The 121,959-nt window shown below is 39.4% G+C and overlaps 3 protein-coding genes across 8 annotated transcripts; all 3 read right to left on the bottom strand.

Moving 5' to 3' along the window:
• Positions 1-6,054: 6,054 nt before the first annotated feature.
• CTSS (cathepsin S) lies at positions 6,055-30,962 on the bottom strand. Its single transcript, XM_047784732.1, has 8 exons — positions 30,813-30,962; positions 29,694-29,820; positions 26,357-26,479; positions 25,381-25,530; positions 23,260-23,487; positions 21,356-21,521; positions 19,948-20,050; positions 6,055-6,494 (listed from the first exon to the last, which is right to left on the bottom strand). Exons 2-8 carry the CDS (start codon positions 29,817-29,819, stop codon positions 6,374-6,376), a joined length of 1,017 nt encoding a protein of 338 aa, XP_047640688.1. The 5' UTR covers position 29,820; positions 30,813-30,962; the 3' UTR covers positions 6,055-6,373.
• Positions 30,963-44,456: 13,494 nt separating this feature from the next.
• CTSK (cathepsin K) lies at positions 44,457-58,221 on the bottom strand. Its single transcript, XM_047784731.1, has 8 exons — positions 57,928-58,221; positions 56,321-56,444; positions 55,580-55,702; positions 55,339-55,494; positions 53,455-53,673; positions 48,886-49,051; positions 48,523-48,628; positions 44,457-45,137 (listed from the first exon to the last, which is right to left on the bottom strand). Exons 2-8 carry the CDS (start codon positions 56,441-56,443, stop codon positions 45,038-45,040), a joined length of 993 nt encoding a protein of 330 aa, XP_047640687.1. The 5' UTR covers position 56,444; positions 57,928-58,221; the 3' UTR covers positions 44,457-45,037.
• Positions 58,222-59,458: 1,237 nt separating this feature from the next.
• On the bottom strand, positions 59,459-116,169 carry ARNT (aryl hydrocarbon receptor nuclear translocator). Of its 6 annotated transcripts, XM_047784727.1 has the most exons (23): positions 115,991-116,073; positions 106,593-106,641; positions 99,903-100,014; positions 96,660-96,704; positions 89,780-89,824; positions 87,278-87,322; positions 84,512-84,725; positions 80,474-80,687; positions 78,786-78,888; positions 78,114-78,179; positions 77,607-77,692; positions 75,622-75,698; positions 74,826-74,960; positions 70,833-70,907; positions 68,146-68,297; positions 66,218-66,328; positions 65,967-66,039; positions 65,690-65,813; positions 65,396-65,498; positions 64,869-65,016; positions 63,161-63,323; positions 62,258-62,424; positions 59,459-61,489 (listed from the first exon to the last, which is right to left on the bottom strand). In XM_047784727.1, exons 3-23 carry the CDS (start codon positions 100,010-100,012, stop codon positions 61,400-61,402), a joined length of 2,346 nt encoding a protein of 781 aa, XP_047640683.1. In that variant the 5' UTR covers positions 100,013-100,014; positions 106,593-106,641; positions 115,991-116,073; the 3' UTR covers positions 59,459-61,399. The 6 variants fall into 6 exon arrangements, with proteins under 6 accessions (XP_047640683.1, XP_047640680.1, XP_047640681.1 ...); XM_047784724.1 differs by lacking the exon at positions 106,593-106,641 and having other exon boundaries at positions 115,991-116,169; XM_047784725.1 differs by lacking the exon at positions 106,593-106,641 and having other exon boundaries at positions 63,161-63,320; positions 115,991-116,169.
• Between the last annotated feature and the right edge of the window lie 5,790 nt (positions 116,170-121,959).

Raw genomic sequence — 121,959 nt, 5'->3', positions numbered from 1 at the left:
GTTGCCGTGAGCTGTGGTGTAGGTCGGCAACGCGGCTCGGATCCCGCGTGGCTGTGGCTTTCGTGTAGGCCTGCGGTTATAGCTCTGATACGACCCCTAGCCTGGGAACCTACATATGCCACAGGAGCAGACCAAGAAATGGCAAAAAGACCAAAAAAAAAAAAAAATTAAACAGAGAGATAGAATCCAGGGGAATTCTCATGCTCTGGGGGATAGCAGAGCCCAACAGGAAGGACTCTTCTTTCTTGGCAAGGACTCAGCCAATGAAAAACCACAGTCTCTTTGTTTATTCTAGCCCTCCCAACTTCCTTTTCCTCTTTATAAAAGCATTTTCCTTCCTGTGCCCTGCAAGGACTTGCACATGGCTGGCCACAGTTGCAGACCTCAAATTGAAATTTTCTGCTAATCCCAAATAAATCCATTTTTGCTGGAAAAATAAAGAATTGTTTCAGGTCAACAGTTTACAATGAGCTTACCTACTCACTATCTCATTCTTCTAAGTTACTCCTACTCTGCTTCTTTCAAGAGCCTTGTGAGGAAAACAACTATTACCCTATTTTAGAGGTGAAAAAAAAAAGAAAAACAATTCAGGTAAAATTGGTTTCCTGAAATAAGATCACAAGTAATATCAGCACTGGCAGAGGGGGTGTCATTACACCCCCTTAATGATGATGCATTAAGTTTATGTTATGTTGCTCTGTGTTAAATTTATTTTTGTCATTAACAACCATAAAAAATGTGAAAAAGTAAATGCTTCATCTGTAAATGATAGAATCATAATGCTGTAGGGGAGGAATAATTTCTCTTCTACTTTGTTAGGACCTCTGGCTGGGCCTATGAATTGAACTGACAGAAGCCAGATTAACAGGAGAAAACATGCCAGTTTTAATTATATACTTTTTACTTGTACATGGGAGTCTTCACAAGAAAAGCAAAGACCCAAAGAAGCAGAGTTGAATGCTTATATATTGAATTAAGCAAGTAGTAAATTGTAAAATGTGACTAGGCAAAGGGGTTCAGGCTGGGGCATTTCAATGAGTGGAGAATTCACTAGCAAGTTGATGGTTCATTTAACAAAGTTTGTTCGTACAGATTTTATCTCAGCTTTGACTGCCCATCCTTGTTGATAAGAATGTCTCTTTCCTGATGTAGGAAGGACAACTCTCACATGGGATTTTAATCTGCTATTTAAGAAAAAGGAAGAAGATCACCATGTCCTTCTTGCAGGTTGTTTTTCAAGGGTCCTTTAACTCCAGTCCATTTGCCAGAGAAGCATATTTTGGGGTCGTGTGTTCTGAACTCCTTCAATGCAATAAATAACTACTGATTTCACCAACTATATCGCTCACAATCTTTGAGGATGAGAGTGGAGAAATAGGTGGTATCGGAGCAAGAGATCTGGAATATCAACTACCATAATATTTAGTATACTGATACCTTTTAAAGTTGGTAAGTCAAAAAATAGCAATACAAAGATATCATAAACATAAAGGTAATACTAGAAGAAACAGGTAAAAGAACTATCATTGGCTTAAAACTATTACTGATTTTTAAAATATTGGTTAATAGACTAGGGTGTTAGGTTTTTTAATTCACCATAAAAGTCTTCCACTATGCACTGTGTTAATCATACCATTTTGAATATGCCTCTAAATTGTTTAATAACAGCTGCTAGGTAATGTAAGAAACATAGCACTTTCAGACACTTGTAGACCCTTTTGCTGTCTAAAAATTGGCATTAGAAGCACTGCCAAGATGCACATATCTATATAATATGGATCGATTTTGTACAATTTGTTTGCTATTTGAAATTGTTGAGGAAAAGCTTTTCCTCTACCCTCTTAGGTCTAATACTGGGGGTCTGAAAATTAAAATAACAGTCAGATTGGCAAGAAAAAAAACAGATTGAATCAATATGTTTGCATGAGAATTCACAAAGAAATGTGACTCAAGGATGCGGTTAGAATTTGAAGTTTATATGCAATCTTAATGGGTAGGGAAGAGCAGATGGGCGCTCATGGAAGAACACATGACTTTCAGGAAAAAATAAAGGGCTCTTAGGAGAGTAGATGGGATATATGATAGTTTTATGACAACATCTGCTTAGGTGATTTCTTAACCAGGTGCTGGCTTCTACTGACTTCTTGAATAAGTTGATGATCTGCCTTCTTGTTTCAATTCATGTATTGTAAACAAATGTACTTTTCGGGGTCTAGCTAGTACCATGTTTTTCATTTTTGTAACTTTTTTGTTGTAAGTGGTGATTTTGCTCTTTAAAAAAAATAGTGCTGTAGTCCTGAATAATGTTCCTAAACCTAAGAAAGTTGTGTTGTACCTTACAGAGAAAATATCTGTATTAGATAAGCTTTGTTCAGGCAAGTTATAGCACTATTGGCTGTGAGTTCATTGTTAATGAAGCAACAAAATATATTGAATAAGAAACATACAGGGAGTTCCCTTTGTGACTCAGCGGGTTATGAACCCAACTAGTATCCATGAGGATGCAGATTTGATCCCTGGCCCTGCTCAGTGGGTTAAGGATACAGAGTTGCCATGAGCTATGGTGTAGGTCGCAGACACTGCTCAGATTCTGCATTGCTGTGGCATAGTCTGTGGCGTAGGTGGCATTTGCAGTTCCAATTTGACTCCTAGCCTGGGAACTTCATATGCTGCAAGTGCAGCCCCAAATAGGAAAAAAAAAAAAAAAAGGAAAGAAACATATATAAAAGAATGTTATGTAGGAGTTCCTGTTGTGGAGCAGCAGAAATGAATCTGACTTGGAACCATGAGGTTGTGGGTTCGATCCCTGGCCTCCCTCAGTGGGTTGATGATCCGGTGTTGCAGTGAGCTATGGTGTAGGTCACAGATGCGGCTTGGATCTGGTGTTGCTGTGGCTGTGGTGTAGGCCAGCAGCTATAACTTCGATTAGGCCCCTAGCCTGGGAACCTTCACATGCTGCGGGTGCGGCCCTAAAAAGAAAAGCCAAAAAAAAAAAAAAGTATGTTATGTATTATTCAGTTAATGAAAATGTTGTGACCAGGGTTTTATAGGACTCTAACCCTGTATTTCCCCTAGAAACAATAGTTCAGTATTTGATTATACATTTTTCATGGTATTATTTGCGCATAACTCCTGCAAATGAAGATAATTGACTGTTATATACTGATAATGTTCAGAACATGCTATGACACATTGGCATATTGACTGTTTTAAGCTGAAGGGATTTGAGAAATGGAAGGTGCTGGAAGAACTCTTTAATCCATCCCTCTCTTCCTGAAGCAGTTCACAGAAACAGCAGGTGCTGAAATGACTCCCTGGCCTCCCCCCTTCTCCTCTGAAGCAGGTCATAAGACCCTCAGGGTGAGTGGTGAGGTCCCATTACTCGGAGGAAAGAAGCATCCTTATCTGCAAAGACATAGGGATGCTTCCAAACATTTCTGAATTTAGCAGGACTTGCTAAATTTCCCCCAGTTTACCACCTTTAGCTCATACCCTTTTGTCACATCACATTTTTCCAGTCTTCATTTCCTTATGAAGGCTCCATGTCATGAAAATTGTATCTAATAAATTTGTATGCTTTTCTCTTGTTAATCTGCCTTTTATCAATCCTATTTACTGGGATCCAGCTGGAGAACCTAGGAAGGTAGTGGGAAAAAATATTTTTCCTCCCCTACAATATTTTCTCTTTTTTTGTTTTTTTGTTTGTTTGTTGCTGTTGTTTTGGCCACAACCACAGCATGCAAAAGTTCCTGGGTCAGGGATCAAAGTAGTGACAGTGCTGGACCCTTAACCCGCTGAGCCACCGGGAAGCTCACCCTATAATACTTTTGAGTTTTGAGCCATGTGAATATATTAGTTCTATTAAAAATTAAATTAGGGAGTTCCCGTCGTGGCGCAGTGGTTAACGAATCCGACTAGGAACCGTGAGGTTGCGGGTTTGGTCCCTGCCCTTGCTCAGTGGGTTAACGATCCAGCGTTGCCGTGAGCTGTGGTGTAGGTCGCAGACGCAGCTTGGATCCTGCGTTGCTGTGGCTCTGGCGTAGGCCGGTGGCTACAGCTCCGATTAGACCCCTAGCCTGGGAACCTCCATATGCCGCGGGAGCGGCCCAAGGAATAACTAAAAAGACAAAAAAAAAAAAAATTAAATTAAAAAAACCCTCAGGAACTGATATTTACCTGATTATAAAAGTTTAACTTACTGTTTTATTAAAGCACTTTTATTTATTATCCTTACCTTGGTGAAGCAGAAAGGAGAGAGGAACAAAAGCTAGATCAAAGTACAGGCCTGGGAGCCATGGGAAAGAGAGGGAAGAGGGGAAAGAAAGTTTTGAATGATGGGTTTCTTTACATTTTTTTTTTGTCTTTTCAGGGCTGTACCAGTGGCATATCAAGGTTCCCAAGCTAAGGGTTGAATGGGAGATGTAGCTGCTGGCCTACACCACAGCCACAGCAACGCAGGATCTGAGCTGTGTCTGTGACCCACACCACAGCTCATATCAACGTCAGATCCTTAACCCACTGAGCAAGGCCCGGATCGAACCCACAACCTCATGGTTCCTAGTTGGATTCATTTCCACCGCGCCATGACCAGAACTCCCAGAACTCCTCCTTTAAATTTTAACACAGGTTTTAAAATATTTTCTAAAGTGTTAGATTTCCATTATTGTGAAAGTACTGGGACATGCTTTACTTCTAACGTTTATAGTGTGCTTGTCATCCTCTTGTATTCATTCAGCACTTTCGTTCTTTCAACAAACAATAACTGACTAAATCAGGCACCATGCTATGTTCTAGGTACAAAGTATCATGATTTCTGCCCTCCTTGACCTTACAATTTTATGAAGGAGAGAGATGTTATATAAATAAATATATAAATACATATATAATTACAATTTGATATAAGAATTATGACACAAAAACACTGGATTCAAAGAAAGTCAAAGGTGGGAAAATCTAATTTAGTAGGAAGGTGGGCTGCAGAGGGCCTCTCTGAGGAAATGACGTTTGAATTATAGTCAGAAAAGAGGTTCGAGGGAAATATTCTGGGCAAGAGAACAGCACTTGCAAAGGCCCTAAAGTAAGAAGTGCTTCAGAAACTGAAGGAAGGCCAGTATGGCAAAGCATAGCGAATACAGAAAAACTGCATCCAGATGAGACAGGAAAAGCAGGATATGCAGATTTAGTAGTTAGTGTTAAGGAATTTGTGTTTATTTAAGATATAGTGGGAATTACTGAATGGTTACAACTGGGAAAGTTATTATCATATATATATATGCATATATATATGATATATGTTATTTATGTATTTTGCTTTATAGGGCCGCATCTGCAGCATATGGAAGTTCCCAGGTTAGGGGTCAAATTGGAGCTGCTGCTGCCGACCTACATACACCACAGCTGCAGTAATGCCGTATCCAAGCCGATCCTTCCTGCATCTTGACCTAGGACATAACTTGTGGCAATGCCAGATCTTTAACCCAATGAGCAAGGCCAGGGATCGAGCCTGCATCCTCATGGATTCTTAACCCAGGTCCTTAACCCAGGTTCTTAAACCTGCTGAGCCACAACAGGAACTCCCAAACATTTGTCTACTTTGACATCATTATTTTTAAAAATTTACTAATTCCTTTTATGTGCAAAGATACAATCTGAGTCCTCAAGACATTATAACCTAATAGTTTCTTTAATTAAAGTTGCCATTGGAATTCCCATCGTGGCTCAATGGTTAACAAACCTGATTAGGATCCATGAGGATGCGGGTTCCATCCCTGGCCTCGCTCAGTTGGTTAAGGATCTGGCCTTGCCATAAGCTGTGCTGTAGATCACAGATGAAGCTCGGATCCTGCATTGCTGTGGCTGTGGTGTAGGGCCAGGAGCTACAGCTCTGATTTGACCCCTGGCCTGGGAACCTCCATGTGCCATGGCTGTGGCCCTAAAAAGACAAAAAAAAAAAAAGTTGCCATAGCATGTCACAAGCATATTATAATTTACAATCACATGATAGATTATAAGAGCTACCTAAAAATAAGAAAGGAATGGTATGTGGTAACAAAATTGAAAAGACAAATATTTATTAACCATTTATATGCCATTAAGGTTCAACAGGAAATCAGGGGACTAAAATGAACAAATAAAATAAGACAATGACAAACATGACATATTGTCTCAGGTTGACCAATTTTCATACAGTTATATCTATAGTACATTATTAATTTGCTTAGCAAACTTTCCCTCAAGATCTGCAAAGTAAAAAAAGTAGATGCGTCAAACTATATTTCTGTTAGTATGGTAGATATACATTGATCATGACACACTTGTTTCTTCTAGTTACAGCAGGTAAATAATGAGAAAGTGTTTTTCTTTCTTGAAAATGTTATAAAATGAAGATATCCTCTAGATTTCTGGGGTAAGAGGGATAATTAGCAATCCCACAGTGATTTTCACTATTTCTTGCCATCCGTATGTATCCTCCGTCACCAAAGTTGAGTCCCCAGCTTTGGAAAAGGAAATAACACAAAATTACAAGTGAATATAATCAAATCATATTATCAACTTTTTGTCTCAGATCACTTTGGAAAGCTCTAATGCTTTATTGATGAACTGACTTCATATATAAGGAAACTATATAGGGGTCCATCCCAAACCTTTAATCTTCCTATTTCTACAGGGAAAGAGTTTTATTATCCTTTCAAGGCCCCATCTTCAAGTGTTTTTGTGTAATAGGATCATAGGTGATGATTTCCTATCAAACTTTAATTTCTTCAGAGAGTGTCAATTAAATATTTTTGGGAGTTCCTGTCGTGGCTCAGTGGTTAACGAATCCGACTAGGAACCATGAGGTTGCGGGTTCGGTCCCTGCCCTTGCTCATGGGTTAACGATCCAGCGTTGCCGTGAGCTGTGGTGTAGGCTGCAGATGCGGCTCGGATCCTGTGTTGCTGTGGCTCTGGTGTAGGCCGGCAGCTACAGCTCTGATTAGACCCCTAGCCTGGGAACCTCCTACCATAGCAGGAGCGGCCCAAAAAATGGCAAAAAGACAAAAAATGTATATATTTTTGAGGGACCACTATGGAAAAGCCATAGGGCAAAATATATTTTTGAGGGACCACTATGGAAACCATAGCCATATCCTTCCTTCCTTCCTTCCTTCTCTCTCTCCCCCCCTCCTCTTTCTTTCTTTCTTTCTTTCTTTCTTTCTTTCCTTCTTTCCTTCTTTCTTTCTTTTTCTTTCTTTCTTTCTTTCTTTCTTCTTTCTTTCTTTCTTTCTTTCTTTCTTTCTTCTTCTTCCTATCCTCCTTCCTTCCTTCCTTCCTTCCTTCCTTCCTTCCTTCTTTCTTCCTTTCTTTCTTCTTCCTTCCTTCCTTCCTTCCTTCCTTCTTTCCTTCTTTCTTTCCTGTCTTTTTAGGACCGCACCCGAGGCATGTGAAGGTTCCCAGGCTAGGGGTAGAATCAGAGCTGTAGCCACTGGTCTATACAACAGCCATAGCAATGCAGGATCTGAGCCGTGTCTGCAGCCTACACACCACAGCTCACAGCAACACAGAATCCTTAACCCACTGAGTGAGGCCAGGGATCGAACCTGCATCCTCATGGTTACAAGTCAGATTTGTTTCTGCTGAGCCACTATGGGAACTCCCAGGGCAGGGGATTATAAAATAATCAATAAAATGCAGTTCTCAAACACTTTTTTTTTTTTGTCTTTTTAGGGTTGTACTTGAGGAATATGGAAGTTCCCAGGCTAGGGGTCAAATTGGAGCTACAGCTGCTGGCCTATGCCACAGCCACAGCAACGCGGGATCCGAGCCGCATCTGCAACCTACACCACAGCTCACAGCAGTGCTGGATCCTTAACCCACTGAGTGAGGCCAGGGATCAAACCCATATCCTCATGTATACTAGTCAGGTTCATTACCCCTGACCCACAACGGAACTCCTCAAATGCCTTTTGACCTGGAAGTAGAGCTAAAGACTTGCTCATAGGAGTTCCTGTTATGGCTCAGTGGTAACAAACCCAAACATATCCATGAAGATGCAGATTCAATCCCTGGCCTCACTCAGTGGGTTAAGGATTGGGCGTTGCTGTGAGCTATGATGTAGGTTGCAGACATGGTTCCAATCCTGCGTTGCTGTGGCTGTGTTGTAGGCCAGCAGCTCTGGTTCAACCCCCAGCCTGGGAACTTCCATTTGTCTCAGATGCAGCCCTTAAAAAAAAAAAGACTTGCTCATAGTTAAAGCTGTAAAAAGTGGGATTTGCTACCTCGGAAGGAGATGAGCTCCCTAGTATTTAAAAGAGTCAATCAGGGGTTTACATAACTTGCCAGAGATGTTGCAGGGGAATTCGTGGGTCAAATAAGGATTAGAGGAGATCAATAGTTCTCTCACTTTTTTATTTCATGGACTTTGTGAATTTTAAAAAATTTTGCATAGATTGATATAAAGTTACCAACTTTTAAGTTAGCGAGTACAGATATTAAAAAAAAATCTTTATTATCACCATCATATTATAAATGAAAGGATATTTTAACACCAAAAGGAAAACTTAAAAGGGCATAATTCTAATTTAAGGGTAGTTCTTTGAGTCAAATAAATTTAGATTAATGAAATATTCACCAAAATATTCTTTTTTTTCTCCCTTTTTCACATACCAGTGAAAAAAATGTCAAAATCCGTGTAAGAGAAATGACTTTGAAGTTCTTTGTGACTCTGAGATTTTATAATTGTAGTTATACAAATAATTATAATTTGAGGCAGCATTCATATTCTGTATGAATTGTGCTGTAACTAAGATGTGAATAAAAGCATGAAATAGAGAAATGCCTATTGTGTTTGAATGTGGAGAGCAGCACGAAATTTAGTTGAAAGCAAAATTAAACATCTTTAAGAGATTAGTGGAAACAGAAGATAGAAAACAGTTTGGGGCCATATTGTGCAGAGCTTAGAAAAGCTGACTGAAGAACTTGTTTAATTCCACAGGCAAAGGGAAGCTGTTGCAAGGTTTTGCTCAGAATTCAAAGGAAAGTTGTGTTTTTGCATGCAGTGAAGAAACTAAGTGCTGGCTTATTGGAAGAAGACAAGTGACATAATTTAAAAATAGTTATGCTTCGGAGTTCCCTTGTGGCACAGGGGTTAAAGATCTGGCATTGTCACTGCAACGTCCTGGGTTGCTGCTATGGTGTGGGTTCGATACCTGGCCCAGACCTATGCCGCAGCCGCAGCCACAGCCACACGCACAGCAATGCCAGATCTGAGCCACGTCTGTGAACTACACCACAGCTCAATGCAACGCTGGATCTTTAACCCACCAAGTGAGGCCAGGGATCGAACCCGTGTCCTCATGGATACTAGTCAGATTTGTTTCCACTGAGCCATGACAGGAACTCCCCATTCAATATCTGGGCAAGATCAATTATCACAAACTTTGTAGAAGATCCCAGACCTCTTTTTGGCTGAGTACTGCTAACCCTTCATAAAACAAAACAAAGCAAAGCAAAACAACCAAACAAACAAAAAACTAAAAAAAAAAAAAACAAAAAACAAAACAAACCTGATTAAAAAATTTCAGGCTAAATAAATATCTGAAGACAAATTCTTGTCTTCAGAACCATACAAGGTCAGCTCCAAATGTTCCTACCAATCCTTACCAAGTTACTTATTTTTATTAACTCTACAGACTTTTAACTCAAACTGTTAAACTTTGGACAAGTTTTTTCTAGGGCCACTCCCGAGAGATATGGAGGTTCCCAGGCTAGGGGTCCAATCAGAGTTGTAGCAACTGGCCTACGCCAGAGCCACAGCAACGTGGGATCTGAGCCACGTCTGCAACCTACATACACCACAGCTCACAGCAACGCCAGATCCTTAACCTACTGAGCGAGGGCAGGGACCGAACCCGCAACCTCATGGTTCCTAGTCAGATTTGTTAACCACTGAGCCACAACGGGAACTCCCATCTTTGGACAAGTTTCTAACTCTCTCAGTATCAGGAGTTTCCTATTTGGTATTATGGGGATAAGATGCCTATTTCATAGATTACCTTAAAAATTAAATGAGAAAATGTATTTAAAGTACTTGCTCAGTGTCTGCAGTAAGTGCTCAACAAGTAGAGGTAGCTGCTTTTGTTATTATCCAAGTATGAGTCCATCTGATTGGATTCAAGTTGTGCCTATACCCTTTAAAAAATATGTGTTGTTTTTCTAGGGTGACTGTTTCCATTTGCCTGGGATTGTTCTGGTTTTAAAAATACAGTCCTGAGAGTTCCCCTCATGGGCTCAGCAGTGAAAGAATCCGACTAGAATCCATGAGGATGCGGGTTTATCCCTGGCTTTACTCAGTGGGTTAAGGATCTGGTGATCTGTGGTGTAGGATCTGGCGTTGCTGTGGCTGTGGCATAGGCCGGCAGCTGTAGTTCTGAGTCAACCCCTAATCTGGGAACTTCCATACACCTCGAGTGTGGCCCTAAAAAAGCAAAAAAAAAAGAGAAAAAGTATATATATATATATAAAATATATATTTAATATATAAAATATATACATTTGATATATTATATATATATAAATATATATATAGTCTTGTGGCCTGGAAAACCCCTTAGTCTTTGACAAAGCATAATGGTTGGTCCTCCTACCTTCTCCTTGCATATTATAGACAACTAACTTACTACATATCCTTTCTAAAATATATGCCAATTTCCTTTTAATAAAGTGCAGCCATGAACTTCTTAGGCTGTGCAAGATACTATTCTAGGCATTAGGATTATGGAAGTAGACAGGGTAGACAAAGTCTTTCTAAAGCCTATACATTCTGTAGGGGAAACATATAATAAACAAAGAAATACATAATATGATAAGTAATATAAAGAAAAATAAAGCAGGGTAGGAGATACAAAGTGTTGGGAATCAGGGCTACATTTTAGATGATGTAGTCAGGGGATGCTTCTCTGAGGAAATATTTGAGCAAGATCCCTAAGTGAAATAAGGACATAAGTGTTGCAAAAATCTGGGAAAAGAGCTGGGAATAATCTGGGTGTGCCTGAGAAACAGCAACAAGCCTCGTGTACCTATCACTACCTATAGTGAGAGAGAGGAAAGTAGTGGCCGAGGTGGTTGCAGAGGCAGGCTGAGACCAGAGAACGTCATGCTTTTATATGTTATAGGTTTTATTTTGAGTGTGGAGGAAAGTCATTAGAGGGTTTGGAGGGGAGAGTAACATAATCTACTTTCCGATTTAAAAAGATCATTCCTTACAAAAATACGATACCTTTTAAAATTGCACTTCACAAAATCAAATACCTCGGAATACACCTGACCAAGGAGGTAAAGGACCTATATGCCAGGAACTATAAAACTTTAATCAAAGAAATCAAAGAAGATGTAAAGAAATGGAAAGATATTCCATGTTCCTGGATTGGAAAAATCAATATTGTAAAAATGGCCATATTACCCAAAGCAATCTACAGATTCAATGCAATCCCTATCAAATTACCCATGACATTTTTCACAGAACTAGAACAAACAATCCAAACATTTATATGGAACCACAAAAGACCCAGAATCGCCAAAGCAATCCTGAGAAACAAAAACCAAGCAGGAGGCATAACTCTCCCAGACTTCAAGAAATACTACAAAGCCACAGTCATCCAAACAGTGTGGTACTGGTATCAAAACAGACAGACAGACCAATGGAACAGAATAGAGAATCCAGAAATAAACCCTGACACCTATGGTCAATTAATCTTTGACAAGGGAGGCAAGAACATAAAATGGGAAAAAGAAAGTCTATTCAGCAAGCATTGCTGGGAAACCTGGACAGCTGCATGCAAAGCAATGAGACTAGAACACACCCTCACACCATGCATGAAAATAAACTCAAAATGGCTGAAAGACTTAAATATACGACAGGACACCATCAAACTCCTAGAAGAAAACATAGGCAAAACACTCTCTGATATCAACATCACGAATATTTTCTCAGGTCAGTCTCCCAAAGCAATAGAAATAAGAGCAAAAATAAACCCATGGGACCTAATCAAACTGAAAAGCTTTTGCACAGCAAAGGAAACCAAAAAGAAAACTAAAAGACAACTTACAGAATGGGAGAAAACAGTTTCAAATGATGCAACTGACAAGGGCTTAATCTCTAGAATATATAAACAACTTATACAACCCAACAGCAAAAAAACCAATCAATCAATGGAAAAATGGGCAAAAGACCTGAATAGACATTTCTCCAAAGAAGATATACAGATGGCCAGCAAACACATGAAAAAATGCTCAACATCACTGATTATAAGAGAAATGCAAATCAAAACTACCATGAGATACCACCTCACACCAGTCAGAATGGCCATCACTAATAAATCCACAAATAACAAGTGCTGGAGGGGCTGTGGAGAAAAGGGAACCCTCCTGCACTGTTGGTGGGAATGTAAACTGGTACAGCCACTATGGAGAACAGTTTGGAGATACCTTAGAAATCTATACATAGAACTTCCATATGACCCCGCAATCCCACTCTTGGGCATCTATCTGGACAAAACTCTACTTAAAAGAGACACATGCACCCTCATGTTCATTGCAGCACTATTCACAATAGCCAGGACATGGAAACAATCCAAATGTCCATCGACAGATGATTGGATTCGGAAGATGTGGTATATATACACAATGGAATACTACTCAGCCATAAAAAAGAACAACATAATGCCATTTGCAGCAACATGGATGGAACTAGAGAATCTCATACTGAATGAAATGAGCCAGAAAGAGAAAGACAAATACCATATGATATCACTTATAACTGGAATACAATATCCAGCACAAATGAACATCTCCTCAGAAAAGAAAATCATGGACTTGGAGAAGAGACTTGTGGCTGCCTGATGGGAGGGGGAGGGAGTGGGAGGGATCGGGAGCTTGGGCTTATCAGACACAACTTAGAATAGGTTTACAAGGAGATCCTGCTGAATAGCATTGAGAACTTTGTCTAGATACTCATGTTGCAACAGAACAAAGGGTGGGGAAAAAAATGTAATTGTAACGTATACATGTAAGGATAACTTGATCCCCTTGCTGTACAGTGGGAAAATTAAAAAAAAAATAAAAATTTAAAAATTTAAAAAATTAAAAAAAAATAAAAAGATCATTCTTGCTACTGTAGAAAGGATTGACAGACTCACAGACAGAAAACAGATTTATGGTTGCCAAGGGGGAGGGAGTGGGATGGGAGTTTGGGGTTAGTAGATGCAAACTATTCTATTTAGAATGGATAAGCAATGAGGTCCTACTGTACAGCACAGGGAACTATATCCAGTGTCTTGAGACAGACCATAATGGAATATAAGAAAGGGAATGTATATATATGCATGACTGGGTCACTTTGCTGTACAGCAGAAATTGGCACAACACTGTAAATCAACTACACTCTAATAAAATTTAAAAAAAAAAAGAAAAAAGGGATTTCCTGTCGTGGCTCAGTGGTTAACGAATCCAACTAGGAACCATGAGGTTGCAGGTTCAATCCCTGGCCTTGCTCAGTGGCTTAAGGATCCGGAGTTGCCGTGAGCTGTGGTGTAGGTCACAGACATGGCTCGGATCCTGAGTTGCTGTGGCTCTGGTGTAGGCCGGTGGCTACAGCTCCAATTAGACCCCTAGCCTGGGAACCTCCATGTGCCGCAGGTGCGGCCCTAGAAAAGACAAAAAAGAAAAAAAAGTTTGATGATCTAAGAGGATTTTGTTGAGTCAACCTCTGTGGCATCTAGAGTTCATGTCCATGTCCAATCTGTTCTTGTTAGGATTTAGGGCCAAGCAAGCTGTGGTCTTTCATAATTTATTCCTTTCCTATCTCACATCTCTCTCTAAAAAGTTCCTCATACCACAGCCTTTGCAAAAGAACATGCAGTTCCCTTAACTCACTTTCTCCTCAATTTTTGGCTTTGATACATTTGCCTTCCTCTTCTCTGATTGCCCTTTTTTGTCTGGCTATTTCTTCTTGTCTTTCAAGATTCAGTCAAATAACCTGGCTAAAATGCCTTCCCAGACTCTCCAGGCCTCCGCCACACACCTCCATCTCAGCATTTATTACATTCTATTGTGATGCACCAACCTGTTTCCTTGAGTCTATGTATCAGACTATGAGTTTCTTGAAGGAAGATAGAAAGACTATAATTTTCATTGCTTGGCACATAGTACGGCACTCAATTTACATTTCTTGAATCAATATGTGAACAAAGATGCAAAAATGAAGGGATTGTTCTACCTTTACAGAGTTTACATTTCCGTGAATGGAGCATGATTTATAGAAATAGCTATAATACAAGGCAGGATGTGTTAAATATTATAATAGAACTTATAAAGCATTCCTAAAGCTAAGAGTTAGAGGAAAAAATCTGAGTAAATGAATGTGGTATAGAGGAGAGAGCATTTGAAGTAGGTGTTAAAGAATTAACTGGATTTTTAATGTTTTTTTTTTCATTTCAAAAGTAATAAGTGGTTTGTTAAAAATGATTTTGAAAATACATACAGGTAGACAAAGATGTTCATTATTAACATTTGGTATAATTCCTTCTAGTCCTTTAGTATAACATATATAAGAAATTGGGTACACTATTTTTAACTTAATATTTATTTATAAATTTTGTATTTATGTATGTTTTTCCATTTAAACATATATTCCAAGTATTTCATTAGGCTACTAATAATGGTCTGAATAAATATAATTTTTTTTTTTTTTTTTTTTTTTGCTATTTCTTGGGCCGCTCCCGCGGCATATGGAGATTCACAGGCTAGGGGTCCAATTGGAGCTGTAGCCACCGGCCTACACCAGAGCCACAGCATCTGCAACCTACACCACAGCTCACGGCAACGCCGGGATCGTTAACCCACTGAGCAAGGGCAGGGATCGAACCCACAACCTCATGCTTCCTAGTCGGATTAGTTAACCATTGTGCCACGAGGAGAACTCCTGAATAAATATAATTTCTAATATGTGGACTTAATTATGTCATAGTTTGTTTAATACCAATCTCTATTGTTAGGAATTTTTGGTTGCTCACTGTTTTTCACTATTAAAGAAGAAGGAGTTCCCTGGTGGCCAAGAGATTAAGGATTTGGCATTGTCACTGCTGTGCCCTGGCCTGGGAATGTCTGTATGCTGTGCATAAAGAAGAATGCTACAATTTACATATATTGGTATGAAGTTTCCCCAAAATTTTGGATTATTTTCTTCATATAGATTCCAATAAATGAAAATAATTGAATGAAGAATATGAACATTTAAAAAGTTCTTGGGCGTTCCTGTCGTGGCTATGTGGTTAATGAATCCGACTAGGAACCATGAGTTTGCGGGTTCGATCCCTGGCCTTGCTCAGTGGGTTAAGGATCTCAAGTTGCCGTGAGCTGTGGTGTGGGTCACAGATGCGGGCTTGGATCCCGCATTGCTATGGCTGTGGTGTAGGCTGGCGTCTACAGCTCTGATTAGAGCCTTAGTCTGGGAATCTCCATATGCCGTGGGAGCAGCCCTAGAAAAAAGGCAAAAAGACACACACACAAAAAAAAAATAAAATAAAATAAAAAAATAAAAAGTTCTTGACTCATATTATCAAAATGCTTTCAAGAAGGATTGTAAAAATTTACTCTTCCACCAGAATGTATGAGGGTGCCTATTTCATCACAGACAAGTGGCATTTCTGTAGATAGCAGTGGGCTTTAAGGGCATTTCAGAAAGATGAAACAGCATTTGTAAAGAAATAGAAATAGCTGAGTGTCTCAAAACTTAGGAAATGATGAGTAAGTAGTTCACTGTGGCCAGAGTGTGAACGTGGGTGCATGAGAATATAGAGGAAGAAAAGTCTAGAATGCTATCTTGGAAACTACCTAATGGGGACCCTCACATTCCTAGCCGGTAGTTTGAACTTTATTTTGATGAAAATGGTAGACTACTAGAATTTTGATCATGGGTTTACATGATCTATATTTTTATTTCTATTTATTTTTTATTTATTTTTATTTTTTTGTCTTTTTAGGGCCGCACCCACAGCATATGGAGCTTCCCAGGCTAGGGGTCTAATCGGAGCTGTAGCTGCTGGCCTACACCACAGCCACAGCAACACCAGATCCGAGCCATGTCTGCAACCTACACCACAGCTCATGGCAACGCTGGATCCTTAACCCGCTGAGCAAGGCCAGGGATCAAACCTGCATCCTCATGGATGCTAGTCAGATTCGTTTCCACTGAGCCATGACAGGAACTCTGTACATGATCTATAGTTTTAGAAGATACTTCCATAGCTGGGTGAGAATGGAATCTGAGTTAGATAAGGTCATTAGGAAAGGAAAAGAGAAAATACATATAAAATATGATTCAGCAGCCTAAAGGAAAGGGCTGAGAAGGAAGAGCTCAAGATGATACCTTGGCTTTGATAATCTGGAGATGGTTATGTATTACTAAGGGAATAATTTCCCCTTGAGCTTATTTTAAAATCATTCTCAGGGATGGAGGATGTAAAGGGAGGTGGGATGATGAGAGAGAGGGAATGACTTGTGAATAGGACTTGAATAGAAACAGGAGAGATAAAGAGAGAGACTGAATGTGTGAATGCAGGTGGGTGGGAAATTTAGATTTTTCAAGTAGAACTAAAGTTGGAAGTTGGACATGGAAGTCTGTTGTTTAGCAGAAAGGTAATATTCAGAAACAGTGAACTGGGTATCATTCACGCAATGGCAATCGATGCAACTCAAGGAACAGATGAGTTTGCCTGGATAGCTGGAACTAGAGTGTAAGGGACAGGAGGAAGAAAATAATCTAAGTAATGAAGCTAAAGTTGATACAACAAAACAAACCAGGAAAGTGATATGTCATAGATATTACAGAAATAAATGTAGTAGAGAGTTAATAAAGCAGAGAAATCTCTCACATTTCTGTATCATTGCATATCCTTTTTGGGTCATTAAACAACTTATTGGAGTTCCCGTTGTGGCACAGTAGTTAACGAATCCGACTAGGAACCATGAGGTTGCGGGTTCAATCCCTGACCTTGCTCAGTGAGTTAAGGATCTGGCATTGCTGTGAGCTGTGGTGTGGGTTGCAGACATGGCTCGGATCCTGAGTTGCTGTGGCTCTGGTGTAGGCTGGTGGCTACAGCTCCGATTAGGCTCCTAGCCTGGGAACCTCCATATGCCAAGAGAATGGCTCAAGAAAAGGCAAAAAGACTAATTAATTAATTAATTAATTAAACAAACAACTTATTTCCTTCCTCCAACACATGAGCAATTTCATTCATCTGAAATGGTGCAAGTAGTGCCCTCTTGGTGGGGCTTCAGGCAGTTAGGCATCTCCTCCTCTATGGCTCCAGAAATATTTAGACTTATTACACCATGATGTGTGGTATTTTATTGTGGGTTTTTTTTTTTTTGGTTTGGTCGTTTTAGGGCCACACCCATGGCATATGAAAGTTCCCAGACTAGGGGTCGAATTGGAGCCACACCTGCTTGACCTACACCACAGCTCACAGCAACACCAGATCCTTGATCCACTGAGCAAGGCCAGGGATTGAACCCGTGTCCTCATGGATACTAGTCGGATTCATTTCTGCTGAGCCACAATAGGAACTCCCATGTCGTATTTTATTGTTTAAAAATATATCTCATTCCTCATTGGACTGTGAGCCCCTTCAAGATAGGATGCTTTCTTGTTAATTTTTGTATCCCCGTGTCCGTCACATTGTGAATGCTTCATAAATGCTTGTTGGATGAATAAGTGCTGAGAAGAGGTTTTGAATTAAAACCCTAAATGTATAATCTTCAAGAAAAGCAGTTTCACCAGAGAAGGTAATTTAGAATATCTACTGTAGGGAGTAAGCAAGATATATGAGAAAGTGTTGCTACATTTTAAAACAGTTATCACTTGTTTCGACCCAAGCTGATCAGTGCTGTGAATGGGTTACAAGTGAACCAAGATATTAATCCCCTCAACTACTTTCCCAATGAGCCATACAAATTTTACCATCTTCTTTGTGAGCCACGATGTGAAAAAGGAAAGCAACTTTTTGTGTGTTTATTTATGATTTGTAGACTATGCACTTCCAGTAAATATTTGAGGGGTGTTATGGGTTGAATTGTGTCCCCTCCATTTTCAAATGTTGGAAACCTAAACTCTAGCCCCTCAAAATGTGACCTTATTTGGAAATAGAGGGGTTGCAGATATAATTAGCTAAGATGAGATCATTAGAGTGGGCCCTAATCCAATGTGACTGATGACTTATAAAAAGGAAAATTGCACAGAAACAGACATGCACATAGGGAGAATATCATGTGGAAATAAAGGCAGAGATCAGGTGATGCTTGTAAGCCAAAGAAAGACAAAAATTGCTAGGAAACCTTCAGCAGCTAGAGGAAAGGCATCGAAAATTGTCTTCCTCACAGCCCTCAGAACCACCTTGCTCTCTGACTTCTAGCCTCTAGAACTGTAGGACATAAATTTCTGTTGTTTAAGCCATTTGGTTTGTGGTATTTTGTTATAGGAGCCCTAGAAAACTAATACAAGGAGAATCTTCAAATATATTTTTCATATTTCTTCTCTTTTTTGCCTCTAGGAGCTACATTCCTTTTGTTTATGGGTTGTGAGGGTGTTAGCTAATTCATGTATTGAGGGGCTGCTAGGTGCCACATACTGTGCTAAGAATATGAAGATAAGACATAATCTCTGCCACAGAGGCACATACAGAATACCGGATTGATAGATAGGTAAACATACAATTTAAACATAATGGGTAAAATACTCCAGGATGCATAAGACATTTTCAGAGCACAGAAAAAAAGAAAACGACATTTTGCCCAGCCCAAGGATTTAGGGAAAACTTTCTGGTTTTGGTACCTGAATACCTGAGCTGGTTTTGAAGGAAAAGGAGGAATAAACCAAGTGAGGAGAAAAGATGCTCCAGGCAGAAGGAACAGCATAACCAAGATATAAAGATATTAAAGATCAAATGATATGTATGGGAACTATAACTGTGCATGGTTCAATATAAATAGATTGAAAAGTGTGAGACCACAAGTGCCAGGAATTGAGGCTGGCAAGGCAGGTAGGGTCCCAACATACACAATTTGTCATTTCTACCAGGGAGCATTCATCGTACTCTGAACGGTATGAAATAGAAGAGGTATAAGCTCAGACATATTTTACACAACACAGATTTGAGAGTAAAGGAGACCGATTAGAAGGCTACAGTAATAGTCCAGTCTGAAGATGTCTGAACTAGAGCAACGATAGAAGAAACGGAGAGAGGGCAGAATCAGGGACAGATAGGATGTAAATCAGTTTGACTTGTTGCTTGATTGGATCTGGAGGGTCTAAGACAAATCCATAATATCTAGTCGGGTGACTTGCGTGGTGTTGCCTTTTAGTGAGATAGGAAGTTCTGGGAAGGAATAATATGGTGGGAAGAGTAGTGAGTTCCTGGACATATTGAGTTTGAAGAAACAAAGATACATTGAAGTGATGTGTCCAGATAAGAAAGTTTGAAGTTCGGGGCAGAGGTCAGGGCGGGAGCTAGAGATTTAAAAGCCATCAGCATATAGGTATAACTGAAATCCTAAGAATGGAATGATTGTATCCAAGAAAGATGTAGAATAAGAAGAGTAAGGGGCAGAGGATGGCGTGTTGGAGGAAAGACCAACAATTGGGCGGCTAAGCAGAGCCATGGGTATTCATAAAGAAGACATTAAGGCATGATAGGAGAAGTATTGCAGAAGATAAATCATGAAAATGAAGTGCTGACCGCAGAATAGAAAGTAAAGAAATGGAGGCGCTGAGTGATTGAGAATGGTCATTTTGCGAGAGGCTGTAAGTGTTCATTATTGTCAGCATCATGATGATGATGATCATAATCACAAAAAAGCATTTGTCGAGCCTCCCTCAAATTCCTGATAATTAAGTATACAGTGTGAATACATTACCTGTTTTTCACAAGCCAGTAGTCTTTCCCATTAAGGTTACCATAGCCGACCACTAGTACACCATGATTCACATTCTGAGTACAGGAGGGGTCATAGTAGACACCTAAGAATACAATATGGGTGGAGAAAAAGCCTAAGTGGTATGTGGCAATGAAGGACATTTGATGATGCTATTTTATTAGACTGTTTTGGATATATGTAAGGAAATATACACGCTCAGGTTTAAACTATTTAGAGTGTACAATTCTGTGCCATCAATGCTGTATATGTCAGGGTGTTTTGTTTTATTTTGTTATGCCAAGTTGGGCATTAATCTAATCACAGCTCCCTCAGAAATCTTCTTTGATGATTTGGCTGTGCCTGTGGCATGCAGAAATTCCCAGGCCAGGGATCGAACCCTTGCCACAGCTGTAACCAGAGCCACAGCAGTGACAACACCAGATCCTTAACTCACTGAGCCATGAGGGAACTCCATGACACCTTTTTCTAATTATGTTAACTTATATTGCTGTATTTCTTTGTACACTTTCCTAAATTGTTTGTTCTATACATTTTCTTTCTTTCTTTTTTTTTTTTTCCCCTATCTTTTTAGGGCCACACCTGCAGCATATGGAGATTCCCAGGCTAGGGGTTGAATCGGAGCTGTATCCACTGGCCTACGCCACAGCCACAGCAACGCCAGATCCAAGCCACATCTGCGACCTACACCCCAGCTCATGGCAACACCAGATCCTTAACCCACTGAGCGAGGCCAGGGATTGAACCCCCGTCCTCATGGCTGCTAGTCAGGTTCGCTAACCACTGAGCCTTGACGGGAACTCCTGTTCTATACATTTTTAGATTAAATGATCTTTAAGGTGATGTTAAAAAAAATGATAAGCTTCTACTTTGTCTAATACAATGCTCTCCTCTTGGTGAGCACCCTCCTTGCATAGTTTCTTTAATTAAAGTTGCCATAGCAGAGTTCCCGTCATGGCTCAGTTCCCTAACCCTAACCTGCTCCGCTGCACCTACAGTCCACAGCGGCTACAGCACTTAGGAGCACAGGCCTTGGGTCGGACAGCATGGTTCTAACCCTCCTGATCACTTGCAGATGGTGTGACTTTAGGCGAGTGAACGTGTCCAAGACTTAGTTTTTTCATCTGTAAAAGAGGGTTATTGTAAGAATTAAATGACATAATGCATGGGAAGAATTTAGCATAGGACCTGACATGTAGGTTAGTAAATTTTGATAAGCATTACTTTAGTAATTAACGGGGTATAAAAGTACATATGAAATGATGTACGATAGACGATTCCGTTTAACCCAATTTAAGCATTCAGAGGTGGAGTGATGGGGAAGGAGAATATTCTTTCTTACAGGGCAAGGGCAGTATAAAGCATGAGGATAGTATGTCTGGGTTTTTACCACTCCTGTAGAAGAAGAAAGAAGAATGCTTCGCATCTATAGCAACAGACACAGGTCCCTTATTGGCCACAGCTTCTTTTAAGGCATATTCATCGGCGAAAGGAAGTTCAGTATACCTTGAACACGTGGCAGCTCGATTTTTTGAGTCATACTTGCATTTTCCATCCTGTGAAAAAAAAATGGTAAATCAGATAAAGAAGTGTGCTTCAGGAGTTCCCATCAGTGGCGCAGTGGTTAACGAATCCAACTAGGAACCATGAGGTTGCGGGTTCGATCCCTGGCCTTGCTCAGTGGGTTAAGGATCTGGCGTTGCTGTGAGCTGTGGTGTAGGTTGCAGGTGTGGCTCGGATCCTGCGTTGCTGTGGCTCTGGCGTAGGCTGACGGCTACAGCTCTGATTCGACTGCCTATATAAATCACCAGTATCCTAAGTCTGGATTTCAAATATGTTTTCTTTCCTCATTTAGTCTTTTCAAATATCTGTCTCCTTTCTTTCTTCTCTCTCTCTCTTTTTTTTTTTTTTTTTTTTTTTGCTTTTTAGGGCCACACCCACAGCATATGGAGGTTCCCAGGCTAGGGGTTGAATTGGAGCTACAGCTACCAGCCTAACCACAGCAACACCAGATTCGAGCTGCAGCTACGACCTACACCATAGCTCATGGCAATGCCAAATCCTTAATCCACTGAGTGAGGCCAGGGATCGAACCCAAGTCCTCATGGATGCTAGCAGGGCTTGTTTCTGCTGTACAATGGGAATTCCGCCTTCTTTCTTTTAAAAAAAGAAAAAAGAATCTTTCAAAACTTAGTATTCTGTTTCACTAACAACAGAGGAAATACTATTGTTTAAAAGTATGAACATCTTCATGTGCACAAAAGTTGCCAAGAAAATGTTTTGAAGACTTTGAAGTAGATTTTTAGGGGAGTAACTATTCAAAGTCATAAACTCTAGACTATAGCTTTAAAATACTTTTGGTGATATAATGACTTCAAGATGATCTGCAGTTTAAACAATGGTTTAAAAAGACCCTATTTCAAATGAGAAAGGGGAGGTTACATATTCACATTTGTTGTGTATACAACTGTGTTTTTAAAATGCTTAATAGGAAAAAGAACTTGAAAGAAATAAACGAAAATAACAGTGGTTAAGGTGGGAGGTTTTGAGAACATTTTCTAAATTTCCTGTAATACAGACTTATTATGTCATTTAACAAAACATGTGATGAACCTGTGAGGGGAGGAGAACATTATTTAGCTTTTTAGTAGGTAGAAGAATTGTGTGGTTGATGATCTGAGAATAAGGTTGAGCATAGGAGGCTGTGAGACAAAAAACTTTAGATACCAGGCAGATACATAGAAAGAATTTTAAGGAAGATTTGCTGAAACTCCATAAACTCTGTTTGCTTGTTTAAAATCATTGTGCCATTGATAAATGAAGAAGGTTGCTGCATAAGAAAGAGAACTCAAGAATTTAAGAATTCCTGATTGAGGAATTCCTGTGGTGGCTCAGCGGAAATGAATCTGACTAGCATCCATGAGGTCAAAGTTTTGATCCCTGGCCTTGCTCAGTGGGTTAAGGATCCAGGATCTGGTGTTGCCATGAGCTGTGGTATAGATGACAGACTTGGATCTGGCGTTGCTATGGCTGCGGTGTAGGCTGGTGTCTACAGGTCCAATTCAGCCCTTAGCCTGGGAACCTCCATATGCCATGGGTACAGCCCTAAAAAGACAAAAAAAAAAAAAAAAAGAATCTCTGATTGAGGTTTCTCTCTCTCCTCCCCATGCCCCCAACCCTACACACCCCACGTCCCCACACAGCACTGCTTTTCGAGCAATTGGCTTGGTAATAAGTTTAGTACAGGATAGCATAAGGTCAAGGGGCAGCACAAAAAGTTTGCTTGTGACCCACCACGGCTTTGTAGGGATAGGAGGCTTCTGAATCGATGCCGTCGTTATCAATGATATATTGGAAAGCCTCTGTCATGAAGCCGCCATTGCAGCCTTTATTCCTGTATTTTTCAGTTGAGCAATCCACCAGGTTCTGTGCACTCAGAGACACCAGCCTTCCTGTTTTCATCTTCACTTGTGCTTCCAGAGCTCCCACAGCGCTGAAAGCCCAACAAGAACCACAAGAACCCTAAAACAGAGACAAAGTCACAAGGGCAGTCATAGCATCACTGAGGATGACTTCCACAGCACCAGTTGGGCAACCCCCAACATATCAGCACTGTCAGCAGTTCCTAGAAGAGCTCCCCCCTCTACAGTTTCCTCTTTTCTTAGACCATGGGAATGAAGACTAAACACTTAATTGTTCTCTGGACAAGGTCCAACCTTAAAAAATATTTACGAATGGCTGAGCTCAGAGCATAATTGTCACATTCGCATAGATTAAGAAAGAGTACTTATTGAGCATGTATCAAATCCCAGCTATGTTCACCCCGTAGGAAGGGAGAGGGATGCCAACAGTAAAGGGATTTTGAGAGGAAATGGGATGATTCCCTTGACCTAAAATACCCTTCCTCCTATCAAACAATGCCTGAAACATAAGGTTAGTATTTTTCAGATATTTTTAGCTTTAGAATTTTTTCCATCATAAGCTATTTTACAGGGAAGCATAAACAAACCAAAAAACACGAAGCTACTTTAGTGTAAAAAGGGTGCAGAGCCACATCAGAATTGCTTTCTCTCTCCTCCCCTCATCCCACTTTGCCCCCTACTGGAAGGAAGCAAATTCAGTTTGCTGGAAGGAAGCCCATTACAATGCGAGCACCCAGAGAAAGGAGCTCATTAAATTCTTTATAGTTAACACCTACATATGTAGTTTATTGAGTCTTCTCAAACTTAGTTTAGAGAAGCTCCAATAAAAAACCCAAAACTAGTTGAAAGAAAAAGAACTAGGTGGAAAAGAATGAGATTAGCAATATTATTTACTTCCAAATTTTTACTTTCCTCTTTAATCACAAGACAGAGTAGCTGATCAGAACACTAATTCTTCTCTCATATCCTGACCTCCAAGATGATACATGTGTTTTATCCTTAGTTATCCCTAACTAATTTAGGATTTTTGTAGCTTTTTTTTTTCACAAACAAATTAAAGGAAATACAAAAAGATAGGAACAAATTTATAAAGCCCACATTTCTGAAGTTCCTGTTGGGGCTCAGTGGGTTAAGGACCGCCTTTGTCTCTGTGAGGATGTGGGTTTTATTCCCGGCCTGGCTCAGCTCAGTGGGTTAAGGTTACAGAGTTGCCACAAGCTTTGGTGTAGTTCCCAGATGCAGCTGGATCCCATGTTGCTGTGGTTGAGGCATAGCCTGCAGCTGTAGCTCCAATTGGATCCTTGGCTTGGGAACATCCATATGCCACAGGTGCAGCCCCCAAAAGAAAAATAAAGCCCACATTTCTTTCTAACAATGCACGCTTAGTCATGAATTAACTTGACTGGTATAACTTATAGACCACATTCAGCTCTAGTTGTTTCCTCTCTTTCTGCACTTCAGAAATTCATAAGTGAGAGGTAAAACTTCCTGATTGAAATTTTCTCATACACATGATACTATTTCTCAAGTAATTGGCTTGGTGCTGTTGATGGATAGCACGAATACTAAAAGTCTATCTTAAAGACCTGTTTGCTTAGTTCATAGTTTTAGAGTCTAATGTGGCTCTAACCACTGTTGTTCTAAGCACTGTGGGGAATACAAAAAAAGTGTGATGTATTGTCTTGGCCCTCAAGGAGCTCCCAAGGTAGTTGGGAAAACAAGAATAGCAAACATAATTAGAAAGTAACCAAGGAACTATGATATTCACTACCAAATTACATAGCTAGACTAAGTATTTAAGGAAGAGAGATCTTGGAGTTCCCTTGTGGCTCAGGGGTTAAGGATCCGGCATTGTCACTGCCGTGCCTCTGGTTACAGCTGTGGGACGGGTTCGATCCCTGGCCTGGGGACTTCTGTTGTGGGCGGAAGCCAAAAAATAATAATAATGGAGAGGAGAGATCTCTACCTGGGGCCACACACACAAATTACTCACCTGGTATTTCACTTCAGTAACACACCCCTTCTCTCTCCAGTCCAGAGAATCAGGCAATTTCTGATTAGGGTTTGACTTGTAAGTGACATTTCTCGGCCATTGGCTGGGAACTCTCACGCAACTCATCAATGATATCACTTCTTCACTGGTCTACAAAGATATACACATATCTCCTTTCAGTTTTTTCTTTCTTTAAATATCCCCCAAACTCTAACTGTGAATATATTTGTCAACTGAAAAAAACTTGTGGTAACTGTGACTAACACAGGTAATTATCTGGTAGGTGAATTATCCGAATCTCTTTAGTCTCACACTTTACATTAGCCTCCCAGTTAGGCACTGGGAAGGAGAAAAAGAGAATGGTAAAAATGAGAGGTTAGAGGGAGGCAGAGTTTTGTTCAAAGCAAGGCAGAATTTTATAAAAGGGCTGGCTAAAAAGTGAACTCATCTGATTTTCCTTGTGAGAAAGAATTATAAGGAGATGGATGAATTTAATCTATTCAGAGTGTTCCCTTCCAAGGATACTTAATTTTGGCCACAGTGATCACCTTTTGTAGGTGAGAACAGAATCTAATAACTAATGGGAGATTATTTGTGATATTAAATACCTACATCTCCCCATTAAGAAGGCAGAGATGGACCATATTAAGTTGTCAGTTTAGACTGACATAAGTATGGTAACTTACTATAAAAGACTGAGTCGTTTTTAGGCAATGCTTTCTAGAATTAATAAAAATCAAAGTAATAGTGGTCTGTGAGTTTAAAACATTCCTCTACAGAAGGAATTTGTTAAGGAAAGTTGCCACAGCAGAACTAAATAAGGAATCTATACAAATTCTCATGTCCTTAAATTCTGTTTTTAAATTTTGTGCACATATAGATAATACTCCTTTATTGTTTACCTTCAGATTGCCTTTGGGGAAACAGAAGTCCTGTTTACCCACAGATAAAGTAGAATTATTTATAACTTCCCTACCATGTCTCCCAGGTGGTTCATGCCTAGATCATATGAATGCATTCCCATCGAATGCTCCAGATTGTGAAGCATTACAGTTTTTAGGTTCTTTTCCCAGATGAGACGCCGTGCTACTTCCTCATTCTAAAATAAAAGGAAAAAGACCATTGTGAATCCTGCACAAATAATTGTTCAATAATGAAAATAAACATATTATGAGGCGTTCTACTAAATGTGGATCTGTCTGGGGGCATGCAAATAAATGAATATATCCCATTTAACTGGTAAAATCACATATTAATCTTAATTCTTTGCTTTTTTTTTTTTTTTGCTTTTTAGGGCCACACTTTCAGCAAATGAAAGTTCCCAGGCTAGTGGTTGAATTGGAGCTGCAGCTGCCAGCCACAGCCATAGCAACACGGGATCCGAGCCATGTCTGCCACCTACACCACAGCTCACAGCAACTACTGAACAAGGCCAGGGATTAAACCTGCATCCTCATGGGTGCTAGTCAGGTTCATTACTGCTGAGCCACAATGGGAATGCCTTAATTCTTGTCCTTAATTGCACTGATGATGATTAATATTATTTTAGATATACATAATGAACTTCAATATGCTAAATTTTTTTTTAGAAATTGCAGTTTGTTGAAGTATATCTTTTGTAAATGTAAACTCAATCATCATAGGCTTTTTTAAATGCTTTTTTTTTACCATCACTCTTGAAAAATTGTTGAGTTGATTATAGATTTTTAACTCTTTTTCTTCAGTTATTTGAAGATGTTTCTACATTGTCTTTTGGTATCTATTATTGCAGATGAGAAGTCTGTTGTCAGTCTAATTGTTGCACTGTTTTTAACTTTGATAACTTTTGTGATTTTCTTTTTCTTTGATGTTTTGTAGCTTCATTACATGTTCATGGGTGTGGGTTTCTTTATTTTCCTTTCCTGGGTATTTTTTTTTTAAATACCATTTTTTTTTTATGGCTGCACCTGCTGCATATGGAAGTTCCCAGCCTAGGGGTCAAATCAGAGCTGCAGCTGTCAGCCTACACCACAGCCACAGCAACACGGGATCTGAGCCACATCTGTGACATACACAACAGCTCATGGCAACACCAGATCTTTAACCCACTGAGCTAGGCCAGGAATTGAGCCCGCATCCTCACAGGTAATAGTCAGATTCATTACCACTGAGCCATGACAGGAACTCCCTCCTCCTAGGTACTTTTGATCGCAGTACTCAGGACTTTTTTTCTGGGAAAATATCATATCTGGAAAATTCTCAACCAATAGCTCATCAAATATTGCTTCTCCACCATTCCATCACATGTATTTTGAGGTCTGAAACTCTCTTTCATCTCTTTTACCTGTGTTTTCATAATTTTTCCTTTTTATTTTGGCGTGCTGCTTTCTGCTGAATGCCTCAGTACTATCTTCTAGATTGCTGGTGCTATCCAGCTCTTCCCAGTCTAGTATTTATCCCTTTTATTGAGTTCTTGTTTCAATGACTATATTTTTCTAGTTGAATTGCTAATATATTTCATAATTTCTTGCGCATTTGTGTATATGTTATTCTATTATACATAGATGGGTTTTGTTTTTTTTTTGTATCCTCACCAGGATTTGGAATTTTTAGATTTTTAACTTACTCCCCCACCCCCTCACTTTTTTTTGGCTGTGTCTACAACATGCAGAAGTTCTGGGGCCAGGGATTGAACCTGAGCCATGGAAATGACAATGCCAAATCCTTAACCACTAGGCCACCAAGGAATTCCCTATACATAGTTTTAAAAAATAATTTTCGGTCCTATTATCTTAATTTTATCCAGAGTGCATTCATATTCAAGTGATTGATTTTGTCGCCCCCACCCCAGAGCTTCATTACAAAGAATAAAATGTACAAAGTGTCTCCTAGAGTCACTGATCCTCACTCCCACCCCCAAGGCCATCATTTCCAACAAGTTGTAGACCAACGAGCACTCAGCAACAATTCTTTTCTGCCTCATTTCATTGAGTGTTAGAACCAAGACCTAGGCCCTGGTTCTGGGTAGTAAGTCTGGATGCAGTCCTTCTGTCTTGGAGAAAGATTTTACTATTACCCATAATAGACATGTATAGATATACTTCCAAACCAGTAAAGGGGGAAAGTGGAATAAAGAAAAAATAAATCCAATGATGTATAGGAAAGGAAAAAAGGAAGAGAACTTTGAGATACATTTTAATGGTAGGATACTAATCAAAAGTCATTTTCATTCCACCTGACAGACTGGAATAATTAAAAAACAAGATAGCAGAGTTCCCATCATAGCTCAGCGGAAACTAATCTGACAAGCATCCCTGAGGACACAAGTTCGATCCCTGGCCTTGCTCAGTGGGTTAAGGATCTGGCGTTGCCATGAGCTGTGGTGTAGGTTGCAGATGCAGCTCAGATCCCGCTTTGCTGTGGCTGTGGTGTAGGCCAGCAGCTGTAGCTCCGATTCGACCCCTAGCCTGGGAACCTCCATGTGCATCGGGTTCAGCCCTAAAAAGACAAAAAAAAAAAAAGCAAGATAGTATTCATTTAACCAGATAGTAGTGTTAACTGCACATCTAACTCTAGTTAACACTGAAATTAGAGGCCTGGTGCTAAAGGGGAGTGGGCAAGGGTGAAATTCATTGCTACTAAGAACTAAGAGCTTTTTCATATAAAAATAAGGCATCAAGTAAGTTAATACATAATCCTTGCTTACAAACTCAAAAATGCTATACAGTTTTAGGACTTAGTTGAAGCACCAGGTTAAGGTCTTAAAATCAATCAAGGGGTATGTTTTAAAATAAAAACATAAGTACAAAGTGAGAAGTGAAAGTCAAGTAATAACACCTGCCCATGTGTGTCTGTGCCAGGGACTGAAATGGGCCTTTTTGTTCCTCAAATGTGCACTCTTTCCCTCTTGGCCTGGGACCTTCACTCCCGTTATCTACTTTGCTCGTTCCCTGGCATCTATCAGTTCTCTGCCCAACTGTCACCTTATATGGGAGGCCTTTCCAGACCATTCTGTCACATACATAGAATAATCCCAACCCCTCGCAGCCCTCACCTGGGGCCCCGCCCAAGCCCCCACAACTTGCTTTATTTTTCTCCGCTGCCCTTATCACCATCTGACATAGTTTACATCCGGCTTATTTCTTTCTTTCCTGTCTCCCTTTTTAGGATATAAGCGCCATAAAAACAAGAACTTTGTTTCCTGATGTGTCTCTAACACCTCACGAATAGTATCTGGCAAGATGTGAGCATGTATCATTTACTGAAAGTACTGCTTGTAAGAATATATCAGGTACTTGAGGAAAAGCAGATTGTTCAAATGGCAACCCATCTACCTTTTCCTTGTATTGTTTTCCATAGGTTTTCTTCCAGAGATCCCAGTGACGATCCAGGGTGGGGTCTCTGTGCAGCTGTGCCATCGCTGAGGAGCACAGGAGGAGCACCCAAACCAGGCATTTCATTCTGTTAAAGGAAAGTTAACATAGGGAGAGAAGCTATTAGCCGCATATGTTGTGACCATATTTTTTCATCACAAAAGTAGCAATGCAGAGTCTGTCAAAGGGATAGGATATTACAAATCAGAGTATTACAAATCCAGGAAACCTCTGGATTATGTAAATCACAGGAAGTAACTGCAGACTTATATCTGAAATACCACTTCCAATACTTAGTGGCACTCTCAAAGTGATTTTCAAAAATGTCCCAATGTCTGACCAACCAAATTTATATCCAAGGTAGGGGGCATGTGGTGATGAGGGAAGCAGAGACTTTGGGATTTGACAACAAATCCTCTTTTTCAAGAGAAATCCTCTTCCCTCCTTTCAAAAAAAAAAAAAAAAAATCCTTAAGAAGGCAAACTTTGAAAAATCAGTTTATCATCATAATTTTTGAATACACAAGCTCTTAACTGGTCTGTTTAAATATTTGCAATTGGGAGGCAGTTAAAAGACAACTCCCGTTATGGAGGAGGATCATTGGATTGTTTTAACTTTTTACCTTTTTACATTCTTGGATCATTTTTACCTTTTTTTCCCCCAATAATCAAAATATTTATTTCAAAAGAAGAAATTAAGTACTTTTGAAAACATCACTTCTATTTGTAATATAAAGAGAACTTAACAGAAATTCAGTGACTAACTCCCTCAAACTGTATTTTACTTTCTTTTCCATTTCTTTTAAATACAAAACAGCTGGCTTTTGAACCATGTAAATCTTCAACTTATATTCCAAAGAAAGCTACCTTTCAGCCTCAGGTTTTAGATGTTTAAGCAGACATTAACTTTTCAAAAATAGATTCTTTTTAGTCAAAAAAAAAAAGAAGTAAATTGAACAATAATTTTTTTGTATTTTACTTCCTGAAACAAACGATATAAAAACTAGCAGGCAGAGCAAGCTAAAAACACAAATGAAGGATTTAAGGACCAAATAGGAGAAAAAGAACAGACAGTACATACATGACAGAACCAGCAGGTGCTCCTATACAAAGAATGCGTGACAGTGGGCTCTCTCCAAAGATTCCAAAGGCAGCAAAGAGACTTCAGTTAAAGAGACTTTAAAAAGAAATTAGAACTTGTCACATGAGGTATCCACAATGAGGAAGTGAACTTTCATTTCAGTTTCATTTAAAACGTAACTAGATGAGCAACCTCTGGCTCTCTCCCTACGGTTTTGGAGAAAAGTGGGTACAGTTAATCATCAAAAAGAGCCCCCAATAGAGGAGATCAATAGGAAAAAACTCATCAAAATAACATCAGTACAAGGGTACCCTTTAATCCCTCATTGTTTTGTTTATTCACTTTACCTAAAAACACCAAGTTTCAGGTAGAAAAATTTAGTTATGGAAAGGTTAGGATTAAGTTCCTGAAATCCCAGCTTCCTCTGATTTCCTAGGAAAAGTCAACCTACTCTTTTTAACAGAACTCATCCAAGACCTGCTATTGCCTAACTCTCACCCAGCTGAGAATTCCCACACATTCATGAGTCAGTATCTGAGGTCCTTCCTCTGTTCTCTTACCTATTGCCCCTTCAATTCCACACATTTTTAATGAAAACGGCTTTAAATATGCCTTGATGTCTAACAGGATAAGTGACCTCTGCCACTGCTATGTTTGTTCTTCTATTCAAAGTTGTCTCAACATTTTGTGCTGTGAACTTTTCTTTATAGGGTTTTAAATCAATTTATCGAGTTTCCTGAAAAATTCTGTCAGTTTTTATTTAAATTGATATATTTATATTGATATTGAATTACTATATATATTATAAATAAAGTTATTATATCCCCTCCCACAAAAATATACAAATTTGTGGAGAGTCTATATCATTACGATGTTTAATATTGTATTCATTTCACGTTTGTGGCCATGTCACTTTAAAAAAAAAAGACTTTTATTATGGAAAATTTTAAACATATATAAAAATAGAGATAAAATTAAAATGAGCCCTCATGAAACCATTATCCTGCTTCAACAATTACAATATACGGTCAATCTTTTTTTGTCTTTTTAGGTCCGCACCCGTGGCATATGGAGGTTCCCAGGCCAGGGGTCCAATCGGAGCTGTTGCTGCTGGCCTACGCCACAGCCACAGCAACGCCAGATCCGAACGGTGTCTGCGACTTACACCACAGCTCACGGCAATGCCAGACCCTTAACCCACTGAGCAAGTCCAGGAATCAAACCTGCAACCTCATGGTTCCAAGTCAGGTTCATTTCCGCTGCTCCACGACAGGAACTCCCTGGTCAATCTTGCTTTATTTACACTCCCACTACCCAGATTATTTTGAGGTGAACACTAGACATTGGATTATTTCATATAGAAATATTCTAGTGTGTATCTCCAAGAGAAAAAGACTCTGAAATAAACATAACCACAATACCATTATTACCTCTAAAATAAATTAACAATAATTTTTTAATGTCATCAAAGATGTGTTTACATTTCTCTAGCCTATTCATTTTTAAAAAGTGGTTTGTTCGAATTGAGATCTAAATAAGGTCCATACATTACAAAAGCACTGAGTTATTTGCGTATCATTATGAATTCATGGATTTAAACCTATTTTATGTGCTTCAATTCAATGCAGTTTTATCCTTAGTGATGCTCATATTGTCCCATCTGTGGTTGGTAGAAACATTCAAACTGGCTTTTGAGTCCTGAATCCCTATGTTTGCTATGACATTAGTGCTTTTCAATAGCTTTTCTTTCTGATACCACAAGCCACTGCTGGCTTATGTTCAACAGTTCCTGCCCCAGAACTGGACTCTTGTAAAAGAGGCCCCAGAGAGCTCCCGTGGCCCTTTCGCCATATGAAGACACAGCAAAAAGGCAACTAATTTATGAACCAGGAAGAGGGCCTCACCAGACACTGAATTTCCCAGAGTCTTGATCTTGGACTTCCTAGCTTTCAAAACTATGAGAAGTAAATTTCTGTTATTTAAAAGCTACCCAGTTTATGGTATTTTGTTATAGCAGTCCAAAAAAACTAAGTCAACTATCCTCACACATGAATCTTACACTCGAAGCAGCTAGTTTTCTTCATGTTTCCAGGACATTTATGCTTATTAGTCTCTGCATTTTTAACTCTATTATTATGAGTCCTAGCTAAGATTTGTAAGGTGCACCAATTACATGCCAGTGAATGTGCTATACCCTTCACATATTATTATTTAACCTTTACAACACTGTAAAGTAAATGCAATAATTATCCAACTTTTACAGAGGGGAAATTAAAGTTCTGAGAGGTTATATAACTTGTTCAAGAGGACAGAACTGGTTGCTAACCTGGGATTGAACACAGTTTTAAAGTAGTGCTTTCCCCCTAGTTTACTCTAGGGAGTGTACCTAAGCCCAGATGGACATTAATCTCTAACCCCCTATGACTCAGTTTACAGGAAGATAAGGACAAAGAAACCATGAGACTTATAGGACATTTCCACCCCTAAGACCCCTATTGGACAAGGACTGATACAGGTCATGAGGCAAGGCCAATGGGAGAAAACACATCTTTCTGGACCCCACATTGGTACCTGCCGTCTTTAAGGGATAAAAACCCCTATAAAGCAATAGAGAGGGGCTCTTCCCCCTGCTCCCAGCTGTCCTGGGAGCTATTTGCTTTCCTGTAATAAAGACTTTGCTTGCTTGCAAAAAAAAAAAAAAAAAAAAAAAAGGTAGTACTTACCCAGCAGAATCATTTTGCCGCCCACTGTCTGCAACTTCCTTCCCTTATCTCTGCCTCTTGAAATCTTATGCCTCCTTCATGGTCCATCTCAAAAGATACCTCTTTCAAAAAAACTTTTTTTTTTATCCCCAACTTAATCTCTTTTCGAGCCCCTGTAGTACTTGAGGCTCTTTTGTGGTGAACTCATAGATTCTGAGAACAGAAAAATCACCCTCTTATTACATGACTTAATACTACAATTATCTATGTCATCATACAAATCTACCTGTTAGCCCCTTAAGTACAGGAGTTATATTATCTCTTACTCATCTTTGTATCCTTCACACTATAGAATGCAACGATAGAGTAGACATTCAATAAATATTTACTGGCATGATTTAAATTTTTCCAACATTTTTCAATTCGGTCTGCCTTGTAATCTCACCCAGTATATCACTCCCAAATTGTTCTCTTAAAACACACTTTTATCGTGCCATTTCCTACAAATGCTTCTTATTGGCTCTTGCATTTCCCCATAATCTGGTCCATCCTAAAAAGCATTTTACTCAGTTGAGAATGGATTCTTTTTTTTAAACTGTCACCCTCTGCTGAAGTCAAGCTGGTCTCATGGGCCCCCACACTGACCAGTCATTCTCTCCATTCTTTGGCCTCTCTACCTTGCAAGATCCACTTCAAGTACAAAAAAAGAAAAAAAAGAAAGAAAGAAGAAAAAGAAAGAAAGAAAGAAAGAAAGAAAGAAAGAAAGAAAGAAAGAAAGAAAGAAAGAAAGAAAGAAAGAAAGAAATTATTGCAGCATTGTAAGTCAGCCATACTTCAATAAAACTTTTAAAAAACGAAAAAAAGAAAAAGCATTAGGGGAACATGCTATTACATGGTCTATCCCCATGTATACTTTTTCTCCTTTTCTTTTTTTTTTGGTCTTTTTAGGAGCTCTCTCTCCTTTTTTTTTTTTTTTTTTGGTCTTTTTGCCTTTTTTGACTACCTTGCCACCTTCTATGCCTATATACTTTTAAGAAATTAATTGTACCAGCTCTGATTCCACTCCTGGCCTGGGAACCTCCATATGGTATGGGTGTGCAAATCAGCCATTCTTCAATAAAACATATAAAAAATGGGGGGAAAAAAGCATTAGGGGAACATGCCATTACATAGTCTATCCCCGTGTATACTTCCTTTTCTTTTTTGGTCTTTTTAGGGGCACACCCAAGGCATGAGGTTCCCAGGCTAGGAGTTGAATCGGAGCTGTAGCTACCAGCCTACACCACAGCCACAGCGACATGGAATCTGAGCTGCATCTTTGACTTACACCACAGCTCACAGAAATGCCTGATCCTTAACCTACTTAGGGAGGCCAGGGATTGAACCTGTTTCCTCATGGATGCTAGTCAGATTTGTTTCCGCTGAGTCAGGATGGGAATTCCCTTCCCGTGTATACTTAATAAAATAAAATTTTTATAAAATGAAAACCCACCCTACAACATTCTAAAGGCATAAATTGGATTTTTGCACAGAGGTCTTCTTTGAAATGAGGCACATTTGCTGTTGCAAATTTGCTTAACTATAGAGGTTTTTGGGGTTTTTTAAGAGGAAATCTGTAATAGTACATTACTAAAACATCTAGATTGCTGCCTATCACAGATTGGGAAACATCTCCTGAATGATGTCGAAAGGGGAAATGAAAGCAGAATAAGGAAGCCTAGTGGCCCTCCAGGTTTTAAAGTCACCATCTCCTTAGCCACATGCACCCTGAAAGTTAGCTACTTCAAGTTTCTCTGAGGAACTTTCTTGTTTTTTTTTTCGTTTTTTTTTTTTTTTTTTTTGCCTTCTTAGGACTCTGTGCCAGATGGAAGTTTACAGGCTACGAGTCGAATCAAAGCAGTAAGCGGTCAGCCTATACCGCAGCCACAACAACGTGGGATCCGAGCTGAGTCACCAAAGCTCATGGCAACACCAGATCCTTAACCTACTGAAAGAGACCAGGGATCAAACCTACCTCCTTATGGATACTAGTTGGGTTCGTTCCAGCTGAGCTATGGGAACTCCCTGATGCACAAAAGTTTTAGATTTTGATGAAGTCCAATTTATTTTCTTGTTTTTGCTTGTCCTTGTGGTGTCAGGTCTAAGACAAGGTCAGGAAGATCTCTACGTTTTATTCTAAGAATTTTATAGTTTTAGCTCCTATATTTAGGTTTTTAAACTATTGTGTATTAATTTTTGTACATGGTATGAGGTAGCATTCCAACTTCATTCTTGTACCCGTGGTTATCCAGCACCATTTGCTGAAAATATTCTTTCCCTGTTGAAGTATCTTGGCATCCTTGTTGAAACTCAACTGAACATAAGTGAGTTTATTTCTATATTTTTAGTTCTATTCCTTTGATCTATATGCCTGTCCCTATGTCAGCAATACACTCTCTAGATTATTACTGTCAGTTTGTAGTAAGTTTTGAAAAAAAAATTTTTTTTTATTCTTTTCCAAGATTGTTTTGGCTAATGTGGACCCCTTAAATGTCCATATGAAACTTAGAGTCAACTTGTCAATTTCTTTCTTTTTTTTTTTTTTTCAACTTGTCAATTTCTACAAAGAAGTCAGCTAAAATTTTGATAGGGATTGTTTTGAATCTAAAGATCAATTTGGGGGAGTTCCCGTAGTGGCGCAGTGGTTAACGAATCCGACTAGGAACCATGAGGTGGCAGGTTCGGTCCCTGCCCTTGCTCAGTGGGTTAACGATCCGGCGTTGCCGTGAGCTGTGGTGTAGGTTGCAGACGCAGCTCGGATTCCACATTGCTGTGGCTCTGGCGTAGGCTGGTGGCTACAGCTCTGATTCAACCCCTAGCCTGGGAACCTCCATATGCCGCGGGAGCGGCCCAAGAAATAGCAACAACAACAACAAAAGACAAAAGACAAAAATAAATAAATAAATAAATAAAGATCAATTTGGGGAGTATTTCCATCTTAACAATATTTTCTTTCAATCCACAAACATGTGATATCTTTCCATTTATTTAGATCCTCTAAATTTCTTCCAACAGCATTTTGTAGTTTTTAGATTATATGTTTTGAACTTTACTTTTTTATTGAGGTATAACTTATATAACATTATATTAGCTTCAGGTATAAAATAAAATGGCTCAGTGCTTGTATATATTGCAAAATGATCACCACAACAAGTCTAGTTAATATCTATCACCATACATAGTTACAGAGTTTTTTCTAGTGACGTGAACTTTTAAGATCTGCTTTCTTTTCTCTTTTTCTTTTTTTTTTTTTTTAGGGCTGCAGGTGCAGTATATGGAAGTTCCCAGGCTAGGGGTCTAATTTGGAGCTACAGCTGCCGGCCTATACCATAGCAATGCCAGATCTTTAACCCACTGAGCAGGGCCAGGGATTGAATCCCCATCCTCAGGGACACTAGACAGGTTCGTTTCTGCTAAGCCACAACAAGAACTCCTAAGATCTACTTTCTTAACAACTTTCAAATATTCAATACAGTAGTATTGACATGCTGTACATTATATTGCATAATTTATTTTATAACTGAAATTTGTTGCACTTTAAAAATTTTTTCTTAAGTATTTAAAAAAATTTTATTATAGTTGATTTATAATGTTCTGTCAATTTCTGTTGTACTTTTTTTTTTTAATGGCCACACCCACGGCATATGGAAGTTTACGGGCCAAGGATTGATCTGAGCCACAGCTGCAACCTGGGCTGAAGCTGTGGCAACATTAGATCCTTTAATCCCCTGCTCCAGGCCAGGCATCTAACCCATAGTTCCAAAGTGATTTGAGCTGCTGCAGTTGGATTCTTTTTTTTTTCCCTAAGGCCGCACCCATGGCACTTGGAGGTTCCCAGGCTAGGGGTCTAATCAGAGCTGTAGCCGCCAGCCTACACCAGAGCCACAGCAGCATGGGATCCAAGCCATCTCACAGCAATGCCAGATCCTTAACCCACTGAGCAAGGCCAGGGATCGAACCCGCAACCTCATGGTTCCTAGTCAGATTCATTAACCCCTGTGCCACAATGGGAACTCCTGCAGTTGGATTCTTAACCCACTGTGCCACAGCAGGAACTCCACTAAGTATTTTATTCTTTTTGATGTTATAGTACATGGAATTGTCTTAATTTTATTTTCAGTTTCTTCATTGCTACTGTATAGAAATCAAATGATTTTTTTTTTGTCTTTTGTCTTTTGTTGTTGTTGCTATTTCTTGGGCCGCTCCCGCGGCATATGGAGGTTCCCAGGCTAGGGGTTGAATTGGAGCTGTAGCCACCAGCCTACGCCAGAGCCACAGCAATGCGGAATCCGAGCTGCGTCTGCAACCTACACCACAGCTCACGGCAACGCCGGATCGTTAACCCACTGAGCAAGGGCAGGGACCGAACCTGCCACCTCATGGTTCCTAGTCGGATTCATTAACCACTGCGCCACGACGGGAACTCCCTCAAATGATTTTTGTATATTGATAATGTACCCTGAAAATTTGCTGAGCTCATTTATCAGCTCTAATAGTTTTTCAGTTAATTCCTTAGAACTTTCTAACAAGATCTTGTCATCTGCAAAAGCATAGCATCTTTACCTTGTCAAATCTATATACCGAGTCTCAGGTATAAACAAAAAGAACAAAGAGTGTCACTCATCATCCCGTTACACAAAGGATTAAATTGAAACACAGTGCAGTCACCCACCTACAAACAATGCTTTCTGAGGGGAAATTAGGATGGAAAAACAGAATGAAACATTCTATGCTTGGAGTTCCCCTAGTGGCTCGGCAGTAGCAAACCCAACTAGTATGCATGAGGACATGGGTTTGATCCCTGGCCTCACTCAGTGGGTTAAGGATCCAGCGATGCTGTGAGCTGTGGTGTAGGTGGCAGACACGGCTCAGCTCCTGCATTGCTGTCGATGTGGTATAGGCCAGCAGCTACAGAACCAATTTGACCCCTAGCTTGGGAGCTTCCATATGCCATGCATGTGGCCCTAAAAAGAAAGAAAGGAAGAAAGAAAGAAAGAAAAAGAAAGAAAGAAAGATTCTATGGTTAACAAACAGTTAAAATACATATCTAAGGGAGAATTAGAAAAGCACTAAAATCATTAACTTTAGATATCTGTTCTTTGTGAGTAGCAGTAATTTTTTTTTTTTAACCGAGATGTGTATTTGACTACATGTATTTCCCAGACTGAAAAAAAAAAAAAAAAAAAAGATCATATATTTTTTTCCTCCTTTACCTGTTTGGAGCAGCCACCTTAGAGCTACTAAGAGGTGGTCTCCCAAGCTATTATGCTCAGTAATGTCCTTGAATAAAACTTAACTTACAACTTTTTTTTTTTTTTAACTTACAACTTTTACCTTGTGTGTGTATGGTTTTGTTTTTTTCTTTATGTCCACACAGGAAAGCAGACCTTTACACTATAAAGAGGTGAAGAAATAGATTTCTGAAGTCTGGGGACAAACGTAGCTTATGAAGGCTGCCAATGATTCATAAAGGCTTTTCAAAGGCAGAAGAGCCTGCAAGTTCAGGAAAAAGAGTATGTACTGTAAAAGAATAAAACTATACAGGAGTACCATATTACCTGTGCCACTAAAGGTTAATGGGCTATCAATTGTAGGTTTCCATTTCTTCCTCACAACATCTACAAGAATAATATGAAGTAGAGTATATTGCAGTAGCTAAGAGCACTAAGACCTTGGATTCAGAAAGAGCAAGTTGTCAGCCAAATCTAGAGTACAAGATATTCTACTGGACAAATGACCTGGCTTCTCTATGAAATTAATTATAAGGAAAAAAAAAAGTATGTGTGTTTAGGGGGAGTGCAGAGTGGGGAGGTAACTGACAAAGAAAACAAAAGACTAAATAACAATTAAATGCCATGTGTAAAACTGGATACTAGTTTGAGTATACTGACAGTAAAAAGATACCTTTAAATAACTGGAGAAATTTTTAATGGACTAAATGATATTAAGAAATAATTATTCATTTTTGTCAGGGTAGGTTAAAAATTATTTTTTTTAAAAAAATTTAAAAATTACAATTTTTCCCACTCATTATATAGAGATGTATAATGAGGTATTTATGAGTAAAATGATATATGAGGTTTGCTTTAAAATACTGAAAAAGGAGTTCCCGTCGTGGCGCAGTGGTTAACGAATCCGACTAGGAACCATGAGGTTGCGGGTTCGGTCCCTGCCCTTGCTCAGTGGGTTAATGATCCGGCGTTGCCGTGAGCTGTGGTGTGGGTTGCAGACGCGGCTTGGATCCTGCGTTGCTGTGGGTCTGGCGTAGGCCGTAGGCCGGTGGCTACAGCTCCGATTCAACCCCTAGCCTGGGAACCTCCATATGCCGCGGGAGCGGCCCAAGAAATAGCAAAAAGACAAAAATAAATAAATAAATAAATAAAATAAAATACTGAAAAAAATGGAGGAAGGACAAATGAAGTAAGATTGTAAAATGTTGATAACTGCTGATGCTGGATGATGGGTATGTGGGGCTTTGCTCTACTACTCTCTCTTTTTGTATATATGTTTAAAATACTCCAATATAAATTTAAAAATAAAAATAAATAGGAAGTTCCCATTGTGGCTCAGTGGTTAACGAGTCCGACTAGGAACCATGAGGTTGTGGGTTCGATCCCTGGCCTCACTTGGTGGGTTAAGGATCTGGCATTGCCATGAGCTGTGGTGTAGGTCGCAGACACAGCTCAGATCCCCTGTTGCTGTGGCTCTGGCGAAGGCTGGTGGCTACAGCTACAGCTACAGTTTCAGCTCCGATTAGACCCCTAGCCTGGGAACTTCCATATGCAGTGGGTGTGGCCCCAGAAAAGACAAAAAGACAACAATAAATAAATAAATAATAAAATTTGGCAGAGCCTCCTTGCCTGCCCACTTGCATCTCTCACAAGTGTCCTATCATAATAAATCTATTTCTTGCCTATCACTTTGTCTCTCGCTGAACTCCTGCACAGAGGCATGAAGAATCTGAACCTCAGTGATCACTCAGACACAGGAAAGGACCAGTCCTGGGACCACTTAACATCAGGTTTGAAAAGCAATGAAAGCTTGCATCTACCCTGATCCTTATCTGTGGACCTATTTTCTACTCCCAAACTATAAAACCACCTCCTATTCTCTCCCAAAGAGGGGAACAGTCTTTAGGGCATTAGCCTGCTGTAACCCTCCTTTGCCTGGCAAAGCAACAATACTATTTTTTCTCCTTTGCCCCCCCAATGCCAAAAAAATTAAAAATAAAAAATAAATATAACAAAATTTATAAAAGGAGATAAAAAACCAAAAAAGACCTGGTCTGCATCCTGGTTCAGCCACTTACTAGCTAGGTTACTTAGAGCAAGTTCTTTGATATCTATAAAATGGCAATAATAAGGCTCTGTATGTAAAGTTTTTAATACAGTATGGGATGCATAGTAAAGCTCAATAAATGTTAGCCAATATTGTTATTATGAAAGAAAAAATGTATATAGAATGACAGTTTGATTGTACAGTACAGGGATCAAACGTAAGCCACAGCTGCAACCTGAGCCATGGCAATGAAAACACTGGATCCTTAACCTGCTGTGCCACCAGAGAACTCCTATGTATATTTTTATAAGGGAATTTCATGCATCTGTAAAAATAATCACATTCCTAAGTCAAGATCAGTTATATTGCATGGTATCATTTTGGAGAGATTACCTAATACAAACAGACAAGAAAGGAATTAGAGGTAAAAATCAGAAAGGAAAAGGTAAAATTTACCTCTCGATGGTAAATTTTATATTTACCATCATGGTGATATGGTGGATATGGTGAATGATATGCTTATATACTAAAAAAAAAAAAACCCAAAATCCAAGAGAATCAATTGAAAAATGTATAGATAAAAAGAGAATTCAAGGTAAGGTAGCTGAGTATAAAAACAAATATATTAGAAATCAATACCTTTCAAAGATATATCCAATTAGAAATTATATTGGAAAAGACTCCATTTAACCTGCAAAAGTAGTAATAAAAGGGAGTTCCCGTTGTGGCGCAGCGGAAACAAATCTGACTAGGAGCCTTGAGGTTGTGGGTTCTATCCCTGGCCTTGCTCAATGGGTTAAGGATCTGGCGTTGCCTTGAGCTGTGGTGCAGGTCATGACTTGGATCCTGCGTTGCTGTGGCTGTGGTGTAGACCGGCAGCTGTAGCTCTGATTTGACCCCTAACCTGGGAACCTCCATATGCCGCAAGTTCAGCCTTAAAAAGCAAAATAATAATAATCATAATAATAATCAAAGATAAACTTCCTAGAAAAGATATTAGAAAGAAATGGCCAATATCTGTAAGAAGGGCACAAAATACTTGACAAAATATAAAGGCACTTCTTATTCTTAGATAGGAAGATTCAATAGTATAAAGACGCTAATTTTCCCTAAAGATATAAATATAATATGAACCAAATAAAAATAATAGCAGAATGTTAGATGATTTGACAAGCTAATTCTAAAGGTCACATTGAAAAAAAATAAAAAGCAAGAATCTTCATGGGGAAAAAAAAAACTAGAAAAGGAGAATAATAAGGGAAAGACTAACCCTATCAGATATTAAAACATCATAAATGTGTGATACTAGTCAAGTCTAGGTGTACATATTAATGTACCAAAAGAGAAAAATCTAGAAATAAACCCAAACACATACAGAAAGTAAATAAATTTTTGCTCACATACCCATACAAAAGGAAATTCTAAGGGATGCTCTTTAGGCAGAAGGAAAAATAAAACCCAGATCAAAATAACAGAAGTGTGGAGGTCCCCCTGTGGCACAAGGGATCGGTGGTGTCTTGGGAGCACTGGGATGCAGGTTTAATTCCCAGCTCAGCAGAGTTGGCTTAGGTTGAAACTGTGGCTTGGATCTGATCCCTGGCCTGGAAATTCCATATGCCTTGGGGCAGCCAAAATAAATAGATAAGTAAATAATAGGAAGTGTGTAGATTTGCATAGTGGGGAATCAGACATCTCTCAAACTTGTCTTTGGTCTTTCCAAAGCTCAACCGAAACTACTTGCTGAACACTGCGCTCTCTCATGTCTACACATTTAAATATGCCATTCTTCGGATCTGGAGTGCTGTTTCACATCTCCTGGTCTGCCAGACTCAGACCCAAGCTTCAAAAAACTTCAGGAGTCATCCTTCCATTAAGCATTCTTTTTTTTTTTTTTTGTCTTTTTGCCTTTTCTAAGGCCGCTCCTGCAGCATATGGAGGTTCCCAGGCTAGGGGTCCAATCGGAGCTGCAGTTGCTGGCCTACACCAGAGCCACAGCCACGCGGGATCCGAGCCGAGTCTGCAACCCACACCATAGCTCATGACAACGCCGGATCCTTAACCCACTGAGCAAGGCCAGGGATCAAACCTGCAACCTCATGGTTCCTCGTTGGATTCGTTAACCACTGAGCCACGACGGGAACTCCCCATTAAGCATTCTTTCTCTGAGAAGAAATAGAGTGTGTGCCATGTCTCCTAAATGTTGCCTTTCCAATTTCTTGCATTTCCATTTTGTTCTTCATTATTTATTTTTTCTTACACCACCCCTAGAAGAATATTGCTAAAATATAGGTATGATCATGCCTCTCTCCTATTCAAAAATATTTGATGCCTACTAAATCCCTGAATGCCTATAAAATATGAACTTCTTGGGACATGAGAAGATTTTAAGGTCTTCCAGGACTCACCTCCAACCAACTTTCTCACCTCAGCTCTACCACAAATATGCATTTGCACCCTATACTTAGAGCCACTACAGCCCTTACCATTCACGCACTGCTCTCTCAGGGCCTTTGTTCACCCAGACCCTTCAGCCTGATATGTTCTCCCTCCCCTAACCCTACTCTTCACCCCAGCCCCATCTCTTCACTCCCTCATCTCCACTAACGCTCAGCCTTCTCTGCCCATTCAGATATTTCAAATCTCTATTTTCAAGGAAACTGCATCTAAAATCCATTAAGAATTAAAGACTTGTTCCTGAGCATCCATGATTAATTATGGTTGATATTATTCTATCATTAGTCTATAACATTCCTAGGGCCATCTCTTACTGATTTCTTTCATCCTTGTAGCCTTAAATACACATGGTAATAAATACTGACGCAAAAAAATAAATAGCTTTTGCACAGCATGAAAATAAGTAGTATCTGACACATGGCAAGCATTCAGTAAATATGAACTCTTTCTGGTGGTAATAATAGGTGCTCAATAAACATTTTGTAAAAAATGCCAAAAATAATTGTGCTGATTTATTATTAGCTAGCTAAGTTCTTTTAGAATTGACATTGCTTGGGAATCATTATAAAGAGTTTCGATTTCCTCTCTTGGTGACAACAAAATTTTAGGTTCTAGAACCTAGAAAGGGCATTAAGATATTTTTCAAGACTCAGGTTTATGTGTCACTTAATCTGGTCCCTACGCAGAATTAAATATTGAAATCTTTTTATATCCATTTAATCCCTCAAATTTAGTACAATATTTTTTTCTTTTTAGGGCCACACCTGTGGTATATATAGGTTCTGAGGCTAGGGGTTGAATCAGAGCTGCTGCTGGAGCCTATGCCACAGCCACGGCAATGCCAGATCTGAGCTTCCTCTGAGACCTACCCTGCAGCTTGTGGCAACACCAGATCCTTAACCCACTGAGTGAGGCCAGGGATCAAACCCATATCCTCATGGATACTAGTCAGGTTTTTAACCCACTGAGCTACAATGGGAACTCCTAGTACAATTCTTAATATGGAGTAAATGCTTAATAAATGTTTGCTGAAGGAATGAACAAATAAATGAATTAGGATGAATTGTTTATGCAATAGAATTTCCAAACTGTGAGCATATCAAATATAAGGAACATGCTTTGTTCATCTTTTTGTCTCCAGCACCTAGTACAGTATCCAACACAAAATGAATGTTTATTAAAGAGCTATTTATTAAATTATAGACAAGAGATAAATACAGTTTACTTTAAAAATGCAAAGAAGGAAAAAGAAAACACATTTTCTGTATATGTAAGCTTGTACCAAAGATTTATGACTAGACTTATTAATTGAGGGGCAATTTCTATCTTGAAGATAGAGAAATAAATGTGGAGACTGAGAAGTCAGGTCACCTTAGTCCTCTAGAGTGGTTAAAGCTATCTAGTCCCTGTATATGAGAATCTAGCCTATCTGAAGATCTCTAGCTTCTATTTACACAGCACCAGCCCAGGACAACACAGGGCAGACTGTGGTCACATCTCCTAGCCTAAGAATGTATACCTGTTAGGGAAAGCTCTGGTCTGGCCACAATGAAAAAATAAAGACCTTGGGTGGAGAGCAGAAAAGTAGTAGGAGTGTCACTTGAAGTACTAACAAGTAGGGAAACCGATGGACCAGCTCTGTATCACTACATCTGCTTCAGGAAAGACACACCAGTTCCCTTCTGAAGTACATCAGTAAGTTGCACCATCATGGAAGGGATGGAAGAGCAGGATGAGGTCGCCTGGCTGAAGTCACATCTTGGGGAAGCTGGCCAGGTTGGCAATGCCACAAGCGTTGTTCTTATTCCGAGCCATGAGGATATAGCCTTTGTTGCCCCAGTTTTCTCCCCAGCTGTGGGACCAATCAAGGAAAATACTTAGTACCTTCAGTTTATTCATTAAAATATTTACTAAGTATTGCGCTAGGTACAAATGTTTACAAAAATGAAAAAGATGGTTTTTACCTTAAAGAGTTTAAAGTTAAGAAATGGAGAGATGGTACAGTGCTACAGGAAAGATTGCTTCTGATCAAGGGGATCAAAAAAAGTCTTTATAAAAAAAGAGGTGGCATTTGAATTGAGCCTTAAAGGCTGATAGAATTTAGACTTATGGAAATGGGAAGCCAGCAGGAGAGTGTGACATGGGTAATAGAGGCAAGAAAGCACCGGACATGTGTTGAGATCATACAGCTGAGGCGTTTCCACTGTGGTGCAGTGGGTTAAGGATCCAGCTTTGTCTCTGCAGCTGCTGAGATGCGGGTTCAATCCCTGGCCCCGGGAACTTCCATATGCCATGGGTAAGGCCAAAAACAAGTTTGATTCTGTGGCCCATCATAGTAGGGGAGACACTGAAATTTTCTGACAAGGAGAGTGAAATAATTCAATTTGTGTTTTATACAGAGTAATCTTGAAAATGTGAGTCTAGAGTATAAGAAAGAGGCAAGAGAAGCTGAAACTAGTGAACCTGGTTTGGAAGTAAATCCATAGGAGAGATGAATGAAGCTATGAGAATGGATGAGATTGCTAAGGAGATAAGTAGAGATTGAAAGATTAATACAGGTACACAGAGACAGTCAGAGAGAGAGAGAAGGGAGATTGGTCTACATGTCTTCCTAAATTGTTTTAATGAGTTTTCTGTCCTTTTTCCCCCAACCAGAAAGTTCTCCAATTACCCGGTACATTTTACTTAAGATTTGTACCTTTACTTGAGACTTGTATCGGTTCACTTCTCCAGGGGTCGCCAATGATCCTGATCCTGCCTGGGTGTGTCCTTTATTTTTCTATTTATTTATTTTTTTTTGTCTTTTTAGGGCCGCACCCTCACCTACGCCATAGCCACAGCAATGCCAGATTTGAGCCACGTCTGTGACCTATACCACAGCTCATGGCAACACTGGATCTTTAGCCCACTGAGCGAGGCCAGGGATCAAGCCACATCCTCTTGGATACTACTCAGATTCATTTCCACTGAGCCATGACAGCAACTCTGAGTCTCCTTTATCCTTCTTGGATCTCTGGTTGTAGCCCCATCCTTGGCACTTGATCAAGAAAGGACTGGGCTGAGAGTTGAGAAAGGAAGAACACAAAAGACAGAAGCTATGGGAAAAGGAACACCTTCTTAAAAAGGTGCTCAGGTTCACTCTTTGTTGGAGAGAGGTGCTCAGTTCACTTTTTTGTTGGGACTTATATAAAAAAGCTGCTTTGGGAGTTCCCTCCTGGCACAGTTGGTTAAGAATCCAGCATTGTCACTGGCCCAGATCACAGCTGTGGCATAGATTTGATCCCTGGCCTGGGGGCTTCTGTATGTTTCTGCAGGCTCAACAACAACAACAACAACAACAAAGTTGCTTTGGGTTAGAAGCAACTTTCAGCCTCGCCTCCTACATCCTATCCTGCCAGCCCTCCAGGCTGCAAGCCCAATTTGGTTACATACTACCATGGCCTGTGTCCTCAACTCCTGCTCCTTGGAGGGCACCAAGGACAGAAAATTTAATCAGTGCTACTGCCAGAGTAGTGTGACCCATAAGGAATGGAAAAGAATAGTTCCCACCAATCTGCTCCCCCCAGATTCACAAGGGGCTAAAGCGAAATGAGGAGTCAAGTACTCTGTAGTTTTACTTCTTCCCAATAATAGATAAGGAAACACTAAATTTTGTTGTTCATATCTATTTTCTTTTTTTCAGATCAAGAAGACTTTTTTTTTCTTTTTAGGGCTACGCCCGCAGCATATGGAAGTTCCCAGGCTAGGGGTCTAATCAGAGCTGCAGCTGCTAGCCTACACCACAGCCATAGCAACACCAGATCCAAGCTGTGTCTATGACCTACACCGCAGCTCACAGCAATGTCAGACCCTTAACCCACTGAGCAAGGCCGGGGATCGAACCTGTGACCTCATGGATCCTAATTGGTTTCCTTACTGCTGAGTGACAATGGAAATTCCCATTTTTATTATAGTTGAATTTATAATGTTCTGTTAATTTCTGCTGTATAGAAAAGTGACCCAGTTATACATATATCTACATTCCTTTTCTCACATTATCCTCCATCACGTTCTATCACAAGTGATTAGATACAGTTCCCTGCACTACACAGGAGGACCTCATTGCTTATCCACTCTAAATGCAATAGTTTGCATCTACTACTAGAAGGTTGGGGTTAGTACCTATCTATTTTCTGACAAGCGTTTCTCTTTACAGACTTCATTTTTTTTTTTTTGTCTTTTTGCCTTTTCTAGGGCCTCTTCCGCGGCATATGGAGATTCCCAGGCTAGGGGTCTAATTGGAGCTGTAGCCACCGGCCTACGCCAGAGCCACAGCAACTCGGGATCCGAGCTGCCGTCTGCAACCTACACCACAGCTCACGGCAACACCGGATCCTTAACCCACTGAGCAAGGCCAGGGATCGAACCTGCAACCTCATGGTTCTTAGATTCGTTAACCACTGTGCCACGATGGGAACTCCCAGATTTCAAAATTTTTGGCCAGTTCTTATATATGTCTCTCCTAAATATATCCGGGTGGGCAAAAAAGCTGCACAAGAGGATATTAAAACTTTATATTTTTTGTATTGTTCCCTACTGCTTTAGACATACTAATGATGGAAACCACCCCCAAAATTGATTACACTGGAGAATAAAGAAAGAAAAAATAATACCAATCCCCTGCTGGTCCTTGATGCTACTTTATGTTCTCCTTAGCTAGGTCTGTCCTTCTTATGGGGCTGTGAGTTCACCAAAGACAGGTATTTGCTCACTTGTTGTGTACATGACTAACCACCTTGAACATAGAGCAGCTGCCCAACATGTACCTTTAGTACTGCTGTCTGGCCATTCAAGGTTAGAATTAATAGCCTCTGGTTGGGAAAGAAGAACTGAAATGTCTGAGAAAACTCTCTTTTTTTAAACCATTTTTAGGGCTGCACCCATGCCATGTGGAGGTTCCCAGGCTAAGGGGTCAAATCAGAGTTGCAACTGCTGGCCTACATCACAGACACAGCCACAGCCACACAGGATCCAAGCCTTGCAAACTCATGGCAATGCTAGATCCTTAATCTACTGAGCAAGATCAGAGCTCAAACCCGCTTCCTCATGGATACTAGTTGGGTTCATTACCACTGAGCCACAGTGGGAACACCAACTTTCTCTTGATTAGAGAGAGAGAAAGGAATTTTGGGAAGTTGGAGTTGAAGTTGAGTGTGAAGAAGTTGATTGAGTGACAAACGTTGTGTTCCCATCATTACCTGTTTTTAATTATCCAGTGCTTTTTTCCCTTCTGGATCCCATATCCCACTGCCAAGACTGCGTGGTTGAGATTATCGCTATTGCAGTTTTCATCGTAATACACACCTAGGAAACAAACGATCAAGGTGAAGCTTTCTGCAATCCAAGAGTCACCTTGTGGGTCTCCCACACTAGGAGACCTTCTAAAGAATCCCGTCCCCGTCAGGAGGGTTTAAGGCTCTGTGCTGTGGCAGTTGTTTCTCTCTGGCAGACTTGGTCTGAATATGGAAACAAGTACTAAAAATGCTCAGTAGCCTTCAAGAAGCTGCCCGGCCCACATCATAAGAGACAGTCAATTATGCACTATAGGAACAGCTCCTTACCTTTGCTGTAAAACTGGAAGGAGGTCAGGCTTGCATCAATGGCCACAGAGACAGGTCCCACTCGGGCCACTGCCCTCTTCAGGGCTTTTTCATTTCCCTCAGGGATCTCTCTGTACCCTCTGCACTTAGCTGCCTTGCCTGTTGGGTTGTACATACAATTTTCATCCTGGAAGAAAACAGAAAGGTTGAAATAGAACTAGGACTCAGCAACAGGTAGTGAATCGGTGAGTGAGAAATTCTGCCAATGTTTTGGGTGATGTCAGAGCACTAATAGGGGCAGCGACTAGAGTCTCTAGAGAGGGTCTGTTCCCTTCTCACCATTTTAGACAACTATAAAAAAAAGAACAAAAAAATGGATACCTTGCACCATACACAAAAATTAGTTCCAGGTGGTTTTGTTTTACTTTATTTATTTATTTTGCTTTTTAGGGCCGGACTCATGGCATATGGAAGTTCCCTGACTAGGGGTTGAATCAGAGCTGCAGTTGTTGGCCTACACCACAGCCACAGCAACACTGGATCATTAACCCTTGAGCAAGGCCGAGAGTCAAACCTGCATCCTGATGGATGCTAATCAGATTTGTTAACCACTGAGCCATGACAGGAACTCCCAGGTAGTTTTAAAGCATGGAAAAGAGAATATTTTTTTTACCTAAAGGTAGAGAAAGATTTCTGAAATGAGATTTTTTTTGAAAGCACAACTATCTTCTGGCAATGTAGCATGTGTGTTTCTTGGGAGGCAGGGAGGCATGAGTCGCTGTGTGGGGAGGAGGACAAGGCCTAGCTAGAGGGAGGACTTTGGCCCCATGCACATATATCAGGCCAAAAGTTTTGGCTGGACCCTTCTACTTTCATGAGAGATAGAGGCAAAAGCACATAAAATGACACTAAAACAAATTAATTAACTAAAACAAATAAACAAATTAACTTAGCAATTTAGCCTATGACTTCCAATATTATGTTTTACAGGTCTCGTTAAAATGATATGTTTCATTGTCAAGCCACAATTATAGAATCTAATGGTAAACCATGTCAAGGCGTGTATTCTTTTGGACAGGTCACTTCCCTACAGACTACCCCTTCAAAACCCTAAAGTTAGGAGTTCCTGTTGTGGCTCAGCAGTAACAAACCCAACTAGTATCCATGGGTGTGGCCCTAAAAAAAAAAAAAAAAAAAGTTAAATCTACAAGAATACATTATCTGGGAGTTCCCATGGTGGCTCAGCAGGTTAAGAACCCAGTTAGTATCCATGAGGCTGCAGGTTCGATCCCTGGCATCGCTCAGTGGATTAGGGATCCAGTGTTGCTGCAAGCTGCAGTGTAAGCTGCAGATGCGGCTCAGATCCTGCATTGCTATGGCTGTGGGGTAGGCCAGCAGCTGCAGCTTTGATTTGACCCCTAGCCTGGTAACTTCCATATGCTGCAGGTGCAGCCCTAGAAAGAAAAAAAACAAACACATTATCTAAATATTAACAATAATGGTAGCATTTGATATGATATTCTAAGATTATAGTAGTCTGCTCTCTCAATAATTTCTCAAGATTATTTTGTCCTCTACCACATGATCTAAACCTTTGATGCTGCCTAGTGCCAAAAATTGCATAACTACAAGTAAAAGAAAATATATAGGGAATGGATTTGGAAAGGTATCATGTGATTACACTTTAAAGTAAAAATAATGTCCATTACAGATGGAATCAACTTATATTACTGTGTTATCTGGCTACTGCTCTATCAGATCTCTTTTTATAAAACTTTGTTTTTCTTTAGCTCTTTCTGTTCATTTACATGTTCATATGAGAAGAGAAGTTTTGGACAATGACTGCTTTTAAAAACTCTAAAGTAGATAAAGAGAACAGCTGTCTAAGATTCAGGATGTTAAAAAATGGAACACATATATTATATGGCTAATTCTTCACTTTAATTGATTATGAGACCAAAATCATTCTACCTTGCTCTAAAATGCTGAAGAGATCATTTGAGGAGATAGGAGAAAAAAATTATAAGTCAATTGCTCCTTCAATTGCAAAATAGGGTTTAAATATTATATCATTTTCATCTAAATTATTCAGAGTCTCTGAGCTATTAAACTATCTCTCAACAAACTGGTTAATATGGTACCAAATAAATGAGCCAAGCTTTCAAAGGATAAGTGATTAACTACTAGTTCTAATAATATTTATTTAAAAAAAAGTTAGACAGACTTTACATTGGCTGCCTAGGTTAATCAACACGGAAAAAATTGCAAACATGAATCAGTTTTTTTGTACACACTGATAGGATTTAATTTTTAAATATCACGTGACAATAAAAAGTTGCCAAAAGAATATTTGACAATTTAAAAAAGGATATTTTGCCACATTTGAGTTATCTCACTAAATGACCTGATGTATGGAGAATTAAAAAGCTAACCTGTTAAGGTAGCTTTAGTATGCTGCACTTACAGTAGCAGCCCCCAAGTTCAAACATGATCTCAGGACCCAGCAGTTCTAAAAATTATATACAGATGAAAGAAAATTGTTTCCAGGTACAACTTCCAATTTCTCTGCCTTGTATACCTTGGCAGCTAAAAAACAGTAACATGAAATAATAATGCAATGAAATTTATGAAGTACAGTACTTTTGATGTGGCCAATGTCGTGAGGATGTGTTGAAGTGACTTTACTCTGTAAGTTGTTGAGTATCTAGTTGGTTCAGTCATTTAAATTAGTGAGTATTTTATTGTAGCAGCTATCATTTCAGATGACTAAACACAAATTTAAAAAAACTACTGCTATTGGATTTTTAAAAGACACAAATTACCAAAAGAAAAAAAAATAATTTTTCTGTGCCAACATTAAGAACTTTTCTGGATTGAAAGACATCATAAAGAGAATGAAATGAAAAATAAGCCTGCAACCCACTTAGCATTAGTATCCACATAACTTCCTAAAAATTCTTAAAAATCAGAAAGATAACAACACACTCTTAATTAAAAGTGGGCAAAACAGATAAAATAAACAGACAATTCCCTGAAGAAGAAATGCAGATGGCCAGATAAGCATATTGATGAAAATATGAGTCAATGAGCTTTTTTTTTTTTTTTTTTTGCCTTTTTAGGAACACACCCAGGGCATACAGAGATTCCCAGGCTAGGGGTCAAATCAGAGCTGTAGCCACCGCCTAGACCACAGCCACACAATGACGAATCCTTAACCCACTGATCAAGGCCAGGAATCGAACCTGCATCCTCATGGATACTAGTCAGGTTCGTTTCCGCTAAGCCATGATAGGAACTCCTCAATGAGATTTCTTATACTGTGCAGGTGGGAATATAAAATTTTCCAAATACTTTGGTAAACAATTTGACATTATCTAGTAAATTTGAAGATGTGCATACCCCAAGACTCAGAAAATTCTGTTCCAAGGTATTATATTCTAGTATGGAAATTCTTGTACGTGGGCATAGAAGACCTGCCTGGGAGTGTTTGCAGAGATAAACAGATCTGGAAGGTAGATCTTGGTTCTGTTACATAACTTGTGGTGTGAATTCAATTACGCTATTTTATCTCCTTGAGTGTCAACGTCCTCACCTATAAAATGAGGGTAAGGGTACCTTACAGGGCTTTCATGAGGATTAAATGAGAACATGCACAAAGTACCTGGCTTAGCATGGTAGCCATCACTTGTATTACTCAAACTTGCTATCCATGCATCAAAAGCACCTGTTGCAAAGGCCTCAGATTTTATTATCAACCCCGTGTATATAAAAAGCCATCAGATCTTCTTTTTAGATAAGGAAGATGTTCCTATTACTAAAGGACCTTTTAAGAAGAAATGAATTGAGCTCTAAAATTGCAATAACTTTGAAGCAATTTTGTTTTTTCCCTCATTTTATACATGTTAGCATGTTAATTTACACAATTTGCTTAAATGTTCCCCAAACCCACACTGAGTTGATACAAAATAAAGTCACATTATTCATGAAATTAGCATGGTGGGTCTGGTGTTTTGTGATGGGAGTAGAGGAGTTAAGCAGAGAGTTATAGAGACCTACTCAGAGTCTATGGGATAACCTGTCCTCCATTTTCACTCCAGGGCAGCGAGGCAGGTAAGAACCATGGTAGCCTAAGCTCCACAAATTCCCCCAGCCTGTGGGAATCTTGGCTTTCTGTGGGAAATAATCCCCATCAAGAAAGCTGGACAGGAGGAGTTCCCATTGTGGCTCAGCAGGTTAAGAACCTGACTAGTATCCATGAGGATATGAGTTCGATCCCTGGCCTCACACAGTGAGCTAAGGATCCAGCGTTGCCACAAGCTGCAGCAAAGGTCACAGATGCAGTTTGGATCCAGTGTTGCCATGGCTGTGGCGCTGGTTGGCAGCTGTAGCTCCTATATGACCCCTAGCCCGGGAACTTACATATGTCACAAGTATGGCCCTAAAAAGAAAAAAAAAGAAAGAAAGAAAGAAAGAAAAGAAAGCTGGACAGGGTAACAAAATCTGATTTCTGTAACTGTTTCCAGTACAAAATGCCGTGCTGGGGAAGGAGGAGCCATTGCAGAGCTCTATGACTGTGAGGGACAGTCTCACCTGTCCCACGTATGGGTAGGCATCTTCTGAGTCAATGCCACGGTTCTTCTGCACATACTGGAAGGCATTGGTCATGTAGCCCCCTCCACAGCCATCATTCTCAGACACACAATCCACCAGGTTCTGGGGACTCAGATTTAAGAGTTTGCCAGTTTTCTTCCTGAGTTGGCCCTCCAGGGCCCCCACAGAGCTAAAAGCCCAACAGGAACCACACTGACCCTGAGAGACATAGCAGAGAAATTATCAGTCATTGTTGTCATACTTTGTTTATTCCTTCTACCTGTCCTATGAAATTCTATACATTTTATAAATTCTAGCACCTGTCCCCTTTGCTATGAAGTATTCCTATTTCCCTTCATTTAGCATTTATTGCATTGTTCTATTGCTGTTATTGATAATTGTTGTCACTATTGTTACCATTAGCTGTACTAAAGCAGAAGAGAATACAGATCTTCCTCCAATAAATCCATTATAAATTGAAAACATAGTAATTTGAAAATGCATTTAATACCTCTAATATACTGAACATTATAGCTGAGCCTAGCCTACTTTAAACATACTCAGAACACTTAGGGTAGCCTAAAGATGGGCAAAATCATCTAACATAAGGTCTGTTTTATAATAACATGTTGACTAGGTCATGTCATCTACTGAATACTGAAAGTGAGAAGCAGAATGACTGTAAGGGTACTGGTCATTTACCCTCAGGATCACGTGACTCACTGGGAGTGGTGGCTCACTGCCACAGCCCAGCATTAAGAGATGACATCATACCACTTATCACTAGCCTGGGAAATGTTCAAATTTCAAAATTTGAAGTACAGTTTCTGTGGAATGCCTATCACTTTCACACCATCATGAAGACAAAAAAATCATAAGGTGAACCATCAGAAGGAGAGGGCCATCTGCATTGCCTGTGCAATAGAATATGACCTTGAGTAAATTACTAAACATCTCTGTGCCTCACTCTCCTTATGTGTAAATTGTGGATAATAACAATATACTTAATGGGATTATAAGGATTAAAAAATTAATTCATGTAAAGGATGAACTACTACATATAATAATAATAGTCTCTCAAAAAGTGCTAGCTATTGTTATTAGTGTTTGCTCAGCTAGATTATCCATTTTTCTTTCTTTCCTGTCCTTTCTATTTTTTAAGGTTGGGGATTTCTTGAGGACACTGGTTATATTCTTAGTCATCTTGAATCTCTGTTGCCTAGAACTATATCTGGTAGGTTCTGAAAAAAAAATGAGTTTGTTGAATAAATGCTAAATCAGCTGTTCATCTGGTTGATGTAATCAGCATAGTTAAGGTTGTGGGAAAACTGACATTCTCACGCTGGTAAGAATGTAAGATTGTAAAAACTTTTTTGGGACGATTCCCTCTGACCTATTGATTCCAATTTTAGGATTTATTTTGCATAAATATTTGTATATGTGTACAAAATATATGCACACAGGTGCTTACAGCAATACCACTTATAAAAATAGACAAACCAGAAATAACCTAAAAGTACAAAAATAGGTGATGAGGTGTTCCTGCTGTGGAGCAACAGGATCTGTGGCATCTTGGGAACCCTGGGATGCAGGTTCAATCCTAGGCCAGGCACAGTAGGTTAAGGATCTGGCATTGCTGCAGCTGCAGCTCAGGTCAGGTCTGATCTCTGGCCAGGGACCTCCACATGTCACAGGACAGCCAAAAAAAAAAAAATGCTGATGAGTTAAATAACAGAATAGGTTTTATTTATTCTCTTAGCATGGGAAGAGGTAAATTAATTCTTTGCCCTCTCTCCTGGTGTCCTCTTACCTTAAGATAAAGAAACAGAAAAAGGAAGCAGTCATGCCAGCTTATATACTCACACCCAAGAGAAAAGAGGGTACCTGGTTTTTGACAGGAGTAACATATCCTTTCTTCCGATAATCAATAGAGTCTGGGGTTCTGCCTTCCCAGTCTGGGATATAAAGGGTGTCATTACTGCGGGAATAAGAGGGGGGTACTTTGAGTCCAGTCATCTTCTGAACCACTTCTTCACTGGTCTGGTACAAAGAAGAAAGAAGCCAGGCATAAGCAAGGAACCAAGGCAAACAGGGCAGATAGACCAGGAGCTGAGGCTCAACTCACCATATCGCCCAAGTGGTTCATGGCCAGTTCATACGTATGAACCCCAAGAGAGGCCTCAAGATTATGGATGGAAATATGCTTCAGGTTTTTTTCCCAAATTAAACGCCGAGAGATTTCATCCACCTACACAGAGCATTGTCAGTATTGGCATAGACTTTATCCTGTGTAGAAAGTTACATACCTAATACCATGCAGGTTTTTAGGAGAAGAGATTAAATTTAAAATCACAGAAGTTTACAATCTAGTTGGGGAAATAATCATGGGATTGTTGAGAGCATGCAAAGAGAAATACATAAACAAATGCAAATAATAGGATACAAACCTCTGGAAAGATGTATAGAAAAAAAAAAACTGCTTATGGATTAATCACATTAATCTGAGAAGCCTTCCCAAAAGAGAAATATAAGGCAGTTATAAAGAAAAGGAAGGATAAGACTTGATGGAGGGTGAATAGAGGATTAGGAATGGAAAGTATATGTTAAGGAGTTCCCTGGTGGCCTAGTGGTTAAGGATCCAGCATTGTCACTGCCATGATACAGTTTCAATCCCTGGCCCGTGGGACTTCCACATGCCACAGGTGTGGCCAAAAAAAGGGAAAAGTGTATGTTAATAGTCAGGGAACAGTGGCAGATTTGCTTGAGGTAATTAAGGTATTGGGTTGAGGAAGGGAGTCTGGAACCTAGGATTGGAGGTCTCAGGTTCCAGCCCTCCCACCAGGTTCCCCTCCAGGTTCCCAGGCACCTTGCTGTTATACTGCTTCCTGTAGGTCTTCTTCCATAGCTCCCACTGGGTATCCAGTATCTCCTCAGGGTATAGAGCAGAGCTCATCACAGGCAGCAGTAGTACAACCTTGAGCCCCCACATCCTGGGGGAAGGAGATAATTAGGGGAGACACTTCTATTTGCCAAGGGGTTCCTAACCTGGCTTGGGAATGAGGAAATAGCTGGAACCATATTCTCAGACCAGTAATTCTTAATCTTTAGGTCACAGACTTCCATGAGAAGCTAACAAAAATTTGCAACCCACTGTAGTCCCTCTCACCAGAAAAATGAATGCACACACAATAATTCTGGGGAGTTTATGAACCCAAAGTTAAGAACCCCTTTCTCTGGAACATGAGGCAGAAGAAAACTAGGCTTTGTAAGGAAAGCAGAAAAATTGAGGGTGATTTCCATATGATAAAACAAACAGTGATAGGAAGGGTCTGGGTTTGGATGGAGTGCTGATACTTCTGGTTCCAAGTATTTTGACCTAGGAAGATTCCACACACACACACTTGCACAGACAACCAGAAAAGGTTTAGAAAATGGACAATCAGGATGAGCACAGAAACTGTCTGCTCCAATGTCCATGCAGACTTGAAGGAGATGGAAAAAGCAAATGCAGGATGGGATGAATGGGTTGGAGAATATACACAAAGGAGAGATTTCCAGCCAAGTTTTTGCTTCCTGATCATTTCTAGGCATTCTTGTGTTCTTTGCCTAAATTCTGATGCTTCTGATCTTACCAGGAGAGGACAAGGGAAATTTTGACAGCATTTCCTTTTCTCTCTCAGGTGCATTCTGTCTTCTTAGGTATTTCTTCCTCCTTTCTCTTCAGGAAACTGTCCTAATCTCAACCAGCTGCTGTGGGCAGGAAAGCTTTTCTTTCTTTTTCGACCAAAACCCCTACAAAACCCTCTGCATCTGCCTCACAGGACAAAAAACCTCAGAACCAAAGTTTGCTAGAAGAACGTTAGACAGAAAAACAATGTTCTATGATCATTAGAGACACAGCTTTTCAGAAGTTTAGCTTCGTTCACTTCTTGTGGTGGCTTGTAATTATGTGTCCTCCATTTTAAGAGCAAGTTAGTCTGTAGCAAGTCACACAGCTTGCATAATTTTCAAATTACAGTCCATTTTTGTGTGATCTTTGCAAACTGACAAAATGTCCCAGCACAACATTTAGTATCTGGAGTATTAAGGGGCACTGAAATGTCTTGAAGAGTAGGAAGTACTGAGCTACCACCTCCCAAACCTCTCTTCCTGTTAGTAAATTAACCCTTTGATATCTTTGGCCCAAACAAAAACCCCAAGAGGCCACTCTTTGAGGGTTGGGCAAAGGATCCTCTATGTTTTTTGCTTTCACTAGCAACCACATATACATATTTACAAATCATAAAAGGAGTCCTAAAGATTTCCAGACAGATTTTATTTGTCCAGGAAATGACCTAAGAAAGGCATTAGTTTTCATCCACAAAGCCTATAAAGTTCATTTTGATCCCCAAGTCACTATGTTCCTAATTTTCCTAAAAATGGAGAGCTAGTAGGAATGACAAGCTAAAAGACAGAGTAAGTTGAAAACGTTACCTGCTGATGGGGATCTGTTCTCTGGGCTCGTCACGGCAGGGAAATGTGGATAATGTGGACGGATGACTAGGGGCTCTGGATTTATTCCATCAGGATTGCGGAAGTCAGCTCTAGCTGCTGGCTGGAAAATTTGGATAGGGGAGGGCAGTAGGGATAGAAATGCTGAAAGAGAGATTAGGGAGGAGGGAAGGAGGCAGGGGATTTGCATCGTTTCTGTGTGAATGTGGAGCACGTGGGCCAGGGTGCGGAGTTGTTAGGTATTTACTTTCACATCGCTGTCTGCCTTTGAGATCAGACCAAAAAAAAAGGCTTCAATACATATTACCCAAGTTGGGGGTTACCTTCTCTTTGGGGGACAAATACAGTTCTAGTCTCTCCCATCTTTCACTTTCATTACATTATATATATATATATATATATGTTATAAATAATATTTGGGGATTACATCTATTATTATCCTTCTCTCCCAATTTTAAACCTCAATTTTTGAATGCGTGTATTACCCTCACATCAGGAATGAGGAAATGAACACAAAAAACTAGAAAAGAGTATGTAAGGGAAGCCACAGGCTCCAAAATTATTTGTATGTTTTAAGCGTGTTGGTTAAAAGCTGTCATTGCTTTCAGGAAAGGGAAAAGCTTTCCCAAATTAACATGGTTTTGCTGAGGAAGGATACGCCCAGAAAGGCCAGATGAAACCAGTTCCAAAAGTAACCAAAAACAGTACTCCTGGTTATTTATCACAGCACTTGAATCAACACAAGCACTGACAAATTCACATGTGACTTCTTTGTTGCTAAAACTCTGATGGTAGGATGCCTGATGAACTTTGTCTCTCTCAATTATTAAAATCCCCGATCCAGGTCCAGTCATATGAGTGTCTCCAAATGCTTCTCCCCCCAACACCCAGGCATGTGACAGATCATAAGAATCTAGTTCATTCCCAAACCACATCCCCAAATGTTTTCTTCCATAAATATGTGGGGGGTGGGGAGTAAAGAGGGTTTTTGGAAAAAGGATAATACATGGAATCTAGATTCATTACTAGCTGGGTTACATACACAGACCCTCAAGAACACGTGTTTATACTTATGGGTTTTAAGATTTCCTAATAAAAACACTGTCCTAGAGGGAGACCAGGTCTAGACTTGAGTAGTTTAAATCTCCCCATCCCTAATTTCTTTAAATTCAGAAGAGAGGACATACTGAGGGAAGGAATCTAGATGTGCCTCCTGATCTCTGGTCCCAACCGTCCCCCTCTCCCAAGGACCTGGGCAATCCCCCAACCCTCCTCCCATGGTCAGATGTCCCTGATGATTTTACTCAGGATGAGTCAGGATCAGGAGGACAACCAAGGAATGCTGAGTGATCAGAGCCCTATGATTTCTGATTCCTGAAATTATAGACATGCTGTGCTTTATGTTTGTATATCTGAAGATCATGCTATGGACTCAACTGGCTGTGGGTGTTTGTTTTTTATGAGCTGGGAAGGAATAATAAAGATGAAATCAAGATCACACAACACAAGAGAGTTTACAAAAGGAAAAAATATTTTGTTTTAAAATCTTTGCTACATGTCATTATTTTTGCCACTGTTGTAAGGCTCAGCACAGATGCCAGCAGTACAGAAATGGCCAACAAGAAAAAAAAAAATCAAAAATAAAACCCTGAAGGAAAAGCAGAAACAAAACCCCCAGAGCATCTTCTCCCACCCCTCCCCACCCCCAAAAGCCCTATAATAACTGTACAATATTATAGTCCTGATCACATTTAAAAAGTCAATTATTAAAAAAACAAGGATTTCATTGGAAACTCAACTTTTTGGTTTCTTAAATTGCGATATAAATATATATGTATACTGTATGTGTGCACATAGAATAAAAAAATAAACTGTCTCCTTTCCATTCCTCTACGTGGCACCAATTGGAGACAAAAGGGAGGGAAACCTAACAACATTCTCTCAGCCTCTCCAAGGCCACCTGTGCTCCTCAGTCCTCTATGGCTACATTTAATGTTTTCTCCTTATTAATTCAGTCTTGCACTTAAGATACTGGCCTGAGCCAAAAAAAAAAAAACAAAAAAACAAAAAAACAGGCTGATACACATGACTGTTACCTGAGGAAGGTAAAAAGTGAGAGTAGTAACCTGTATCCGCATTTATATGGCTATAGTTAATGACTAAGTGACCCTGTTGAGATGGGAGTGAAATTCCCATCTATCACATGGATTCGTTACACTTGTACTAGAAAGCAAAATCCAATCTCAAGACTGGAGAGGGAGCAAAGAGGAAAGAACCATAGGCCCAAAGAGACCTACATCTCAGTTTCTGGCAGACTGGATACTCTGCAAGAAGGCTTGGTATTTGGCTTAAACTCCAGCGGTGAGGATTTTCACTGGGACTGCTAATCCAAGAAGTTGAGTTTCCATGCAGAAATAACCTCTACAGAACACACCTCATATGTGATTCTGACAGAAAAATGCAGCATTACCCTTATGGGCAAGTAGAGGGTTTCTGAAAGTGTTTATCTTGCCAGCCTATTTCTGTAATGTTTGCAGATCTTCCATATAAGGTGAGAGCACCAAAAGCAGGAGTGACCCAGCTTTATCATTACATATATTCGATGAGAAACCAACCATACCAACAGAAGACTTTACACATTTGCTTACAGTTGCATATCAGCTGGGCATATATATATAAGTGCAGCAAAGACATTTATTTAAATACTCTTTGGCTGCAATACTAAATGGAAAATACCTGGAAGATTTAACTCCTTAGGACTCTTTGAAAAACACAGAGAAAGACAAAGATAAAATCTGGGACAAATTTTGCATAACTCCCTAATAGGGAGAAAGGAACAAACACAGAAACAAACATGTGCACACTCACGCATGCATACACACACACACACACACACACGGATGTGTGCACACACACCCTCTCTCTCTCACACACACTTCCTTACTCATGTTTCTTTCCAGAGCATTTGCTCACCGGCAGCAGAAAGAGCCTATGCTCACTTCCTAAAGCCCTATGTATACCTACCATATTTCATGGTCCTCAAACATAAGGACATTTCTCCTCTCCCCCACCTTATTCAGAATTTCTTTTCAAAAATAAGCCATTGTATCCAAGGCAAATAATGGATGTCAGGTTCTCTAACCTGCTCCTTGACCCTAGCACAAATCACCTCGGCACAAATTTCCATTCAGGAGACATAAGGAAAGGCATTCTTAACCTAATGCAGCCTCAAAGGATCCCCAAAGCCTTGAGGATTCACTCCGTTTCTTCTACAAATGTTATCTCAGAGAGGCAGGAAGACAAGGGAAAGGTCAGAAGGGAAAGAGGGTATATATTAGGGGTGAGGGAAGGGAAGGGAGAGGAACTTTTATTCTGTTTACAGAAAGATCTGCTTTTTAAAAACAAATGGTGATTTTTTTTTTCTCCCCCACCCCTTATCCTCACCCCAATAGTTCTATTCTGAAAAAGAGGGAAACATAGTTAGATCAGGAAATTCTTCATTGTTGTAACTGTTGCTCTGGTCTCCCAACATGGACAGCATCTCCTAATAAGAGAAAAAGCATACGTTTGGGTCAAACACCTTGAGCCTTTATACTTATCAAGCTCCCTCCCAATGTTCCCCTGAAACAGCCCTGGCTCCAAGGAATGTCTGCTGTGCTGAGTTCTCTTAGCCTTTCTTACTCCAGCAACTCTGACCCCTTTAGATGACAACCTTTTTTCCTAGTTCCTTCTCTGTCTTCCTCTGACATTTTTCCTCTTTTCTAATCCTCAATATTTTCAAAGGGAAAAAAATCTGTATGCCACATTTCATGTACTCCCCCCACCATAGATATATATGGGGTATCTCCTATCCTATTTGTTTTCCATCTAAACCTTGTTTTGCCTTCTTCCAACCCATATTTTAAACTAAGTTCCTCCTTTGTCTTGCCTGGAGTAATCCACTGACTTTTGCAGTGCCCTCAGGACTTATGTAAATAAGTAGCTTAGGTATAAACACACCGGTTATGTTTATACCTAAGCTACCAAGAACTTGGGATATGGTTCTCCTTGAAAGGGCCAAAATTACTTTCTTTGACATCCTTACATGGTGCTTCATGTTACCAACTATGGTCTGGTTAGAGGCTATGAAGCATATTACTTCACAATCTTTCCAATTAATGACATTTAGTTCTACATGTCCCCACTCTTGTCTTTTTCCACTTACTAATAACCTCAACCAAACACCTCAGTCCATGCATGCTTTTTTCTATGTCTCTCCTCCTTGACTCCTTCTCTCTCAGTTTCTAGTTTTCTGGTCTTTTCACCCTCTCACCTGGAAGACCTCAGGCTGGCCGGGTTGCTGTGCTGATGACTGTTGAACATGTTGCTCATTAGAACTCGAACGATGATGAGGCTGCTGGCCCTGCCACTGTGGCCAGACACCCACACCCTCTGCTGTCCGTGTCTGGAATTGTCCTGCATTCTGACCAGTCTCAGGAGCTAGAAATACAGCAAGGAAGAATAAACAACTTCAATCTGCTAACCCCACTAGAGAGGAAACTACCTCATAACTACATGCAAGTCATTAATTTTACCTAGATAACTTCTGCTCTACTTTTGGCTAATCAATGCCTCTTCTATTTCAAATTCTGGTCCCAAATTAATTTTTCTTCTTTAGCTCCCCTTCCCAGAGTCCTTCGCTCATTCAGACTAAATCTACATATTATTAAATTTATAATACCTTACATGCTTTTTGTTCTATGTGCTAATAAAATCTTTTTCATGTGGGTAGGTTTTAAATTCCTAAATAAAGGAGTTCCTCTTGTGGCTCAGCAGGTTAAGAACCTGACTAGTATCCAAGATGATGATGTGGGTTTGATCCCTGGCCTTACTCAGTGGGTTAAGGATCCAGCATTGCTGTGACCTGTGGCACAGGTATGCAGACATGGCTGAGATCCTGCACTGCTGTAGCTGTGGCACAGGCCAGCAGCTGCAGCTTCAATTTGATGCCTAGCCCAGGAACTTCCATATGGCACAGGTGAGGCCCTTAAAAAAAAAAAGAATAGAAAAGAAAAAAAAAGATCCTAAATAAATAAATTCCAAATGGATTATCACCTTAAATTTCCCCATAATTAGATCAGTGCACCCAGGACATGAACAAACCACTTTAATTACTAAATCTTTTCTCCTTAGTGGTGTGGTTTTTTCTGTCACAGTCCTTTAGGTCTGAACTCACCAAAGCTGGATCCACGATTGGTGAGACTAGGGTAGGCAGCAGCACCAGGTGATGCAGTAGAAGCACCAGGGAGGGACATGGGGCTAAAAGATGATGGAGTCTGGAAGTTGCCTACACCAAATTGGGAAGAACGAGTCTTGGCTGTAGCCTGGGTAGCCACCTGCTAAAAGAGAGAAAGGGACAGAGAGCAAATGGAATATTTGCTCAACATTAACATTATTGCACAAACCATTCCTACCCTCTGTCAATCACTGAATTCTTCTTAGCCAAGCTCATTACTTATTTCCCATTGTATATCTCTCCCAATTAACTCTCAATCTCCCTAGACACTACATTTAGGCACTTGTGATAAAGTGCAAAATGCAAATAACTATAGGCTTAGTTGAAGTACACATTTAGAGTTGTGAGGATTAAATGAAAGTAACTTAAATGAAAGCATTTTATAAATTGTAAAGTTATCCAAAACCAGAGGCATTAATAATAGCATAGCATCATATATATAGAAAAAACACTTTGTATCATTTTATTGTTCAGTCTATACCACATCTGTTTGTTCCTAATGATGTTTTTCTTTTTTTTTAGTAACTATACATTTTTCTTAATATACTAGTAATGCATATGCATTGCGGAATATTTTCAAAATGAAGAAAAGTAAAAAGGAAATAATCACCCATAATTCTACCACCAAAGTCCCATGGTTAACATTTTTAGATAATTTCTAACAGTTTTTATTTGCCATCCATTTTTTTTTTTTGGCCATGCCCATTGGCATGTGGAAGTTCCTGAACTATGGACTGAACTTGAGCCACAGCAGCAACCCGAGATGCTGCAGCAACAACAGTGGATCCTTATCTGCTGCACCACAGGAGAACTCCTGCTACGCATTTTTTATACAATGAATTATACTGAGATAAATCATACTAGAGTTTACTTTTGGTTTTGGTTGTTTTATTTAAAATACTACTTATGCATGGAGTTCCCGTCATGGCTCAGTAGAAACAAATCTGACTAGTATCCATGAGGATGCAGGATCGATCCCTGGCCTCACTTGGTGGGTTAAGGATTGGCATTGCCATGAGCTGTGGTATAGGTCGCAGATGTAGCTCAGATATGGTATTGCTGTAGCTGTGGCATAGGCCAGCAGCTACAACTCTGATTTGACTCCTAGCCTGGGAACCTCCATATGCCACGAGTGCAGCTCTAAAAAGACCAAAAAAAAGAAAATATATATATATATATATATTTTTATAAAACCTATCAATATAAGTATATATCAACATACGAAAGGATATTAGCTTTAACCTTAACATATGTTAAATATTACACATTTTGTGAAGATTTTTCAACAATTTTTTTTTCGTAGACATCACTGTATATAAATTAGTAATTAATTTTCTCCCTGGTCTATTTTGTGGCCCCAACCAAAGTCTAAAATTTCTTAGGATTTACTCCAAAACAAATGCAGAACTCAAACCTAATCAATATGTTTGTGAGCAATTCTAATTTAAGGTGAATGTGAAAACCACAGACTCTGAGATATCTGGATTATTTTTAATTATCTAACTGCTCCCAACAGAAATAAAAATTGGAAGGTAGGGGCTATGGGGTGGGGAGAAGGTGTTTAAAACAGACAATAATTTCACCTGTGCAAAAAAAAACTAATCAAACAAACAAAATACACTAAGGACAGATAAATGAAAAGGTTTACCTGGGCAGAGAAGCCTGGGCGGGTGCTAGGGGTCCACGCTGGGGCTGCTCCCTGGGTAGGATTGGAGTGGCGGGAAATCTGGGCCAACATCTGCCCTGCAGAAGCTGAAGGCTGGACAATGGTTACAGGAGGGGCCAGACCACTATTTCTAGGAGTGAACAAATAGTGAGGTAAAGGATTAAAAAGATGGGTTTATCATAAAATCCAGAAATTACAGGACAATCTAGCTATTCCTAGATTCCCTTGACTCCCTGGGGTTAAGGAAAACTGGATAACGCAATCTGGAAAAGACAAGAAAGACTGACGGTCACACACTGATCAGAATACACAGAAATGGAACCTAGGACATGGCAACAGGACAGGTGCAAAGAAAAAGGGGGACAAAAAGCAAACTTGTCTCATCCTAGCCTACAAGTTCCACAGCTTTGTCTGATATAACCAGAGAAAGCTAGGGAAGAAAAAAACTTGGATTCAGTAACTGAATCCCTCAATTGCCCTATAAAGCAGCACACACATATGGGGCTCACCTGAAATTCTCTGCCGGCCGGGGGGTAGGAGGGAATGTGTTGCCCTGGGAGAATAGCTGTTGGGTGGCAGGGACAGTGCTGGAGGAGATGCCTTTACTCTGATCTGTGGACCAAAAGGAGTTGGGGGAGGGCCAGTCAAGGGGCTGTAGTATATTAGTTCAGCAAGTTCCTATTTATTTGTGAGGTATTAGAATTAAGTGGAAATATGCTGGGAGACTATTGATTGGGCAGTTGCAGGCCCATCAGTAAGTGATCAAAATGAGAATTTAAAATGAGAATGAGGAAGAAACATACCTGTATTGATATTGGAGTAGATTTCTGAAAATCTTGGATCTCTATCCTGGGCAAATAGACCCTCTGACTTCTCGAGGGGCTTGCTGTGTTCTGGCCCTGTGGTTGTCACAGGCTGAACAGAAACCTGTGGAACACAACGATAAAAATAAAAATGAAAGGTTTAACATGACAATTCAATAACCCTAAAATCCATATAAGGACACACATACACTCTAATTGGCTCTGGCAGACATCTGTTAAGGAAATGCTCACCATCCATCAAAGAAGACATACTAACCTGGGAATGATTGTAGCTAGCTAGTCCATCTCTTCCTGGCACCACATCCAATTCCGTTTGCTGTTGCTGCTGCCTATATGTTAAAGACAAGTGAAGAGAGAAATAGGAAGAAAAAAAAAAAAACAAAAAAACATTTTTGGGGAAAGAGCTTAAAACAAACAAGGAAAATAAATAAAAAATGAGAAAGAACATAGACTGCCACCCCCCAGGCCAGTCACTGCTCAATAAATGATTTTCCCACCATTTCTCACCTGGGTGCCAGCTGCCCTGAGCCCATCTCCAGGGATAAATTAGCTGTGGGACCTAGCTGTGGCCTCTGAATTGTGTTGGACAGTGTAGGCCTTGGCTCCTGGCTGGAGTTCCTGGGAAAATGAAGAGTAGAGGAAACAAAGAAAACAAAAAGTATCTGATTCTGCACATAAAACTCTACAGATTCACTTGTATGTGGGTAATTACTGATAAATTCCCCTTTCCAATCCAATTCTATAAGTAACCTATAACCTCAGATTCAACAAATAATTCACACTATGGACAACATGGTACAAACAGAAACTATGTTTCATGGCACAAGGTTCATCCTCTTTGGATTCTAATTCCTTTTAGGTGTTCAATACCTAGTTGCTGTGTATGTGTGTGTTGCATGTCAATACACTGTGTTTTTTAAAAGTGTAAATAAAAAACAAAGTACAGGAGTTCCCACTGTGGCTCAGTGGTAACAAACCCGACTAGAATCCATGAGGATGTGGGTCCCATCCCTGGCCTCACTCAGTGGGTTAAGGATCTGGCATTGCTGTGAGCTGTGGTGTAGGTCGCAGACACGGCTCGGATCCCATGTTGCTGTAGCTGTGATGTAGGCCGGCAGTTACAGTTCCGATTAGACCCCTAGCCTGGGAACTTCCATATGCTGTTGGTACGACCCTAAAAAGACCAAAAAAAAAAAAGTACTAAAAATTAACAAAGACTATTTCTGTGCAGTGAAAAAATTTTTCCTTTTCCTTATTGTTTTTAATACTTTGCAAATTTTCTATGAAGAATATTACAAAAAAAATATTAAGAATGAATTAAGCTAACTGTGGTAGGAAAAACTGTAGTATGTAAACATGGGAAAAGCCATTATTTCCAGAGACGAGTATTTAAAAACACTTAAACATTTCAATTTAAACAAAACAAAAACCCAAAACAACTGTTCTGCAATATAAAGATGCAAAAACAAAAAAAACCCAAGAAACTACAATGACTTGAGTCCTCAGTTAATGAAAATTTTTAATTCAATCCACTCTGTTATACACTGAGTTAATTAGCAAAGAATTAAATTTTACAAGCCCTAAAAGTTGAACTGGAGGATACAGATTCAATGTTGTCACCAGATATTTTCACACTGGCTAATTATTTATGAGATCTTCAAGAGATAGGTTAAAGGCCAATTCTAAACAGATTAAATAGAAAAGAAGTACCTTGACAACTGACGCCTACAGATACAATTTTTAAAAGACAGTAAAAAATGTGGAGAAGTGAAACCCTCATACACTGCTGATAAGAATGTAAAATGGTATAGCAGCTTTGGAAAACAGTTTGGAAGTTCCTCAAAAGATTAAACATAAGAGTTATGTGATTCAACCATTCTACTCCTATGTATATACTCAAGAGAATAAAAACATATCCACACAAAAACTAGTCAACAAATGTTCACAGCAGCATTCTTAATAGCCCAAAGTGTAAACAACTCAATATCCATCAACTGATGAATAGATAAGCAAAAGGTTTGAAACATACAAATGAAATACAGCTAACCCTTGAACAATGCAGGGATTGGGGTGCTGATTTTCTGATGAGTCAAAAATCTGAGTATAACTTACAGTCAGTCGGCCATCCGTGTATACATAGTTCAACCAAATGCGGGTCATGTAGTACACTGCAGTATTTGCTACTGAAAAATTCTGAGTGTTAAGTGGACCCACACAGTTCAAACTCATGTTGTTCACGGGTCAACTGAACAAACACTTCACATTTCAGAATCTAGTCTCCAAGCTACTAGCCAGATGAACGTCCCCAAATTCTAAAAAGCTGGAGGATGAGGAACTAATGGTGTTTACTACAAGAAAAATAGAAGAGAAGGTAACTTGCTAAGGCTTAGCCTATGAGAAATCCCAACACTGGAAAAGGTCTTCTTGGTACATACTTCACATTGGTGTTGGTACAGATGATGTACTCAATTTCATCTGAGTAAGGGTTCTGGAAAGTAAAGGAGCTGGTTCTCATCCACAGCCATTCTCGGTTCTTAGACCGGAACCGGAACATAACAGATAGCACCTGGCCTTTTAATTTCACCACCTGAAAAAGTTTTCATGCTATCAGTTGCAACCCACAAATAATTTTCTTCAGACATGTACAACCCTGAGATTCCTTTTTTTTTTTGGCTGCACCCGCAGTATGTGGAAATTCCTAGGCCAGAGATGGAACCCATGTCATAGCAGTCACCAGAGCCATGGAAATGACAAAGCTGGATCCTTAACCCACTGAGCCACCAGGGAACTCCTGCTTTTGTTGTTTTTTTTTTTTTAAGTAATTTTAGATTATTTTAGTTCCTAATCTCATAGAATACAAAACAATCTTTTGAATTCCCCTTAACAGTAAAAATAAAATATTATCAGCTAACATTTATTTTGTATTTACTACACATCAAGTGCAAGGCTACATGCTTTTCTTTTTATAAGGAACAGTATCCTTTATATAACATCATAAAAAAGAAACAAGATACGAACATTTGCATTTAAACAATAGTAAGCAGTCTTTAATACCTATATGTATTCACTGTGAATACAATTACATTTGTATGCAAACTAAGTACTGGATTTGAAAACCTGCTTATTGCTATATATATCCATGCCACTAAAGTATAAGCCCAGCAATTCAAAATACCTACACTTTAAATTGCTTTTTAAGGAAAAGTTATGTGATAACATTTTTAACTTGACAAGAGTGTGGCAGTTAACTTGCTGACATTACAATCTGACTGAGAAATAATTACAGCAGAAAATGAGACATACTTCACTCAGCAATAATAAAATGGCATATTTTAAATATATAAATCAAATTTTTACAAATCAAATGTGAAACAAAGCATGGCAATAACCAAAATGGGAAGGAAAATAAGCTTCATTAGAAATAGTAACTAGGAGTTCCTGGTATGGCTCAGCAGGTTAAGAACCCAAGTATCCATGAGGATGTGGGTTCAATCCCTAGCCTTGCTCAGTGGGTTAAGGATCCAGCACTACCATGCGCAGCAGTGCAGGTTGCAGATGTGGCTCAGATCTGGCATTACTGTGGCTATGGCGTAGGCCACTGGCTGCAGCTCTGATTCAACCCCTAGGTCCAGGAACATTTATATGCCCCCAAGTGCAGCCCTAAAAAAAAAAAAAAAAAGAAAGAAAGAAAGAAAAAAAAAGTAAACAATAACTAAATTTATGTACTGAAAAGCAAAAAGAAATGTAAATCCATCTAGACTTAAGAAACATCAAAATCTAGAAATAAGCAACTAGGCAAGCAGCTAATCCACACTTTAAAAAGCACCCTTGCTTTATGTACTCTAAAATCACAGCAGCAACTGGATGTCAGAATAAAAACCTTGAAATTACAGAGGTTATTATATGGCCCATTAAAGCTGCTTTGGAATAAACATTTTCTAGAAATGATACTCTGAGGTCAAAAGCATCAGAATTATGAATTTCATGGATTTAAAATATACTGTACAATATCTTCTCACACTGCCTAAGGTCATACCTTTGGCTCTGAATGGTTTTAACAGGAGTCAAAATAGCTTTTCTAAGACCACATATACATGGAATGTGGTCCTTCTCAGCGGATGGAATAGGTGATACTATGGAATCAACAGACAGAGAGACTTTTTACTGCCATTGTCTCATTTCCTCTAGAATTTGGGCTGTGTGCTTTAAATACTTTATCTCATATACCTGCTGTATCATTAAAACACTAATGAGTCTTAAAGAAGGAAATGAGCCAGTCTAATATAAAGAAAGAACTCCTGAGTCAAGTCTGTCCTGAAATTAAATTCACCAGATGCTTTTAGGACCTAGGGCCAGAAAATTACAAGAGTTAGGTAACAATTAAGAATCAATTTTCGGAGTTCCCGTCGTGGCGCAGCGGTTAACGAATCCGACTAGGAACCATGAGGTTGCGGGTTCTATCCCTGCCCTTGCTCAGTGGGTTAACGATCCGGCGTTGCCGTGAGCTGTGGTGTAGGTTGCAGACGCGGCTCGGATCCCGTGTTGCTGTGGCTCTGGCGTAGGCCGGTGGCTACAGCTCCGATTAGACCCCTAGCCTGGGAACCTCCATATGCCGCGGGAGCGGCCCAAGAAATAGCAAAAAAGACAAAAAAAAATCAATTTTCATTTATTTATGAAAGAACTGTGGTAGTTCTCCTGTGGTGCAGCAAGTTAAGGATCCAGCATTGTCACTGCAGTACCTTCAGTTGCTAATATGGCTCGAGTTTGATCCCTGGCCCAGAAACTTCCACATGCTGCAGGTGTGGCCAAAAAAAAAAAAGAAAGAAAAGAACAGTGAAATGAATTTTCCACTACTATCCGGTTTATTGAAGTGTATATTTTAAATAGTTCAGAGAAGACAGTGAGTAGCCAAAACCAAACAAAAATATCTTGAACACTATCCATAGTTTCAAAGTATTGGATCTTTTCTATTCCTTAAAAAACACAAGTACTAAAGATAGTAAAATTGCAGGGCCTGCCACAGTACTCGATTAATTAGTGGTCGATAAATATTTGTAGAATGATGAGACAATAGGTATTAGACAAAAATATTATTCAGACTCAAACCAGGGAAAAAAGTTACCTGTTGGAAGCTGTCTCTCAGAAGCTGCTGGTCTTCAGGATGACAGAATTCTACAATATTCTTTCCTAAGAGTTCCTAAAAGAGGGAAAAAAAAAAAAATATATATATATATACACGTATGTGTATGTATATATGTATGTATAACTGAATCACTCTGCTGTACACTTGAAACTAACATACTATAAATTAACTATACCTCAGTAATTTTTTTAAAAAGAGTAAAATTGACACTCTTGTGATTATCTAACTTTCCTGGCCCATTAGCAGGGAACTTGGAATTTTATTTCTTTCTGTTTTTATCCTAGGATTATATATAAGAGTGGAAGAAATAAAAAGATAGAAACAAACAAACAAAAAGATAAAATTTGCTAAACTATCTCCAGAGCATTTTTCTTTTTCAGGATATCGTACATTTATTTTAACTGTACTTTTTACAATCTGAGGTATAACTTAGATAAATTCACTAATTTCTAGTGAATTTTCTAATTCTAATTTCATGATCTATAATAAATTTATGTATTTGTACAACCATTTCCACAATTCAGTTTCAGAACATGTCTACTGCCCCCAAAGTTCCCTTGTGTCCATCTGTAGTCAATCCCTGCTCCCAATCCCTTAGCCAACCACTGATCTGATTTCTGCTTTAGTTTTGCCTTTCCTATAATTATTTATAAATGGGATCATATAATGGGTAGTCTTTGGGTTTGGCTTCTTTCATTTAACATAATATTTTTGAAGTTCATCTATGCTGTTTCATGTATCAATAGTATATATTGGGGAGTTCCCGTTGTGGCTCAGTGGTTAATGAATCCGACTAGGAACCATGACGTTGCAGGTTCGATCCCTGGCCTCGCTCCAGTGGGTTAAGGATAGGGCATTGCCGTGAGGTGTGGTGTAGGTCGCAGATGCAGCTCGGATCCTTGGTTGCTGCGCCTGTGGTACAGGCCGGCAGCTGTAGCTCCAATTCAACCGCTAGCCTGGGAACCTCCATATGTCAAGAATGCGGCCCTAAAAAGTAAAAAGAATAAAAATTAAAATTAAAAAAAAATTAAGCTTTAAAAAAAATAGTATATCCCTTTTATTGCTTGTAAGTATTCTAACATGGATTTAGTATCCATAGTTAATGGCCACTTAGACTGTTTTCACTTAATGGCTGTTATGAATACTTATAGCTATGACCACCTGTATATAAATCTGCGTGTGAATATACACTTTCATTTCTCTTGGGTTAAATACTTAGGAGTGGAACTGCTAATCTGTAGGGTAAGTGTATATTTAACTTCTTAGGAAATTGACAAAATGTCTTTCCAAAATAGTAATACCATTTTTGTTTGTCTACCAACAACGCGTGAAAGTTCTGTTTCTCCATGTTGACAGTATTTTTTTATTATAGCCATTCTAGTAGACACACAGTGGTATCTCATTAGGGTTTTAATATGTACTTTCCTAATGACTACTGATGATGAGCATCTTTATTTATTTATTTATTTTTTTAAAAATGTTTTCTTGTCTTTTTTTTTTTTTTTTCTTTGCTATTTCTTTGGGCCGCTCCCACGGCATATGGAGGTTCCCAGGCTAGGGGTCTAATCGGAGCTGTAACCACCGGCCTACGCCAGAGCCACAGCAACACGGGATCCGAGCCGCGTCTGCAACCTACACCACAGCTCACAGCAATGCCAGATCGTTAACCCACTGAGCAAGGCCAGGGACCGAACCCGCAACCTCATGGTTCCTAGTCGGATTCGTTAACCACTGCGCCACGACAGGAACTCCTTTTTTTTTTTAAATTTATTTATTTTTTATTTTTTTATGAGCATCTTTTTATGTGCCATTCATATTTCTTCTTCAGTGAAATGTCTATTCAAATTTTGTACCCTTTTATTGGCTGATTGTCTTAATGAGTTATAAAAGTTCCTTATATATTCTGCATACAAATCTCTTTTCAGATACATGATTTACAAATATTTTTTACCAGTTTGTGGCTGGTCTTTTATTGTTGTTGTTGTTGTCTTTTAGGGCCATACCCATGGCATATGGAGGCTCCCAGGAGAGGGTCCAATTGGAGCTGTAGCTGCTGGCATACACCACAGCCACAGCAACACGGGATCCGAGCCTTGTCTGCGACCTACACTGCAGTTCGAAGCAACGGGGGATCCTTAACCCACTGAGTGAGGCCAGTGATCAAACCTGCATCCTCATGGATACTAGTTGAGTTTGTTACTGCTGAGCCACAATGTGAACTCCTCTTTTTACTTTCTTAATGATGTCCTTTTAATGGGAAAATTTTAACTTTTATGAAACCCAACTTACCAAATTTTTTCTCTTGAGAATCATACTTTTAGTGTTATATAAAAAAAATTTTGCTTAACTCAAGATCACAGATTTTCTATTTTCTTCTAGAAGTTTTACACCTTTACATCTTCAAGTTGATTTCTGTATATGGTGTGAATAAGAATCTAAGATCTTTTTGTTTTGAGTATGAATATCCAATTGTCTCATCACCATCTGTTGGAAAGTCTTCTGTCTCAACATTTCTGTTAAAAATCAGTTTACTGTAAATGTGAGAAGAGACTATTCCCATCTATTTCTTCCTTTTTTTTTTTGGCTGCTCCATTGCATATGGAGTTCCCTGGCTAAGGAGCAAATACAAGCCACAGTTGAGACCTATGCCACAGCTGCAGCAATGCCAGATCCTTTAACCCACTGTGCTGGGCTGGGAATCAAATCTGCACCCTAGTGCTACAGAGATGCTGCTGACCCTACTGCACCACAGCAGGAACCCCTCCCTTCTGGCCTAACGATCTATATAAATATCCCTACACTGATGCCACATGTTGTAGTAACAAGAGCTTTGTAAAAGGTGTTGAACCAGGTAGTGTAAATGCTCCAACTCTGTTGTTCTTTTTCAAGACCTCTTTTTCACCAACCAGCCTCCTTTTTTTTGTTGTTTTTTGTTTTTGTCTTTTTAGGGCTGAACCCACAGCATATGGAAGTCCCCAGGCTAGGGATCAAATCCGAGCTGCAGATGCCAGCCTACCCCATGACCACAGCAACGCAGGAGGTGAGCTGCATCTGCAACCTACACCATAGCCCATGGCAACGCTAGATCCTTAACTCACTGAGCAAGGCCAGGAATCAAACCTGTGTCCTCATGGTTACCAGTCAGGTTCGTTAACCACTGAGCCATGACAGAAACTCCCTCACCGTCGTCTTTACACAGCCACAGCCAGAGGTCCCTCCTAGTGGCTGTAATTTTGAAAGTTTATGTAACGACTTACTTCTCAACTCAGATATAGTTACCAGGTATGCTGAACAAGCTATCTAAATAAATCATCATAATTGGTGTTAAATTTGCATATTTTATGGGTTACTATGCAACTAGATAATTATATGAATTAACTAAAGGTGACCATATCATTATAACTGGTTAAAATAAGCACTTTTGTATCATTTTCTGTATTAATGTCAATAACAAAAAAAAGAAATACATATTTGTACCCGCTGTTCCCACCTGGTTTCATAAGTCCCTATTTTTCTAGAATAGATGATAACCTTGATAGGAGGCTGATATTAAACTGATAGCATAGGGAATTCCCTTCATGGTGCAGTAGAAACGAATCTAAGAACGATTGGGTTTCAGGTTTGATCCCTGGCCTTGCTCAGTGGGTTAAGGATCTAGCGTTGCTGTGAACTGTGGTGTAGGTCGCAGACTCGGCTACGATCTGACATTGCTGTGGCTGTGGCACAGGCCGGCAGCTGTAGCTCCAATTCGACCCCTAGCCTGGGAACCTCCATATGCCATGGGTGTGGCCCTAAAAAGCAAAAAAAAAAAACAACCTGATAGAATAGGATCATACCTTTTTCTGACAGACATACATATATATTTTGGCTATCTCTGAATTACAGTCAGAATTACATGACTGAACAATATCAGCATAGCCAAGGGAAAACAGAGGCCTAAATATCAGTGGTCTAATAGCTCAAGCTCCTCACCTGTGGTTGGTAGCCCACAGTAGCTACACAGCGATGATCCACGAAAGTGAAGATTCCCTCAATGTTATGTCGAGAGATGAACTCTGTTGGCTGACAAACATTACTCATGTCTGTACAGTTAGGAGAACTAGTTACCTGAAAGTAAAGAGATAAAAATGAGATAAAAATCACACCATCCTTTACAGATGCATTTCCCATGAAGTTCACAATTTTAGGAATTTCTAAACCTTCATATCTCATCTAGAAAGGAAAAAAATGATAATTACAGAGAGGCATGAGGCCTCGCTCCATTCCTCCACATACACTCTTTATGAACTTTGTAAAGAAAGATAAAAATTCATTCAACCCAAAATCCACCTATTTTCATTTAGCCAAGCTGTGTTCATTACTCAGATAGGGAAACTATACTTTCAAGTAACCAAGAAACTTCTTTACTTATAAAGAAAATAAAAATAATTCCACTTATCTATTGTTAGTAATGTAATGATAAAATGAAGACACCTCTCTCCTATTGTATAGGAGCAAAAGAAATTAGTTGAAAACAGAAAATTTGACATTGCAAAGGTAAAAATATCAAAGAAGAAAGATCTCCCCATCTCTCTCACCCTCTTCAGCTTCTGCTAAATCCAAGTGAAGCAAAGTTAACTATGAATACCTATTCCCCCAAATATTTGGAGTTGTATAGAATTCTTCAATTATACTCAGAGAGTAAAAGAAAAAAATTACATGAACATATCTGAAGGGGATTTCTTCTCAATGAAAAGGGGTGATACAGATGTGGAAAATCCATACTTGCCTGTAGTCTGCCAATGGCCACTAAACAAAACTTGCTCCCCTGGCCAGCCTCTGGGTCATCATCTGGGAGGGAGACACCTTTAGGAAGGTGAAGTTAAAAGGTTTAACAGGGATCTCAAACTCAAACGCCTTCAAAGGCCAGGTATGTATAAAGACTTAAAATACATGTAGATATGAAAAGACTAGGTATAAAACAATAAAAGAAAGAAAAAACAACATGTAGTTTTTCCATTTGGGGGCAAATTCTATTCTTGTGAGAAATCTTGTTTATTAAAAACAACAGGAGAATGCCCGAAGAATAAAGGTAAACAACCCAAAAAACTTACCAGATATATCAGGTACTGTTTTAAGTTATTTACATATATATTATTCATATATTTTACTCACATTAATTATAACAAGCTGGGTACAGGTCTCACCCTAAGTATTCTAAAAGATTATGCTGGCCAAACCAAACACATATGAAGAGAGCCATTTACTCTGTGACCATGTCGTAGGCAAAGAACAGGTGTCTTGCCAACCTTTGACTTTCAAGGTATGTAGACAAACAAAAATATATTTCAACGAAACATCAATAGTTATTTATGCCCTGTGGAAAAGACAGAAGCCAGTGTTTCAATGTTTTATATGGAAAGGAAAAAAGGTTTTCTCCCTACTGTTTGCATATTACTTTTTAACAAGGAAAACAGTATTTCTTTGAGAACCATATAGGGATATAAAAGACCATGTATATCTCAAATGCATGGTTTACACAGTACATAATACGAAAAAGTTCAAACATCACTATAATTTCAAATTAGTTTTTCCTAATTACATTTAACTACTATTTACTGAGGGCCTGCCATTTGCCAGACACTAGGCTGGATGCTTTTCTCACATTAAATCTAACCCTCCCAATAACTATTTAGCACATACTATCTCCAAATTATAGATGAGAATATTGAGGTGTTTTTTTTTTTTAATAAAAATCAAGCAACTTACCCTAAGTTACATACCCCTATTAAATAACAAAGCCAAAATCAAACCCAGGTTTTCACAAATACAAAGTGTAACCTTATCAAAATATACCACCTGGCCTCTCTTAGTTTCTATCTCCCTACAACCCCTACTTCCCAGTCATTACCAATCCAGCGGGGAGGTAACAAAGTGCTAAAATTTGGAAATTCTGATAAGCCAGTTTAAAAAGCTGATCCTTATACCCCAACTACTTTTCTCACATTCCTTTTTTGACTTCACATTCTAGCAAAGCTAATCTGCTCACATCCTGATTTAAAGCTTTTGCAGAGATGGAGTTCCCGTTGTGGCTCAGTGGTTGCAAACCCAACTAGTATCCATGAGGACTCAGGTTCAATCCCTGGCCTTGTTCAATGGGTTAAGGATCCCACATTGCCGTGAGCTATGGTGTAGGTCACAGACCGGGCTCAGATCCCGAGTTGCTGTGGCTGTGGTGTAAGCTGGCAGCTACAGCTTCGATTTGACCCCTAGCCTGGGAACCTCCATATGCTGTGGGTATGGCCCTAAAAAGACAAAAGACCAAAAAATAAATAAATAAATAAATAATAAAGCTTTTGCAGAGAATATCCCCCTTATAAGTTACTACAATCAAGCCATTTTCCTCTTCTCCATCCAAGTCTTGCTCCTACTTTAGAAAGCTTTCCCAAACAACTGCATTCAATGCCAACTGTTTCTCTGCACACAATTACTTAGGCACAGGCATTTAGTATACATTATTATTCCCATATTTTAAAACTACAGTCTGTGCCACAGCCAACACTGAGTCATTTTCAAGTCTGAATAATCCATCTCCCTAACTGGAATATAAGATACATAAGGGAGAGACGGAATTGCTTTTTCTTTGTTTTCTTACAGTTTATACCAAAGTACATTTCATATACAATAGTTATATGATAAACGTTAGCTAACTTTCTTGGACTCTGAGAGGTACCTGCTGTACCAAAGAGAAAAATCACTATTCAACATGCCTACCTGCTGGAGGCCATGCCTTGATGTAGCCTGTACAGTGGACCACCACGAAGTGAGGTTCCCCATCCTTCACAGAGCCAAGTCCATTCCTAGAAAAATTACAAGTGTGAGGAGAAAACCCTACCCCATAACATTTAAAGGGCAATGCTAACTTAGTAACTTTAACTTTAGGCTCTTGGGTGTTTGAAACACAGGATGACTGTACTCAGACCCTTCCCACCCAAAAGTGACCATTGTATTTTTGACACTTGTCAAAGTAAAGCAACTAAAAGGTTGTTCTGCAGGAGGAAGAAAGTAGGTAAAGTGGTAATACAACTTCCTTAAACAGAATGAGCAAAAGAAGCTGTAGAAATTGAGAAAAATATTGCCAGGAAAAAAAAAAAGTAACTGGGAAGTAAGGGATGAGGGTGAGGGCTGCCGAAGGAAGTACTAAAGTAAGATAGTTGAAAATGAGATGATCTCTATAGGTACTTAGCCATCCCTTTGGCTTTTCACTGCTTAGAATCTCACCTGCATCTGTTCCTCACAAAGCTCAGTCTATTCATGGATACTGGGTCCACAGAACTACTGCCACACCTGTTTCAATGAATGGAGAGATTAATAGTAATTAGCAAAGTTGTTGCCATCAGTTAACAGCCAGATTACAGGCTCTGGATACAATGTGACAGAGAAAATTGGTAACAATGCTCCTAATAAGAATAAAGAAGTCAGGTTTGGTATTTCTAAAACTTGTAACTGTCCCAGAATTGTAAGTCAAAATATTCTACATGCTCTTCAAATACAGATTCTCTACATCGGAGGTCAGTATACTTTTTCTGTAAATGACCAGGGATCAAACCCATATCCTCATGGATACTAGTCCGGTTTGTTACTGCTGAGCCACGGTGGGAACTCTTGCTTGGGGCTTTTTTTTAATCAGCAAAATAGTAACCATGAATTCTACCCTACAGAACAGTTGTAGGAAATGCGATGACAGACCCAAAGCACTTATCATAATGTGTGGCATAGAAAGAATTCAGTTAGTTTCCTTATCACTTTATTCGGTTACAACCCATGTGGGTCTTGAGAGTTAAATTTTACCTAAACGAAGCTTGGATTTAAAAGTTTAACTCCTCTGACCAGAAATGAGATGATCAGCTCTTAATTCTTCCTACAGCAAATTACAATCCTCCAGACACTCACCTCATACGGCAAATAAACGATCTCCTTGAGCCCATACACATCCTCATGGAAGACTGCTGACCTTCCTTTTTCACTGTTCCAGTCTTCAGATCAAGGATACGCCCTGAAGAAGGATGTGAAGAGCAGTCTGGAATGCATTCTTGTGTGTGGGGAAAAGGGGGAGAGATACTGGAAGCAAAGATACATAGCCTATTCATGCTCTCCAATCTCCTTGCTTACGATGGAATAAGCCAAGTAGGAGATGTATTTTTTTTTCCCAAGCCTAAAGCACCTTGATTCCCATCAATGAATCTTACTACTCAGTTCAAAGGCAGCACTGGAAATAACCTTGTGAAAGGGAAGACAGGAGTGGAAGTAGGTAGAGTTGGCAAGCAAGGTTATATATTCTTAGGTCTGATTAATGTTGTTACACATGCATTCACATGCACATGCACACAAACATGAAATGAGTATCACTGGTTTAAAACAATTTTAGGAGTTCCCATCGTGGCTCAGTGGTTAACAAACCTGACTAGCATCCACAAAGACGTGGGTTCAATCCTTGGCCTCACTCAGTGGGTTAAAGATCCGGCATTGCTGTGAGCTGTGGTGTAGGTCGCAGATGTGGCTCGGATCCTGCATTGCTACGGCTGTGGTGTAGGCTGGCGGCTACAGCTCCCATTCACCCCCTAGCCTGGGAACCTCCACATGCCACAGGTGCGACCCTAAAAAGATCAATAAATAAATAAATAAAAACAATTTTATATGTTATAGAAACAGCCACCTGTCTCATGCTAAAAGTGTTCCTCCCTTTATTATATAGAAACCAACGAGAACTTTTGGGGAAAAAGAAGAACTAGAAAAATGAAATCCATAAAAAGATAAATGAGAGGAAAGTTAAATATCAACATTAATATGACCATTCCAAATGAGAGAGGTTGGGGGGTGAAGGGATGCTCTGAGGATTTAGGGATGGAAATGCTGTAAAATTTGGTTGTGATGATTGTTGTACACCCATAAATGTAATAAAATTCATTAAGTAATTAAAAAAAAAACTAATATGACCATAATGGATTTAATTGATTGTTTAATTTGCTTCCACATTAAAATTTTTTCCAGATTGCTTGGGAGCAGATGTGACTTTTTTCCTTTAGCCAAACTCTGGCAAAAGGACTGAATAACACTAAATTGGGGGAGGGGCAAGCAGGGTTGGGACAAAGACAAGACAGAAAAATAGCACAGATAGCAAAAAAAAAAACCAAAAAAAACCAAAAAACCCTTATACACTGACTGAAAACCACTTCCCTCTAAAATGAAAATCTATTACCACAGAACCTGGTACAAAGCCAAGCATAAGTGGGTAAAAAAAAAAAATACCAGGCAAGTATCTATACAAATGATACAGAAACATGGATAATTTAACTCTTTTATAATGAGGGGGCACCGTAGGTTTGGCTTTTACTGTGTATTTATACTAATATTAAGATTAAACTTTATATGAGCATTGTCATTAATGCACATTTTCTAAGGATGAGCTACAAAACATATTACCTGCATATGGATAAAAGAACAATTACATTCATTAATGGAGAAAATTCTATAAGCTTTGCCAGATTCAATAAAAAAATTTAGAGTTAAAAACACCTCTTCTGTCTCAGAAAAAAAGAAGAAAGGACTTCCCATTCATTTTCCATCCACATAACTCATACCTGTCAGGGCGTTTTCTGAAGTGGAAAGCTGCTCACGAAGTTTGTCCACATCATCTGGGTGCACCTGATCGTAAAGCGTGCTACCAAACCATTCAGACTGTGGCTGGTTCAAAACAGGGGTCACTGAGTCGGAGACATACACCACCCGGCCTGTCTCACATGAGACAATAAACAGAAAGCCATCTGCTGCCTCCAAGATCAAATGTTTCAGTTCCTGTCCAAAGAAGAGAAATACAACTCAATACTGAAGTCTGAAAAACCAAAAATGGAAAGAAGTAAGACACTTGTATCTCTCCATAAGCAACTGCTGGCTTCTGTCTGATCCACAGGCACAGCTCTGCACCCTAAATGTAATCACCTTAACTGACAAGATAGTTTTTTCCAACAGATATTTCCTCAGTGTGTCTACGCCACCAGCCACCTCCTCCTCAGAACTCAAGATGGAAGGAGTTCCCGCTGTGGAACAATGGGATCAACAGCATCTCTGCAGCATCAGGACACATATTCCCTGGCCCTGCACAGCGGGTTAGAGGATCCAGTGTTGCTACAGCTGCAGTGTAGGCAATTAGCAACTGTGGCTCAGGAACCTGGCCGAGGAACTCCACATGACTCGGGAAAGCCAAAAACAAAACCACCACCAAAAAACCCCGAGAACTCAAGATAGGGAATAAAAAGGCTTACCACTAACAATAACTGAGTTCTTAAACTCACCCTCTCTCGTCTCTTTTTAGGATCTTGCTCTACGAATATTCCCATTTCTCTCTCTTTCCCCTGGTATCTTAAACATGATCAAGTTTTCTCAATTTTAGACACATCATCCCTCAACTTTGCCACTCAACTTTCAGGGCCAAGCTTAAACTAAGAATAATGTTACACTCACTGGCTCTACTTAATCTTTCATTTATTTCTCCATCCCACTGTCATCCTCTCTAAGCTACAACATTCATGTTTTTTTTCAGGTTACTAACATCTTCCTAACTGACAACTCAAGCCCTCTTTCCTGGGCTCTATACCAATCTTGCTACAGAATCTGATAGTGTTTCATTTAGCCTTTAAAATTTATTTCTCCTTAGCTTCTAAAACACCACACTCCAACTTTTACTTCCTTTCCAAATGTCCCTTCTCTGCTTCAGGCTCTCTTTCCTTTGTTTAAGTCTCAAGTGTAGGCATTTCCAAGGTTCTATCTTAAGTTCTCTTCTCTATTTAATACATACTTTCTCCCTGAGAAATCATCTCTACTTCTCCACTATGAAACAATACCCAAGTCTACATCTCTAAACTTGCCTAAAATCTATTAAGGATTTCCAAATAGATATTCTACCAGAAATTCAATTTTAACATCTCATAACCTGTCATTATCTTCCCCTCCAAAAAGTATCCCCTTTCTATAAGGCTATAGGCCTCAAAAATGTAACTACTCTCTCTTACACTCCTGTGATAATTCAGTTTTAACAATTCTATTTTCAAATACAGTGTCACTGCCCAAGTCATCTCATGCTAAAACTAATGGTCTCCCTGTTTCACTCTCTCCAATCCATCCTTAAAATGCTACCATATTTTTTTATAGTTTCCCATTGACTAAAAATTAAAATGTGAATTATTTAACATAACACCTAAATATTCCATCAAGTCCCAGACAACCTTCCTATTATTATCTTCCAAGACATGCTAAACTCCCTGATTTTCCTTGAATAACCCAATCATCACCAATCTCACTATGCTTTTGATCATATTATTTCCAATATTGCAACACTATTCTATTTTTTGCTTTCCATATTTGCACTTCTATAGGACTTATTACTGTACCTCTACTACAGAACTGATTCTGTTTATATTATGATTTACTTATTTATATGTCTGTTTTTACCAGTGACTATCTCTTAAAATTCTTTACATTTCTCATAGCACGAAGCACCTGGTAAGCTCACAAAAGTTACATAACTGGAGTTGTTGAATCAATATCTGTATGTATTCTGTTAGAACAAATTGACTAGCTATCTACCTATCTACATATATATACATCTAAAATCTGTGCTACATGTGCTTTCATAAAGACCATCCTATTTGGAAAATTCTTATTGTTTTCTTCCAAACCACATTCCTTCCTCTAATCCTCTAAATAAAAGGGTGGCATTACAGGTCAATATTTTTCTTCCTTATACTTCCTATGTTTTCCAAATTTTTCTGCCATCACCAAGTGCTTTTTTAGGGCCATGCCCAAGGCATATGAAGGTTCCCAGGCTAGGGGTCTAATAGGAGCTACAGCTGCAGGCCACAGCCACAGCAAGGCCAGATCTGAGCCACATCTGCAACCTACACCACAGCTCACGGCAGCACGGATCCTTAACCCACTGAGCAAGGCCAGGGATCGGACCCGCGACCTAATGGTTCCTAGTTGGATTCGTTTCTGCTGCACCACAATGGGAACTCCCTAAGTGCTATTTTTAATATTCAAAACAGAACACAGCTTCCTTACTCTTAGATGTCTTTGCTGAATTCTCACTCAAGGCTGGTCATTCTATTCACTTTTGCCAGTCATTCCTCCAGTATGTATCTATATAGTCCTATATAAATTATTAACAAGTTTTTTGAGGCATTTCCTCTCTGTATGCATTTTCCTGTCATTTTTCATTTATGTGTGTATCCTGCCACTCACATATCCATATTCAGACTGAGTTCCTGAAAGGGTGGATATGCTTTTAACTTCTCTATTTATCTCATAGTGCATCAAATGTAAAGAGCACATCTCTAAATAACATCAACTGCCTGTGAGGCTCTTTTTATCACTAAAAGTGGAAGCTGCATCAAGAATAAGAAATAGGGAGTTCCCATGATGGCGCAGCAGAAACAAATCCAACTAGGAACCATGAGATTGCAGGTTCGATCCCTGGCCTGCTTAGTAGGTTAAGGATCTGGCATTGCCAAAGGCTGTGGTGTAGATCACAGACGTAGCTGAGATCCTGCATTGCTGTGGCTGTGGTGTAGGCTGGCAGCTGTACCTCTGATTAAACTCCTAGCCTGGGAACCTCCATATGCCACAGGTGAGGCCCTAAAAAGCACAAGGAAAAAAAAAGAAAAAAAGAATAAGAAATAGGAGTTCCCATTGTGGCTCAGAGGGTTAAGAACCCAACACAGTGTCCATGAGGATGCAGGTTCAATACATAGCCGCACTCAGTGGATTAAGGATCCAGCATTGCCACAAGCTGTGGCATAGGTTGCAAAAAGCAGCTTGGATCTGGCATTGCTGTGGCTGTGGTGCAGGCCAACAGCTGCAGCTCTGATTTGCCCTCTAGCCTGGGAATTCCACATGCCACAGGTGCATCCGTAAAAAAAAGAAAGAAAGAAAGGAAAAAAAAAAAACCAGAATAAGAAATACACTTCTTCCATCTTCTATAACCCTAAAGCCAAGGAAAAGGACTGGTTTCATGGACACAGTCCTCTCTTCTTCTTCTTTTTCTTTTTAAGGGCCTTATCCCATGGCATATGGAGGTTCCCAGGCTAGGGGTCCAATTGGAGCTGTAGCCTTCAGCCTACGCCACAGCCACAGCCATGCCATATCTGAGCCACGTCTGCAACCTCCACCACAGCTCACAGCAATGCCAGATCCTTAACCAACTGAGTGAGGCCAGGGATCAAACCTGTGTCCTCATGGACACTAGTCAGATTCACTTCCACTGAACCACGATGGGAACTTCATCATCTCTTCTTCTTGTGATTCCACTGCTCTTCTTCTACTTTGTAGGCTGGACCAACGAGTAAAGTTCTAAAATACCCATAAGCTTGCTAAAAGCTTTCACAATTTTTTTCTACTTCTCATTGTTTCAAAGCTAATAAATGCTATACTCAGGGATCAAAGCTCACTTTCACATGGTCTGAATTTTTCCTTCAGAGCTGAATTCTTGTCCTTTAAAGAATCTACAGAATCAGCTCTTCTCTGACTCCCAATATAATGCACTATTCAGGACTATGGTCATCTACCCTAAAAAGGTCAAAATTTTCAAAAAATTCTAGACTTTCTTGCTTGTGCTTCCCAGAGACCTGATCAGTGAGGAAAGACGGCTTGTAGGTGCCATCAGTGGATGTGTTGCCAGTTCCTCGTAAGGACTTCATGTGAGAAACTGCCATGCGTAAGATGGTTAGCTTGTCTGGTTTTCGAGCCAGGGCACTACAGGTGGGTACCATGTCTGACAGTTCTGTTATGTAGGCTGTCATCTTGTTCCGTCGCCGCCGTTCAATTTCACTATGATTTTCCCTGCATGGAGAGAGAGAAAGGAGAAGCCCCATCCATGTGGTCACATCTGGCCGTTTGGGAACAGAGAGAATGATGTGAACACCAAGTGAGCTGCTGAAGAAATGCGGTATTTAGATTTAGTGGTGCTTAAAGTCTCAAAAGTTAAGAGTAAGGTTTGCCAACCTCCTCATGCAGAGCAAGCATGGAATAGAAACTAACAAGATAGAAAATAAACATATAGCAATTCTAATTCCTGGAAACTTCACTTCCTGTATAAATTACCACTCCCTATTGATTTTATTCACTTAAGTTCCTCAGCTTGGCTGACTTCATGTTTATTAACTTTCTGAAAGCTGAAAACACAAAAAATAACCAGTTTTTCCAATTCAAGTATGCTGCTCAAGAGCAAATACAAAAATTGATAGTACAGAGAGTTCCCAGTGGCCTACTGGTTAAAGATTCAGCAGTGTCACTGCCATGGTTCAGGCTCAATACCTGGCCCAGGAACTTGTCCACGCCATGGGTGCATGGAAAAAAACTAGTAATATAGATTCTCTTGGTCTCTAAAATGTTGCTTGTTCTAAGCATCTCTCCTATTCTCAAAATTAGAAGGCAGAACTGGAAGTTTTATCTACCCCACTAATGGACGAAGCCCCTTCTCCACATGGGTGTGGTGCCAGTGCACTGAGCTCAAGAGATTATAAGATACCATCTACTAGAGGTCCCCTGTAGGTGCTCATTTTGGGATAAAGTATACCGGAGGATAGGAGTGGAATAGAGAGGATGATGTTTAAATGCCTGAAAACCAACACTCTGGATCTCAGCAGGATAAGTAGAACACATCTCAAATACTGAATTCCTCAAAATCAAAGAGAATACCACTGTTAAAAATAATAATCCAGGGGTGTTCCTATTGTGGCTCAGCAGTAACAAACCTAACTTGTATCCATGAGGATGCGGGTTCGATCCCTGGCCTCACTCAGTGGGTTAAGGATCTGGGGTTGCTATGAGCTGCTGGTAGGTCACAGATGCGGCTCAGCTCCTACACTGCTGTGGCTGTGGCGTGGGCAAGCATCTGCAGCTCCAATTCAACCTCTAGCCTGGGAACTTCCACATGCCACAAGTGCAGTCCTTAAAAAAGCAAATAATAATGATAATCCAGGAGTTCTCTTGTGATACAGTGGATTAAGGATTCAGTCGTCAATGCAGTAGTGTGGGTCACTGCTGTGATGCAAGTTTGATCGCTGGCCCGGGAACTTTAACATGCCACAGGGACGGCCAAAAAAAATAATAATCCAGTAATTTTCAAATTTGGATTTCTGAAAAGCCTAACAGTTCCTCAGTGTCTTCTGTGCAGATGCTTCAAGGAGAGGCCCAAACAACTTGCTGCATTTCTGTTTCTATTTGAGCAGCTTCGTTTTATCTTTTTTGACTTCTATTACTGCTTAAGGATTCTATTCAAATAAAATTTCTCTGTCAAAACAAAAAACAAAACGAAAACAACTAATCTAATATAAATTTCTTTTTAAGGATAAAGCAAACTAAGGTCAAGCAGTTAAGTGACTTTTCCAAGGGCTGCCTGCCCTCATTCCCAATGAATGCGATGTTCTTCCCACCATACCACACCAATCAGTTTTCTGAAGAGTTAAAGAGTTAGTAGGAGGCATAAGTTGAAACAGCAGCAAAATGAGCTTGTGGCCCCACTGAAAGAGGTAAGAGTGGGAGAAGTAGTAAAAACAGGTGTTGGTATCAGTGATCTATCTTCTACTGTGTCATCCCAAATCACAAAGACCAAAAAACAGGAAAATTTGGGCACAGTATTTCTTCTGCAGTATTTCTACATTATCAACAACAGTCTCCACAGAGAACTCTACAGTCTCCTTTAGTGAAAAGGTCTCACAACATAGTGCATTCCTAGTTACTTTGCCTAAGAAACATAAAATTCTACTCTCAAACATAAAGCACCCATTTTCCCACTATCTGAAATATTTCTGACACTGAAATCCAGAAGTCTGATCTTTTAAATAGACACATCAAGTCTACTAAACTTTTCTGGGAAACCACAAAAGATTCAATCACCAAAGCACCACCAGTACTGCTATGACAAAGTAATCTAGGCTGTGAGTCTACATAGGAAAGTAAGGGTGAGCTTTCTAGAGAGATGTGGAGTAAATTATAAGGCCTAAAGATCGGAAACTAATTGTAAACACAGATATATCTGTATATTGGTTTTCTGATAAAAGTGCATTTCCCTGATAAAGCACCAACTGGCACACTGCACATTTTCTAAAAGGCTTTTATTCTGTGAAACTTAGTGCTAAGGCAAAGCTGAAAAAACTATAAAACTAAGAGAAATTTCTTAAATTACTAAGTAAAGGTTCCTCAACTTGCCCACTTTCTAACGGGGAAGCCAAAGTTTCTGTTACACAAAAACTTCTAAAAATCTTGTCCTCTCTTGCCACAGACAAGGAAAAACATGAACAGAATGGAGAAGAAAAGGGTAGAATAAGAAAAAGGATAGAAAAAGCAGCAGCATCTGCTTCATCATGCTAAAAAAGACACCGTTCTCCTACCTGGCGAGTCTCTCTTTATCCGCAGAGCTCTGCTCATCATCCGACCTAAAAATAGAATTAATGAACTAAGCTAAAATTAAAATAAAAAGAAAGAAGGGAGGAAGGAAGGAATGGGGCAGAGAAAAAAAGAGAGGAAAATAAGTAGAACAAAATTGATGCAGAGAAGAGAGGGGGAAATGGAAATATGAACAAGAACCTTGCCTGTAACTCTACAAAACCATCTGTTAGGATAAAGAGAAAGTAACTTACAGGAAAAAGGTCAACATAAAAGCAAGACCAATATTCATTGTAAATTAACATAATCTGAGCACAGAAAGTATTTTGCCAATCATTCTCTGTAGAGACCAAGGATATACAGTTTGAACAAGAACCAAACAAGGGAATACCATTCTCACACACTGCTACCAATCTGGAAAGAAAATGATATCCACATATGCTATTCTATAATGGAAAAGGCAAATAGTAAATCATGACAAAAACATCAAACAACGGATCACAATCTCTCAATAACACACATATAGCACACATGCATGTGCAGACAAAATAACCAACCAGGCTTCACTGGAGAAATTATATAAATAAAACTAAAAGCTAGTTTTCTGGTACAGCCTCTATCAGTGATTTGATCCTGAAGTAGTAAATTTCTATTCAGTCACTTTCCCATTTCTCTGCAATAAAGCCACAACATTGCTGGATCCCAGTACCAACTCCCCCCTTCCCTGGAGGGGGCTATAAAGCGTTACCACTAAGTTTCTCTGGATAACTGGATATGTGTTGGTGGCAACTGAAGAAACATCAACGTGTTGGCAGGCCAGCTTAGCAGTAATCAATTCTATCTTAAATATATATATGAAGTGATTAAGAATAAATAAAGAATAACATGTCTAAGTATGACATATTAACAGGCTGAAAGGCTACTTAACTACTTAAAATGTCAAGTAAATGACTTTATCAATATATCAGAAAGTTTCTATAAAATGGTCAACGGGGAAAAAAAGTGACCAAAAAATAACACAATAATAATGAGAACCATGTGAAAACTTAAGTATATTAACAAGAAGAGAAAGAAAACTGAGTGAAATTAAGTGAAGTTTCATGTTCACTGGGTTATAATTCCTTCACTACAAGTGAAGTTTCATGTTCATTAGGTTATTATAATTCAAAAACTTGGGAAAATTCATTCAGCTTTTGAAGACCCTCTAACTGAATTCCAAAAGAGGATATGGGAGGTCAATAGCTTAACAAATCATATCTTAAAGGAATGAGTTCTATTGTTTGAAAGAAAGTTAAATATCAAAAATTCCTTTTACTTCTATCACTACAGATCCACAGTTCCTTATCCATTCTAATATTTCCAAATGGAACATATGAATGTAAAAATATTCAAAATAAGCAGGACAAATGAAGACTAAAACAGTCCAGGTCATGTTTTCATAGCTTTTTGGAATTTCAGTCAAGAGACTATGAACTACACCACTACCACTACTTGATGGCTTCATTTTCTAAAGCAGCTTTTTAAAAACTACTCCCCAAATGGCTGTCATTAATTTCTCATTTTAGGGATAATTCACATCCTAAAGTGTTTACAAGTATCTATTTCAATAACCAAATTCTTCAAAAATTTCTTAAGTATATTCTGCCATTGCCACCACTGTAGCCCAGTTACTCATGATTTTATAGCTATCTTACTGTTTCAACAGCTTCTCATCTACCTCCCTCACTATAGTGCATCTCTCCAATCATTCCAATATAATTCTACTAGAGAAAAAAAATCCCATATGCATTTTACATATTATCATCTCATTCTAGTCTTATGATGGCATCTCACTCTTCAGAGTAATTTAAAACTACTTTGCTATTTCTTAGCCCTCTACATCAATGGTTCTCAATATATAGGCCCCAGACCAGCAGCATCAGCAATGAATAAACAGTATATGCTTAAACACTGGATTTTGGATTATTCATTTTTGAAGTGGCTGCAAACTCAATTTTTAAAAAACAAGTAACTTACTGCTTAATAATATGTAGAATAAACTTTCTAAAAACAAAACTGATATTCGAGTTGAGAAGGATTTAATAAAAAGCAAAGTATTTTTCATCTTGACAGATAATTTAAACAAATTTATTTCAATAAAAACACCGCCTTCATATAAATTTTCCTTGCTATCATTTTTAGAAGAATAAAACCATCATCTGTATAGATTTGTGCAGATCTATTTAAAGTGCAACCAAAAAGTTCATATTGTTTGGTGTTCATGTGGACACCCAGCAAGCACACTGTATAGCATCTATGATGTATATAAAAAACACTATGTAAAATATACCATTAGTTTGAAGCTATGTTACCTGGACATAAATGATAATTGTAACATTAAGTTTCACCAGCTTTCAGAATAAGAAAGAGACTGAATAGAGAAACTAACTCTCACTGAGGTAAAATTCAGTACTTTTGAATTGTCTGGTCCCACGCACGACAAGGACCAAGATGCTCTACTACATTACCTGGCAAACCGCTCCTTATCATTAGACATCTGATCATCATCACACCTGAAGGGGGAAAAAAAGGATTAGTCCAAAGCATTACACTTGTTATATCTATTTCACTCTTAAAGGAAAACTAGAAAGTGGTAAAAATATTCCACAAAAAAAAGTTAATGAAAAGGTACCACAAAGCAATAGAGATAATAACAGCATTCCATAGACCTTAAAAACCCATGACTATCATTTGTCAGGGTTCTAATGTCTCCTTTACTCTTACTTATCAGACATTCCAAAAAAAAGATGGTGATCTAATGAGGGCATGGCTGACTATCCTGTCAACACCACTCTGAAGTTAGGGATAGTTTTGTTTCATTTTTCTTTAATTACAGCCAAAAAAAAAAAAAAAAAAGCCACAAAAACCATGTAACATAAAATTTACCATCTTAACCTTTTTTTTTTTTTTGGTCTTTTTGCCTTTTCTTGGGCCGCTCCCCTGGCATATGGCGGTTCCCAGGCTAAGGGTCCAATCGGAGCTGTAGCTGCCAGCCTACGCCAGAGCCACATCAATGCGGGATCCGAGCCGAGTCTGTGACCTACACCTCAGCTCACGGCAACGCCGGATCCTCAACCCACTGAGCAAGGCCAGGGATCGAACCTGCAACCTCATGGTTCCTAGTCGAATTCGTTAACCACTGCGCCACGATGGGAACTCCCCATCTTAACCATTTTTAAGTATACAGTTCAGTAGTGGTAACTAGAGTCACACTGCTGTACAAAAAGATCTCTAAAACTTTTTCATCTTGGAAAACTCTATAGCCACCGAATACCATCTTCCCAAACCCCCACCCCCATCCATCCCCCAGCTCCTGACAACAACTATTTTACTTTCTTTCTGATTTTGACTACTTTAGATCCTCATATAAGTGAAATCATACAGTATTTATCTTTTTGTGACTGGCTTATTTCATTTAGTATAATGACATCAAGGTTCATCCATGCTATAGTATGCAACAGAATTTCCTTCTTTTTTAAGAGTGAATAATATTCCATTGGATGTATATATTTATATACGCACACACACCCCTTTTTTTCCCTGTACCTGTGGCACAAGGCAAGATCCCAAACCAGGAATGGAACTCGCACCACAGCAGGGATCCAAGTCACAGCAGTGACAACACTGGATCCTTAACCTGCTGCACCACCAGGGAACTCCCACATTTTCTTTATTCATTTGTTGATGGATATTTAGGGTGTTCCCACCTCTTGGCTATTGCAAAAAATGGGGCAGTGAACATGAGTCTATAAATATCTCTCCAAGATCCTGCTTTCAATTCTTTTGGATATATAGTCATAAGTGGCACTGCTGGATCATATGATAATTCTGTTTTTAATATTTTGAGGAATCTCCTTACTATTTTCCAAAGTAGCAATACTATTCTGCATTCCTACCAACAGTGCACAAGAGTTCCAAAGCCCCCATATGCTCACCAACACTTGTTATTTTCTGGGGTTTTTTTTCCTTATTACAGCCATACCTGCAGTATGTGGAAGTTCCTGGGCTAGGGGTCAAACCGGAGCTGCAGCTGTAGCCAAAGCCACAGCAAAACCAGATGCAAGGCACATCTGTGACCTACACTACAGCTTGCAGAAACACTGGATCCTTAAACCACTGAACGAGGCCAGGGATCAAATCCACATCCTTACGAACAGTGTTGGGTACTTAACCCACTGAGCCATACAAGAACTCCATTTTCTGGGGGTTTTGATGGTGGTCATCCTAATGGCCTACTTACCATAGTTTTAATTTACATTTCTCCAATGATTAGTGATGTTGAGCATCTTTTCATATGCTTTTTGGCCATTCGTGTATCTTCTCTGGAGAAATGTCTATTCAAGTCCCTTGCCCATTTTTTAATCAGGTTGTCTTTCTATTACTGAGTTATACGGGTTCTTCAAGTATCATAGATATTAGTCCCTTGGAGTTCCCGTTGTGGCGCAGTGCTTAATGAATCCGACTAGGAACCATGAGGTTGTGGGTTCCATCCCTGGCCTCGCTCAGTGGGTTAAACGACCCGTCGTTGCCGTGAGCTGTGGTGTAGGTCGCAGACTTGGCTCGGATCTAGCATTGCTCTGGTGTAGGCCTGGGAACATCCATATGCCGAGGGAGCAGCCCTAGAAAAGGCAAAAAGACCAAAAAAAAAAAAAAGTATCATAGATATTAGCCCCTTATCAGATATATGACTGGCAAATATCTCCTTCCATTCCATGGGTTACCTTTTCACTGTTTTCTTTGATGTGCAAAACTTTCTAAAAGATAGTCTTAAATTATGATTTAGCAATGAACGTTATACTTTTGATTAAGGAAACACAATCCATTCATCTCAACAACTTCTATTTAACAAGCTGATAAATTCTGTTTGCTTTTACAGAAACCACAAAGGAGGATGTGGTGAAGGAGGAAAACCTAACTCTAAAAACAATACTTGAGGAGTTCCCCTTGTGGCTCAGTGGGTTACAAACCCAACTAGTATCATGAACATGAGGGTTCGATCCCTGGCCTAACTCAGTGGGTTAAGGGTCCAGCGTTGCTGTGAGGTGAGGTGTAGGTCACAGATGCAGCTTGGATCTGGCATTGCTGTGGCTATGGCGTAGGCTTGAGGCTACAGCTCCGATTCAACCCCTAGCCTGGGAACCTCCAAATGCCAGGGGTGCAGCCCTAAAAAGACAAAAAAATAAAAAATAAAATAAATAAAAACACTATTCTAGGAGTTCCCTTGTGGTGCAATGTGTTAAGGATCCAGTGTGATCACTGTAGCAGCTTGGGTCAGTGCTGTGGCACAGGTTCAATCCTTGGCCCAGACAGTTCCACATGCCATGGGTACAGCTGAAAAAACAAAACAAAACAAAAAAAACACTACTCTACTCTCTGGGTGATCTAAATTTTCCTCCTCTCACTACCACAGGATATAGCAAAGATCTATCAACTTTGGGCAGAGAGTGCTTTAGGGAGATAGGTAAGACTGACAAATTTTGCAGTTAAACCAGTTAATAAATTAGAGCCAGAATTTATACTGCTCCTTCATAGGTTATAAATCCTCAACTAATCTGACCCCAACAATTTTCAAAAGTTTTTGAAAATAACTGGAGAGCAGAAGTAGAATGAAAGGCAAACATGGAGGTATGGTGGAATTTCTGCTCAAGGACAAATGGTTTAAGACACAAAATATATTATAGACCAGATGCTACAAATTCTTATTGAAAAAGAAATTACCTAAGCTGAAAAAAAAAGGCCTATACTTAACATATTAATTTTGAATCTTGGGAGTTCCTGTTGTGGCTCAGTGGGTTAAGAACCTGACTAGTATCCATGAGGACATGGGTTTGATCCCTGGCCTTGCTCAGTGGGTTAAGGATCCTGCATTGCTGTGGCTATGGTACAGGCCAGCAGCTGCAGCTCCAATTCAACCCCTAGCCCAAGAACTTCGATATGCCATAAGTGCAGCCCTAAAAAAAAGAGAAAGAGAGAAAGATAACTGTGAATCTCAAGAATGAACTTCTAGATCCTACTACTCAATGTGTGGTCAGTGGACCAGAAGCAGCAACATTACTTAGCAATCTGTTAGAATGCAGAATCTTCGGCACTACCCCAGACCTAATAAATTATAATCTTCATCTTATCAAGAACACCCGGTGCATGCATGTGTTTGAGTTTTGGAAGCATTATTTTAGATACTAGTAACTCTGATATTGCACCTTGAATTTCAAAGCCTTAATATTCTCTCTTTTTTTTAGGACCACACCTACGGCATATGGAGATTCCCAGGCTAGGGGTTAAATCAGAGCTGCAGCTGCCGGCATACACCACAGCCACAGCAACATCAGACCTGAGCCGCATCAGCGACTGACACCACAGCTCACAGCAATGCCAGATCCTTAACCAAGTGAGGCCAGTGATAGAACCTCGTGGTCCTTAGTCACATTTGTTGCCGCTGCACCACAACGTGAACTCCTCAAAGCCTTAATGTTCTTAAAAATTATTTTATAGATGCTGTCTGGAGAATACAACAAAACGACACTTAAATAAAGTAATGAAAAGAGGTAATAAAAAGCATCAAAGTAGCATCCACCAAAGAGATTTAATATTGGTTTACAAATACAATGCAAGTAAGACTCACTCATCAACCAAAGTGAGAAAATTCAAATTAAAAAAAAAAGTACTGGAGTTCCCATCACGGCTCAGTGGTTAACAAATCCAACTAGGAACCATGAGGTTGCAGGTTCTATCCCTGGCCTCACTCAGTGGGTTAAGGATCCAGTGTTGCCATTAGCTATAGCGCAGGTTGCAGATGCAGCTCAGATCACGCATTGCTGTGGCTGTGGCCTAGGCCGGTGGCTACAGCTCTAATTAGACCCCTAGCCTGGGTGGGGTGTGGCCCCAGAAAAAGGCATTAAAAAAAAAAAGTACTGATGATCAAATTGAAAAATTTGGTGATGCCTCTCTCAGGCATAATGACCTACATGTTAAGACGAATTCTGAATTCTGACAATCTTTTTTTTTTTTTAATGGTTGGGGAAAGGACAAATGAAACTTTTTAGATTTGCATATAGTTTGACCACTAGATTTTGCAGAAATGGAAGAGGGAAGCAAAGACTCAGGGCTACAGCTAACTGACAGATATAAACAAAACTATCCCCATTCATAGTACAACACAGTTCTACTAACAATATTTATCATTATAATTAGGGATTCCCAACTGGAGGAATTCTCAACAGAACTATGTTAAAAAAGTCTATTCTTTCGCAGAAATTGAAATCTCTTCCCCTCTTCACATTTGTTGACACTCATTAAGTCTCAAGATCTCTCTCAGAGAATTGTTTTCTCCAAAATTTTGCAATTTTTTTGGTCTGTTTTTCTAGGGCTACACCCATGGCAACTGGAGGTTCCCAAGCTAGGGACAAATCGGAGCGGTAGCTGCTGGCCTACACCACAGCCACAGCAATGCCAGATCCTGGACGCATCTTCGACCTACACCCATAGCTCATGGCAACACCAGATCTTCAACCCACTGAGTGAGACCAGGGATTGAACCTGCATCTTCATGGATGCTAGTCAGATTCATTTCTGCCAAGCCATGAAGGGAACTCCTACAATTCTTTTTTATGGTGGCCAAATCACAGTTGTTTTCAAGAATATACGGCAGTGGGGAGTTCCTGTCATGGCTCAGTGGTTAACAAACCCAACTAGTATCCATGAGGACACAGGTTCGATCCCTGGCCTCACTCAGTGGGTTAGGGATCTGGCATTGCCGTGAGCTGTGGTGTAGGTTGCAGACGTGGCTCAGATCTGGAGTTGCTGTGGCTGTGGCACAGGCCAGCGGCTACAGCTCCGATTCCACCCCTAGCCTGGGAACTTCCATAAGTCAAGGGTACGGCCCTGAAAAAAAAAGACGAAAAAAATAGGGCTCCCTTTAGAATGGATAAGCAATGAGGTGCTAATGCACAGCACTGTGAACTATATTCAATCTCCTGGGATCGAACATGATGGAAGATAGTATGAGAAAAAGAATATATATAAAAAACTAGGTCACTATGCTGTATAGCAGAAATTAGCACAACACTGTAAACAATTATACTTTAAAAAATAAAAAAAAAAGATAAAATAAGGTTTAAAAAATTTAAAAATAGGAGTTCCCGTCATGGCGCAGTGGTTAATGAATCCGACTAGGAACCATGAGGTTGCGGGTTCGGTCAATGCCCTTGCTCAGTGGGTTAACGATCTGGCGTTGCCGTGAGCTGTAGTGTAGGTTGCAGACCTGGCTCGTATCCTGCGTTGCTGTGGCTCTGGCGTAGGCCAGGGGCTACAGCTCCAATTTGACCCCTAGCCTGGGAACCTCCATATGCCGCAGGAGTGGCCCAAAGAAATAGCAAAAAAAGACAAAAAAAAATTAAAAATAAAGTGAAAATAGGACTCCTTTATTTCTCAATTATTTGTTACTCTGCAATGTAGACACTACCTAGGTAATGTGTTCAACTGTCAAAAGAAAAAAGGTTATCTTCTATTCTTTGACTCTTACTGCTTTCCTTACTTAAAATAAAGTCAAGTAATTGGTCTTAAATAAGAATTAAAATTTCCCTTCTCTGAAAGAACTCCATCAATATAGTGAAAAATTTATTTTCACTGCTCTAGAAGATTCATTACTCTACGAGACAAATTCAATTCTGGCTCTGTAGAAGACAATGGCTATTAGAGGGCATGAAAGATTAGTACATTAATGTCCCCCTTCCAACTAATTACACCTCGAAGTACTCACTACCTGGTGCAGCCTGCTCCCACAATGAGTCTGGACTTGGACATATGACTTGCTTTGGCCAATGGAATAACAGCAAATGTCAATGCAAAGCAGAGGCTTGATAAACACTTAGACAGGACTTGCCCTTTGAATTATAGCCATCACCATGTACAGAAATTCAGTCTGGCCTCCTTAAGGATAAAAGACCACAAAGAGATACCGTATCAGCCATATGAGCCTAGTTTTCAGATGATAAGGCAGCTGAAGGCAGTCTTATGAGTAAGTATAGGCAAGGTCAGCAGAATAATCATCTAGTCAATCCATAGAAATTGTCAATCCAATTGTGAGAAATAATAAATCATTGTTCTTTTTTAACTCACACAATAGAGAACTGATATAAAGGTCTTATAAATGCCCTCTCCTCATTGAGCTCCTTCCTCTGGAGCTATTACCAGAATGCTTGAAAATTTTATGAGGTATAATATAATACAAATTTTAGTTCTAGGATGAAAGACTCTTCTTAGGCCTACAGACAAAAATATTATGAATAAGAAATATAATGAACTAATTTTTAATATCAAAAATCCAGAGAAAGTTTTTCAAGATCTTACCTCAAAAATTTACTGTTCCCTTCTCCATCATCATCAAAATCCAATCTGGAGAAAGCCAACAAAAATACTGTAAGCCTACTGATAATGCAGAACATTAAAAAAATTAAAATTCTAAATCCATAAGCTATCTGAACACCCACTCATGGAAGAAGGAAAAGAGGAAGTGGACGTAAGCAAAGCTATATTACCTCTTCCTTGCTGTACCAAACAGGTCACAGATATTGGATAATCAAAAGAGAGTACCCCTTGCTGCTACCTTTCATTTTCCTAGGGTAGATATCCACCTTTGCCAAAGTTTTATATCATAGTACAACCCCTACAAAAGGACCAGGAATCCACTCAAAAAGGATAAGAAAAAATTAGTATGAATAATTCAGGTCCATTTCTCATTTGTACAGTCTACTCTAGACTATGCTACCAGTTCTCTGAAAACATCTCTCAAAACAGTGATGTTCCATAAAGGAGTATCTTCAAGACCTCCGAAGGTTGTTAAATAACATTTCTTTCCTTCATTCATCTAATAAACATGTAATATATATTATAATCCAGATACTGTGCTAGATGAGGTGATAACAAGAGACTTGCCTTCAAGGGATTCTTTGCCTAGACAAATACAAATATACAATAAGTGAGAATGAGAAAGTGCCACATGAGGAGCACAATCAATAAGCTACAAACATTTAGTAAAAGCAGAGGTGACTTTCATTTCAAGGGATTAGAGAGGATTATAGGTAACAAGATAGGCCAATCTCCCATTAATCTCCATACTCCACTAAACAAAAACATTACTCACTTATCACCTTAATGCAGTGATTGTGGCATCTTTATTAGTGCAATCATGGGCCTCTTAATGAGTTATATATGAAGTATACAGCATCAATCCTGAAAACGTCCATTTCCCTTTCTCCCTTAGCCCCGATCATCTGTCAAACCTATTTACCTAATAACTCCATTTCTAAAACTCTATCCTAAAGAAATAACTAGAAGTAGAGAAAAAAAATTACATACAAAGATATTCATTGATCATTACATTAAACAGCAAAATCTTCAAAACATTTTAAATGTCTCCAAACAGAGTTCCCGTCCTGGCGCGACAGAAACAAATCTAACTAGGAACCATGAGGTTTCAAGCCCAATCAATGAGCTAAGGATCTGGCGTCGCCATGAGCTGTGGTTTAGGTCACAGACATGGCTCGGATCCTGCGTTGCTGTGGCTGTGGCGCAGGCTGGCAGGTGTAGTTTCAATTTGACCCCTAGCCTGGGAACCTCCATATGCCATGGGTATGGCCCTAAAGAGCAAAATAAATAAATAAATAAATAATAAATAAATGTCTCCAAACAGGAATTAAATACATCCCTCTATATAACTATTTAATATTATGTTCCCATAAAATATGTAAGAATATGAAAAAAGGTCATTTTATACAATTAAGTGAACAGACCAGGTTATATAAACCTACTTAATTATGATTATAATTATTTTAAAGAAGAATAAAGCAAATACACTAAAAAAAAACTAATGGGAGATGGGCTGTATAGTAGGATTATTGCTATTTTATTCTTCTTTATAAATTTCTATATTTTCCAATCTTTTATTTTTTTTATTTAATTTTATATTTTTTGCTTTTTAGGGCCACACTCAAGGCATAGAGAAGTTCCCAGACTAGGGGTTAAGTCAGAGCTACAGCTGCCAGCCTACACCATAGCCACAGCAACGTGGGATCCGAGCCATGTCTGCAACCTACACCAAAGCTCATGGCCAAGACTGGATCCTTAACCCAGTGAGCGAGGCCAGGGATTGAACCCACATCCTCATGGATACTGGTCAGATTCATTTCCATTGTGCCACAATGGGACATACCAATCTTTCTTTTAAAAAACATGTATTTTTTCTTTTAATATATTTTTCTGACTACCAAAAATACTCGCTTTAGAAAATCTGGAAATAATTAAAAACAGAAACAAATGTCTTCCATAACCCCATCACTAGACATCTGGTAAGTATCCTTTCAGTTTTTTTGCTATGCACACATTACACATATTTTTTTCTGATAGAGTTGGTTTACATGTATTGTAACCCCTTTTCTCAATATATTATGAACATTTTTCTATACCAATACATATTTTCACTTCTAATAGCTGTAGAGTATTCCATTTTCAATGTACTATAACTTAACCAATCCCCTAATTTTGATATTAATATTGCTTCTAATTAATATTGAGTATATATAACCACAACACCATGTTTAAGATTGTAGACTCTAAAGCTAACCTCCCAAAGTGCCTATCATAGATCTTCCACTTACTGGCTTTAGAACCTTGTGTAAGTTACTTATTCACCCTACCTGCAACATGCAGAAGGAGAGAGAGAACCCACAGAGATAATCAAGTCTTAATATGTTACTCATGTTACCACTTTAACCCAGGGATCATCCTTGCATTACTACTGGTAGAAGGAAGCTTAAAAACTAGCTATAACATTAGCTACATAATTTTTAAAAACAAGAAAGAAAAAATAAAAATACCAACAAGCAGGTCAAATACTACCCATTCCTCCAGGCCTTTCCAAAGCAACCTCTTTCCTAAAGTCTTTCCTAACCTCTACCAACCAATAATGGTATTTCTACACATTAAAACACAGAGGACTGTATCAGTAGTTCCTTTTAGCAAACCTGGAGTATTCTATCTTAAATTATATTTATCTGTGTAATGATTATCAATTTCAGAACATAAACAACTCAGACACAAGAACTGTGCCTTATTTACCTAGCAGCAACCAGCACAATGCCTTATGCTAATTAGGCATTTAATAAATAATTTTGGAACTGAATGGAATCTAGATTCCAAATGAAGCAACAGATCAATAACTTAGAAGAGAAATATTCTAGAGTTTAGCATTCTCTAAATCCAGAAAAGTAAGAAGCCTCCCAAAAAGATTTTGAGAATGCAGATATAAAGTTTAATGAAAGCAGCAAATTTTCAGCAGCAGCAAAATCTTTAGGCTTAGCCATATTCCTTTACATTGCAGAGATTTTTGGTTTAAAAAAAAAAATGCTTATAAGAAACTTAGATAAAAACATCAATTCCAAACAAGAAAAATCCAGGGACTTAAGAAAGTTATCTAACAGCAGTGTAGTAAATAGCCAGAAAAGGTGACAGAGTTAGAATAGAGGGTTCAGCAACTAACAAAATCAGTCTGGTACAAAGGAGAGACATTCATGACACCACCCTGGTTAAACTCACCCTGGTCGCCGCTTAATAGCCCTCTGAACAATGGCTCCTCCACCTTGAATCCCAGGCCCAGGGTTTCCAGAGGTAATGGCTGGACCCAGTGATGGTACATCTGCTGTCATTTCTGTCAAAGAAAAACAGAAATACAGATTTTAAAAAGACTGTCCTTGGGAGTTCCCGTCATGGCACAGTGGTTAACGAATCTGACTATGAGGTTGCGGGTTTGGTCCCTGCCCTTGCTCAGTGGGTTAACGATCCTGGCGTTGCCGTGAGCTGCAGTGTAGGTTGCAGACTTGGCTCAGATCCCGAGTTGCTGTGGCTCTGGCGTAGGCCGGTGGCTACAGCTCCGATTCGACCCCTAGCCTGGGAACTTCCATATGCCGTGGGACAGCCCAAGAAATAGCATAAATAAATAAATAAAAAGACTGTCCTTGCTTAACATCATCATCATCAAATTGGCTAGAAAAGAAAGGCTCAAGCTGGGGATAAGATCTCAATAGTTTGCTAGAAAACCCAAATGCTCATGTCCAGATTGCTTTTCTTGAATTCTTAGACTGAAAAAAGATTGTCCTACACTTCAGTTCCCCCGACGTCACACAGGTTGGAAGAGACATAGTCTGCAGTCTTCGCTTTTAAAAGCTTGTAATAGTAACATAATATTAATCTAAAACACAAATTGGTTTACATATTCCACTCATGCAACAAATATATATAACTTATCTCCTCTGATTTATTTTATTTGGAAAATACAAAAAAACCTCAACATCACCTATATTTCAAAACTCAAAAAAAAAAAAAAATCGAGCAGTTGCCAATGTGGGGGGGAGGGAATGGGATGGATGTGGAGTTTGGGGTTAGTAGATGCAAACTACTACATTTAGAAAGGATAAGTCGGAGTTCCCAAAGTAGCGCAGTGGAAACGAATCCGACTAGGAACCACGAGGTAGCGAGTTTCAATCCCTGGCCTTGCGCAGTGAGTTAAGGATGCAGTGTTGCCATGAGCTGTGGTGCAGGTCGCAGACATGGCAGGGATCTGGCGTTGCTGTGGCTCTGGTGCAGGCCACCAGCTGTAGCTCCAATTAGACCCCTAGCCTGGGAACACCCATATGCCACGGGTGCAGCCCTATAAAGACAAAAGACAAAAAAAAAAAAAAAGGATAACTAATGAGGTCCTACTGTATAGCACAGGAAATTATATCCACTCTCTTGTATAGAACATGATGAAAAATAATATGAGAAAAAGAATGTACATATATGTATGACCGGGTCACTATGGTATACAGCAGAAATTGACACAACATTGTAAATCAACTATACTTTAATAAAAACAGGAGTTCTCTGTGGCACAGCAGGTTAAGAATCCCACACTATCACTGTGGCAGCTCAGGTCACTGCTGTAGCATGGATTCGATCCCTGGCCCAGGAATTTCCACATGCCAAGGATATGGCCAAAAATAAATTAAATAAATAAAGATAAATTTAAAAAATTAAAAAGAAGAGTCATATAGAGTGAACTCTAAGTCCCTCATTATGACTCCCTTTCCTGCCCCCTTTGTATCCTTTTCTGCTTTCAATTCAATCTCATCCCCCAGAAGTAATCACTGTTAACAGTTAAGCTCATTTTATCTTTTTCTTTTTTCTTTTTAGAGCCACACCTGTGGCATATAAGTTCCCAGGCTAGAGGTCAAATCAGAACTGCAGCTGCCAGCCCACGCCACAGCCACAGCCATGCCAGATACAAGCTGCATCCACGATCTATGCTGCAGCTTGTGGCAACACTGGATTCTTAACTCACCGAGCAAAGCCAGGGATCAAACCCACATTTTCATAGATACTAGTTGGGTTCTTAACCTACTAAGCTACAATGGGAACTCCTCATTTTATCTTGTTTTTGGCCATGCTCATGCCATGTGCAAGTTCCCAGGCTAGGGGTCCAATGGGAGCTGCAGGTGTCTGGCTACACCACTGCTACACTAACACCAGATCCAAGCCACACCTTCAATATACACCACAGCTTTGCAGCAATACTGGACCCTCAACCCATTAAGGGAGGCCAGGGATCGAACCTGCATCCTCATGGACACTTGGGTTCTTAACCCAGGGAATTACAATGGGAACTCCTGTTTTAATTTTCATTATGTCTTTTTATATTAGTCACCTGAAATCACTGAGTTAGCTCTTCATACCTTTGATATTTTTACACTGAAAGTCTTTGTCTAATAAATGTGTAGGACCTATCAGTATATTAAAGGGTAATATATGCCTATTATGTATTACAAGTACTTATTATCACCTATGTTAGCCTTTAAATATACATTTTGCATTTTTATGTTGTTAAACTTATCAGTTTTCCTAAATAGTTCAATTTCTATCTTGTTTAGGAAATCTATCCATCCTCCAGATTACTTCTGTATTTTCTTATAATACTTCTGTGTTTCACATTTAGATTTTTCTTTTCTTTTTCTTTTTTTTTTTTTTTTTGCCTCACCTGCAGCATGTGGAACTTCCTGGACCAGGGATCAGACTTACACCACAGCTGTGACCTGCGCCACAGCTGAGACAATGCCAAGATCCTTAAACTGCTACACTGCACAGGAACTCCATTGATTTTTAAACCTTCTGGAATTTATTACATATGCCAACCTGGCATAAGACAGGACTCTGAACACTTTCTTGCAAATGGACAGCTGATTATTCTAATATCCTTTGCTGGATAGTCCATCCTTTCCTCAATTATCTGAAATGACTCCTTTATTATATTTTAGGTGTCTATAGATAACTGATCTTTCTATACTTCTATTCTGTATTAATATATTTTCCTGCCCCTATGTCAATAGTGAACACTTTTGAAAACAATAGGATTTTAATTATCTAATAGGAAAGAATTCCAGGAGTTTCTGTTGTGGCTCAGCGGTAATGAACCCAACTAGTATCCATGAGGATATGAGTTCAATCCCTGGCCCCGCTCAGTGGGTTAAGGATCCAGCACTGCTGTGAGCCACAGTGTAGGTCGAAGACTCAGCTCAGATCTGGCATTGCTGTGGCTGTGGTATAGGACCTACTGTATAGCACAGAGAACTCTACCCAATATTTTCTGATAATCTATGTGGGAGAAGAATCTGAAAAAATGAATGTGTGTACATGCATAACTGAATCACTTTGTTGTACAGCAGAAATGATCGCAACCTTGTAAATCAATAAAACTTTAAAAAATGAAAAAGGAGTTCCCATCACGGCGCAGCGGAAACGAATCTAAGAACCATGAGGTTGCGGGTTCAATCCCTAGCCTCGCTCAGTGAGTTAATGATCTGGTGTTGCCATGAGCTGTGGTGTAGGTTGCAGATGCAGCTCGGATCTGGCGTTACTATGGCTCTGGCGTAGGCCGGCAGCAACAGCTCTGATTGGACCCCTGGCCTGGGAACCTCCATATGTCACAGGCGCAGCCCTAAAAAGGACAAAAGACAAAAAAAAATTAAAAAGTAAAAATAAAAAATGAAAAAAAAAAAGAACCACTTGATAAAATTAACCGATAAACAGATTAGAGAACAAACAGGAACATTCAACAGTTAAAATAGTTTCTGGATCATGTTCCATGGTTTGCACATCTGGCTGCAGAGAGAAGAAAGGAGAGACTCTTCAGACATTTGTTTAGTGCTCTCCTTCTGGAAGAAAGTGGACATCAAAGCACACACTTGCTCCATATCCATGATTCAGAGCCCTACCTCAGAGAGGCCAGGTCCTGGTAACAGTTTCCAACATTCAGATAAAGTCAGTGTGTGCTGCTGGCCCACAGACATGTGTCTTGAACATCAAAGGGTTAGTATCAGCAAAGACAATTTAAAATGAACGTGGCATCTTGCTGAAAAATTACCACATATGCAAATGGATGACTTTCCATTTAGCTCCTGAAACTACTGTACATAGAAAGACACTCAACTATCTGCAAACTACTTTGAAGAAATTAAGGTTTTGGAGCTCAACTCTTAAAAACAAACAAACAAAACACCTCTGGCATCAGAGAAGGCCAAGGAGGGTCCTGGAACTTTCATTTCCACTGGTCAGGAATGAGGACCTGGGAGTTCCTGCCATGGCACATTGGGTTAAGAATCTGACTGCAGTGGTTTGGGTTAGAGCCCTGGCCCGGTGCAGTGGGTTAAAGGATTTGGCATTGTCACAGGTATGGCCCACTGTGGCTGTTAAAAAAAAAAAAGAAAGAAAAGGAAAAAAAGGGTTCCCATTGTGGCTCCATGGAAACGAATTTGACTAGTATCCATGAGGATGTGGGTGCGATCCCTGGCCTCGTTCATTGGGTTGGGAATCCAACATTGCCATGAGCTGTGGTATAGGTCGCAGATGCAGCTCAGATCCTCCATTGCTGTGGCTGTGTTATAGGCCGGAAGTTGAAGCTCTGATTGGACCCCTCGCTTGGGAATTTCCATATGCCATGGGTACAGCCCTAAAAAGCAAAAAAAAAAAAAAAAAAAGAAAAGAAAAGAAAAAAGAAGAAGGAAAGTATGCAATATGCTACAGTATGGATGAACCTTGAAAATATTACACTGAAGGGATTGGAAAATGTGGGATTGGAAATTGTTTAAAGGTATAATTTTAATTTTGCAAGATGAAAAAATTTCTGGAGGTCAATAGTGGTGATGGCAGCACAAAGTTGTGACACTACTAATGCCTCTGAACTGTACACTTGAAAACAGTCAAAAAGGCAAATTCTATGTTAAGTATATTTTGCCACAATAAAATAAATTTTAATATATAAAAAAATTCTGAGGTGGATCTACATCATTGAAATGGAAAGTTATCCACCATATATCATAATGGCAAATGGAAAAATAAGCTACGGAAAATTACATTTAATACTTTTAGAAGTTTATATACATAACAAAAGCCTAGAAGAATTTATTTAATATTTATTGCATGCCTATTACATGCCACTATTGCAGGTCCTACAGATAAAGTAATAAATAAAAGACACAAAAATGCTAACCCTTATGAATTTTACATGTCAGTGGAAAAAACATGAGAAATAATTAAAATATAAAATGGCTTGACAGTATGTAACTGACATAGGTTAAAAAAAATGGATAAATAGTAATTTCATTTGGTTTGATCTAACAATATATTATATAGAGAGATAAATGTGGAGAAAAATGAACTAGGGGAGGTCAACTCAGAAGTATATAAAAGTTCAAGCAATTTTAGATAGTGAGGGAAGACCTTGCTAAAAATGTAACATTTAAGGAAAGGTCAGAGAAGGTAAGGGAATAAACTATGCAAGTATCTAGGGGAAATGCACTCCAGGCAAAGTGCAAAGACCCGGAGGTGAGAGCATACCTGTTAAATTCTAGGAATAATGTGGATAACATCGTGGCTGGAATGGAGTGAGCAAACGTTACACAGTAAACTATTAACAATGGTTATCTCTAGGATGGCATTCAGGGACTTCTACATTTGATTTTCTACACATAAATTTTGTCTTTTATATTAAGCATATATTACTTTTACAACCAGAAAATCCAATTTTTTAAAAAGAAAATTTATGTGTATGCCTGTGTGTGGCATGCACTGAAAAATGTGAAAGTAGGAGTTCCCATTGTGGCGCAGTGGTGAACGAATCCGACTAGGAACCATGAGGTTGCGGGTTTGGTCCCTGCCCTTGCTCAGTGGGTTAACAATCCAGGCGTTGCCGTGAGCTGTGGTGTAGGTTGCAGACTCGGCTCGGATCCTGCGTTGCTGTGGCTCTGGCGTAGGCTGGCAGCTACAGCTCCGATTCGACCCCTAGCCTGGGAACCTCCATATGCCACGGAAGCGGCCCAAGAAATGGCAAAAAAGACAAAAAAAAAGAAAGAAAAGAAAAATGTGAAAGTATATGGCTCAAACTCTAAAGTCAGATAAATCTAGATTCCAAACCTAGGGTTATCATATACTACATGTGTGAACTTGGGCAAATTATTTAATCTCTCAGAGTTTATCTGTAAAATGTAGCTAATAAGAGCACTTACCTTTGGTGATGATTAGATACTGCATGTGAAAATTGCTTAGCATAGTGCCTGACATACTCTAAGTATTCCTTAAATATAAATATATCAAACACCAGAATGTTAACTGATTTTGCCATTACTAATTTTTACATTACAAAAGTAATATATTAAAATATGGATATACAAAAAATCAAATTTAGAAGTCTCTAAAAATTTTCAAACAATACAGAGGCAAACAGTTAAAAGTAAAATCCTCCATACATACACCGCAACTGGGAAACTGTTGTTACTATTTTGATATGGATCCTTCCAGACCTTCTTATATACATCGAATATTACAGGGTTTTAGTAATTTTTACACAACCAAGAGGAGGGACTACATATATTTATTCTGAAACTTCTATTTCTTTCCATATAACAATATATCTTGGAAGGTGTGTCATGTCAATAAATACCTTTAACTCTTTAATAGTTATACAATATTTCATAGTAGAAATGTATATATTTACGACATCTGAACTATCACTATCATAAATAATGTTTCAATGAATATCAATTGAATATCTTTAAGCACAGAGCCACTATTACCACCAAAAAAAAATTTGAAAATGACTCGCTGGATCTAAGGGAGCACATTGGAAACTTCACCCATTACCCTACAAAAAGGTCATACCAATTAAGAACATCACTAACAGTATCGAGTTATCCATACCTCCAAAAAGCACTGGATCTTGGCAATCCTTCAGATTTTTATGAATTTTCTAGGTATAAAATGATTATCATTATTGGTTTGATGTGGATTTCTCTATTATTAGTAAGACTGAGTATATTTTATAAGTTATTACTATTAACCTTTTCTAGTTCACCCATAAATTTTAAATAGTATATGCAAATTTCCTAAGAAAAAAATTTTTAATTTCCTATTAAAAATAAACTGTATACTTTTAGGTTTACATGGCATCTGAGAGAGGAATTTAGAAAAAGAAAATTAATTCTTAGATGGTTTAAATTAAGATCTGATACAGTCCCTAGCACAGAGAAGGTACTCAATAGGAAGGAAAAACTAAAGGAAACAAAGCTGGCAGTCAGCCTGCCAACCAGCCAGCAAGTTTCAAAAAGGTAGGTCAAGCTGGGCCTTGGAAAAAGTAAAGGAGAGGAAACAGGCTTTCCACATAGACAAAAGAACATGAGCAAATCGTAAGGGAGGTATGAAAATATGAAACTAGCTGTGAGGAGCTGTAGGGAAATAGGCCTATAAAGAGCACAGTCTGTACTTCAGAGAAAATATAAGATGTCAAATGCTAGCCAAAGGTAAGAAGGCCTTGAATGCCAAGATTATTTTTTTTATTATTATTTTATTTTTATTTATTTATTTATTTATTTATTTTTTTTTTGCTTTTTAGGACCACACCTGAAGTATATGGAAGATCCCAGGCTAAGAGGGCTAGCTGGAGCTACAGCTGCTGGCCCCAGCCACAGCCACCGCAACAGCAACATATCTGCGACCTACACCATAGCACACAGCAATGCCGGACACTTAACCCACTGAGAAAGGCCAGGGATTGAACCTGCGTCCTCATGGATACTAGTCAGGTTGGTTTCAACTGAGCCATAACAGGAACTTCCCAAGATGAAATCTTAAATCTGATTCAATAAGCAGCTGAAAGGCAAAATATCCCTTTAAGTCAGAATGATGAGAAAAAAATGTAAAAGACAAACCTAACAGATTTAAAATCTGAACAGAAACAGGGAAATGAATTAGACTAACCAAAAATGAGGTGATAAAGGCCTAAATTAATATGATAGCAAAATGAAAAGGTAAAGGAATCTCTAAAAAATTCAACTATGCAGTTTCTGAAGAAGGAGAATATGTTAAATCTATATACTCTTTGTTGTTGTTGTTATCTTTTCTAGCGCCTAACTATATACTCTTTGTTCTTGTTGTTGTTGTCTTTTCTAGCGCTGCACCCACTGCATGTGGAAGTTACCAGGCTAGGGGTATAATCGGAGCTGTAGCTGCCAGCCTTCGCCAGAGCCATAGCAACAGGGGATCCGAGCTGCGTCTGTGACCTACACCATAGCTCACGGCCATGCCGGATCCTTAACCCACTGAGCAAGGCCAGGGATCGAACCTGCAACCTCATGGTTCCTAGTCAGATTCGTTAACCACTGAGCCACAAAAGGAACTCCCTAATACTCTGCTTTTATTCGCTTTTGCCCCTCCCAAAATTAAGGAGAAAAACAATTTTATACAAGATATGAAACCACATAAACAGAACAAAATAGGAGGAAGAAAAGAACAATAAATTTTTGGAAACAGGGACCACTGCCTTGGGAGACCCGTAAGAACCGAATTCTAAGCCAGCAGGAGGAAAAAAAGCAGAAAATCAACCCTATTTACACACAGGAATGCTCCAATCTGAGGAACTGGTGATTCTAGGTACTTCTGTGGGGGAGTGTACAGGCAGGGCAAACGAAAGCTAAAATAAAAAAGATTTGTTCAACATCTGTTTAAGCAGACCCTTTCCCTGTTCCTTCCAGCAGGAAAAGTGCCTCCTTCTCCACCTTACAGTTGAAAGACCAACTTATTCTCCAGAGAGTGAAATCCAAAGGTCCTCTGATCTGGGGAACATCTGGCAAAGTTGAAAGTAAGGGTACCATACTAAAAACAAGGAAACTAATACCAGTGTATACAAAATAGATACATCATGCTGTATTGCCTCTTTCCTGTATTCCATTGTTTCCTTTCTTAATTTACTCTCTCCTATTAGTAAAGCTCATCCTCTAGGAAATTCCTGGTCTGGCTCCTTCAATTTGAAAACTCATAGCTTTTAGATCACTTTTTGTTGTTTTTTGTTTGTTTGTTATTTATTTATTTATTTATTTTTTTGTCTTTTTTGTCTCTTTTTGTTGTTGTTGTTGTTGCTATTTCTTGGGCCGCTCCCGCGGCATATGGAGGTTCCCAGGCTAGGGGTTGAATCAGAGCTGTAGCCACAAGCCTACGCCAGAGCCACAGCAACGCGGGATCCGAGCCGCGTCTGCAACCTACACCACAGCGCACGGCAACGCCGGATCGTTAACCCTCTGAGCAAGGGCAGGGACCGAACCCACAACCTCATCGTTCCTAGTCGGATTTGTTAACCACTGCGCCACGACGGGAACTCCTGAAAACTCATAGCTTTTAAATATAGGTCTTTTTTTTTTTAATATACATCAGCTTTATTCAGTATGCACCATTTTATTTTATTTTTTGTCTTCTACGGGCCACACCCATGGTATATGGAGGTTCCCAGGCTAGGAGTCGAATAGGAGCTACAGCTGCCAGCCTACACCACAGCCAGTAGCAAAGTGGGATCCGAGCCATGTCTGCGACCCACACCACAGTTCAAGGCAACAGCAGATCCTTAACCCACTGAGCCAGGGATAGAACCTCAGGGATGCCAGTCGGGTTCGTTAACTATTGAATTATGATGGGAATGCCTAAAGAGGTTTTTTTCCCTAATAGATGAAAACATTAAAAAGACACTTAAGTGAGAAGACAGGAATAAAAATTTCAGAGTCTTCAATATATAAAACATAAATGAAGGAAAGGAGATACAGTAGTTAACAAATAAATGTTTAATTTATTGCCAGATAGGTGAGAAAATGGAAAGGAAGCTGATTGGCTTACTAATTAATCAATTATGAATTTCAGCCCCAGGAGTGAAACCAGAAAAGGAGAAGCATAAGGAAGAAGAAAATGAAAATGAGCAGGCCTAAGGGACAAAAAGCTAAGTCATTGAGACAAAACAAGCAATGCAGCGTCTTTGGAGTCAAATTCAAGAAGGCACAATTATGGAGTATGAAGAACTAGGAGGATTCCAGTAAAAACCTTAAAAGTTATTTAAAGAGCTGAAAACAAATATGAAGAAAGAATATAGCAAGTTATAGAAAAGATTTTAGGAACTGCAATACTTTCAGCTCTTTTTAGCAACATACACTCACCTCTCCATCCAAACAACTGTGCCATCCTGGCCGCCCGAGGCAGCATTTCACCTTCTTCATCTACCAAAAAAAGACAACACCCCACCCTCCTCCTTCTCAAAAAGTATACATTGTGCTACATTTCTGTAGGAAGTGACTTTAGGTCACAGTGGAGAAAATCTTACGATGTAGAAATTAAGAATACTGACCGTGTAAAGACCACAAATAATAAATGTTGGTGAGGATATGGAAAATCAGGAACCCTCACACACTGTTAGAGGAAATATAAAATGTTATATACAGTGTTGTAACCACTATGGAAAAGAATATGGAGGTTTCTCAAAAAAACTAAAAATAAAACTACTATATGACCTAGTAATTCCACTCTGGGGTATTTATCAAAAAAAATGAAAACACTAATTTGAAATGATACATGTACCCCAATATTCACAACAGCATTATTTACAACTGCCAAGATAAGGAAGCACCCTAAGTGTCCATTAACAGATGAAGGATAAAGAAGATATAGTATATGTATATAAGTATGTATGTATGCATAGCGTGTACACACACGAATATTACGCAGCCATAAAAAGAATAATGCTATTAGCAGCATCAAGAACAGACCTAGCGATTATCATACTAAGTGAGGTCAGAAAGAGACAAATATCACATGCTATCATTTATACATGGTGTCTACAAAAATGACATAAACGAACTTATTTACAAAACAGAAACAGACACACATATAGAAAACAAACTTATGACTACCAAAGGGCAAAGAGAGGGAGGCTTAATTAGTGTTATCCTTTCAAAGGTATTTTAATGTTAATAGTGCATAAAGATATGAACCTCCGATGCCAGATTTTACAATATTCACTTATTCAACAAGTATTTACTGAACTCTAGTCCTATATACTAGGCACCTCTGTGAGCAGTGGCGTGCTGTGGTGAACAAAGGAGATAAAGGTCCTGCTCTCAAGGAATTTAAATTCTAGTTAGGTTGTTAAAGTCATTAAAACTTAGCTTGTCTACTCAACTACAGTGAAAATGTGAAGGGGAAAATACAAAATGAAGAAATGATGAAAAGAGATGAAAATTTAGAGAATTTATTTGGAAACTGAGAAATGGTTTCTAACAAATGGAATAACCAACAAAACAGCAAAGTATATTGCCTGGCATATAGTAGGAACTTAATAGATATTTAATAGTTGCGCCCGTTCCTCTGTCTGATTTCTTAGGTGTAAGACTGAAAGAAGTTATCTTTTCTCCAAATCCAACATTTATTGATATTTACTTATTAAAGTCATCGTGGCATATTAGGCAGCATCCTTTTTTTTTTTTTTTTGGCTTTTTGCTATTTCTTGGGCCACTCCCCTGGCACATGGAGGTTCCCAGGCTAGGGGTCCAATCGGAGCTGTAGCCACCAGCCTATGCCAGAGCCACAGCAACGCTGGATCCAAGCCACGTCTGCAACCTACACCACAGCTCACGGCAACGCCGGATCATTAACCCACCGAGCAAGGCCAGGGATCGAACCCGAAACCTCATGGTTCCTAGTCGGATTCGTTAACCACTGCGCCACGACAGGAACTCCTAGGCAGCGTTCTTAAAAACAGATGGTTCTAGAAGCTGAGCCTATCACTGGGTATGGAAGATGGGCCCAAATAGACTCCACTCCTCAGGCCTTGCATTTCCCAAGTGCTTTAAATGTTCCTTCACTGAAATACCTAAATGAAATCAGCTATACAACCACAGAGACATTGAAGTACATCAACAGATAAGTCACCTTTCCACCCCTATACAGAACTATACCACCAGAGAATCAACATTTAAAATAAATATAGTAAATAGCCTAAAGGGGAAAAAAGATGGCTCCAAAGACAGTTTCCACAATCAAGGATTCAAATTTCACTAGTTTTGAAATTAAATATTCCCCAAATGTCACAGACTAAGTAAAATGAAAGAAAAAGGGTTTAGTTTCCTTTAGTATTGCAATTTAGTTTCTGAAGATCAATCACTTATGGAAATCTCTATTGTTTACTGCCTTAGAAGAAAGTCATCCATAGCGAGAACCACAAAAGACTTTCACAAAACATACATAAAACAACATATTATTCTCATCTGTTAGTGGCTTGTTTGAATGAATAGAGGAGTAGGACTGGAATGCAAAAAAAACTAAAGTGAGAGACCACTATTTCAAAACAAAAACAACACTAGAGTTCCAAGAATGCAGAAGTATCTACTTCTTAATTTCTAAGAATACAGAAAAGATTCAGGTTGGTACCACAAATTGAATAGCATAAATAGTATGTGGATTAAGGGTCTTTTTCCAAAATGTTAATTATATTTCTTTTCTTTCTTTTTTTTTTTTTTTGGTCTTTTTCGGGCCTCACCCATGGCACATGGAAATTTCCAGGCTAGGGGTCGAATCAGAACTGTAGCTGCCAGTCTGCGCTACAGCCACAGCATCTTGAGACCAAGTCACATCTGTGATCTACACAGCATCTCACAGCAATGCTGGATGGAACCTTAACCCACTGAGCAAGAGCAGGGATCAAACCCGAGCCCTCATGGTCATTGGTTGGGTTCGTTACCACTGAGCCTCCACAGGAACTCCCAAAATGTTAATTATATTTCAACTGATGAATTACTAAAATATATGTAAACACTTTTGAAAAAAGTTTTGCAATAGAACACAATTTTTAAAGTATCTTGTCATAGTAATTTTATATACTGCATAAATGCCTATCTTCCCATATCCAAAGAAGGTAAGTAAAGGTAATGGGTAAGAATTTTGTTAATTGATGCTTTAAAATATAATTTATGAAGGTAAAAATTATGTGAAAAGAAAAAGTCCTCCTAGGAGTTCCTTGGTGGCTCAGCAGGTTGGGGATCCAGCACTGTCACTGCTGTGGTATGGATTTGATCCCTGGTCTGGGAACTTCTACATGCCATGGGTGCAGCCAAAAACTAAAAACAAAAAACAAAACAAACAAACAAGTTTTCCTAAATGTCAGCCTTACAAACCCAAACAAGTGTTCTTTCTTTTGCCTTCTACTCATTCTCCATCCAGAATAAATGATATCTAATAGAAGAAAAAGAGGTTTTCTACAAAATCAAGGGAGGAAAAACTTGCACTCCAATAAATGCATTCATGTTTCTGGCTTGAATACTGAATTACAAATCAAGGAATTAATCTGTTTCCAACCAGTGCCTTAGCCAATGCATACAAATCACACATGCAATTTAAGATGTGTTTCCCAATATTGTTAGCACTCCACAGAAAAGAAAGATACAGCTTAATATTTCATGGACCACCTACCCACCCACTTCTACTTGCCAATGGTAAGGAGAAGTAGTGAAATACAATAGAATATGAAAAATTATCAATTATGCAGAAAGAAAGCCACTACCACATTATAACTATTACTTTTTTTTTTAAGGGCCACACCTGCAGCATATGGAGGTTCCCAGGCTAGGGGGTGAATAGGCGCTACAGCTGCCAGCCTACACCACAGCTCACAGCAACACAGGATCCTTAACCCACTGAACGAGGCCAGGGATCAAACCCAAAACTTCAAGGTTCCTAGTCGGATTCGTTTCTGCTGTGCCACGACAGGAACTCCAGAAATATTACTTCAATATAACTCCTGGAGAATGGAGTATAAACCATATCTTACTCTTCTTTTGATCCAACACCATGTTAAGACAGTGAAAAATGCAAGAAATCTTGCTAGCCCCTGCAAGATACTGAAGGACTACCAACAATCTCTAAATCATACTCTAAACACAACTAAAGTGATCATCAAGTATTGTTATTAATGTTAAAATTAGCTTAAATGAAGCTTAGAAGAGTTAAATTTCCTTTGCAGACATATGACAGAACAAACAGGAACTACAGGAAAACTTAACTAGCAAAAAGATAAAATTTTAAAAAAAACTCAAAGAAATAGGTATGATGGCCCCAGTCCCTAAACTGACTCTAAAAGAAAAAAAGCTTTGGAGTTCCTGCTATGGTGCAGTGGGTTAAGGATCCAGATTTACTGCAGCTGTGGTATAGGTCTAAGCTGCAGCTCGGATTAGATCCCTGGCCTGGGAACTTCCGAGTGCCCCCCCCCCCCCCCCCCCCCCCCCCCCCCCGGTGCAGCTGAAAGAGAAGAAAGGTTTGACCACGCAACGAAGAATTCTGACCTGAAAGTCATTTATTGTCTTTTCACTGAGCACAGTATATTTCCACCCTGTGTCCCTACATTCATGGTCCTCATTTCCCAAAATGCAACAGGCTACCAAAAGTCCACCCATGATCTCTTTCATGTGATACAAAGGGGCATAAGGAGAAATGAAGGAAGTAAATGCACTTTCTAACTTAATTATCACGTGTTGAACTTGGAATCAATAACTTGGAAGAGATAGGAGAATTCTCCAACATCAAAAAAGAAATCTAAAAGTTGCAGAAAGCAGGCTGCCAAAGGGCAATAAACAAAGTAACTGTTTCATCATTAGCAAAGATTCTACACAAATAAATGCTATTTTCTGCTTACAGATTTAAGCTGATATCGATCAGCTAATAAAAATGTGGTCAAGAAATTGTCATTCTGGTAACTGTTGTTTAAAAAACAAAACAAAATAAAGCAACCCCACCCACACTGCTAGAAAAAAAACTTCTGACATATGCACTAAACTTGTTTACCCAGGCCACCTCTTAACAGGAGAAATGCTTTGCGACTTGACTAGGGTTATGTAAGTATTTTGCAATGTGTTATCAGTTTAAAATCTTGTTTATTTACTCCCTAGTTGACAGGTTATTTTACTCCAAGGTCAGGTTTGCCATAATCATCGCATCTTTTCAATTTTATTCCATCACTCAGCACTTTCTGCAATGGAATTTTAGCCATTAATTTTATCTCCTTTTCCTCTAAAAAAATTAACAAGATTTAAAAATATGATATTGACATGTGACAAATTAACTTCTTTAAATAGCTCTGTTCCCAGAAACATGGTAGGAAAGACAGTAAATTTCACAGTGATTCAACTGTAATAGCAGAACCTGGTATTGCAAAATAATACTCCCTTTCAGAGACACGGAAAAAATTTTAAATTTCAACAAGGGAATGGCAGTGAATCCCTCCCACTAAGGTACTTCCAAATTATTCATCCCTACCTCTGGCTTCTTTTTTAAGGCTATTAAAGACAGGGATTTCTGGAAAATGGCCAAGGTCAGCAAGGTAAACTGGGATCCCTAAAATGAAATACTTCCCAGGGAGAAATAACTGTAACATAGTGGAAAGAGGACTGGGACTAGGAATGTGAAGACCTGATCTGTCTAGACATGCTGCACTACACGCCACTCCATCTCTTAGACATGACTGACTAGATTTTTTCGAAATGTTCAAGCTCTCCTTTTAGAACAGATATTCATTGAGATATAGCATGAATTGAACTTTTCTTAAAGAATGGGAACTGCTTTGACCCACATCTAACAAATTAAACTTGGGTCCTGGATGCTTGCTGTTGGCAAGATCCATCCTGAAACTCAAGCATTACACAAACCTCCGCCTTCAGACACTAGAGGCATCTTTAATACACAAATGTAAGTTTCAAAGGCCAGCCCCCGGGGCGAGGGGTAGGGGCACAGCTTTTTTATTTTTCAAGAGAAATTGAGTATAATTCAAGGCTTTATAACCTAAACGTTTGGAAGCACACCTCAGCTAAACAACAACGTGGTCCAGTGCTTAAGAGTCCAAACCACTTTTAAAGTAAAAAGAGCCACTCTGCCCACAGTTACTCGGCATCAAGCAGGTCCACGGTGGACAGAGGGTTGAAAGAGGACCACACCACACAGCGGAACGCCGCCACAAGAGTGGAGGCGGGCCAGCCCCGCGCCAAGAGCCGCTCCAACAGAACTCGGGGCAAGGATTCCCCAACTCTCACCCGCCTGCTCCCTCCCTCCACTTCGGGTCTCCCCAGTGCCCCAGGGTCGGGCCCCTCCCCCAGGTCACTCCCTTCCCCCCACTGTCCCCTAACCGCCTACGCGCGTCCCAGCGCCCTCACCCCAACTACGGCCCCTCAGCCCTGGGTCTCCCCAGCTGCCAATCCCTTCAGCCCCTCCTTCTTTAGAGGCACACCAGTCCTCCGTCTCCTCACCGGGGTTAGCAGTAGTCGCCGCCATGGCCGCAGATGCCACCGCCGCTGTACCACCCCCCCAGTGGGAGGAGCCGCCGCCACCGAACCGGGGGGAGGGGGAGGGGAGAGCCACTCCCCAGACGCGGCGCCGTAATGCCGCCACCGCTACCGCGGAATCCAAGATGGCGGCTGCAGCAACCCCCACCGTCCCCAACCCCTACGGCGGAGAGACCCCGCCCAGGGGGCGTGGTCATCCCCCAAGGCCCGCCTCCTCGGGAAAACTGGCCAATGGAAATGCCAAATCGACCGGAGGCGGGCTGGCCACTGAGCCGCCAGCGGGTCCGGAGGAGGAGAGAGGGCAAGGAAGAAGTCCAGCTGTCTCTTTAATCCCGCCTCTAGTGCGTTAGAGGTCAGAGATCCAGTGACGTCAGTGAAAAACAATTTTACTAAAAAGCTTCGCTGGGTGGTGGATTCGCCTGGCTGGCCACTTTGCAGACAATTTGTTTTGTAGATCTTCTTTAGGTGCTCATATGTTTAAACTTCACTTAGTGATTTGTAATCCTTCCTAGTTTTTTCCTATTTTAAGGACCTTTGTACCTGCTGAAAAAAGTTAGATAAGTGAGGTTTGAATGCTTTTTATGGAACTGGTGGTGTTCGAGTATCTGGGCGCTTGTGGTGTGGTAGGGGAGATATCGGCAGCCAAAACAAGAGGCAATGTATAAAGAAAATATTTTGATTAAGAGTGGGATAACTTCCTCTGATCAAGGAAAGGGACATGGTGACGGGTTTTTAGCAGAGAACTGAGAAGATGAATATTGCACAAATTTATTTTCAAAAAATAGGAAGCATTGAGCACTTCGGGCCAGACACTGTCCAAACCGTTTTATAGTATTTCATTTAATCCTCATAACAACATTGTGAGGTAGATTCTGTTATTTTTTCCGTTTTGCAGATAAGGAAACAGAAGCAAAGAGGTTAAACTATGGACACCCAGCTGATAAGTAGCGGTGGAGGCAAACTGAAGAAGTCTGACTCTGGGAATATTTTCCCCTCATCCCCTTTGTGTAGCACTGCAACATACTGCCGTTTCACATATCTTTCACAAATTGTCTATTAGAAATTTAATTCTAATTTTAACAGAAATCCCATTACTCTTGAGCATCTTTGAATTCTTGTATGTATCCTACAAAGATTACATAGATCCACTTTTCTCAGTTAACAGTATAGTTTAACTCAGCCAAGGTATTTTAACATATTTTGAATATTATTGTTACATTTGTTAAAATTAAATTTTTCTTTGCTATCAGTTTGTTGTGTTGTATTTCCAGTTCACCAAAAAGAGAAAAATCACTCACTCAAAAGAAATGCATTGATGAAAAAAGTACCTTGAAGCGTAACCAGTAGCGGTGAAAATTTACAAGGAGATAGAGCTTAATTCTCCTCTTTTTTTTTTTTTGTCTTTTTGGGGCCACACCCTTGGCATATGTAAGTTCCCAGGCTAGGGGTTGAATCAAGAGGGGCAGCTGCCGGCCTACACCACAGCCAGAGCAATGCAGGATCCAAGGCGTGTCTGCAGCCTACACCACAGCTCACAGCAATGATGGATCTTTAACCCAACAAGCAAGGCAAGGGATTGAACCCACATCCTCATGAATACCAGTTGGGTTCCTTAACCGCTGAGCCACAGTAGGAACTCCCTAATTTTCCTCCTTTTGATTGTGAATTTGGCTTAGGAGTTTGCTTTTAAGGAATAGGATATGGAAAGGGAAAAATAGTAATGTTACAGTGAAGAAAACTGACAGATACCATCTTTCCCAAATAATCAAGGTTAACTTCGCCAATAATAAGTTATATTAAAACTATGTATTGAGGACTAAATAAATATATGCACATCCTAAAAGTTGATTGTTATATTTTATTCGGTGGACAGAACTCCAAAGCCCTGGAGGCAGCATCTCAAGTAACCCTGAGAAAATTGTTCTGAGGAGGCTGGGAGGAGCTAGGACATAGAGGAGTTTTGCAACAAAGAGCAAGTAGTAGGAACTATCTACCTACCTAGTATAAACAAAAGATTACTGTTAATAACAGAAAACTAGATATCTGAAATTAAGGAATTTAGAGCTTTTCTGTGTATGGGAAGATACAAAGGTCTGGGCTCACTGAAATCATTCCTTTGATATAGGGCCAGTTTCACATCCTAATTTTCCTCAGAGTTCACTGGCTCATCCTTGGAGGTGGCTGCAATTGCTAATGACTGTGAAATCCTTTGCTTACTGATATGGCAGTCAGTATTTTGTTTCACATACCCCTGACATGATGCGATGAGAAGGGCACCTCACTTCTGTTGTGTTCTTCCACCAAATCTATAGCCTCAGCCTAAACATGGGAGGACATCAGACAAACCCAAACTGAGGTATGGTCTGCAAAAATACCTGATCTGTATTCTTTAAAATTGCCAAGATCATGAAAAGAAAATGAACAAAGAGAAAAACTGTCATAGTTTGGAGGACATGAGGACTACTTACAAGATCCTGGGTTGGATCAAAAAAAACAAAAAGGACATTAATGGAAAATTTGGTGAAATCCAAAGGAAAGTATATAGTTTAGTTAAATAGAGTTGTACCAATGTTAATTTCTTAGTTTTGTAAATGTAACTTTATAATGCAGGATATTAGCATTAGGGGAAACTGAGTGAGGGTATACAGGAACTCCTTGTACTATCTTTGTAATTCTTCTGTGAATCTAAACGTATGTCACGATAAAAAGTAAAACAAAAACAAACAAAAAGTAATGGTGAAAAAAGTAAAAACTACTTCAATTCAAAATTATGTTGTAGGGAGTTCCTGTTCCAGCTCAGTGGTTAATGAGCCCAACTAGCATCCATGAGTACATGGGTTCGATCCCTGGTCTCACTCAGTGGATTAAGGATCTGGCATTGCCATGAGCCGTGATGTAAGTCGAAGATGCAGCCCGGATCCCACGTTGCCGTTGCTGTTGTTGTGCCTGTGGCATAGGCCAGCAGCTGCAGCTCCAGTTCAACCCCAGCCTGGGAATTTCCACATGCCTCAGGTGCCGCCCTAAAAAGAAAAAAAAAAAATTATATTGTAGGAGTTTCCATTGTGGCTCAGCAGGTTATGAACCTGACAGTTATCCACGAGGATGCAGGTTTGATCCTTGGCCTCACTCTGTGGGTTAAGGATCCTGTACGGCTGTGGCTGTGGTGTAGGCCAGCAGCTGCAGTTCTGATTTGACCACTACCCTGGGAACTTCCATATGGCACAGGTGTGGCCCTAAAAAAGAAAAAAATAAAATTACATCTTAAAGATAGCTAGCTATTAAAAGACTGCAGTGCCGATATAGAATATATTATTATGTGCCTTTAAATGTGGTAAGTTCATCCAAGCAACAAAAACAACAAAATTTTAAGTAAATAGTAAGTACGACCATGAATATCAAAAACATAGGTTTTATTGGGCTACCATCCATTTCTCCATTGCCCACTACACCTTGATTGTTGGGAAATTTTGCCAGTGACTTAGAAAGACATCAAAACTTTCAAGTCAATTTTGGCCCAAATACAATAACCCTCACCGCCAAGAAATGCACTTTTTCAGAACAAATGCAAAGTAGTGTTTTCCAGAATTAAACAGATGAATTTGTGGATGAAAAATAGCAAGATACGGGCTTCATTTTTTTAATTTTTAATTTTTTTTATGACAGCACCCACACTAAATGGAAGTTCCTGGGACAGGGACTGAATCTGAGCCACAGCTGCAGCAACACCAGATCCTTTAACCCACTGCTTAGGGCCAGGGATGCTGCTGCAGCTGAAGTGGGATTCTTAACCTACTGCACCAGAACGCCAGTCCTCATTAAAAAAAAAAAGTAAAAGTCACTTTTTTTCAGAAATACTTGCTACAAAGTTAATAGCAAATGTTTTCCTTGGAAAAAGTATAATGAGCTATTAGCAAAAATCCCTAATCAAATATCATATGAAATCATGCTATACAACATGAAAGGGCTATATCAGCCCAACACTTGCTAAAAAAGTTGTTTGTCAGAGTTCCCTTCGTGGCTCAGTGGTTAACGAATCCGACTAGGAACCACGAGGTTTCGGGTTCGATCCCTGGCCTTGCTCAGTGGGTTAAGGATCCAGGGTTGCTGTGAGCTGTGGTGTAAGTCACAGATGCGGCTTGGATCCTGTGAAGCTGTGGCTCTGGTGTAGGCTGGCGGCTATGGCTCCGATTGGACCCCTAGCCTGGGAACCTCCATATGCCATGAGAGCCGCCCAGGAAATGGCAAAAAGACAAAAAAAAAAAAAAAGTTTTTGTCTTATGAGTGGACACAACTGATGTACACAATATGAATAATTTCACAGTGTATGTGCAGGGGGAAATGCGCAGAAACGTAGTTTGGTTTATTATTAAAAATTCGAATTACCGCAGAAAAATTTTCATTTAGAAAATTTTTCATTAAAAAAAAATTACTTCGGGGGAGTTTCTGTTGTGATTCAGGAGTAAAGAACACAACTAGTATCCATGAGGATGAGGGTTCGATCCCTGGACCTGCTTAGCATTGTGGTGAGCTGCAGTATAGGTCACAGGCGGCTCAGATCTGGCGTTGCTGTGGCTGTGGTATAGGCCGGCAGCTACCACTCTGATTTGACCACTAGTCTGGGAACTTCCATATGCTGCAGGTATGGCCCTAAAAAGAAAAAAAAATTATTGTTGGAGTTCTCTTGTGGCTCAGCAAGTTAAGGATCTCTTGTCACTACAGTGGCTCCAGTTGCTGCTATGGCATGGATTTGATCCCTGGCCCGGGAACTTCCCCATGCCTTGGGTGCAGCCAAAAAAAAAGGAAAAAAAAAAATATTTTATGAGGTATGACGAAATCTGAAAAAGGTAGCTTGTGATCAAAACTGATGGAGTTGTAGCTTTGGATGTACAAAGGATATTATTCCTACAATGAATGAAAGATGAGTCTACTTTCTGTTTTATTCAGAGAACAGTTGGTAGTCAAACAATAATTCTGATTCTGATTCAACATAGAACAAATTAGTGCAAACTGTACGAATAGTAAATAGCAGCCAGTAAGCATAATCTTTAAGAAGAAGCAGGCAAATAATAGAAGACTGCTTTTTCCACAATGAAGTATGGAGGCCAGTAATGAGGAAGGTGCTCTCACAAGTTTCTAAATAAGGGCTGGAATAAAAATCCCATTTTACTATACAGATAATACTAACAAAAACTATTTTTATTTTCCTAAATAGGCTTATTCAAATGCCTTAGCTGAGCAATATTTTCATTATTTATTAACCTGAACTTATTACTTCAAATTCTAAATGGCATGATTTTTTTTTTCTTCCTTTTTAGTTGTGCCCGTAGCATATGCAAGTTCCCAGACTAGGGATAGAGCCTGCGCCTCAGCAGTGTTCCAACCCACTGCAGAGACAACGCCAGATCCTTAACCCACAGAACTACAGCCAGAACTCTGGCCATGATTTTTAATGTTAAGAAAAAGTATCAGGATTTTGTAAGAAAACCAGACTGTTATGCAGATGCCTTAACTGCCAAAAGTTTATTTCCCAATACATGAAAATTTTCTTTCTTCATCAGAGGAAAAAAATGGATGACACATTATTAAACATCTTTTAAACCACATCCAAATGTTGCAACCGAGTGTAAAAAAAATGCTCATCAGCAATGAATGCAACCCATGCAATTGAATACAAATCCTGCACTCTTCCAAGTAGAAACTTTCAACTTTTGAGGTTGCCACATGCTCTTCTCCTTGGGATCTGACATGCTTGAAAGCTGTCTTCAATTAGAAGTTCCTCAGGATACTAGATCTATTTCAGATCCAACAGTCAAAATTATCTGGTAGCTGCCAAGAACTCATTGCAGTATCTGACAAGCTCATTCTGCATTCAGATTTAAATAAAAATTAAGAGGTTGATTGTGAAGCCTGAATTATTACACATTTTCATCCTG

Source organism: Phacochoerus africanus, chromosome 6 (assembly GCF_016906955.1).
Source record: "Phacochoerus africanus isolate WHEZ1 chromosome 6, ROS_Pafr_v1, whole genome shotgun sequence".
Classification (NCBI taxonomy): domain Eukaryota; kingdom Metazoa; phylum Chordata; class Mammalia; order Artiodactyla; family Suidae; genus Phacochoerus; species Phacochoerus africanus.
This window is presented reverse-complemented; position numbering and strand designations above follow the sequence as displayed.

What these genes read in the sequence shown, in the direction of transcription:
- CTSK (XM_047784731.1), bottom strand. Translation starts at nt 56,443, where the DNA reads ATGTGGGGGCTCAAGGTTGTACTACTGCTGCCTGTGATGAGCTCTGCT. An exon ending in CCTACCCATACGTGGGACAG is followed by an intron (nt 49,052 to 53,454) that starts GTGAGACTGTCC and finishes GTTTTCTTCCAG; the next exon opens with GATGAAAATTGTATGTACAA. An exon ending in CACTGGATAATTAAAAACAG is followed by an intron (nt 45,138 to 48,522) that starts GTAATGATGGGA and finishes TTGGTCCCACAG; the next exon opens with CTGGGGAGAAAACTGGGGCA.
- ARNT (XM_047784724.1), bottom strand. Translation starts at nt 116,015, where the DNA reads ATGGCGGCGACTACTGCTAACCCCG. An exon ending in TTTGTGAGGAACAGATGCAG is followed by an intron (nt 77,693 to 78,113) that starts GTGAGATTCTAA and finishes TAATTTTTCTAG; the next exon opens with GAATGGACTTGGCTCTGTGA. An exon ending in TGTACCAACACCAATGTGAA is followed by an intron (nt 66,329 to 68,145) that starts GTATGTACCAAG and finishes TCATTTTCCCAG; the next exon opens with GAACTCCAGCCAGGAGCCAA.
- CTSS (XM_047784732.1), bottom strand. Translation starts at nt 29,819, where the DNA reads ATGAAATGCCTGGTTTGGGTGCTCCTCCTGTGCTCCTCAGCGATGGCA. An exon ending in TGAACCACCTGGGAGACATG is followed by an intron (nt 25,531 to 26,356) that starts GTAGGGAAGTTA and finishes ATATCTTTGTAG; the next exon opens with ACCAGTGAAGAAGTGATATC. An exon ending in CCTATCCCTACAAAGCCGTG is followed by an intron (nt 21,522 to 23,259) that starts GTGGGTCACAAG and finishes TTTTTTTCACAG; the next exon opens with GATGGAAAATGCAAGTATGA.